A 144,179-nucleotide genomic window follows, 5' to 3' on the forward strand; every position below is an offset into this window, starting at 1 on the left:
TTTACATTTATTTTACTATTCCTGAGACACTACAATCTGACATTGTAATTCATCCCTGTTCTAAGAGCTGTATAAGGGTTTGAAATCTGCTTTGGGCCCCTTCCAAATCCTTTGGCACTAGGACCAAACAGACATGCACCATCACTATTGAGAGAAATACAGTCCACACAGAATTTTGTCAAAAAAATTAACATGTTCATTTTTTTCTCTGGAGTCTGGAGTCTGGAATTTCCTCTGTAGTGTGAACGGTGAAGCAGAATCCCATTGAAAACAACGAAAGGTTCCTGCACCAGATATTCCGAGCGGAATTCTGCTTGGAAATTCTGCAGTGTGAAAGGCAGACCGCTGCCTGATGCGAGTGACAATCAAATAGATCGGCACTCGTTTAAGAAGCCTATTACACTGTTCCACTATAATGCCGGGAAGCATACAGCAACGATCACTGGAATGATGGTGAAGCTCTTTCTTTCATTATTCATCAGTCACACATCTCCTGTTACAAGATTTGAGGCTGTCGATGAAGTCGACCAGACCAGTCGATGAAGGAGCATTTGCTTGTTTGGCAGCTAATCACTGAGCTCTTTACATGGGACAATATCGCCGATATCGCCCTTAGATGCTATAATACAGCTATCTAAACTGTCCTGTCTATTCTAGCTGCTATTGATATCATGGAACATAGCCACTTACTTAAAAGGGTACTCCATCCCTAGACATCTCATCCCCTATCCAAAGGATAGGGGATAAGATGTCTGATCGCTGGGGTCCCGCCACTGGGGACCACCGCGATCTCGGCTGCGGCACCCCAGACATTCGGTGCACGGAGCAAACTTCGTTCCATGCCCGATGACTGGCGATGCGGGGCAGAGGCTCGTGATGTCACAGCCACGCCCCGCTCGTGACATCATGGCCCTGCCCCCTCAATGCAAGTCTATGGGAGGGGGTGTGACGGCTTTCACGCCCCTTCCCATAGACTTGCATTGAGGGGGCATGGCCGTGACGTCCCAAGCGGGGTGTGGCCCTGACATCACAAGCCTCTGTCACTGCATCCAGCGCTCTAAACAAACACAGGGAGATCGCGGGGTTCCCGCCACTGGGGATAAGATGTCTAGGGGTGGAGTACCCCTTTAAAGTGAATTAAAAAGCTCCCAGATAACAAGTACATACTAGTACAAAGTACTAACAAACAAGGTATAATTCTTTGGCTTAGCATTCATGCGTCCCGGGTTCCCTTATCATAAATGTAATTCATATAAGGTCACCTCCACTCCCAATTTGTTAGCCTATAATGATTTTAACATGACAGTGAATTATTTACCACTGCTAGAAAAGAGCCTGATAATTGATATTGATGTCAAAATGAATCATACTGCTGCTCCTGGCTTAACTGAGGATGTCTCAGGCAGTTTCCATTACAATATGCAGCAGAAAATTATAGGAAAACGTTATAGCAACATAAAACAAATTTCCATAGAAAATCTATAATTGAATAATTTTCGCCGTTAATTACAGTGCGCCTCGGCAAAGCGATGCAACGCCTGTCACAATCTCTGGCTGTGCGCTCCGAAAACATAGGATTTGTGTACGCCGCGTTGCTTCATGCGGCCCAATGTAAATGTTGCTGGATAAATGATATTATCACATAGAACAATGACAATCAGATCCACACCACTTACTACTGTACAGATGTTTGGCAGCAGAATCAGTGGAGCATGGTAAAGCGCATTGGAAATGGTTTTCGCTACACCGTAATTTTGGGATGATTATTGGTCTAGTTAAAAACTGCTTTCGTTCCCATACTAAAAAAATTGCCTTCAAGCCAGTATTTTTATATGCCAGAAATAGTTTGAATTGTTCTGAGAATCAAAATACTCACAATACAAGTACACACATGAGTAATTTAATTTCAGATTTCCTGTGGTCTATGGAGACTTCATCGCTGCCTCCAAACACAGGTCAATTGACGTCAAATTTGAAAGGCGTACGAAGCCTGATAATAGTGAATGGAGAGGGGAAGTAAAATTAATCTCTGTAAAGAAACTGTTAAAGGGGCTTACAAGACTAAATAACCTGGTCTGTTGTTGTTCCAGAAATGGAAGCCCTGTTGTCTATGGGCTAATGTCTCGTAATGCAATTCCATCGACAATCTAGTGCCTATGGATTCAGTCCAACAAAACTTTTTCTGACAAAATAGTGGACCTTAGGGTTTTTTAAGCCTTTAAAGTATTACTCTTGTTTTACAAAAACTTTTGACATGTCAAAAGTTTTAAACAGTCAGGGTTTGGATGTGCAGACCTCCACCAACTGCTAGAGAGAGCGGGAAGAAGAGACCGACTGAGCCCTTCTTTCACTGCTCGTTGCAGGAGTAGGGCTCCATAGACTTATCATACAACCCAACTTCTGCAATAAGATGAGGAGAGCTGCAAGATGGGGGACAGAAGTGCTCAGCCGTATACTTCTCCCGGTGCTATTTTGCAATTGGTGGTGGTCTGAATGTCCAGGCTGCACACGATCAAAACTTTTGACATGTCAAAAAGTTAATGCTTTAAAATTGAAAACCTAGACTTATATAGGTGCTAGCTATTGTTGTCCCATTCATTTGATGGGATAACGCTGCAATACCTTACACCAAAGCTAAAAATAACATGACGTAGTATGGTGTTTTGTCTTAAAGAGTCAAAAGTCGACAGCTGGTATACAAATGCAACACAACTGACTGGTTAGGATACTAAGAGCCTGATTTCTGACAATCTCATATTGGTTGACTTTTTATAGGATAGGCCATCAAGGTTGGATAACTGCTCCTCTTAAAGTTAAGGATGTCGTAAAACCGCTATACACACACACACATATATATATATATATATATATATATATATATATATATATATATATATATATATATATAAGCTGTCAGCTGTCCCCACTAATCCTCTTGCTTGGAGCTTAAACCCCAACCTGGTGCGGTGTACCTGGTGCACCACATAAATGCAGATTTTCCAGCACATATGTCTATGGCATTGCAGACTGCTGTATACCATACAGCCGGCAGAAGCACAGTACATGGCTAGTTCACTACACATGTATAAATGCTTCATCGGCCTAGTGTACATAAAAACCCTGCTGCACAAGTCTGTGTGCAGCAGAGCTTTCAAAAAGTCACACAAAAATATATGCCAACATTTAACCATCAAACAAGGAAGCTTTATTAATGTTTTGTATAAACACATACAACGTTATAACAAAATATAACAATAGGTCCTCGGACCCAAAAACAATCATAAACAGTCAGGTACATGAAGCAGGAGCACAATGCAAGAGTAGAAATATACAGCAAGTCCATTCAGTAACAGGGTACCATGTTTCCCAACAGGTGGGCAAATATGTTATTACTCAACAGGGTGCATAAGTAAAGCAGGCCCACCCCATCCTTATAATAGAACCGCCCCCCTCCCCAATGACACATCAGTACAACGAGAGTATATGCCAACATTTATTAGGAGGAGCCTAATTTGATGCGGGCCATGCGCTCCTGCTGTGCTTCAGTTGTGCAAAGTCACAAGGGTTAGTACATAACTTCCTAAATAGAGAAGAAGAGGTGAGTTGCTGTTCAGCACCAATGGTGAAAAACATTAAGCGATCAACCAAAAAATTCTACATGGATTATTACAACTGGTGCTGAGAATAGACAACATTCCTATTAGACCAGCCCATATATAAAATACAAAACTGGTATTATAAGATGTATATAATGGCCTATGTGAAATGAAATTTTAGATTGTTGAATTTACAATCAATAAAATAAAACAACAATAAACAATGTAGAAATAAGTGGTTGATAACAGATTTACATATACGGTGGATATGTGTTAGGTCATTAACCTACACGTAACTACAAATGGGAGTCATTGATGTCATGCACAGAGTGCTATTCGCAGAACCTGTATTAGGTCCCAGGTAGTCCTACCATATGATGCTTCTGTATTGTACTATATTACTGAGATGTTCTGACCTAGAAGCAAAGCCTGTTGGCCGGAATACCTCTATAATACAAAATGGAGCAGGACATAATGTTTTTCTGTGAAATGCATGAAACACAAAACTGCTGGGCCCCATAGACAAGTTGTGCAGCATTCAACTCAGAGATTGGAGAGAGTCTTACAAATGTTTGACATTTCTTATTGACAAGTCAGACTTTTTAATCAGTGGGGGGTTTAGGTTAGATCCTGAGACCCCAGCCAATTGCTAAGATTAGAGGAAAGATGAAGAGGCCCTATGTCTGCTCACTTCTGAACAATCTTTCTGGGAGAGCCAAATGAGGTGCACAGATTCATAGAAAGTCTTTCCAAAAGAGCAGAAATGAAGGTGCACAACGCTCAACGGAGGACTTCTGCCCCTGTGTTTTAGTTTTAATTTTGGTGTGTAGTTCAACAGCCTACTGATCGAAACTTCTGACGTGTCCCTGTAACATGTCAGATGTTTTGTCTGTTTCCCTAAATACAGTCATGTGCATAAGTTCTGTTTCTGTATCTCTATCTATCTGTGTCTAACTTCATAATAACTTTCAACTTACTCCAAACTAGGTGATGCAGAAGCCAACAACAAAAAAAGGAAAAAAAATAAAAATTCTAAAAATGCATACAATCCCGAGACACAAAAGGATTCCTGTTGGCTCTGACATCCTCTTTATAATACAGCTGAGTGTTTGAAGGTAAATAAAACTTTTATAATGTTTAATTATAAATTCCCTTTAATTTGGTTATGATCTATGAACTGCCACAAAAAGTAAACATATAAATAAACTAAAAAGCTTTTAAATCCTAACATGCCTTTCATCACGTCGGGAGGATCTGATTAGCCCAATTGTACGCTTTGTATGCACTTTATGGCGGTTGGTTATTTAGTTCACTTGAGCTTATTGAGTTGAAATTTGATCTGAATTGTGCATGATTTCGGTGTTGGTGGGGTTGGCATGCGTTCAACACAGCTTGTCATGTTTAACAATGTCAGATTTGTGTTTGCCTCTCTACGTCTTGTATTAATGTGTCCTTGCTTCTGATCTTGTTTATTTTCACATAGAGAACTGGTTGAGATATCATTACCTGGTAAACATTGAGTATAGAAGAAAAATGACTAAAGGAGAAACAATCCAGCAAAATGAATTCATCCATAAGTCATCCACCAAAAAAACAAGCATAACACATTGAGCACAAAAGCTACACATGGGGCACTTAGAGCCGTATAGTGAGTTCATATGCATTAGCAACAGTATGAGTTTTTGACAGTGAAGTGAAAATAGGAAGTTGACAGGACGACTTGTGGGAAATGGGCATTTTTCTAAAAATAATTCCAAGCCTTGTGCATTTTCATGTTGGTCTTGGATTATTTCCTATGCACTGAGCAATGACGAACAAAACAGATTCTGTAGCCATGAATAGAAAATGTTATGGACTCTGCAAAGTAACTATGCAAATCTAGCAATGATGGGTTTAGTTAACCCCTTAATGACTCAGACCATTTGGGCCTTAAAGGAGTACTCCGCCCCTAGCTTCTTATCCCTTATCCAAAGGATAGGGGATAAGATGTCAGATCGCTAGGGTCCCGCTGCTGGGGACCCCCGGGATCTTGGTTGCAGCACCCCGCTTTCATTACTGCACAGAGCAAACTCGCTCTATGCGTAATGACGGGCAATACAGGGGCCGGAGCATCTTTTCGTCACGACTCTGTCCCCTTGTGACCTCACGGCCCGCCCCCTCAATACAAGTATATGGAAGGGGGCGTGGCGGACATCACGTCCCCTCCCATAGACTTGCATTAAGGGGGCAGGCCGTGATTTCACAAGGGGTCGGAGCCATGATGTAACGATGCTCCAGCCCCTCCCGGTCATTACGCACAGAGCGAGTTTGCTCTGTACAGTAATCCCTGGCGATCTGACATCCTATCCCCTATCCAAAGGATATCTAGGGGCAGAGTACCCCTTTAAGGACCCTTTTAATTTAACATTTTAGTTTTTTCTCCTCACCTTCTAAAAATCCTAACTCTTTTATATTTTCATCCACAGACTAGTATGAGGGCTTTATTTTTGTGTGACCAGTTGTCCTTTGTAATGACATCACTAATTTTACCATAAAATGTATGGCGCAACCCAAAAAAATACCATTTGTGTGGAGAAATTGATAAACAAACCGCAAATTTTGGAAGATTTCGTTTTCATGCTGTACGCTTTTGCGGTAAAATAGACAAGTTTTCTTTATTCTGTGGGTCAATACAATTAAAATGATACCCATGATTACATACTTTTCTATTATTGAACCGCTTAAAAAAATCGTAAACTTTTTAACCAAGTTAGTGCGTCTAAAATTTTGCTGACCTTCGTGGCAGTATGAGGGCTAATTTTTTTTGCACCGTGATCTTGACTTTTTTTTTATACCACATTTGCATATATAATACTTTTAATAATTTTTTTTTTCAATTTTTTTAAATGATAGCGGGGTGCCATTCACTGCACGAGATAATTAACATTATATTTTAATAGTTCGGATATTTACGCACGCGGCGATACCAAATATGTTTATCAAAAAAAATTTTTACACTTTTTGGGGGTAAAATGGGGAAAAAGGGACAATTAAAATTTTTATTGGGGGAGGGATTTTTCTAATTATTTTTACTAGGTGAAGTACAACCGCACCAGGAAGTACATTTACGTCCTGTGTTGTTAAGCAATTACACCCAACAGCAATATCTATGTATAAAGACAGAACTAGATGGGAGACTTTTCTTCCTCTTAGGGTGCTTTCACACTATAAAAATGCACCCGTTATGAATGCCCATTATAAAAAAGATGGGAAATCGGCAGTTATACAGCTGGTACAAAATCACTAACGGCTATTAGAAAATCCCATTATAGTCTATGGGATATTTCTTAATAACGGCTGTTATTTTGTGACGGGCGAATGAACGGGAGAAATAGTGCATGCGATAACGGGTTAAAACGGCTATTAGAAAAATCCCTCAGACTATAATGGGATTTTCAAATAGCCGTTAGTGATTTTGTACCAGCCGTATAACTGCCGATTTCCCCTCTTTTTATAACGGGCATTCATAACGGGTGCATTTTTATAGTGTGAAAGCACCCTTATATGGAACGTCGACTTTTGAAGAATTGTACATTGTACATCATGTTTGTGATGTCCATCATGTACATCAGGGATGTTGTCCTAATACAAAGCTAAGCAAGTCTACAGGCTTAGATTGCCAGATGGAACCCAAAGGAGTGCCCTTTAGCATCACCCAGCGGGTACATCTCAGTGCAGTGTCCAAGTACACTAGTTTTGTGTTTGACTTAGTGAAAGAATGGTTTATCAGAACTAAATGGAAATAGTTGTTTAATCTGATGCACATCTAACCTTTTCTATGCTGATCATATTTTACCCTATAAGGCTGTGTTATGGGTTTTTAAATCATTCCTACCATGTCCGTATTATATCACACCATTCCTGAAATTCATAGAAAATAAACTTTGATTGAGTCCCGCACCATATGCTAATGAGTACCAACTAGTCATTGGGGCTGTAAATAGTCACTCTGGTTTGCCTACAGTGGGGCAAAAAAGTATTGTCAGCCACCAATTGTGCAAGTTCTCCCACTTAAAAAGATGAGAGAGGCCTGTAATTATCATGATAGGTATACCTCAACTAAAAAAAATTCATAAAATCACATTGTCTAATTTTTAAATAATTTATTTGCAAATTATGGTGGAAAATAAATATTTGGTCACCTACAAACAAGCAAGATTTCTGGCTCTCACAGACCTGTAACTTCTTCTTTAAGAGTCTCCTCTGTTCTCCACTAGTTACCTGTATTAATGGCTCCTGTTTGAACTTGTTATCAGTATAAAAGACATCTGTCCACAACCTCAAACAGTCACACTCCAAACTCCACTATGGCCAAGACCAAAAAGCTGTTGAAGGACACCAGAAACAAAATTGTAGACCTGCACCAGGCTGGAAAGACTGAACCTGCAATAGGCAAGCAGCTTGGTGTGAAGAAATCAACTGTGGGAGCTATTATTAGAAAATGGAAGACATACAAGACCACTGATAATCTGCCTCGATCACAAGAACGGTGAGCAAAAATCCCAGAACCACATGGGGGGACCTAGTGAATGACCTGCAGAGAGCTGGGACCAAAGTGAGAAAGGCTACCATCAGTAACACACTACATCGCCAGGGACTCAAATCAGGCAGTGCCAGGTGTGTGTCCCTGCTTAAAGGGGTACTTCGGTGGTCAATGTGTTTTTTTTCATCTTAACTTACCCTTGTTGTTGTTTGTCCTTTGTTTCCTTTGTGTCTTGGTTGCTATTTTACAGTTCTCTGGTGTTTTTTTTGTCTGCAAGTTGATGTTTCTTAGCTTTTGCTGTTTCCTTTTTGTTGCTGGGCTCCAAACTACAAATCCTAGCAGGCCACATACCCTGTTTTTTTTCGTTTGGGGCATGTACTTTGTCTTTGTTTGGGTTCCGCCAGGCTAACTGTTTGTCTGCCCCAGTACTTCCCCTTTATTTTTTGGTGTAGCCTAGTTCCCGTCCTTCTATTTAGCATTCTGTCTCTCACGTGGCTAGGTGTTTGGTAGCTATGTTGCCCTGTCAGTGTTTGCTTATGTTTGTGGGGTAACGGCCAAACAGGAGTGTCTGTTGCACGTGACACACACACAAACGCACACACGACCGCACACATCAGTTTTTCATCCATTAGTATCGGTCGTCTGCAGACTCCCACAGCCGGGGCTACTACTACTCCCATCATTTAACAGACTCCTTTCCATGATGGGAGTAGCAGTTCCCTGGCTGTGGGAGTCTGCAGGCAGCTGGGAAGCTTAATTAGTGTTTGTACTACTACCTCCATCATGGAGCAGAATCTGTTCCATGGTGGGGGTAGTAGTACAGGGGATAAGGGATTGATTGCACCAGGTCTCACTTCTGAGACCTGATGCAATCAGCAGTTATAAAGCAGGGGAGTGGGCGGCATGCTGCACTCCCATGCGATGTCTGTTCTGTGTATACTTTCATTTTCAAATCCCCTGCTGATGCGGCCCGACATGTCCCTGCTTTTGCCCTGCTCCAAGAAGATGAGGAGCATCAGGCAGCGGGGCATAAGGATAATTATATGGACACGGTGATCTCTCACTCTCACAGGTAAGGGCAGGGGGGGGGGGGAGATAAGGAAATGGGGGGTATAAGGACACTGGGGGGGGGGGGGATAAACTTATTTTGCACACTGGGACCAGTAATTTATTATAAATATGCATGGGAGCAAGAATTTGGGGATAACCGGTCGAGCAAAAAAGAACACAAATCAAGGCTGCCTCGGCGAATAAATAACATACGCCTCTCTGAGGCGGGCAAAGCATGAATCGAAAATGGCTGCCAGTGTGGACGACAGTCACTGATACATTGAAAAACAACAGCACACTCGGCCCAAGATACAAATACAAACATCCAGCAGAAAACAATAACACATATAAATGAATAAAACCTTCACAATAACAAAAGGGAGTTACTTCTCTAACAAAATTAGCCACCGGAGTACCCCTTTAAGCCAGCACATGTCCGGGCCTGTCTGAAGTTTGCTAGAGCATTTGGATGATCCAGAAGAGGGTTGGAAGAATGTCATATGGTCAGGTAAAAACTCAACTCGTCATGTTTGGAGAAGAAAGAATGCTGAGTTGCATTCAAAAAACACCATACCTACTGTGAAGCATGGGGGTTGAAAAATCATGCTTTGGGGCTGTTTTTCTGCAAAGGAACAAGGACGACTGATCCGTGTAAAGGAAAGAATGAATGGGGCCATGTATCCTGAGATTTTGAGTGAAAACCACCTTCCATCAGCAAGGGCATTGAAGATGAAACGTGGCAGGGTCTTTCAGCATGATAATGATCCCAAACACACCACCCGGGCAACGAAGTAGTGGCTTTGTAAGAAGCATTTCAAGGTACTGGGGTGGCCTAGCCAGTCTCCAGATCTTAACCCCATAGAAAACCTTTGGAGGGAGTTGAAAGTCCTTGTTGCCCAGCAGCAGCCCCAAAACATCACTGCTCTAAAGGAGATCTGCATGGAGGAATGGGCCAAAATACCAGCAACAGTTTGTGAAAACCTTGTAAAGATTTACAGAAAACATTTGTCATTGCCAACAAAGGGTATATAACAAAGTATTGAGATGAACTTTTGTTATTGACCAAATACTTACTTTCCACCATAATTTGAATATAAATTCTTTAAAAATCAGACAATGTGATTATATGGATTTTTTTCTCATTATGTCTCTCATAGTTGAGGTATACCTGTGATGAAAATTACAGGCCTCTCACATCTTTTTAAGTGGGAGAACTTGCACAATTGGTGGCTGACTAAATACTTTTTTGCCCCACTGTATGATCACACTTCCACATGGGACTTCCTACATACTATACTCTTGCTGTAGCCACTGAAGCTTTAGGGCATCACTGCACCAGTGTGTAATACCTTCGAAGGGTGGCACAGTGATCACACTGGCACAACATTGTTTAACCCTGTTGGCCAGAATAGGTATTATGTATGCCTGGCCAGCAGCATAAAAGTCCTGGGGGATGTCCTGCGGAGATACTTTTCTCTTCAACTGCACTTGAGGCTATCACACACAGTAATGTCCTGAAGATGACTGGATGCTGCTAGTGATGTAGACAGCTCCTTACATGTCAATCACTTTGCCAAGGCAAATTTGGGTGAGTAGGCATGGCTCTAATCACTACTTGGTAGGGGAAAGGCTATAAAACCCCTGTACCCTGTGAGTTAGTTAGCATGGACTCAGAACAAGAGTAGTTAAGAGAAATATTTAGTAGTTAAAGGGGTACTTCGGTGAAAACCTTTTTTCTTTTAAATCAACTGGTGGCAGAAAGTTAAACATATTTGTAAATTACTTCTATTAAAAAATCTTAATCCTTCCAGTACTTATTAGCTGCTGAATGCTACAGAGGAAATTCCTTTCTTTTTGGAACACTGATGACATCACGAGCACAGTGCTCTCTGCTGATATCTCTGTCCATTTTAGCAACCATGCATAGCAGATACTGGGGACTTGGGTTCAAATCCCAATAGGGACAACAATAAATAAAGCGTTATTATTATAATAACGTCAGCAGAGAGAACTGTGCTCGTGATGTCATTAGAGAACATTCCAAAAAGAAAACAATTTCCTCTGTAGTATTCAGCAGCTAATAAGTACAGGAAGGATTAAGCCTTTTTAATAGAAGTAATTTACAAATATGTTTAACTTTCTCCCACCAGAAAGAAAAAAGGTTTTCGCCGGAATACCCCTTTAACCCCTTAAGGACGCAGGACGTAAATGTACGTCCTGGTGCGGTGGTACTTAACGCACCAGGACGTACATTTACGTCCTAAGCATAACCGCGGGCATCGGAGCGATGCCCGTGTCATGCGCGGCTGATCCCAGCTGCTGATCGCAGCCAGGGACCTGCCGGCAATGGCCGACGCCCGCGATCTTGCGGGCGTCCGCCATTAACCCCTCAGGTGCCGGGATCAATACAGATCCCGGCATATGCGGCAGTGCGCGATTTGAATGAATGATCGGATCGCCCGCAGCGATCGCCCGATCATTCATAACGCCGCACGGAGGTCCCCTCTCCTTCCTCCGTGCGGCTCCCGGCGTCTTCTGCTCTGGTCTGTGATCGAGCAGACCAGAGCAGAAGATGACCGATAATACTGATCTGTTCTATGTCCTATACATAGAACAGATCAGTATTAGCAATCATGGTATTGCTATGAATAGTCCCCTATGGGGACTATTCAAGTGTAAAAAAAAATGTAAAAAAATGTAAAAGTAAAAGTAAAAAAAAAGTGAAAAATCCCCTCCCCCAATAAAAAAGTAAAACGTCCGTTTTTTCCTATTTTACCCCCAAAAAGCGTAAGATTTTTTTTTATAGACATATTTAGTATCGCCGCGTGCGTAAATGTCGGAACTATTAAAATAAATTGTTAATGATCCCGTACGGTTAACGGCGTGAACGAAAAAAAAAAAAGTCAAAAATTCCTACTTTTTTAATACATTTTATTTAAAAAAAATTATAAAAAATGTATTAAAAGTTTTTTATATGCAAATGTAGTATCAAAAAAAAGTACAGATCATGGCGCAAAAAATGAGCCCCCATACCGCCGCTTATACGGAAAAATAAAAAAGTTATAGGTCATCAAAATAAAGGGATTATAAACGTACTAATTTGGTTAAAAAGTTTGTGATTTTTTTTAACAATAATATAAAAGTATGTAATAATGGGTATCATTTTAATCGTATTGACCCTCAGAATAAAGAACACACGTCATTTTTACCATAAATTGTACAGGGTGAAAACGAAACCTTCCAAAATTAGCAAAATTGCGTTTTTCGTTTTAATTTCCCCACAAAAATAGTGTTTTTTGGTTGCACCATACATTTTATGATATAATGAGTTATGTCATTACAAAGGACAACTGGTCGCGCAAAAAACAAGCCCTCATACTAGTCTCTGGATGAAAATATAAAAGAGTTATGATTTTTAGAAGTCGAGGAGGAAAAAATGAAAACGTAAAAATTTAATTGTCTGAGTCCTTAAGGCCAAAATGGGCTGAGTCCTTAAGGGGTTAAGTAGTTAAAAGCTGCTTTTCATTTCAATACTAAAAATTGCCTTTATCACTAGTCAAGTGTTCAGAGAGAGCCTGCCTGCTTTAATGGGTGGAGCAACCGCTGAGTGGGAGGGAAATCATTCAGCAAAAATGGTAGTTTTGCAACAGCTGGAGGCATCCTGATTGGAAAACACTGGTCTATTGCATGGGAGGGAGCACAGATGTATTTCAATGGGTGGGATGGCTGATGTGCGGGAGAAGGAAAAGTGACCTCACACTTACAAACAAGGAACTTGTAGTTGGAGGGAAGGAACTAGCCACAGTATTATTGTAGCCACAGCATTGTAGTTATCTTACAGCACAGCCATTTAGCCCCAAGACAAGCACGGATCCTTTTTACACATGTTCATTACTGTCTGGCAGATACGTACTAAAAATATAATCCCTTTAACTCTGCACCAACCACACTACCTGTTACTGTTGCATTTATGTTGATTTGGAAGCTGTTCAAAAACTGTTTCTCCATGTATGTGAACGATCCATTACTGTTTAGTCAAGTTACCCTTTGAACTGCACTGCTCTCCGGCCAAGTTCTTTCTTCTCCCGTTGTCTTGGCTATATTTACATCATTACAACACCAAGGCCACTACAAGGTACTGTAGACAGTTGTGTCCAAAAGGAAAAATCTACAAAGAGACTATCATTCCCCACTAAACTTGTGCACTTCCTTATTTTCCGCAAGGTTATTGTGCCATGGGAGAATCTTTGGGTTGGATCCCACTCTGGCAACCATTGACATTCTTATTGGTGCCTATGGATCTACAGGCTTCGGTTGGCTGGACAATCACTATTGCTGTCTAAAGGTCTAAATTATTTAAGTTTACTATGAGATTGTATCCAATATGTTATTACTCCCTACAGCATAGTAGTCTTTGGGTGATGGATGTCCCTATACTGAAGTATGAAATTGTGTATTAGGTGGCTGTCAGTTGTAGCACTGTTTTGCAGGGAAATTGGTGGGAAGCTTGTTATCAGTCTGCAAGACTGGGTTTGTGGGAGGGGCGGAGGACTATAAAAGGTCCACAATTCCCCTCTTCTGGGCGTGTGTTGCGTTTGCAGTGTTTTCTTTACAGAAGCACTGCTGTGAGCTCATTCGCTAGGAGGAGAGGAGTTGTGGTTCGTTGCGGTTCTTGTACAAAGCCAGAAGTTTGCCAGAGTAACAGCCTGGTTTTACGTTCAATTGTATACCCGCCGTGGAATTTTCACTAAAGCACGTTTGTCACACGGCCTGCGGCCTTCCGCCACCGGCCGTTTTATGTATAAACACATCCCCAGTCACTACGGTGTCACCTGGTGGCGCAGTACCTCGTTCAGACACCCCCGATTACCTCTGGTCGCAAGCCGCGGCATGTCACTGAATCGGTGGCGCTGCAGTTGCACTGGCGTGCAGGATCCGTGCACGCCACAGCGAACTCTGCCCACGTCATCCCGGAGCCGGCGGTCACGTGTGCGCTGACGCGCCGGGTCACGTGGTGCTGGTGGGCGGTCGCTACGCCCACAGCCCCGCCTCGACGCTCTTTAGCCCTGCTGCAGTGATACCACTGCAGCTGCAGCGGGGCTGGTTACCGAGTTCTAGTGTCACGGACGGGGTTGGAGGGGGGCCCCGCTCCGCTCACTCAGCGCGCACAGTCCGGGACACAGCTGTGCGGTCCTCGTGCCCCGGGGGCTCTGATTGCGTGCCAGCCCTCCAGTATGAAAGGTCCCATCAGCCGGTCTGCCAGGGCGGCGCCTGGCCGGCGCATGGATTGGCTGGCTTGCGATCAGTGCTCCGGGGGTCGAGGGCAGATCACAGGCCACGGTTAGGGGTCATTTCCAAGGGTTGTTCCACAGGGCCTGCCAGAGAACCTCCACTCAGGTGGTGGTGGCCACAGAGGGCAGTATGCAGGGGGTGGGGGGGGAGGGGGTTTGGGAGGAAGGTGGTGGTATTGAGCTCAGTGGGTACAACTGGGGGCAGGTCAGGTCACCCATTAAGGGCCACTTTATCATTACTGTCCCTTTAGTTGGAGTCGCGTGATTCATTGTTCTGGGACTAAATACTTCGTCAGCGTCTTGCCAGTTACAGGTGTGTGTGGGAAAAAAAATATATATTAAATAAAAAATATATTTATATTTACACATACGGCAGTTCTCAGCTACTGGCACACACAAAACTCCACCTCAGGTCGGCTCACAGCAGTCCCGATTCCACAGTGGTTGTTTCATTTAGGCATAAAGGAGCAGCATCCTGCTTACACACACACAAAAACCCTACCTTAGGTCGGCTCACAGCAGTCCCGACTCCACAGTGGTTGGTTCATTCAGGCATACAGGAGCGGCATCCTGCTTACACACACAGGAACCCCACCTTAGGTCGGCTCACAACAGTCCCGACTCCACAGTGGTTGGTTCATTCAGGCATACAGGAGCGGCATCCTGCTGTGCCTCTTCACCTAGAATACTATTTCATTTCAGTGCGAACTCAAATAGCAGTAGCACAAGTGTGGAGCCCGTCATACCTGACACGTCTTCGGGTGGCAACTCGCTTTTTCATATTGTTACTGACACGTCTTCCAGAGCAATATCAATTGGGGGTAGCGGTAGTATAAGTGATCAGTCCATCATACCCGACACGTCTTTGGGGGGCAGATCATTTTTTGTATTGTTACTGACACGTCTTCAGAGCAATACTGACATACGTAGTGATAGCATAAACGACTAGCCCATCATACCCGACACGTCTTTGGGGGGCAAATCGTTTACCCATATTGTTACTGACACGTCTTCCGAGCAATATCGACTATAGGTTAAAAATAGTGCTAAACAGAAAAAATAAATAAATAATATATATATATATATATATATATATATATATAGTATATACATATACATATATATATATATATATATATATATATATATATACATATATACATATATATATATATATATATATATATATATATATAGTCTGGCATATAATATATCATATAAATTACCTTCCCCATCGCACAGGCTGGATACAGCACACATATTCAGTCACACAGAGACCTTTCACTCCATATGGGAGACGTTGCATCACACATGTCTTGTCATCCGTGAGTGATTTTACACGGAAAAAGGGGAGGCAGTTGCAGGTGTGTAAAAAAAATAAAATAAAAAAAAAAGAGGGGACAGTTTATACATGCCCTTCATGGCTAGGGTGCTAGGCCAGTAAGTCGGGTTACTCATGCTCTTTTTGTTTGTCCACCGGCACCCTTTACCGGACCGGTTAGGTTTCCAGTCAGCTTGTCCAATGCATCCGATATTGAGGAGGTTATGTCGATTCCGGAGACTCCAGCCAGGGCTTCGGATGGAGGCAGCGTCTCTTCTTATCGAGTGTGCACGATCCCTAGGATCATGGATGAGTTGCACCTTTTGCAGCAACCGCCAGGAAAACTGAGCTATACAGACTTTTGCTAGAGAATCCTCTGGCAGGCCCCAGTGTAGCCACGGTACCTGGGACTGGAGATAGAGCACAGTCCGGGCAGCTACTCCAGATGATGAGCTCCGTGCTGTCATCGATGACGGGGTTTCAGGACAGACTTGAGTCATTGGAAAGGGACAGGGCTGCCGCCCAGGCAGCGCCCGTGGCCGATACCGCGGTCCCCGTACCACCGGTTCAGGTGGAGGTCATCCCACCCCCGGCGCCCATGGCGTCCACGTCAAGGGCTCTTGTCCCAGGTACGGCTTGCGAGGACTTAAGCGTGGCCCCTGAATCCTACGTCCCAGCAAACATACGCAAAGAAATCATAGAGGGCAAGGACATAAACCTGGCCGCTCTGCTGATAGCATCCCACGATGTCAATGACATTAAAACGGTGTCTAGTGGGGAAGTGGCAGTGACGTTCAAAAGCAGGGATGCCAGACTTCGTAGGAAACTCAACTTCTCTGAGTTTGTCATCGCTTTTAGAATGTACCGCGAGGTGTTATGTTCAGTCAGGCCAGACAGACGCCAGGAGTTGGACAGGTACAATATTGACGATTTAAGCATGAACTATGGTGGTTCGTTGTTTTACGACTACCACAAAGCATTTTCTTTCAAGGCTGCGGTTGCTCTAACACAGTACAACAGAGAGGCTGATTGGGCAAGGATGGACACGGGACTCTTTTGCAGGTATTTCGCTGGGCTAAGGGCACCAGCATGCTCTCATTGCCAGTCAATCTCGCACGCCACAAATTGGTGCTCACAGGCAAAAGAAGCGGGGAACAGCACACCCCTACCGGTACCCGGTCCTTTTGGCCAGAAAGCGGTTAGCATGGTGGATAGGCAGGGCAGGCCGATCAGGTTCCTAGGGAGGAATCCGATCTGCAATAATTTCAACCTATCGTCATGCAACTTCAACTTGTGCAGATTGCTTCACATCTGCTCCAATTGCTACAGGGCACATCCTAGGTCGGCCTGCACCTTAAAGAATGCACAGGCATGACAAGGCGTGGTGGATGTAGAGGTCCTTGCACGCCTGTTGAGCAGCCATCCTGAGCCTCGATGGGTCACTTGGTTACTGGAGGGTTATGTTTCCGGCTTTCATACAGGCCTAGTAGCCCTCCCACAGTCCACCCACGAGTGCAAAAATCTCGTCTCCGTGGCAGGGGACCAAGACACAGTAGCGATGCTGATCAGAAACAAACTGGACAAAGGTTTCATGATCGGGCCCTTCATCTCATCACCCTTCAGTTGCTATAGGGTTAGTCCTATAGGCATTGTGTCCAGTAAATTTAATAAAAAGAAGCGTTTGATTTATGATTTGTCAGTACCTCATTGCTCAGTTATCCCCAGTCTGAATTCGTTAATCCCATCGGAGCAGTTTAGCATTAAGTATGCTTCGATCGACGAGGCAATCCAGATGATCTCACGTCTGGGGCAAGGGGCTTGGTTGTCAAAAGCTGACATCGCTGACGCGTTCAAACGGCTGCCGGTAAAAAAGGAGCTATGGCCATGGTACGGGATTAAGTGGGAAGACAGATATTACTTTGCAGTCAAGTTAACCTTCGGGTCAAAAAGCAGCCCCTGGTTGTTCGATCAGTTCGCCATAGCCCTCCAGTGGGTATTAGAGAACATAGTGGGGTGCGGCGATGTCATCCACTACTTGGACAACTTCCTGTTATTAGAGGCTCCACAGTCAGTGCCCCATCAACTCGCAGACCTGCTTGCAGTGTTCCAACAGTTAGCGGTCCCGGTCTCCCCCACCAAGATAGAAGGCCCTTTCCACGCATTGACCTTCTTGGGTATCATTTTAGATTCAGGAAAAAGGGAGGCCAGATTACCGGCAGACAAATTAGATAGGATCAGAGAAATGATGGCAAATTTCAACAGATCAAAGGTAAGGACCAAAGCTGAGCTGCAGAGCCTACTGGGGATGTTGGCCTTTGCAATGAGGATCATACCACAGGGACGATCATTTATCTCCAGGCTGCTGGAAGTCATGTCCTCTGCTCCCAATCAGGACTGTGCTGTCACCCTAGGTCCCACTGCCAGGTCAGATCTAGCAATGTGGCAAGTTTTCCTCGACAGCTGGAATGGCATCTCATTCTTCCTCCCCGAAGTGTCGGATCAATCACCCAAAGTATTCACCGACGCATATTCCAGTATAGGCTTTGCGGCTCTCCATAACAACCACTGGCTAGCAGACGCATGGCCAGACCAAGTCAAAAACATGTCTGGCTTCAACCAATCTTCAGCAGCCTTTGAGATCTTTCCGGTAGTAGCAGCAGCCGTGGGATGGGGGCGTAGTTGGGCTAACAATACGGTGGTTTTCATATGTGACAACCAGGCCACCGTGGAAATTTTAAATAAGGGCCGTTCAAAATCTGAATTGGTAATGACTTTCTTAAAGAGGTTAGTATGGGTTGCCCTTAGCCTGAGCACAAGTAATCAGTCTGCAAGACTGGGTTTGTGGGAGGGGCGGAGGACTATAAAAGGTCCACAATTCCCCTCTTCTGGGCGTGTGTTGCGTTTGCATGACCCACCCAACCCGCCCTTTCTTCAGGCACTCTCCACTACAGGGTATGCCCTATACAGGTGTACCCCCGTTCGTGGTCATGGCACACACCAACCGCTGGTTATGTATATGTAAATGTATGATTCTGTGTTTATCTCAATAGGTATGTTGGCTTATAGGTTCAGGCAAGTACTCACGTCCGGAGCCTGAGCACAAACTACAAAACTGAATATCCTTCCATATATGTGATAGCTTGATGTGTTCTAAATAGAGAGAGGAGGGGTAAGCCACTGCAGACTCCTCTGGTGGCAACTTATCTCTCCAAGAATAAAAGAATATTCCTTCTCTCCCCTGATCAGTCTGTAGAGTTGGGACCCCCTCACCCATACACATTGGACAGTTTTTATTGATTTGGGTGGGAATGGCAAAATTTATGCTAATGTTTATGGGTGCCTTTAGGACAGGTTATTAGTGTTTAGGGAAATTGTTTCCATTTTTTGAACCCTTAAATTGGTGCTCCTCTCCTAGACATTTTATCCCTTGAACATCCTAGGCACCCCAGACATTCAGTGCATGGAGCAAAACTTGCTCCATGCCGGATGACTAGCGATGCGGGGCGGAGGCTCGTGATATCACGGCCACGCCCCCTCAATGAAAGTCTATGGGAGGGGGCGTGACGGCTGTCACGCCCCCTCCCATAGACTTGCATTGAGGGGGCATGGCCGTGACTTCACGAGCCTCCGGCGCTGCATCCGGCATTCGTTCAGCAGGCAATCAGACATTTTATCCCCTATCCTTTGGATAGGGGATAAGATGCCTAGGGGTGGAGTATTCCTTTAAATGCAATTTATTGTTCCTTGTTATCAGCCATTTCAAGCTAGGTAGAGGCTGTTATGTATTTCAATATGATGAGTGACAGTAAGCCGGGAAATACATCTGCCCCTTGATTTCCCCTTTATCTCACATGTCCTGAGAATGTATAGGACCATGTGTATACATATGAATCATTAGAATTTGCTCTTTTAAAGGCTGCAGGCTTTATTGCTTTTTACATGAAATAGATGAAATATCCATAATGTTCAGATACTGCAGGTGCTGTCTATGGCTCATTGTGACAGGGTTTGTGTGATATAGGACTCAAGGGCAAGTTGACTGAAGAAATCATCGAAAGTCCTTCACCTGCAAACTTTATGAAAATGTCATGAACTATTCACATTACTGATGTGTATTCTCAGGCATGCATGTAAATGTCATTGTGAACTTCATGATGTAATGGACAGAGATCATACCAGTGGTGTTTTCCTAGTGGTCAGCCGTTTCTGGGGTATTGTTTAACCCAACATCTGGAGATATCATCTTTTCTTTATCGTTTAATACATAACCTTTGCAGGAATCCAGGTAATGCACATTTATTGCGCTCATAAATAATGCATTTAAATGCTTTACCATAGAGGTAGATGTAAAATATGTGGAATGTATGTAAACAGTAAATCCTTAAGAAATCAGAATGTGAAAGATCAGGCAAATGATAATAACATAAGGTTGGGATGAATATAAATAAAGAACGATAAACATTGAGATTCCTCATAATCTGTCTATTCATAGGCGTTTATAGACAAACTAGTGGCCTTTATCAGATGGTGCCCCCCTATGGTGCTGAGGAATGCCAATGTCATCCATTTTTCATTACCAAATAAGGGCCAATTATGACTGGGCCCTTTCTCTTTAGGGTCCCATAATACCTGTACAATTTATATGGTTTATGTATTAACCTCTTAAATGCTAGAAATGTCTTCATTTTTATGTCATTGGCTGGTTAAGCAGTTGTTAAAAGCCATTTTTCTCAATCACTAGTATAGTCCTTGTCACAATAAGCTGGTGACAAGACCTCCCTCAGCTGAGATGCCAGCATGAAATGTATTGGAAGACCTGCAGTAAATGTTAACGTTCCCTGCAGCCCCACCACAATGACAACCATTGTGTAAAATATGGACATATTGGATCTTTCAAAGTAACAGATCTTTGACAGGGGAGATCCTTAAAGGGGTACTCCGGTGAAAACCTTTTTTTCTTTTAAATCAACTGGTGGCAGAAAGTTAAACATATTTGTAAATTACTTCTATTAAAAAATCTTAATCCTTCCTGTACTTATTAGCTGCTGAATACTACAGAGGAAATTCTTTTCTTTTTGGAATGCTCTCTGATGACATTACGAGCACAGTTCTCTCTGCTGACATTATTATAATAATAATAATGCTTTATTTATTGTTGTCCTTAGTGGGATTTGAACCCAAGTCCCCAGCACTGCAAGGCAGCAGTGCTAACCACTGAGCCACCATGCTGCCCTTAGCATACATCTGCTATGCACGGTTGCTAAAATGGACAGAGATGTCAGCAGAGAGCACTGTGCTCATGATGTCATCAGTGTTCCAAAAAGTAAGGAATTTCCTCTGTAGCATTCAGCAGCTAATAAGTACAGGAAGGATTAAGATTTTTTTAATTGAAGTAATTTATAAATATCAGTGCATGAGGAAACAAAGAAAAGTCGGCACTCACCGGATTTCCAATTCAGCAGATTTTATTGCACATTTCTCACAGCCGTAGTACAGTTCTTGGGGAGACGACGGATGGTACCCCCCTTGTACCCCCCTTGTACCATCCGTCGTCTCCCCGAGAACTGTACTACGGCTGTGAGAAATGTGCAATAAAATCTGCTGAATTGGAAATCCGGTGAGTGCCGACTTTTCTTTGTTTCCTCATGCACTGATGTTATATTCTACGTGAGTCTGAGCACCACCGTATCCTCACTCCGCTACAGCGACTTAGTGTCCACCCGCCTTCAGGTACAGAAGCCAGCAGTGCTGAACTACTCTTCTATACGCTATATAATTTACAAATATGTTTAACTTTCTGCCACCAGTTGATTTAAAAGAAAAAAGGTTTTCCCCGGAGTACCCCTTTAATGCTTCTAACCTGTGCCCATGATTGCGGTTTGTCCCATCATCAGTGTTCCATATCCTTATGATTTTCCCTACGTTCCTTATCTGTCCTGACCTTCTGTGATATGATCTTTTTCTTGTGCTTTGACCTTTCTCCTGTCCGCTGATTCTGTACTGTGACACTGTCTTGGTGTAACCTATTGCTTGCCCTGACTTGTCTCTGATTTTGTACTTTGTTGCCCTCTTGGATCTTGACTTCTGTCTTGTTCCTGTTATCTCTTTGTCTGCTGATTCTGTAACTTTTTGCCTGTGTGTTATTGATCTGGACTGTTTGACACATCTTGATGCCCCAGCACATATAACAGCATAGAGATCATACTCCAGTTGGAGGTCTCCATGTAAGGCGGATCATCCAAGTAAGTAGGGACAGTGCTCCCTACCCAAACTAATCACATTTTTGGCACATAGAAGTTTGCCATTTGTTATCGCAATTGATTGTTGAAAAGGTGTGCAAATCTCATGAGTCCTTCATCCTGTGCAAAGTGCCTCTCTCAGCAAATGTAGTGAGTAGTAGCTGTGCTGCATACAGCATTACTGCCTAACTTCATGCTGCTCATTGGCTTAGTGTACAGGAGCATAATTAAAACAAATCTGGAACAAATCAAAAAGATTCTAATTAGTCAAATTTTTTGTGATATTCAGGTCAGATATGATTCATACCTAGTCAATTCACTCATCTATAGGTGGTCAACCAAATCTGCCATTTTAGCTGACTTCCTTCTTATATTTATGGGCAGCTTAAGGGTCTATTCACATGACAGAATTTCCACTTGTGGAATTATGCCTCAAATTAAAGCCCATAGAATTCTATGGGTTTACGCACTTCCATTCAAACTTCTGAATTTCCGCTTGCGGAATTCCCTAGCAGAATTCCACAAGCAGAAATTCAGAAGTGTGAATGGGAGTGAGGAATCCCATAGAAGTCTATGCGCTTAAATTTGAGGCAGAATTCCACAAGTGGAAATTCTGCCGTGTGAATAGTCCCTAAGTCACACCAGTTCAGGGCATGGTCCATCCATGCCATACAAGATGCATATAGTCGAGGGTCACCAGTAGGTTCACCAGCTATAAGAAACATTTGCAGCACGATTATTGATCTGATGTTCATTCTACATGGCCATTTCTAAAATATGATAACCCTAACATCTTTTATGGTCTCCACAGAAAAGTTTTCCGATGGCCATTTCAGTGTTAGACATGCCATTGTTTTTAACAATCCAAGTGCATTGACAATTGTGTAAACTGAACACAAGTGTTGCAGAAAGTTTTGTAGGCTGAACATTTTATCTATTCATGTGAATAGGGTTGTTTTGGCAACAAGCCCTTTTTTTTAAACATTTTTATTTTATTTTTGCAAACCCCATCAATATGAATAGTACAGCTGAAATTAATTGATCTGAATTTTAATTATCTCCTGTAACCACGTAGCTCCATAAAATCACCAAACCTGTAAATCTTAGTCAGTGTCCCAGATGTGTTCATATTATGCTCTCTTGAGTATTTCAGATTCCTTATAGCAGGGGTGTCCAAACTGTGGGCATCTAACTGTTGCAAAACTAGAACTGCAACTCCCAGCATGCCTGGACAGCCATTGGCTATCTGGGCATACTGGGAGTTGTAGTTTTGCAACAGTTGGAGGGCCACAGTTTGGAGACCACCTCTCTATAGCAGTAACACCTAATAAGACATTAAATTCCGGGTCTATTCAGGCACATAAATGTGCCTGAAACATAAATTAAACCAGTATTTTGGGATTTTTGGTTATTTGAATGTTACATAGTTAGTATGGTTGAAAAAAGACATATGCCCATCAAGTTCAACCAGGGAATTGAAGGGAAGGGTGTAAGGGGATAAGGGGAAGGGATGTAGTTTTATAATTCTGCATAAGCATTAATGTTATTTTGTTCTGGAATGTATCTAACCCTGTTTTAAAGCTATTAATTGTTCCTGCTGTGACCAGTTCCTGAGGTAAACCGTTCCATAAATTCACAGTCCTCACGGTAAAGAAGGCGTGTCGCCCCTTTAGACTAAACCTTTTCTTCTCCAGACGGAGGGAGTGCCCCCTCGTCCTTTGGGGGGGTTTAACCTGGAACAGTTTTTCTCCATATTTTTTGTATAGGCCATTTATATACTTATATACGTTTATCATATCCCCCCTTAAACGTCTCTCCTCAAGACTAAACAATTGTAACTCCTTTAATCGCTCCTCGTAGCTAAAATGTTCCATGCCCCATATTAGTTTAGTCTCACATCTTTGCACCCTTTCCAGCTCCACAGTGTCCCATTTATGTACAGGCGACCAAAACTAAACAGCATATTCCAGGTGAGGCCGTACCAATGCTTTATAAAGGGGGGAGTATTATGTCCCTGTCCCTCGAGTCCATGCCTCTTTTTATGCATGACAATATCCTGCCGGCTTTGGAAGCAGCAGCCTGACATTGCATGCTATTCTGTAGTCTGTGATCTACAAGTACACCCAGATCCTTCTCTACCAGTGACTCTGCCAGTTTAATCCCCCCTAAGACATAGGACGCACGCAGGTTATTAGTACCCAGATGCATAACTTTACATTTATAGCTTGTAAATCAGGTGATATCAGGCAAGTCATGTGATCAAAGGGAGCGTGGCTGTACTGCAATGGGTGGGACCAATGTTTGGGAAGAAAATATGTCCCCTCCCACCTTGAAACAACGGATCCTTGGTATTTTAGTCTGAGGGAGGCAAAAGAAAAAGAAAATAGCCAGTTCCCAAAAACAAACCTGCAGCAGGAAGGGGAACACAGGACACGGCCATTTACCACCAACACAAGCACAGATCCTTGATAAACATGTCCATTACTGTATTACACTTAATTACTAAAGTCCCCTTTTATTGGATAACCCTTTTAAGATTAAGATCATACTTATATGAGTTATGAAACAGTTGGCAAACAAAAGAAAAGAACACAAAGTTAATCATTTCTAGTCCATGTGGAAAAAACAACCATGATCCAATGATTTCAGAAAGACAAATATATATTAAGCAGTTGAGCATATTCCTCAGTGAACATTAAGATGAAGTAAGCAAAAAGAACGAGACCAAACCTCCTAATCCACATTTCCTTAAATACCGGTACAGCTCGGCAGACATTACTGTAATCTACCTCGTTCCTTTTAGAAACCAGTTTACATCCGAAATCATTATGGTCTACTAGGAAACCACAAAAATGCTGAATACTCCAATAGCTTCTTTAATTGTGAAATTCTGCTTATTTCTCAGTCAAGTGCATTTCATGGCGCACATCCACTGTTAGATTTTAAATGCATCATGTGTGGTCTGTGGAATAGTGTATGTTTATTATATTCTTCAACTTTCACTTTTTTATTTTTTTTACTTTCAGTCTTCTTTTGTCTAGAAGATTTAATCTTTCACTATTATGAATCGTAAGAATCTTTCTTCTGTATGGGGAAATATCTATGCATCTATTGCTCTGGATCAGTCAATCATGACTGTCAGTCCTAGATATTGTAGTCTGAAGTTTCTGATTGGTAAGCCTATCTTTAAATGGGCGCTCTCAAATAAAAAAAAAAAACTTTTTATATGTTGAACATCTTGGCAAAACATTAACCTTTCTAATATACTTTATTAAATCTGTTATCTCCTTTTTATAGAAATCATGGCTTATATATATATAAAAAAAAAGACCACTAGGGGTCTCTATACCATCCAGAACATAATCCAGCCTGGCTGTAGCATCATCTTTGTCTAAGGTGAAGCACAGGCTGACAAAGTCCAGTAAGTAAGGATGGGACTAGCACTCGTCTGTGCTCACTCTTGTCCTATCAGACTACAGCATGGAATCTGTGTCTGCAGTGATTGGATTAAGACACCCAGCACTGCACAGCAGGCTCAGGGAGGAAGTGAATGCATAGTGTATGAGGGCGGGCTCAGTGCTTGCAGCAGAACAGAGGGATTACTGAGCCAAATACAGAAGCTAGACACAAAAAAAGACATGTAAAGAATCTTCACGACCTAGTGAGTGACATATATGCATCATTTTTTTCTGTGGTGTGCTTTATGGGTACATTCACCTTACCTAATAAGCTGCGGCTTTTACACAGAAGATTGCGCACAGTGGATTTTATAAATATAAAAAATACATTTAATCAATATAAATAAATAGCAGATATACACAGCATCACATCTGCAGCATTAAATCTGCAGCAGATTAAATATGTGTAAACGCACCATAAGGGTGCGTTTACACATGCGTATTTTCTGCTGCAGATCTGCTTCTGCAGATTTTGCTGCCTATTGACTTTAATGGGCAGCAAAATCTGCTGCAGCAAATCTGCAGCAAAAAGATGCATGTATGAACGTACCCTAAGGGTCAGTTAACACGTGCTTATTTTCTGCTGAAGATCTCCTGCAGATTTGATTCAGCAGATTTGGCTGCCCTTTGAAGCCAATGGGCAGCAAAGTCTGCAGCAAAAATATGCATGTGTGAACACACCCTAAGGGTAGGGACACACTTGCCTTATTTTCTGCAGCGGATTTTGCTTCCTATTGACTTCAATGGGTAAGAAAACATGCAGCTAATACGCAGCAAGACATGGCACGTGACTCTTCCCTTAAAATACCGGCCAAGTGCAGGTCTATGTGGATTATAGCTCATGCTCTGTGTGATTTTTTTCTGTGTTCCCTCAGTTTTAGTCAGGAGTGGAGTGACAAATCATGGGGCCCCCAGGTAACAGGGGGCCCCCAATGCACCCACACATGTGTAAGCCACAGGCATATTAATTCCCTGCCCACTTACAATTAATAAATATTTTAATACATGAAGAAGATATAGAAAATATATTTGTAAAATAAAAAAAAGAAACAATGCAATTTTGCAATTTGTTAGGGGGTTCGTTTCTACGCAGTATATTTTACAGTTAAAGTTACACATTGAGGGAGATTTGTCAAAACCTGTGCAAAGGAAAATTTTCCTAGTTGCCCATAGCAACCAATCAGATCGCTTCTTTAATTTTTAACAATGCCTCTGCAAAATGAAAGCAGCGATCTGATTGGTTTCTATGGGCAATTGGGCAACTCTTTCTTTGCACAGGTTGTGATAAATCTCCCCCATTATCTTTATTCTGTGGGTCAATGTGATTACAATAATACCCAATTTATGTAGTTTTTTATTTTTATTTTACAACTTAAATTTTTTTTGAACTTTTTATAAGAAAATTAACATGCATAAAATTGTATTTTTCTGACCCCTATAACACTTTAATTTTTCCGTATACAGGGCTCACATTTTTTGCACGAGAGCCTGTAGATTTTTACGATTTTTGGTAAGATGGGACTTTTTGATCTCGCTTTTTATAAAAAAAAAAAAAAAAGTGTTTACTTTGAAAAAATACTGTATCACCACAAAATCAATATAACAAGGAGATCACATGGCGGCACAATGAAAGAGCCTGGAGATGGCAGCAGCATGACGAGACCATAGGACGGCACTATGATAGAGCCTGGATGTGGCAGCAGCATGAGGAGACCATATGGCGGCAGAATGACACAGCCTAGAGGTGGCGGCAACATGAGGAGACAATATGATGGCAGAATGACACAGCCTGGAGGTGGCGGCAGCCTATGTAGGCCGCAGAGCGGCACAATGACAGAGCCTGGAGGTGGCATCAGCATGACAAGACTATAGAGCTGCACAATTATAGAGCCTGGAGGTGGCAGCAGCACGAGGAGACAATATGACAACAGAATGACACAGCCTGGAGGTGGCGGCAGCATGAAGAGACCATATGGTGGCAGAATGACACAGACTGGAGGTGGCGACAGCCTATGTAGTCCACAGAGCGGCACAATGAAAGAGCCTGGAGGTGGCATCAGCATGACGAGACCATAGGGCGGCACAAAGATAGAGCCTGGAGATGGCAGCAGCATGAGGAGACCATATAGCGGCAAAATGACACAGCCTGGAGATGGCAGCAGCATGAGGAGACCATATAGCGGCAAAATGACACAGCCTGGATGTGGCAGCAGCATGAGGAGACCATAGGGCAGCACAATGACAGAGTCTGTAGGTGGCAGCAGGGAGACCATATGGCATTACAATGGAAGAGATTAAAGAGATGTTTGAGATGTCAATTGAAGATTTGAACAGATTAAAGGGGTACTCCAGTGGAAAACTTTTTTTTTTTTTTTTTTTACATGAACTGGTACCAGAAAGTTAAACAGATTTGTAAATGACTTCTATTAAAATCTTAAAGGGGTACTCCACTGGAAAACATTTTCTTTAAAATCAACTGGTGCCAGAAAGTTAAAGAGATTTGTAAATTACTTCTATTAAAAAATCCCAATCCTTCCAGTACTTATAATACACAGGAAGTACTCCAGTACTCCAGTGTATAATACACAGGTAATTCTTTTCTTTTTTAATTTCCTTTCTGCCTGACCACAAGTGCTCTTTGCTGACACCTCTGTCAATTTTAGGAACTGTCCAGAGTAGTAGCAAACCTCTCTTGTTCTGGACAGTTTCTGACATAAACAGAGGTGTCAGCAGAAAGCACTTGTGGTCAGGAAGAAAGGAAATTCAAAAATTAAAGAACTTCCTGTGGAGCATACAGCAGCTGATAAGTACTGGAAGGACTGGGATTTTTTAATAGAGGTAATGTACAAACCTGTTTAACTTTCTGGCACCAGTTGATTTAAAAAAAAAATGTTTTCCAGTGGAGTACCCCTTTAATCCTTCCAGTACTTATCAGCTGCTGTATACTACAGAGGAAATTGTTTTCTTTTTGAATTTCTTTTCTGTCTGTCCACAGTGCTCTCTGCTGACACCTCAGTCTGTGTCAGGAACTGTCCAGAGCAACATAAGTTTGCTATGGGGATTTTCTCCTGCTCTGGACAGTTCCTGACATGGACAGATGTGTCAGCAGAGAGCACTGTGGACAGACAGAAAATAAAACCAAAAGGAAAAGAGTTTCCTCTGTAGTATACAGCAGCTGATAAGTACTGGAAGTTTTAAGATTTTTTTAATAGAAGTAATTTTCAAATGTTTAACTTTCTGGCACCAGTTGACTTAAAAAGACAAGTTTAATGGGTCAGCAGCATGAGGAGATCACATGGCGGCACAATGACACATCCTGGAGGTGGCGGAAGCCTATGTAGGATGCAGAGCAGCACAATGACAAAGCCTGGAGTTGGCTTCAGCATGAGGAGACCATATATTGGCACAATGACAGAGCCTGGTGGTTGCAGCATCAGCATGAGGAGACCATATGGTGGCACAATGAGAGAGCCTGGAGGTGGCATCAGCAGCATGAGGAGACCATATGGCGGCACAATGACAGAGCCTGGAGCTGGCAGCAGCAGCATGAGGGCCATGCCAACTGAGGGTTGAGTCTGAGGAACCAACTGACTGTTGACTAGGGGTGTTGAATTTCACTTGGGATGAAGTGGATGACAGAGTGAACCAATCAATCAAGGCTGCTGGGTCACTGGTCGAGACACGACCACTAGCTGACACCAGGAGCTCAGACCTCTCGCTGCAACTCCTGCTGCCACACGCCCCTACTCTGCTGCTACCTCTGCCTGCTCCTGATGAATTTAGGCCTCTGCCACTCCTCTGTGCATGGCCTGGCACTTCTCTGCCTGACATACTTGTAGAAAAGTTGTGTGCGTATATATTTTACTTTTAATAAAGCAATACGACCCTATACGGCTGCACCAGAAATAAGCATACTAATCTAGTGCTTTTACACTTACTGCCCCCTATTAGCTTTAACCAGAAAAATGTAGAACTGCGGAGTGCATATATTTGTAACTTTTTTTGCAGTAATACACCCCAGTACGGTTGCACCAGAAATAAGCGTAACAATCTAGTGCTTTTACACTTACTGCCCCCTATTAACTTTAACCCGAAAAAATGTAGAACTTCAGAGTTCGTATATTTTTCACTTTTTTACAGTAATACACCCCAGTACGGTTGCAACAGAAAAAAGCTTACTCTCTCTCTCCCTGAACTCTGCCTGCCTGCACTGTCGTTGCTTGCAGTCTTTGAATGGGGAGTCACAGTGCTTCCTGTGATCACTGATGATCTCAATTGGCAGACTATGAAATGACTTCTGAACTCTCCCTGCCTGCCTGCAGTGATGCACGCTTGATGTCAATGGATTTCCCCTGTGCTGATCTGTATTGTCAGTAACGCTGATTAGTGACCACACAGTGCCTGCTCTCTCTCTAGCCGGAACAAATGCAGGCTTTAGGTGAATGGATTCGCCGCTAGACAGATCTCTATTGTCAGTCAGTAACAGTATCTGCTCTTTCAGCAAAATGCACATCTTCTGTAATGGCTGCCCAATATATAGGGCTGTGACATCACAGGGGTGGCTGCCTTCTGATAGGCTACATGCCTCCATGTGATTCAGGGTGATCCCGCCTACCTGCCTTCCCGCCTTCCCAGGGTTCCTTGCCCCATGTCCTCACATGTTTAAGCACATTTTAGCCCCCCTGGCCCGCACAAAATGTAGTAAATTAAGCGATTCGTTACCATGAAGTGCGACGAGATTTGGATTTGTTCTAAATCAAATTTTTCATGTAATTTTTTAACAAATTCATCTTAGTCATACTTCGATTCGCTCATCTCTAATTACCACCATATAGTGACTGGATAATACTACCATACTGATAATGAATTGAAAGAGCCAGTAGGTAGATGGATAGTGCCAGCAAGTAAGTAGGCAGGTAGGTAAAAAAATAAATAAAACCCACTCACCCTCCACTCCACTCCACTTCTGCATTGACACCAGGACCTCCTCTTCCTCCTCCTCCTGAAGTGGCTAGGCCTTCTCCTCTACAGGGCTGCATGTTGCTCTGCTTACTCTGTAAGGTAAGCAGAGCACTGCCCGGGTACAGTATTGGAGCAGGGATTCATGTTCCCTGTTCCTGTACAGTACTGAGTGGCGATGCATACATGGTATGGTACACATTGACAGTCATTTTACCTTCTTGAAGGGGGTCCTTCCACTGGAAGGTGATTCAGATTTTTCTGCCCCTCACCGCTGGTGCCCTAAGGCAGCTGCCTTAGCTGAATAAGTGCATAAATCTGAGGAAAAATATTTTGGGTCATACACCCAAAAATGTTGTAGAAGACCTACAAAAGATAGCAATAATTATTAAATGTAATTGGGTGCAACCGATGTGGTGACTATGACCTAAATAAGCATTTTATCTTTCCAGTCATCCATTTTGCTCCTATTGTAATGGACATTCCCTGCTCTCGTCCTTATAGGGAATAACAGTAATGTATTTTGTTACAGTTGAAAAAAACAGTTTTCATTCTAAAGCTCACAAACTATCTATTCTTAGAAATGTAATGCTTAAACCATTATCCACATAGCTATTATCTATTTATTATCTAGACTTTGGTCTGAATCCCAGTGCACAAAACTGAGGCCAGGTTAGGACGTGTTTAGGTTAGGATGTGTTTATGTCTATTGACAAAACACCATGTTGTATAATAGGCAAAATAAAAAAAAAGCTAAAAAAACATAGCGTAGAGCTAGAGCTGTACAATGCAGTCCCCAAATAACAATTCCATACAAGCTCCCAAGCAATACAACGAATTCTAAAGTCTCCCTGTCAACAGAAAAAACTTTGGGAGAGACATATCAAAAGTTTTGATCAGTGTTCAAACCCCAGTGATCATTAAAATGTCAGGAGAGTGTAGCACACCTTTATGTATCCTCCCTTGCATGGGACTGATTTCTTAATCCCACTCCCGCCCGCTCCTGCAAACATTTTCTCAGTTTTTAGAGATAGTTCCCCCAATGATATTTTATTGCTCCCAGTGCCCTTTATTTACCCTCTTCTGCCATTTACCAGCCCCCTGTGGCATTTCAGAGGTTTGTGGGACTGTGCTGGATTTTGCAGGACCCGCTGTATGTTCTGTGACCACCCGCTCCCACCCGCAAAAACCTCATTACCAGCTGCTCTTGCATGTTTTTTATTGGGTCCTGTAGGACCCGCTGTATCCCAATTCCGATGCAGGGCTCTACCTCCAGGCTTACTGCCTTTTTTCAACTCACTGTAAGAGATGAGCCTAAGTCTAAGTTGCATGGAAGAATCAGGAGGCACTCACCACGGTATACTGTGTAAACAGGATCTTCTTTATTGCATGATGCGGTAACAACGATAAAACCAGGCAGACAAGGACGTCAAACACCAAAGGTGTTTGACGTCCTTGTCTGCCCGGTTTTATTGTAGTTACCACACCATGCAATAAAGAAGATCCTGTTTACACAGTATACAGTGGTGAGTGCCTTCTGATTCTTCTTTGCAACATTGATGCAAACTGTTTCCACTGGGATTGAGCACCCAATACGGTCCTGTGGTGGGATACTGTTTGTTTACCCATAGGTGATTATGGTGTCGCTGTGGGTGGTGGAGCTGTGTCCCAGCTATTCACACCTCTCTCATGGTGTAGATTAAGCCCAAGTCTAAGATTGGTTGGGGTTTAAACACCCAGACCCTGACCCATCAAAACTTTTTACATGTCTCTCGAAAGTTTTTTCTAATGACATGGATACTTTAGTAATTTTCCAATGTTTCAATGTATAGACGTAATATGACGGTGGAGGACCTGGGGGCTCCACTTGATTTGACTCCTATAATCCAGCCCTGATAGTAGGCATACCTATACCTTTCTCCCAGTTTGATTCATTATGGGAAAATAAGAGTTCATGTTTTCATCATTTTGATCAAATTTTATGTATGGAAGTGCTCTTCTATAAAATCTTCCATCTAAGACTTATTAAAGCTGATTCTGGCATAGCTGTATGAATGGACACCTGTCATAGCTAAAAACATGTGTGCAAACAACAAACTACAGCAGAGTCAGCTTGTGGGAGGATAGCCACATTCTACAGAAGAAATGGGGTGTACAAAGTAACCTTACTGTCTTTCTTTCTGCTAACGTTTTCTCTTCTCAAACATATTTTGCACTGTGGATGTTGGCAGAGAAAAAAAATAAATATTAGATCTATAATTCCCAAGGCTAGATTCTGCCATAAAAAACCCTGAAAGGTTCATGATTTTATCCTTTTAAAGCCTCTGACCTGAAATATGCATCTATAAGATTTATATATCATCATTTTAATGCTCAATATAAATTCCTACAGTTCACTTACTGACAAAAAATGGCCCAGCCATCAGTCATCCTGTCTTTACGTTGCCCACACATCACCTACCGGTTTGTTGAATTAAAAAAAATGTAATGGCTTTAATGTTCTATATTTTCATTTCAGGAGAAAATTACCTTGGAGTTAATTACAATTGGAATCGTTAATTTGTCATATGCTAATTAAAGATATTGTTGAACGTTTGACTTAGTGATGGCCCTCGCCAGCCTGTGTATTATAAATGCCAGGAGTATTACACGGGCCTTTCAAGATCACAAGGGAATTGAAAATAGATTTATAATTCTCTTTATCATGTAATGGAATGATAAGCTCCCAGTTCTGAGTTATGACCTATGCTAATTTTAAATAGAATTCAATTTTTAGGAAGAACTCAAGCAGAAACTTTGTTTAACTAGGGGAGAAGTAATCGGAACAGTTACAACAGTTTAACCTTGCAAAATAAGAGTTCCCTCATAAGAAGCATTACTAGCATTATGCACCCTAAAATAAGTAAAATCCCATTTTGTCTCCTATGTGGAGTGCACGGTCCTGAGTACTAAATTAATATAACCAACAATAACTTGATGAGTTTTTTTTAAGAGCCAAGGAACGTGCTCTCAAATCACCCAAAGTGCAAGAAAAAGTACAAACATGTTACACTAAAAAAACATGCACAAAGGATGCAGTCTATCGCAAGTCCTTCTCCGATAGGAGAGAGGCCCCCAACAAACCTTACCCTTCGGACTAAAAGGTATCTACGAGGTTCCAGGTTCGATGTCCCTTTTCGCCAAAGCTACTAAGGGACCACGAATGCTCCCGGCATCCCCCTTGGCATTAGCCAAGGTATCTGCCTGCAGAGCCGATAATGGTCAGTACCCTGCCCATGCAGGAGTACCCGGGGTTTTTGCCGGGAGGTGCGGAACCTAATGGCCACACACACACACCTCCCCTAGACCGCCAGGAGGGACACCCAGAAGGGCTACCGCATCCTAATAATCCTGTGAACAAACACAACACATAAAAAGTGACACAGTAACAAAAAAATAAATAAGTAAGTGAATGTGTGCAGATATACTGCCCAGAATCTATAAAAATTTCTCTGATCCTAGCCAGAAGGCCGGGAATCAAGAGGTGAGTGCCACAAGGTGAAGAATTCATAGTGCCCGTGCTTCCACTCAGTGAGCTAATACTCCCAGTGAGTTTCGGCACCTGGGGGTCAACACTCCCCGAGACACTAAAGTACCTCAGCTCTAGACCCTCTCAGGCTCATGGCGAGACCCACAGGGAAACAGATCACGTCGGGGCAGCCGTTGAGCTGATTCCTCTGAACCAGCCCCGGAATACCCTGGTACACCTGCATCCCTACCATGCAGCACCCATTCCCATCAGCTCCACACTGGCATATCCGGCATGAAACTGATAAGAACAGATACTACACTTGATCTTAGCCAAAAGGCTGAGAAGCGATAACTTGATGAGTTAGAAGTTATAATTACAATTCAGTTGCCAACTTTTATTAAAGGGGTTGTCAATATCTCTTAGTGATCCTCATTTTAGATCATACATGTCTTATGGAGCTAAAGGTCACAAAAAACAGTCTAAAAAAACAGGAATGCTGTATTACCCCTTTTGAATGAAGCGAAAATCTATCATGTGCACAACACTCCACTCAAAGTCAATGGGTCTGACCAAAATAACTGAGTGCTGTACTTGACTATCTCCGTTTGAATCTGAATTGAAATGGAGCAATTGCATATATACTTAACCACTGCTTCATGCAAACAGGGGACATAGAATGATGGAGGCCCATGGGTAATACCTCCAGCAATAAGATGGTGACTCTTGACAACTTTACTTAATCTGCATAACTTATGCTAATCAAATTGATAGCAACTAATGCCAGACATCACTTCTCGCTTTACATTCGCCAGGCTGCGTGCTCTCACAATCGTCCCAAAGAATGTAAAGTGACCGGTGATCATTCCAGTACTGTATGCATCTCTGCTAACTTGTAACTTGGTTTCAGAAGCAGCTGTACTGTACATTCACTGGACTGGGTGCCCTCACACCTGGGCCAGATGATGTTATATGAGAAGTGATGCATACAGCCCTGTATCCATTGCCATTCACTACTGTGCTCTCACACCTGGGCTGGCAAATGTAAAGTGAGTGGCGATGCATACGGTACTATATGCATTGTTGTTTACTACTGCGCTTTCGGACCCCAGCTAATGAATGTAAGATGAGTGGCGATACATATAGTAATCTATGCTTAGCACTTCACTCATTTCAATACTGTCAATTCACCAGGCTGGGTGCTCTTGCACCTTGCCCGGCAAATGTGACATGAGCGGCAATGCATACTGTACTGTATGCATCACTGCTCAGTACATACAGTGGTGCAGAAAGTTCAGGGATCGCCATTGGCTGCTTCATCTGTGTATATCTGTAAACATTACTTATATTTAATTTCATTCAACAGTTGACAATAGACAATCATTATACAGTGGTCCCTCAAGTTACAATATTAATTGGTTCCAGGACGACCATTGTATGTTGAAACCATTGTATGTTGAGACCAGAACTCTATGGAAACCTGGTAATTGGTTCTGAAGCCACCAAAATGTCATCCAAAAATAAGAAAAAGTGAGAATTAAAGAAAAATAAGTAGATAACTAATATAGATAAAGCAAATCCTTACACATAAAAGTAAGAAAGATCTGCTGGGAGCTGTAAATCACTGTCTATGTCAGTGTTTCCCAAGCAGGGAGCCTTCAGCTGTTGCAAAACTACAACTCCCAGCATGCCCGGACAGCCAAAGGCTGTACGGGCATGCTGGGAGTTGTAGTTTTGCAACAGCTGGGGGCACCCTGCTTGGGAAACACTGGTCTATTTAGAGGACAGGAGCTTCTTCAAGCTCCTGTACAGTACAGGCAATGTCCTAAAAAAGTAACATGGAGTCACCCTCACCTGGTGTCCAAAGGAGCAGGTAAAGTGTACAGAACATGTAATACCTCCTGTACTGTAGGGGGCGCTACCAGACATCAGTTAGTGCATACGCTTCAGTAATACAGTAAATTGCCCATTCCGATTGGTCAGTTCTTCCAGCCATTGACACGTTTCACAGATCTGGACTGTCCGTAACATTGTATGTTGCGTCTGGTTTCAACTTACAATGATCCAGAAAAGACCATTGTATGTTGAAACTATTGTATGTTGAGGCCATTGTAAGTTGAGGGATCATTGTATTTTAAGTTATCTTTAAAACTTAATTAAATTAAAGGACTAATATGTAACTTTAATAATATTTTCGATTTTTGTCTACATCTCAAATAAACTTTTAGAATGTTTCTTCAAGGTTAGCAGCTTGAGAAAGTCAACACAAGTCCTACTTAACATGGCAAGGAAAGGTGAGCCTTCTATCCAATGTGACATCTAAGTACAGACATGCACAGTGTTCTTGATTTAATAACAGTACTTTACTATAATTTTCGGAGCAGTCAGCAGTCTCCCTTAGTACATGAGAGTACGGTTTATCTGCCTTCCTGAGTTCAGTCGCTTGTTAATAATCGAACTGTCATTATATCTAGAACTGGCATTAGGCTCCGCAATTCAACATAGTCACTGACCTCAGCTGTCGCACTGCAAAGTCACAACCTTGACTCTATTGAAGGTTCATTTTACACTCCACAAATCCATTTATAGAGCCAATTAGATGATTATAGTACTGTACTTTGTCAAATTTTAGCATAGAATATTACAGGGAAGTAGTTTCAATACTGAAATGTAAGAAAATAAAATTCTTATAACCGTAAGTAAAAACATAAGTTTCTTTTTTTTTTTAAATAAAATGTTTTTTCTTACAGATATGCATTTGCAGAAAAATGAATAATTTATTGTCATAGTATAAATTTATATAATTGGTCACCAAGATTTTAACAAACTTTACAGAAATCTATAGTACAAGTATACATAGAAAACATGCCTGAAATGTGGAGATACATAGATAGATGTTTCCCCTAGATGGGCGACATATAAATTGGCATAAGTGGGCAAATACGGTTAGAACCTATTTATCTTAATAAAAACCTATTTAAACCCTTATTTTTCTCCTTGCCTAGTTAAATCCCTTTAAGAGAACCTGTGGCCAACCCAAAAATTTTTTTATTTTCATTAAATAGCTAGGGGAGCCCTGATCACACACCGTTTTACAGTTTCTTGATTCACCCTTCTGGTCCTAAGATATGAGGGTTAATAGTTTGCCTGACAATTCAGGGAATCAGTCAGATGGGCATGAACTTAATTTTAATAAAGGTAGTGATCAGGTGATGGGCGGGATTATACAGTCAGGGGGGTGTAAAGGTTTTACATGGAGGGACTTGTACGGCTAATACACACACCCTGGCTGTATATCACTGCCCATCACTTCCATTATTAAAATTAAGCTCCCGCCCATCTGACTGATTCTCTGAATTGTCAGACAGACTATATACACTCATATCTACGGAACGGAAGGGTTAATGAAGAAACTGTAAAAAGGTGTGTGATCAGAGTACCATATGCTACTAAATGATACAGTAATCTCATTTTGGGGTATGGCCACAGGTCCTCTTTAAGGGACCCCTGATGGCAACCCTAGTCAAGAAGTCTGGAATGTTTTCAGTCATTACAAACTGTGAATGGTTTCAGACATTGAAATCGAGGAATTAAAATAAATTCATACCTCCACCTTCTGACATGGACACCTCTTTAACATATGGGTAGCTGATAAGGTGCTCTTGCTCCTGTTTGATGGAAATGTGTAATTTCTTTCAGTCCTTCATTAAATCTATTTGTCTTTTTTTTTTTTTAGCTTCTGATCAAATATTTTCCAGCCGCCTTAGTACGTACTGCATAAGAACTTGTCTACCAACCCTGCCTATGTTTGATGTACAGAAGTAATTGATTTTTGCAAAGCCTTAAATCCAGCTTTACTGAAATTGATCAGCTTGGAATGAAGTTGTAAGAAACAACGTTACCTTATATCCCACACACTTTGTTATCTGGCCTCTAGTTTGTGAAGGAGTCGCAGCTGATCTGTGGTCTCTGCTGATCTTAATGAGAATCAGGATGGTGATTGATGGCAGAGAACAGGGTGAACTTTGAAGTTCAAAACTCCATAACAAGAAATGACTTCTTCTAATAGTCCGCACACCAGAATAACTTTATTAAAAAAGCACTTTAGATGTGTAAAGCTGTCACTAACATTTATGCATTCATGGAGAAAGGACATGGATTCATATATACCATAGGAAAGTAGAAAATGTTTAAATTATGACTATATGAAGAAATGGAATAAGATGACCAAAAATGCTGCAAAAAGATGTATGAACTGCATCGGTAATAACTGGCACCATGATTCTTTTATACCTATAATAAAAAATGTAAAACCAGCTAAAAATTGTCATGAAATAGGTAATTCATAAAAATAAAAAAAAAGGAATTCTGTACTATAAACAGCATAGAAGATTTGTAAGGCGACAGTTACATCTCACTTTTGCCATATGTTTAGCATGTATGTCGGGAATGTTCCCAGAATACACATTAAATGTATCCGTAGGGGCTTGGAATGAGCGAATCGAATCTGTTGAATCCGAATTCGCTACGAATTTCAGGAAAAATTCAATTCACAACGAATGCGAATATCGGCGCGATTCGATTGCGCAAATTGCTTCATTAAACTCCATTTAGTGCAGTCCAGGTCCCAGGGCATCTAAAATGACAGATCCGCATGTGAGGACATGGGGCAAGGAATCCTGGGAAGGCGGGAACAAGGGTCAGCGGGATGACCCTGAATCACTTGCAGCAGGCAGCCTATCAGCAGCCAGCCACCCCTGTGATGTCACAGCCCTATATAATCAGCAGCCATCTTGCGACCAGTCACTTCAACCTTTTATTGCAGAGAGAGAGAGAGAGAGGGACAGACAGCAGTGTGTGTTGCACAGAATTTTTTTTTACAGCAGCGATTCACCTCCCAGTCACATCAGCATTCCTTAGCACAGAGGGAGGGACAGAGAGCAGTGTGTGTTGCACAGAAAAGCATTTTTACAGCAGCGATTCACCTCCTAGTCACATCAGCGTTCTATTGCAGAGGTACAGAGAGCAGTGTGTGTTACACAGAAAAGCTTTTTTACAGCAGTGATTCACCTCAAGCCCAAATCGAGCCTAGAAGCACTGATAGGGATAGGAGTGAGATTGAGAGAGAGAGTTTGGGTGTAGTACACAGCTACTGTGTGCTGCAACACTAGAGTGTACAACACTCCTCTGTTAAGTGTAACCTGTGCGTACATCTAAGGGGTGTACCATTTTGTTCCTGTTAAAGTCTCAAGGGCCTAGATACTGTGAAAGGCCAGGCAAAAGTACACACCTGCTGGTGTTGTAGACAAATACTGTTTTAAGTGTACTGGAGAGCATTGTCCTTACCTCATAAGTGCATACTGCATACACACATTTAAGTGGTGTACCATTTTGTTCCTGTTAAAGTCTGAAGGGCCTATATACTGTGAAAGGCCAGCCAAAAGTACACACCTGCTGGTGTTGTAGACAAATACTGTTTTAAGCGTACTGGAGCGCATTGTCCTCCCCTCATACAGTAAGTGCATACCACATATGTACATCTAAGTGGTGTACCATTTTGTTCCTGTCAAAGTCTTAAGGGCCTAGATATTGTTAAAGGCCAGGCAAAAGTACACACCTGTTGATGTTGTAGACAAATACTGTTTTCAGCGTACTGGAGCACATTGTCCTCCCCTCATACAGTAAGTGCATACCACTTATGTACATCTATACCAAAAAGAAGGATTGCAGCAGGGCACATTTGTCAAAAAAATTGAGGCTCTTAGCGCACCTTTTGATCAAAATGTGTCCCCCATCCACCACCAGGGGAGGTGGCCTCATTTAGGATGGGACCCTAGCACAAATTCTGAGCCTAACGCTCAGATTCCAACTCACCTCTGCTGGGCATATAGCCTCTGACTGGGTGACATGCTGGATCCATATACAATTTAAAACACCACCTGTGAGAAAGGGGGAGGGGTGCACAGCTAAAGTGGGTGCCATTCCCCTTGAGTTGTAAATACAAGCAAAAAGAAAAATAACCAGCACAACAACCTAATACATGGGTGGACACTGCTGTGGCAGATACAGAGTATACAAAAAAGAGGATTGCAGCAGCACACATTGGTCAAAAAATTGAGGCTTTAAGCGCACCTTTTGATCAAAACGTGTCCCCCATCCACCACGGGGAGGTGGCCTCATTTAGGATGGAACCCTAGCACAAATTCTGAGCCTAACGCTCAGATACCAACTTGGATACCTACTGTGAAAGGCCAGGCAAAAGTACACACCTGCTGGTGTTGTAGACAAATACTGTTTTAAGCGTACTGGAGCGCATTGTCCTCCCCTCATAAGTTCCTACCACATATGTACATCTAAATGTCCCCCTTCCCTTCCACTGAGTGGAACAGGAGTCAGGCCCCTGTTAAAATAAAATGGGCTGCATGGTATAAATTCACTTCAGTTCAAGTCACTCTTTCCAGCTGTTGCAAAGCTACAACACCCATTATGTCTGGAGAGCTTCAGGCGTTATAGGAGCTGTCATTTTTTAACAGCTGGAGCCTAAAATTGGGGTACAGGGTAAAAATCCATTATTACTGTAAAACTTAGAAGTGACGAGAGACCTAATGGGACAGTCAGGAGAATACACAAACATAAAATGAATCACAGGAGACGTCTTCTCTGTTGTCTTTCCTTTTCTTCTTCATCTGGTCCAGACGCCATGTCTTCTTCCAGCTCCATCTTCCGCTGTAAAGTTTGACGCCTGGACATCATTGGTTCCTCAATTTGCCAGCCGATCCTCATTCTCTGTATAAAGACAACAATCATTATAACCCTACAAGAGACTGTGCTTCCTAAATATAATACTGCCAAACCCTGTGTACTCTGTATATTATACTGCCAAACATCATGCCCTCTAAAAATAATACTACCAGGGGGCGTGGTTTGGATGGCTGCCTGAGCGGTCATGTGCTGCGTGAGCTCCTGCCATCCTGAAACTTATCCTGCAGATATCCTACCCATCCTGTTCTTCTTTTTGGGTGCTGACCAGTCCTGCGAGGTCCCTGCTGCCTGGGGGATCCCTGTTAAGGAGCTCTTTGGAGTTCGGAGAGGATTTGGAGCTGGTCCGGCCGCTGGCTGTGGTCTGGGCCTTGAAGCCTGCGGCCTCTGGTAACCCCTACCTGCACCTGATTGCCGCTGTGGATTTATCTGGAGGGCTGTGGGACCCCCTACCTACCTGACTGTCCAGCGCCGGTGGGTCCGGTGTCCGGGAGCTGCGGGAGACCTGTGGTGGGAGCCTGTGGCGGTCCTCATCTGGGCGGCCGCGTGGGCCTGGGCGCCATCTTGGGAAACTCCTCCGGGCCTTCTCTATCAGCGCCGCTTGCTGGCGGGAGCACTCACCCTGCGCGGAGACACGCGCTGACGGTGGGGTCCTCCGGCGCCCTCAGGGACCCGGTGGAGCGGAGGAGGCTGCATCGTTGAGGAGGAGCGCTTCAGTGGTACAGGTGGAGGAGCGGTCCTGCGACGAGGAGGCCGCCATCTTGTGGGGCGTGCGGGGGCTCTTGCCTGAGTCCCAGCGCTGGAAGAAGTAAGTGGCTGGATCTGCTGGGGAGGCTTCCTGGACGGTGCTTTGAGTGTGGGGGGCGCCCCAGTGTCCCTGTACTTGCAACAGCTGGAGGCTCTCTGTGCTGTGGGGTGGGGAGCTGCAGGTGACCAGTGGAGAGGGGGCTGCTATATTACACCTTCCTAAGGACTGTGTGCTGCCTGTGTGTATTTGGGGGTACTGCCATACCCTCTTCTCCCCCTAATTGTGCCATCGTTACATCTGCTCCTCGCTCCCCCCCCCTTCCCTCCACCACTACCGGCCCCAACATCTGGACTTTATTGTCTTCACTACTACTGGACCTCCATCAGTATTTGCTCTCAGGACACTGTGAATTTGCTATTTTACATTATATGGCCCTTGGTATGGGCAGGAGGAATAAAGACAATTTGGGTGCCTCACAGCAGAGAGCCGGCGGGCCTAGTACATCGAGGAAAATAGTGGCAATGCAGCAAGAGGTGGCTGCTAAACTGGAGCGGTTTGCACTGAGGCCGCCGTCCCCTGACTCCCCTGTCCGTAAGGAAGGCCCCTTACCTATTGCAACTATGGGGACCCCCCCAGACCCTTTGGAGGACTATGCGAAGGACTTGCAAGACATTGTGGCGGATTCCTTGGTGTCGTTGCCGGACACCCTCTCTGCTCTCATTAATGCGACGGCTGTTGCCCCCAGGGGACCCTCTACTGAACCCATCTTAGCTGCTGTATTTGCGGAAATTCAAAGATGCAATACTACCCTCTCTCTGCTCACTGCTCAGGTGGGTACTGTGCAGACTGACATATCCCTAATGAGACATGACCTACAAAAAGTGACTGACCGTACCTCTGCAGAGGGGAGAATTAGTGATGAGGAGGATGCTGTGGTTCCCTTAGTCCAGGACTCTAATAGACACAGTCAGGATATTGCCCTGCTCAAAGCTAAAGCGGATGACTTGGAGAATCGTTTGCGCCGTAACAATGTGTGCATAGTGGGACTGCCTGAAAAATGTGAGGGACGCTCACCGACTGAATATATGGAAACATGGCTTAAAGAGATATTTGGGGCTGATAACTTGACTCCCCTGTTTGCGGTAGAGCGAGCTCATCGGGTTCCCACGAGGCCGTTCCCCCCTGGGGGCCCACCCCGCTCTATGCTGGTGAAACTTCTCCATTACCAAGATAGAGATCTGATTCTTAGACTGGCTAGAGAGAAACAACGCGTGATGGTGGACAACCACATGATATCTTTCTTTCCTGATTTTTCAGCGGAGGTGCAAAGGAAGCGTGCCTCTTTCTGGATGTTAAGAAGAGGTTGCGGTCCCTGGATGTATAATACTCCATGCTGTATCCTGCCAGATTGCGGGTGGTTGCCTTGGGTACCACCCACTTCTTTGAGGGGGTTGATGCTGCTGTGAGATGGCTGGACACCCACGAAACTCAACTGCGCCGGAGAGCCAGAGGTGGCTCCCCAGGACCCGACCCGGACTGAACTGTTCCTCTATGGACCCATGTTGATATAATGTTGCTGATAGTTGAAAATGTTTGCTGTTATTGAACATATAAATCTATCTTACCATGGGGAATTATTGTGGTCCGCGAGTGGCGGCCATCTCTGCCTGTTATAGCGGTTACACTACTAGTTACATAATGGGGTCACTATGGTACTTTAATGTTTGACTACAGTTATTTACGGTAAAACTTTTAGGGGGGGGGTGGGGGGGCAGGGACTGATACACTATGGAAGGGAAGCTGAGAACATAGTCACCGTAAAGGATGTCTTTAACAAGATTTCATAACAGGAGTGGTACGCATGCATATTTGATTGTGTTTGGTTGGCTCTTTGTATGTATGCTGTATGCTCTCGCCTTGCTGAGAATCTCCTGTTCTACTACTTGAGTACATATAGCTATGAGTGGTGTGAGTATACTAGCGCCCCTGGGTGCCGTGTGGCGCGGCGACTTGTGTGGCAGTTTCTGTACGTTGTTCTGGGGTGTTTGTTTGTTGTGTTTTCTGTCTCTCCCTGTGTTACTGTATACTTTGCCTGTGTGGACACTGTTGGTCTCTCTCAGTGTGAGTGGTGTTACTATCGCCCTTTTACGCTCAAATGTCCCTGTTGGTGGTCTTTAATTTTATAGGTTGGAACGTTAGGGGGCTGGGGGATGCGGCAAAGCGTTATGCAGTATTTAATTCGGTGAGGCATTTTCAGCCTGCCATACTCTGCCTCACAGAGACTCATCTGACAGTGGACACCACCTCGTTCCTTCATAGGGCCTGGGTCAGACATTCTTATCATTCTACTTTCTCTTCTCATGCCAGAGGGGTTAGTATACTGGTTCATAAATCTATTCCGTTTAAGGCTATCTCCTCTAGCGTTGACCATGATGGCAGATTTGTATGTGTGCTCTGTGAGGTGTTAACACCGAATGCTTATTATAGTTGGGGTATATGTCCCTCCCCCTTACAGTGGAGATGTAGTGCAGCGTATTCTAAACATAGTATCGGGACTTCCAGCGGCCCCTGTGCTTATGTTTGGGGACTTTAACCAGGTATTGGATGCTTCTCTAGATAAATTTTGGGGATCTCAAGCCCCCCCCTCCTCTAGGCCTACTGGTCTTGCCAAGTTGTTGAAGGAAGTAGGCCTATTGGATCTGTGGCGTCTTCGTAATCCTAGTACTAAACAGTTCTCCTGTTACTCGGCTACACATGGTACACTGTCCAGGATAGACATGGCTGTTGGGGATGGGGATATGGCTAGCCTAGTTAGGGGCATTGAGTACTTAGCCAGAGGGTTGTCTGATCATTCCCCGATTTGTTTAAGACTTGACTTAATGGGAGGCGCTGGTGGGGTACGCCCTCTATGGAGACTGAACCCGTTCTGGTTGCAATTGCTGACTACTGCCGAAATTGTTGGTGCAGAACTTAGGGACTATATCGCCCTTAACAATGGTTCGGCTTCGGTCTCCGTGGTATGGGATTCGCTGAAGGCATTCATGCGGGGCCTATTTATTCGGGACATAAGTCTTCACAAGTCCTTTACTAGAGAGAGGGGTGAGAAGTTGAGAATGTCTGTTACTGACGCTGAAGCTGGCTATGTTTGGAATCCTACCTCTGAAATGCAGGCAGTGTGGCTACGGTCGCAGAGTGCTTATGCTAAGTATTTAGAGGAGACAGCTGAGCATAAGAGGTTTTTCACTAAGCAGCGCTACTTTGAGTGTGGTGAGAGTATGGGCAAATGATTGGCTTCCATTGCTCGGGCCCAACAGGAAGTTACATATATTGGTTGTTTGAGAGATAGCAGGGGAGAGAGGATGAGGATATTATGGGTGTGATGGTGGACTTTTATAAGGATGCGTATTCTACCAAGATATGTTGTACTGGGGGAGCCTTGGTGGACTACGTGAGCAGGGCATCACTCCCTTCCCTTTCTCCGAAGCAGAGGGACGAGCTGGACTCGCCCATCTCTCGGGAGGAACTGGAATTATCTTTAAAAGATGCAGCCAATGAAAAAGCCCCGGGTCCGGATGGACTTCCGAGTGAGGTATATAAAAAATTCTCTGGGATACTCCTGCCCCAGCTGTTGCGAGTGGTCGGGTCGGCGGCTTTGGATGGTTCTTTGCCTCAGTCTATGATGGAGGCTATTGTAGTACTTATACCAAAACCTGGAAAGGACCCACTATGTGCCGGTTCTTACAGACCGATCTCATTATTGTGTGCCGATGTGAAGCTGCTGGCCCGGGTACTTGCTAACAGATTAGCTGGGGTTGTGTTGTCTCTGGTACATGGTGATCAGACAGGCTTTATGCATATAAGTCCACGGTTGACAATATTAGGAGAGTATACCTCAATTTGCAAATGACTCAGGAGGGTGCAGGAGCAAGATCGCTGTTTTCGTTAGACGCTGCCAAAGCATTTGATAGCGTCGAATGGAATTATCTGTGGAAGGTAATGGGGGCTATGGGGTTCGGACCTAGATTCCTTACTTATGTTAAACTTCTTTATCAGAGCCCGACTGCCCGCCTCCGAGTTAATGGCCGATTGTCCCCATCATTTGCACTACAGAGGGGCACGCGACAGGGTTGTCCCTTGTCGCCTCTGCTCTTTGCGTTAGCCATAGAGCCACTGGCTTGTCTCCTGCGAGCTTCAACCGACTTGATTGGATTCCGCTACGGATCCATTGACGAGAGAGTGGCACTCTATGCAGATGACATGTTACTGTTTCTGGGTGATACTGCTAGGTCCCTGGCCCCTGTTATATCTATTATTTCGGAGTTCGGTACCTACTCTGGCCTGCTTATTAATTAGAACAAATCTGTTCTGATGCCCTTAGATGCTCTGCCTGGTGTCCCTCAGATAGCCCTCACTGATATACAGGTGGTTAAGGAATTTAAATACTTGGGTATTACCATCACACCATTTTTGCATGATTTTATACCCCGGAACCTGACACCCCTGCTGGACAAGAGTTCTCAAAAGTGGCTGTCTGGTGTAAATTGCCGATTTCGGTGGTTGGCCGGACTAATCTAACAAAAATGGTCCTTATGCCGCAGTTGCTATATGTGCTACAGAATTCTCTGGTGTGGATAGCGATGACTTACTTTCATAGGATACAGCGGCTTTTCAGGCAGTTGGTGTGGGGGGGATGGACTGCTAGGATCAAACTTGAAACATTACAAAGGGGAAAATCTTCGGGTGGGCTGGCATTACCTAATCCCTGGCTGTACTATATTGCCTCGCAACTACATCAGTTAAGAGGGTGGGCGAAGACTTCTTTATTAGGTCCTACGGGTCGTTTATTTATGGCTAAACATGGAGGCAGAGTACCACTACATATTCTTGAAATTGGAGCCCTGACCAGACCTCCGAATTCTTCTCCCACTACCCAGCTCCTCTGTAAGCTCTGGGGCCATACGCGTAAGTTACTAGGTCTTACGAATTTTGTATCATATACACCGCTGTGGCGTAACCCGGGCTTGCAGGTTTTTTACTCCTTTGCGGATGCTGGTTATTGGGAGAAGAGGGGATTGTGTGAAATGGGGCAGCTACTTGTACAGGGGTAGTTAGATCTTTTGAGGACTTGCAGGAGGAGTTTGCTTACAGATACCTGCAGCTCCGTCATGTATATGAAACTCAAAATCAGATACGGCTGATGGAGGTACAGTCTAACAGGGTCCTAGAATCCGTGGTTACGAAAAGGGAGTCTGCGGGTATTATTTCTTGCCTTCACGGTGAGTTATTAAGCTTCTATCATGGGCGTTTCCCCTTGACTGTCCGCGCTAAGTGGGAAAGAGACCTTGGTGGGTTGAGTGATGAGGAGTGGTCTATAGTGCTCTCCCTTACTCCGTCTTTGTCTTTGTCAGAGTCTAATCGACTATCACAGTTGTTCTTTTTGCATAGGGTGTATAAAACCCCACAGTTTTTACATAACATTGGTGTGAGGTCTGATTCTACTTGCCCCAGGTGTGGCGAGTTGGAGGCTCATTTGTTACATATGATGTGGTCATGCCCTGTCTTACATGCATATTGGAAGGATGTGATACGGCTTATTAGGAATGTTTATGGGGTGACATTGAGTAGAGCTCCCAAGGTGTGTTTACTCGGTCTTATTGGATGCGATCAGGAACCCTCTTTGAGTGAAGTGGGTATACTACGGATGTTATATCAGGCCAGGAAGCTTATAGCGCAGTTCTGGATCAGACCGTCTCCTCCGGGAGTAGCTGATCTTATAAAACGAATAACGCAGATAGTGCGCTTGGAGAAGGCGATATATCTTAAGCGTAAGGTTTTAAGGAAGTTTGATGGTATCTGGGGACCATGGGTGAACCACTTTGACCCACCGTCGACTGACCCCTAGATGACTGTACATCCTTGATCTGTCTTGGAAGTAGTATGAATGGCATACATGCTGGAGATCTGTGAATGCGGCGTTAGTCCCTTTTTTGTTTTTGTTTTTGTTTTGTGCTCCCGTCACTTTCTGTGCCCTATTTGGATGGTTTTGTCAAAGAGTCTGTGGGTAACGCTTGTTATAGTTCTGAGTGTGTGGTGTGAGGGAGACTGCTCATAGGGACGGAAGTGTCCTTAAACCGTTAGTAAACTGCTAATGATCGTCTGTGCTGCACAGGGGAAGAGACGGATTGTTTATTTGTGGGGTGGGTGGGTTTATTGTTTGTATGTTGTTTTGAACTGTTTGAAAAAACCCTTAATAAAAAATATCTGATTTAAAAAAAAAATAATAATACTACCACACACTGTGTCTTCTGTAGTGTGCACAGAGCAGCAGCATCCCATTGAAAACAAGAAAAATTCTGCTGCCGGAAGTTCGTAGTGTCGACGAGCCCTAATTCCCCTAGACCCCTCTGCCCCCCAGACCCCTAAGTCCTCCTCCAGACTCCTGCTCCCAGAGACCCCTAAGGCTAGGTTTCCCCCTTTTTTTACCTGCAAAAACACAGAAAAACTGCTACCTATGTTATGGTAATTTTTTGGCATTTTTTTCTTGCGCTTTTGCCTTCTCTGGAAACTTAGCCTTAGTCCTCCCCTGGGATATAGGGGATAAGATGTCTGATATAGCATGCAGCACCCACCTGTATCTGCTTCCGGCAGTGCTGGAGGTTCTGGCTCCCGACCATGAGAATGGAAGATCGTGACGTTACGATTCCGCCCCGTGTGACGTTCCGCCCCGCCCCCTCAATGCAAGTCTATTGGAGGGGGCGTGACAGTTCCCCCACAGTAGGTTGCATTTCCCCCGCATTAGGCTGTAGTCCCCCACATTACGTTGGCAGTGTCCCCCACAGACATACAGCCTCCAGCCACATACAGTGTATGGCTGGAGACTGTATGTCTGTGTACTGCCCCACTTCAGTGCTCCGACCACCGCTCCTCTGGTCCGGGGTCATGATCTACTGCTATGGCCTAGGTACCATAGCAGTAGGTCCCGGGTCCAGAGGAGCGGTGGTCGGAGCACCGAAGATGATGTGTAGGTAACTTACCATGCGTGCATCCTCGCTGCTCCGCTCCTACGGGAGCACGCACGGGACATCAGTGATGTCCCTGCGTGCGCTACCTCCTGGTAGCCCCTGCGTTTTTAAAGTTAACGCGGGGTCGCAGAAAGGTAACCGGGACATTCTTGTGTCCCGAAAAGATCTTTCAGGACACAGGGATGTCCTGCTGAATGTGAGGGGTGGGGGGGGGGGGAGAATTACAGTATTTATCTGCGTATAACACGCACTGGCATATAACACGCACCCTCATTTTCACAGGAAAATTGGAGGGAAAAAAAATAAATGTAAAATAAATGACTTGGAAGCTTTGAACTATATGCCTCATCATCCCCCCAACTTCGATTCCCTTGATCCTCAGTTTGCCCCCCCTCCTTCCTCCCCCTTTTATCAGCCCCTGTGCCATATTTACCCCCACCCCCACCTCCTTTCCCGTGTTTTCCCCTGCTCATCATTCCCCCCCTTCTCATCATCCCCCCCCTGCTCATCATTCCCCCCTGCTCACCATCCCCCCTGCTCATCATTCTCCCCCCCCCACTGCTCATCATTCCACCCCCTGCTTATCATTCCCCCCCCCACTGCTCATCATTCCACCCCCCTGCTCATAATTCTCCCCCCTGCTCATCATTCCCCCCTGCTCATCATTCCCCCCCTGCTCATCATCCCCCCTGCTCATCATTCCCCCCCTGCTCATCACTCCACCCCTGCTCATCATTACCCCCCCATTGCTCATCATTCCCCCCTGCTGTCATTACCCCCCTGCTCATCATCCCCCCCTGCTCATCATTCCCCCCCCCACTGCTCATCATTCCACGACCCTGCTCATCATTCCACCCCCCTGCTCATCATTCCACCCCCTGTCCATCATTCTTCACCCTGTTCATCATTCTCCCCCCCTGCTTATCATTCCCCCCTGCTCATCTTTCCCCCCCTGCTCATCATTCTCCCCCTGCTCATCATTCCCCCCCCTGCTCATCATTACCCCCCCTCCCATAGACTTGTATTGACGGGGTCGGACCGTGCCACGCCCCCTCCCATAGACTTGTATTGACGGGGGCGGACCGTGATGTCATGAGGGGCGGAGCCGCGACGTAACGATGCTCCGGCTCCTGTATTGCCCGTCATTACGTGCAGAGCGATCTCGCTCTGCGCAGTAATGATAGCGGGGTGCTGCAGCGGTGATCCCCGGGGTCCCCAGCAGCGGGACCGTGGCGATCTGACATCTTATCCCCTATCCTTTGGATAGGGGATAAGATGTCTAGGGGCGGAGTACCCCTTTAAAGTGTTTCTTACACAAATAAATTTTAGTTTATTGTGTGTGGGATTTGGGTTCATTAGGGGTGTGGCAGATGATTGATGAGCTGCGGAGCCTCGCAGGAGGCCCATGCCTTTTTTTTGGTCTGGGAGCCCCGAGTGTTGTCAGTATGCCCCTGTGCATGGCAGCGCAGATGTGTGGAGCTGTAACTACGGTCAGGGACAATACATGTCCTATACAGCCCACTGGGTGAATGTGGTTCCTGCACAGCCACAACAGCAACTTGAACAGGTCATGCCACTTTTGCCTTCACACTCTCGGGCCATTGGTCTTGTGACATCCTCCACTGTGTCCTAAGCCTCCACTGCAAGGACAAGTCTCAGTGCCCCTCCAGCATACCATGTGTGCAGGGCACGGCGGTGTCACGATGTTCTTCTCATGGTTTGCCTTGGCGAACTGAGTCACACAGGGGAGAAACTGCTAAAAGTCATTCATCAAGAAATCGAATCATGGCTTACCCCACAAAAACTGGAAATGGGAACCCGGTCACTGACAATGGGAAGAACTTGTTGTCTGCGCTGCGACAAGGAAGCCTGAGACATGCGCCCTGCATGGCACACATGTTTAATCTCCATATGTTGGACCGACTATATGAACAGAGGAAAGCCATCACCGATTTCTTGATGATCCAAGCAGATAGGGGGACTCCCCTTTGTAACTTCAATGTCAACCAATGGAAGCTCATACGTGACACCTGCCTTTTGCTCAGGCCCTTTGAGGAAGCCATATCCCAGGATTACGGGATGAACAACGTCATTCCACTGCTTCATGTACTACAACACGTGTTGGAAACAATGGCTGGTCAGGGCACTGGAGGCATGGCGCCTACATCTCATGGCCACATGAGCCCTGTGGAGGCTGAACTGGAGGGGGCTGAACTGGGGGAGGGGCACAGTGGAGCACAATTTAGGTTTTACAAGATGGGCGTTTTTCTAGTCATCTGACAGGAGAGGAGGAGGAGCCGGAGCAGCTAGAGGGTTATGAGGAAGGTGAGACAGAGGACCCAAACACATTGTGGCAGTATGCAGCGAAGATGGAGGCAGGGAGTCCCTCCAAGTCACTTGCACAAATGGCACGATGCATGCTCACTTGCTTGTGTAGTGACTGCCAAATTGTCACCATTCGGCAGCAGGATGACTTCTGGATCTCCACCTTATTGGACCCTTGCTACCGGCACAAAATGGGTGCATTTTTTACACCCACTAAGAGGGAAGACAAACTGACCTACTACAGAGACATCCTACGTAATCAGTTGGCTGATGTCTATCGGCACCATTGTCCATCCACTCACAGGTCTGACTCGACGGGCACTCTGTGCTCACCTTTCACTGCCATGGCTGCTGGGGAGGGGTGGGGTGGCAGGAACAGTACTAGCTCCATCAGCAGCAGCCTGAGTCTGCAGTCACTGATGAGTAGCTTTCTTCACCCGCATAGTGAAGCAACTCATCAGCAGCAGGTAGACCTGAACCAGCAGGTGGTGGCATAATTTTCCATAATGAATCAGGCATGGATCAGCTAGGATTTCCACCCACCTATGTCTGATGCATCAGAGTAGATTGACCATGGTGCCACACCAACACTTCACAAATATGGACAGTGCTAGACATATTTAAGGCGCTGCTTCCAGTTTCAGACATTCCTCCGCATCAGACCACAAGTAAGAATTTAGGATATGCATTATGTAAAAGTTAACATTTAATAATATTCTTAGGATAAAATATAAGTACACAACATTTTTTTTTAAGTCAAACAAAAGGAAAGCTGTGCAAAAAACACCATGTGCCACCTACACCACCGAGTATTGATGTGATGCAAAGACCTCTAAAAGGTGGAAGGGAACAACGTATGGTCCATTGTAACCGGTGGGGGTAAAAACTTCCCCTGTAAGGTCCTACTCTCGCATTATTAATTCCCTTCTTGGCAAGTGTTACTCGCCCTAAAATGGGGGTGATCCCACACAGGAACCTCTCCCTATTTCCCCCTATAAACACTGCAATTTCCCAGTTTTTTTTTTATTGGAAATAGAGAGAGTTTCCTGTGTGGGGCAGCCCTTTTTAGGGGGAGTAGCACTTGCAAAGAAGGGAATTAATAATTTTACCCCCCAATTACTACAATAGACAATATGTTGTTCCCTTCCACCTTTTTGAGGAAAGTGTTACTCGTCTTAAACAGTGCGGCCCCACATAGGAACCAATCCCTATTTCCACCTAAAAACCCTGGGAAATGGCAGTGCTTGTAGGTGGAAATAGGGAGAGGTTCCTGTGTGGAGCCGCCCTTTTAAACGAGTGACACTTGCCAAGAAGGGAATTAATAATGCCATAGTAGGGCCTAACAGGGGAAGTTTTTACCCCTACCGGTTACAATGGTCCTTACGTTGTTCCCTTCCACCTTTTAGAGGTCTTTGCATCACATCAATACTTGGTGGTGTAGGTGGCTCATGGTGTTTTTGCACACCTTTCCTTTTGATCGATTTAAAAAAAAAAATAATTGGGTCCATATATTTTATCCTAAGCATATCATTAAAAGTTAAGTTCCACGTAATGCATATCCTCAATACTTACTTGTGCACACTAACACTTTTACAAAAGAGACCTGCCAACCGCCTGATGCCACACATCTGATGCCAAGTTCTCCTTTTTTAACCCACCTTCGTTACCGGGTACTGGTATTGCCACCCACTGCAATACTCTGTCACCGGGTCACTTTCAGAACTCCTGATGCTGCTGCTGCCACCTCCAGGCTGTCTCATTCTGCCACCATATGTTCTCCTTGTGCTGATGCCAGCTCCAAGCTGTCTCATACTACCCCCAAATGTTCTCCTCATGCTGCCGCCAACTCCAGGCTGTGTCATTAGGCCACTATATGGTTTCCTCATGCTTCCACCACCTCCAGGCTGTGTCATTCAGCCACTGTACATTCTCTTCATGCTCCCGCAAACTCCATGCTGTGTCATTCAGCCACTGTACATTCTCCTCATGCTCCCGCAAACTCCATGCTGTGTCATTCAGCCACTATTTGCTGCCGCCAACTCCAGGCTGTGTCATTCAGCCACTATATGTTCTCCTCATGTTGCCGCCACCTCCATGCTGTGTCATTAAGCCACTATATTGTCTCCTCATGCTGCCGCCACCTTCACACTGTGTCATTCAGCCACTATATGGTCTCCTCATGCTGCCGCCACCTCCATGCTGGTTCATTCAGCCACTATATGGTCTCCTCATGCTGCTGCCAACTCCAGGCTGTGTCATTCAGCCACTATATGGTCTCCTCATGCTTCTGCCACCTCCAGGCTGTGTCATTCCGCCACTAGAGATGTCACGAATTGTTCTCCGGCGAACAGTTCCCGGTGAATTTAGCATGTTCGCGTTCGCATCGCCGGGCGAACATATGTGAAGTTCGATCCGCCCCCTATACTTTAACATTGCAGTAAACTTTGACCCTGTGAGTCAGAGTCAGCAGACACATTACAGCCAATCAGCAGCAGTCCCTCCCTTCCAGACCCTCCTACCTCTTGCACGGACGCCATTTTACCCTCATTCAGCATGCTGCAGGCTTAGGAAGTGGAGGGTCATAGAAGCTGCTCCTGCTGTATAGGGGAAGCGATAGCTAGGTTGCTGCAAGGTGGTGTATTCAGGGTCCAGTTTACTTCTAAAGCACTAGTGTAACATCTGCTTTAAGGACAGCACCCAAAAAAGCCCTTTTTAGGGCTGAAAGATATCAGTCCGTGTGTCTTGCAATAGCTGGGGGCACCCTGGTTGGGAGGGAACCGCTGGTTAAAAGGGGTACTCCAGAATCAAACTTAAGTTCCTTCAAGCAACTAACTACTACAGTATTCAAAGGGCTGAAAGATATCAGTCCGTGTGTCCTGCAACAGCTGGAGGCACCCTGGTTGGGAGGGAACCGCTGGTTAAAAGGGGTACTCCAGAATCAAACTTAAGTTCCTTCAAGCAACTAACTACTACAGTATTCAAAGGGCTGAAAGATATCAGTCCGTGTGTCTTGCAACAGTTGGAGGCACCCTGGTTGGGAGGGAACCGCTGGTTAAAAGGGGTACTCCAGTATAAAACTTAAGTTCCTTCAAACAACTAACTACTACAGTATTCAAAGGGCTGAAATATATCAGTCCGTGTGTTTTGCAACAGCTGGAGGCACCCTGATTGGGGACCACTGCTTAAAAGGGGAACTCCGCTGGCAAGCTTTTTTGCTCATTGTCACACTAGTGCAAATCACATTTGGTGTGACAGTTATGGAAATAAAAAAATAAAAAAACTTTTTTGGCTGTTAAATAAAATCAGTCGTCACTATCAGTTCACATCACAGTTGCCAGTTTTTTTGCCTGCAGGGCAAATTAAATCACCCTAGTGCAAATCACATTAGGTGTGACAGTTGTGCAAATTTAAAAAAAATACTTTTTTTGGCTGTTAAATAAAATCAGTCGTCACTGTCAGTTCACGTCACAGTTGCCAGGTTTTTTTTTGCCTGCAGGGCAAATTGTGTCACCCTAGTTCAAATCACATTTGGTGTGACACTTGTGCAAATTTAACCAAAAAAATGACAGGTAGAGGAAGGTCACCCCGCAGGGGCAGTCGTGATGCTGGGATTCCCTTTGGCCCTTGAATGGCCAGTGTTCAGAGGCCACGTACCCTGAACCCCCAAAGTTCTGAGGACTTAGTTGACTGGCTATCACAAGACACCCAATCTACTACTAAAGCTTCCACTCGGAACCTTGACGCACCGTCCTTCTCCTCCTCTAGCTTAGCTTCGGGCACCTCTCATGCTACCACTTGCCCGCCTGCCGCCACCACCAACACTAGCACCACAGCAGCTTTACTTGATCCGTCAGAGGAGTAATTTACACTAGAGTTTGAAGACATGAGTGATGCGCAACCATTATTGCCAGAGGATGTAGTTAACAGGGATATGTCTCAGTCAGGCAGCATTACACACATGGACGTACGGTGTAATGATGATGTTGTACCCGCTGCTGCTTCCTTTCTTGAGGTGTCAGATAGCGGTGATGGTGTTGAGGAGGCGAGTTGGAAGCAGGGGGAGGTCGTCGCAAGGAGCTAGTGGCACAGTCAGACAGCATGCATAGGCACCCGGGGTCAGCCAGACGGGACGCCAATCAACAAATGCTGTTGCCACCACCAGAATGCCATCATCGCAGAGCTCAGCAGTGTGGCATTTTTTTTGTGTGTCTGCCTCTGACAACAGCGAGGCCATTTGCAACCTGTGCCAGAAGAAACTGAGTTGTGGTAAGTCCAACACCCACCTAGGCACAACTGCTTTGCGAAGGCACATGATGTCACATCACAAACGCCTCTGGGATCAACATGTCAGTACAAGCAGCACACAAAGTCAAAGCCGCCATCCTCCTTCTGGTCCAGCATCTTCACCCAGGTCAACCACTGCTGCCCTCCTTGCCCCCTCTCAACCATCCGCCTCTCCGTCTCTCGCCTTGAGCAGTTCCTGCTCATCTGCCCACAGTCAGGTGTCTGTCAAGGAGATGTTTGAGCGCAAAAGAAGACAATGTCTCAAAGTCACCCCCTAGCCCGGCGTCTGACAGCTGGCTTGTCGGAACTGCTAGCCCACTAGCTTTTACCATACAAGCTGGTGGAGTCTGAGGCCATTAAAAAAATTTGTAGCCATTGGGACACCGCAGTGGAAGGTACCCGGCCGAAATTTTTTTGCACAAAAGGCAATCCCCAACCTTTACTCCATTGTGCAAAAGGAAATTATGGCATGTCTGGCACACAGTGTAGGGGCAAGGGTCCATCTGACCACTGATACCTGGTCTGCAAAGCATGGTCAGGGCAGGTATATGGAGTTGGTGACACTGCCACGACTTGCAGGCAGGCCTGCTGCCACGTCCTCTACTCCTCCTACTCCATCCTCTTCCATAACCTCCTCGGCCGAGTCCTCTTCCACTGCTGCGTCTTGATCCACATCACCGGCACCTCCCCAGTTCCCCAGGTGCTATTCCACATCCCGGATACGGCAGTGTCACGCCATCTTGGGGTTGACTTGCCTCAAAGCGGAGAGTCACACCACACCAACGCCCTGCATTATACAGTCTTCTGGACTTTATGATAATTTAAACTTGAATTTTCAAGAGTGCTAACCATTACACAAAGGAACGCTTGTTGCGTGTGATTTTTTAACTTAAATTTTCAAAAGTAAAATACAGAGAGGGAAGAACTCTGTTTCTTTATTTGATGAAAATTTTTATTTATAAAAGAATTTCTTTGTCTGTTTCTCCATCCTGCAATATAGAGTCTTCTGTACTCTTGGATATGCGCTTGTTCTTATATTTCAGCCATGTGTACATGCCTAATTTTTCTGGCCTCTGGTGCTGCACTTTTTCTGCTGCTGCAATTTTTCTGGCCGCTGCTTTCATCTTGATTTGATGAAAAATGTTATTTTGAAAAGGATTTCTTTGTGATTTTCACAATCCTACAACATAGAGTCTTCTGGACTTTCTGATAATTTAAACTTGAATTTTCCAGAGTACTAACCATTACACTAAGGAATGCTTGTTGCTTGTGATTTTTAAACTAAAATTTTCAAAAATAAAATACAGAGAGGGATGAACTCTGTTTCTTTATTTGATGAAAATTTTTATTTAGAAAATAATTTCTTTGTCCTGCATTATAGAGTCTTCTGGACTCTTGGATATGCGCTTGTTCTAATTTTTCAGCCATGTGTACATGCCTAAATTTTCTGGCCTCTGGTGCTGCACTTTTTATGCTGCCGCAATTTTTCTGTGCGCTGCTACAGCTGCGGCTGCAACAATACCACATTTTTGAGCCATGTGTACATGCCTAATTTTTCTGGTACTCTCTGCTGACATCTCTGTCCATTTTAGCAACCGTGCATATTAGATGTATGGGAAGGGTAGCATGGTGGCTCAGAGGTTAGCACTGCTGACTTGCAGCGCAGAGGCCTTGGGTTCAAATCCCACTATGTGCTGCCTAAAGGGGGGAATCTAACTATGTGCTGCCTAAAGGGGGGCTCTATGTGCTGCCTAAAGGGGGCTAAAGCAAATTATTCCAAACCATTTAGGAATAATAGGTGATTTATGCCCTTTGTGAATTAAAACCAGACTCTGCATCAACTATGTAATTTTCCATGGGAGTTTTGCCATGGATCCCACTCCGGCATGCCACAGTCCAGGTGTTAGTCCCCTTGAAACTTTTAAATCACTATTGTGGCCAGAAAGAGTCCCTGTGGGTTTTAAAATTCGCCTGCCCACTGAAGTCAATGGCAGTTCGCCCGGTTCGCAAACTTTTGCAGAAGTTCGCGTTCGCGGTTCGCGAACCGAAAATTTTATGTTCGCGACAATCACTATCAGCCACTGTGTTTTCTCCTCATGCTGCCACAAACTCCAGGCAGTGTCATTCAGCCACTTTATGCTGCCGCCAACTCCAGGCTGTGTCATTCAGCCAATATATGGTTTCCTCATGCTGCCACCACCTCCACGCTGTATCATTCAGCCACTATATGGTCTCCTCATGCTGGCGCTAACTACACGCTATGTCATTCAGGCACCATATAGTCGCCTCATGCTGCCACCACCTCCATGCTGTGTCATTCAGCCCCTATATGGTCTCCTCATGCTGCCGCCACCTCCATGCTGGGTCATTCAGGCACTATATGGTCTCCTCATGCTTCTGCCACCTCCAGGCTGTGTCATTCAACCACTATGTTTTCTTCTCAAGCTGCCACAAACTCCAGGCTGTGTCATTCAGCCACTATATGCTGCCGCCAACTCCAGGCTGTGTCATTCAGCCACTATATGTTCTCCTCATGCTGCCGTTACCTCAACGATCTCTGTAGGCCAGAAATATCCATTTTAAATAGCAATTTGCCACGAATAAATTTGGACCAAAAAAATTTTGGGGGAAGATTCGGCGGATTGCCCAAATCGAATTCTTCAAAAATTCGCTCATCTTTTCGGCTAGGTTCATACTACGGAATCTCCGGGCAGAAAATTTTCACATGGAGATTCCGAGTGCGGCCAGCGCTGACTGAATCAGTTGGCGCTAGGACTGTGCAGACACTGCAGTCTCCAATAGACTGCAATATGTTCCGCGCGGATTTCCGCCTGAAGAAAGAGCACCGCCATTCTTCAGATGGAAATTTCCAAGCGTTTTTTCCATTCACATATTCCGCTTCACAAATTCTATTATACATTATACATTTTAGCAAACGGAATTTCCACCTGCAATTTCAATGCGGAATTGCAGGCGGAAATTCCGTAGTCTGAACCTTGCCTTATAGGGACTCATTCTCAAATGGAATTCAGAAGAGTCTCATTTTGGTTTCTGTCTGTATGTCAGTATAAGGTATAGATTAGTGTAGTAGACAAAAAAATCAATTAATCAAATACTATATTGATGTATGGAAGATGGATGTCAAGTATGGCATCACAGGCATCTTTTTGGTGGACACCTTAGGAGGCTCCAGTGATGTCATTGTCCATTTATGGACACTATCAATGGAGGTTTCCAAGGCAGTAATGCAAGGACCTCCTTTCTCTCCTCCTGAGCTCTTTGTGGAGCCTTGGTATTGCTGACAGCCACTTGACATTTTTCCCACCTTGCAAGAAGGTCAGGTGAAGGAAGAAGAATGGCTTCCCCCTGTTAACTACAATGATGTAAGTGTCCATCCATGAACAGTTACAGTATGTCATCAGAGCTTTCCTGGGGTTCACTTCTCTGAATGGACAATATATCCCACTATATGCCTATAGAGTGGAATATATTGTAGCCTTCCATGGAGTCCTCCCAATGTAAACCTCCAAATGGAGTAGAGAAGAACTAAGTTAATACACAGAAGAATATTTCTTAGGTGGGACAAAAAGGTAAAATTTTGTAAGTCCTGTTTAGGGTCCCACTCTTATACCCTATTATGAATGTCAATGTTTTATATCACTTTAAACATGTAACTTCAGGAAGAGTATGAAAAATCCATTTTTTTGTGGGTTAGGCCCCATGCCCATGACCATATTGCACCATGTTTTGTAAAAAGCCATAATAGGGTTTTCAAAGACAATAAGCCCTCTACTATACTTCCTGTGCATTTTATTTCATATGGAAACATATGAAGTTAGTTTTTTCTACATCATATTGCTCATTTCTTGAGATTGCGGAATTGCACATGCAGCTCTGGATTAGTACAAGATTAGAACAAGGTAAGTAAAGCATTGTATTTACAAAGAGTGAACATTTTATTTAGATTCACTTTATTTTAATGCAGAAACATTTTGATTGATTTCAAAATCTTTCAAACCAATCTGATTGGTTGCCATGGAGAACTGCACCACACACCTCTACACATGTTTTGATAAGTCTCCCCCCATGTCTTATTTAGTTGTGACTAGAGGAAGATACTGAAAACTGATTTATGGAGTTTTACAAGTCATGCAACGCTTCATAGGGAATAGTGATGAGTGGCATTGCCCATATTCGAATTTGCGATATTTCGCAAATATGTAGACGAATATGCGTCTTATATTCGCGAATTTCGCATATTCACGTATTCGAGGAAGAAAACAGTGAGGGTTGGTGGGCAACTTTACTATTGGTTGCTAGGGATGTTGTTGATAACCTCTGACAAGTGTATTTGCATCATTCTAATTGGCCCACAAGTGAAAAGAAGGACTATGCAAATATGCGCATATGCGGAAAAAGTGAATATTCGTAATTTCAAATCTATAGCGAATATATTCTCAAATTTGCGATATTCACGATAAAAATTCTAAATGCAAATATTCACGCCCAACACTAATAGAGAAAAAAGTATGCAGCTCATTCTGTACTGATGAGAGACAAGAACCCCAAAACCTCTCGCTACAGAGGGGTAAGTACCTTTCTACTGGAGATTCTGGCATGGCATAGCTTCATCTGTTTAAATCAACAACTTCGTAGCCTGAAACTTGCCCATGACTACAGCGATCAGCATTCAGATTTGACCATTTGGCATGAAAGTCTATGGGACTTCCAGCATATCTGTATCCTGATCACTGTAGTCTCGGGCAAGTCTCAGGCTACAAAGCTGCTGGGAGATTTGAACAGATCGGAATGTGATCAGAGTTACGGTTTAGGGCTCTTATAAGTGGTACTCTAGTACTTTAAAACTTAAGCCCTATCCACTTATGCCCTATCTGATCGCTAAGACTCCTTGATGCTTTCCAGAATGGGGCCCGGCTCTCCCTGTGCATGGAGCAGTGGGGTCATGGAACGTCGTAGATACCCACGTGCTTGTGTATCTCTGGTGCTTCCATAGACATGGAGCATGGAGCGCATTCTGACCCCACTGCTCCATGAACTGGGAAAGTCAGGCTCCATTCTGGAGATCTGGGTCTCAGCAGTCGGACCCCTTGAGATAAGACACATCTCCTATCGGGGATAAGTTTTAAAGTACTGGAGTACCCCATTAGGGGTCAAACATTGATTTGAAGGGATGGTCCCATAGGTGGCAATGTGGAGGAAATTTTTTCCTGCTAGGATCGAGCCACTTTGCATATAATGTTTTTAATTAATATACTCTAAAATAAAATGAAAACTATATCTAATCTACACAACTTATAAAATCTCTGGTTATTAAATAGACATGTGGAAATCTTTCATTTCTACAGAAACAATTGAAGGCAGCTTCATCTGGCTACAATGAAAGTGGAGCCTGATGGATGGGAAGTTGTGACCTCATCTTTTGTATATACACAATGTGATTAGTATTTCGCTTTAAATAAACACCCCTGTTTTCTACAACATGCGTTCCGGATTCATAGCCATTTAATACAGACAGTCGCTGCCAAATACACCCTCCATGTACACATTGCAGATTAAGGTTTATTTTCTGTAATTCTGTAATTTATTTTTGTACCTTTTTTGTTTTATTGGCTACATGTGGAGTAGATTGTTAGTAAAGCATGTACATCCACCTTGGACCTATACTGGAATCTTACTGCAAATATATGTAAAAGGTAAAAAAAAAAACATGATACTTACAAACAGGAAACTCTGGACTTCCTCATAGACGGAGCAGATGGGAATCATATTGTGGTTATAGGTTGTAAATTACAGCAAAATTAAGGCATATCTGGATGTTGTATGATAAAGTTTGGCTCCAAGATTTATTTCTATATGTTCCTTCAGTACTTATGGCACATGTGCCTTTCAGTATCTCTAGGTATTGCCCTGTCCCATACATATGGGCAGCACGGTGGCTCAGTGGTTAGCATAGTTTTTTGCCTGGGTTTTAAGTCCTAGGCTTAAATCTGACTAAGGATAACATCTGCATGGAGTTTGTATGTTCTCCCTGTGTTTGGAGAGTTTTCTATAGGTACTCCGATTCCACCTACACTGCAAAAACATCCTAATAGGTTAGCTGATTTCAATGAATGTATACTAAGTAAATGTAGATGTAAACCCCTATCACTTCAGGTAATGTCATGTACAAATAGACAGTGTTATCATTATGAAGGTCCATTCAATACTAGTCATTCAAATGGTCAACTGTTCCTCATCCACACCAATATAGTCAATTTCACCGTTTCTAATTTTTTTTTATCCCGCAATTTTTCTTCCTTCTGTTGATTACCAGATTTTAGCCATTTCTTCTACCTTTACAGCCCTTAAAGGGGTACTCCGGTGAAAACCTTTTTTCTTTTAAATCAACTGGTGCCAGAAAGTTAAACAGATTTGTAGATTACTTCTATTAAAAAATCTTAATCCTTCCTGTACTTATTAGCTGCTGAATACTACAGAGGACATTCTTTTCGAAATGCTCTCTGATGACATCACGAGCACAGTTCTCTCTGCTGACGTTATTATAATAATAATAAGTCTTTATTTATTTATTGTTGTCCTTAGTGGGATTTGAACACAAGGCCCCAGCACTGCAAGGCAGCAGTGCTAACCACTAAGCCACCATGCTGCCCTTAGCAGACATCTGCTATGCACAGTTGCTAAAATGAACAGAGATGTCAGCAGAACGCACTGTGCTCGTGATGTCATCAGTGTTCCAAAAAGAAAGGAATTTCCTCTGTAGCATTCAGCAGCTAATAAGTACTGGAAGGATTAAGATTTTTTAATAGAAGTAATTTACAAATATGTTTAACTTTCTAGCACCAGTTGATTTAAAAGAAAAAAGGTTTTCACCGGAGTACTCCTTTAACTACTTTGTTTGCCGGAAATTTACCAATGTCAGTAGATTTTTCTAACATGTTGCAAAATAAAATAAAAAAATATATTGCAATTAAAAAAAGATTAAACATGTAAAAAAAAAATTGTATACATGTTATTCCTGTAAAAAAACAATCTGTTCTTCAACATGCACTATACAAATAAAGACATTATTCTATGGCAAAATGCATGACCCATGTAACTTAGTAATAATTTCCACCACATTTCCTAGTGCAGTATATAGCTTTGCCCGGACATGGTCACTGATCCTAGGAGCTGAACCTTGAGCAAGTAGTTATTTTACCATACTGCGAAATGTGAAATGATGTGATAGAGGTGAAAACCCAACAATATTACTACATAAGAGGCTGTGACCATATTAGTCAACCATATTATAGTAGAACCAATCTGATATGATTTGCTCATAAGAAGGTTATCACAGATCAATTACTTGCTATGTTCATTTTTTCAGATTTTTGCTGAATATCAAAGTTGGATATCTACAATAATTTTGATGCATAGAATGCCTTGTCAAGATAGATGTAGGGAGATAGGAAGGAAGGAAGTGAGGGATCAAGGAAGGGATGAGGGAGGAAGAAAGAAAAAAGGATGAAAGGAAGTGTAACGCTGCTGGATGTGGATCCTCTAACCTGTGTGGCAGATGACACGGGCCGTATCGGGGAGCGAAGTCTAAGGTGCTTAATCTCAGGCTAGGAGCACTGAAGATCCGGCAGGAAAGTGTGGGAGGTGGAGGAACTTATAACTGAGCCACAGGTGTTTACTTAAAGGAGCATTAAAGCGCAAAATAACTTATCCCCTATCCAAAGGATAGGGGATAAGTTATAGATCGTGGGGGGTCCGAGCGCTGAGGCCCCCCAGATCTCCTGGATGGGGCCGCGGCAGTCTGCAGAAAGTGAAGTTTCATCCCCAGCAGAAAGCCGAGGCAGACACGCCCCCTCGATGTATCTCTATGGGGTACATGGAGGGGGCGTGTCAGCTGCCGCATCATGCGGGGACAGAACGCCCCTTTTCCAGAATACTGCTGCGGCCCCGTCCAGGAGATCCCGGGGGGCCCCAGTGCTCAGACCCCCCCCGTGATCTATGACTTATCCCCTATCCTTCGGATAGGGGATAAGTTGTATTGCACTACAGATGTCCTTTAATTATTGGTCGTACTGCCCCTTTAAATCTCCGAGCTCCAATGTGAGCGCGCCCTAGGTGATGGGGACACGCGCGCCAGAGCAGAGAGGCAGAGGAGGAGGCAGGAGGAGCATGAGGTGAGTGACGGGCTGGGATTCGCATGCAGGCGTCACCCGCGATGCGAATCCCAACCTCGCCGGCAGCAGCAGCAGCAGGAGACGGGGGCATAGAGGGGGCAGGTGAGAAGCGGAGAGGTGAGCGCTTGCGGTTGAGACGCCGGACCGGAGCATTCACCGTAACAGGAAGGAGGAAAGAAAGGAAGGAAGGGAAGAAGAAAGGTAGGAAAGAAGGGAGGAGAGAGGAAGGAAGAAAAAATGACAAAAGGAAGGAAGTAAGGAGGGAGGGAGGGAAGAAAAGAAGGAGGAAAGAAAAGAAGGTGGGAAGGAAGAAAGAAAGAAAGAAAGAAGTAGAGAGGGAAGAAAGGAAGGAAGAAAGAAGGAAAGGAAGGAATGCAGAAGGAAGGATGAAAGGATTGAAGGAAGGAAGGGAGGGAGGGAGGGAGGGAGTGAGCGAGGGAGGAAAGTATAGGAAGAAAGATAGAGGAAGGTGGTAAGGAAGGAGGGAAAAAAGGAGGGAGGGAGGGAAGGAAGGAGAGAATGAAGGAATTAATGAAGTGAGGGAGGGACAGTCATCATGTTTGGACCTGATGCAATTGCTGTGAAGACATAAAAACCTTGCCAACGTAAATAGATCCATCTGTCCTGAGCTAATATGCAAAGCAGTTTCAGAAGTTTGTTTTACAGCAGAAATTGAGGCAAAATTTACTGTGTAATGTTCAGAGGTAACTGTTCCGGGGTAGTGATGAGCGTCAGGGGCCATTTTTGAATTTGCGATATTTTGCGAATATATGGATGAATATTCGTCCTATGTTTGCGAAATTCATTTCATTTCCTTTTTTTTCTATGCAAAAATTCGTAATGAAATTTGTATAGTGCGCATGCCCGATTATATCTTTCACGTAAAAGAAGGGTGGGATCAGTATCCCCTGGAAGTGCTGATATTCATGAATATTTGCATATATGAAATATTTGCATATTCACATATTCAAAATATTTTTGCTCCACCCCGACTCACAGTAAATAATATTGGAGCCTTCTTTGGACCACAATCTGGAAGCAGGAAGGGATGATTTTTTTTTTTTTTTTTTTCATACAGTACACATCGTTGTTGTGATGTGTACTGTGAAGAAAAAAACGAATATTTGTCATTATGAATATCTATTGCTATATTCTCAATATTCGCAAAATCTCGAAGTGCCGACATTCGCAGTAGAAAATAGCATTTCGAATATTCGCGCTCAACACTATTCAGGGGAAGCTGTCTATATCACCTATTGTTAATCTCAGCACTTAAAGGGGTTGTGCGCTGCCCTGACTTTCGGAGCTCCACTCACAGCGTCCGGAAGTTCATTACTCCGAACACTGTGTGCGGGCTTCCGTGTTCGCGGCCGCCGGGCGTGACGCCTCGCCCGGTCCCTCGTGACGTCTCGCCCGCCCCCTCGTGACGTCTCGCCCGCCCTCTAAATGAAAGTCTATGGGAAGGGGGCGCAACCACTGTCACACCCCCTTCCCATAGACTTTGGTAGAGGGGGCGGGCGAGACGTCACGAGGGGCCGGGCGTGACGTCACGCCCGGCGGCCGCGAACACAGAAGACCGCACACAGCGTTCCGAGTAATGAACTTCCGGACGATGTGAGCAGAGCTCCGAAAGTCAGGGCAGCGCACAACCCCTTTAATGGTAGAATTTAAACTGCTAAATTGAATGATTTAGAAAAAAAATCCAGATGATGTGATGTGTAAGTTGTTTTCTTTTACTTAAAAATTTGGCAATAGGTCACTTTTAACAATAGATAACCTTTTTAAGAAATGTAGATGACCCTCTTCACAACCCTCCCGTGTGTTATCTGCAGTCACCGCTGCAAAGTGACATGTTAATTAAACCGTCTACTTAAGTAAACACCCACCTGTTTTCTGTCCTTTACTTTGGCTGGGAAGATTTCTGAAGAAATTACTTTTTTGTTTAATTAAAGTATTGTAGAGATTAATTTGGGACGGTTTATTATAGGAGCTGTAAGGCGCTGCTGGTTTTCAGATTTAAATGAATGTGTTCTGCTACACTTGACCAAAACTTCATCTTTTCAAATTACACAGCCTGTCCAAAGAGTCATTTTTCCTAAAGTGCGCGCCTTGCAAACTGGTTTTGTCATTTGATTTGATTAAAAAAAAATAGCTTTAATTTGCATTTTTCAATGTTATAAAAAAAAATCTATGGTGAAATAAGTACATTTGTAAGTTTAATATGGCCCTCATGAAAACTTGCTGTAAATTAAGATCCCTTTTGGGACAGTACTGAATTTTTTTTTTTTTTTTTATGTAATAATTCAGTTTACATTGAAGTGTCAACCAACTTCCAAAAAGTATACCTTAGTCCTTGGTAGTTGAGGCATTTTGGTGTTCTGGTACATCAAGGTGATGACTAGAGATGGGCGAATTTTTCAAAAATTCGGTTAGGGCAATTCGCTGAATTTTCCGAAAAAAATGTGGTTTGATTCGAATATATTCGTGGCGAATCACTATTAAAAGCTGTTATTTCTGGGCTACAGAGAGCTTCAAAAGGGGTGTAGAACACTTTGCCTTGCCATAACATGCATAGGGTGTGTGCTGGGGTAGTGAAATAATACTGTTATTCAGTATGACATGCAGATTACAGACGTCGCTATTAGAATCACTGTCGCAGAGCTGCACGATGGTTGCTTGCAGTCTTCGAATTGGGAGTGCTTCCTGTGATGATCTCAATTTGCGAGACTATGAAACGACTTTAAACTCTCACTGGCTGCCTGCCTGCAGTGATACAGGCTTGAGGTGAATGGATTTCCCCTGTGCTGATCTGTATTGTCAGTAACGCTGATTAGTGACCACACAGTCTCCTCTCTCTCTATAGCCAGAACAAATGCGGGCTTGAGGTGAATGGATTTCCCCTGTGCTGATCTGTATTGTCAGTAACGCTGATTAGTGATCACACAGTCTCCTGTCTCTATAGCCAGAACAAATGCGGGCTTGAGGTGAATGGATTCGCCACTGTAAAGATCTGTATTGTCAGTAACGGTGATTAGTAGTGTTGAGCGCGAATATTCCAAATGCAAATTTTTACCGTGAATAGCGGCACTTCATGATTTTATGAATATTTAGAATATAGTGATATATATTTGTAATGACGAATATTAATTTATTTTTCTTCACAGTACACATCACAAAAATGATGTGTACTGTGTAAAAAAGAAAAAAGTGATCAACCCTCCCTGCTTCCAGCTTGTGGTCCAAAGAAGGCTCCAATCTTTTTTACTATGTGAGTCAGTGTGGAGCGTGAATATTTTGAATATGCAAATATGCAAATATTCACAAATATCGGCACTTCCAGAGGACACTGATCCCTCCCTTCTTCTAGGTGAAAGATATAATCGCGCATGTGCACTATGCAAATTTCATTACAGATTTTCGCATGAATATTCGTCCATATATTCGTGAAATATTGTGAATTCGAATATGGCCCCTGCCATTAATCACTAGTGATTAGTGCGCACACACAGTCTCTGCTCTCTCAGCAAAACGGAAAATGCCCATCTTCAGCAATGGCTGCCGAATATATAGGGCTGTGACATCACAGGGCTGGCTGGATGCTGATAGGCTGCATGCCGCCATGTGATTCAGGGTGATCCCGCCTACCAGCCTTTCCGCCTTCCCAGATATCCATGCCCCATGTCCTCACAAAAATTTAGTGAATGAAGCGATTCGTTACCACGAAGCGTGAGGAAATTCAGAATCAATTTTTTTTATGAGATTCGGAACGAATTCTACTTTCTCAGCTTCGATTCGCCCATCTCTAGTGATGACACATACCCAACTAGACTCTAACCACAACGGCTGAGATAGGAGAAAACTCAGATCCTGAGTGACTGTACCACAAAAAGGAAAAAATAATTTGATCACTGTATATGAAAAAGGGGGGAGTCTTTTGTCCATGAAAGCCAGATAAGGGTGTGCAGGGCTGTATGGTGAGGTATCCAAAAGTTTAACAATGCATATTCCTGTGCACAGACAGAATATGCTAACGTGTAAGTTATGTAATAAATAACTTAAATGGATATTCCAGTGAAAAACTTTTTTTTTCTTCTTATCAACTGGCTCCAGAAAGTTAAACATATTTGTAAATTACTTCTATAAAAAAAAATCTTAATCCTACCAGTACTTATCAGCTACTGAGTTAGAGTTGTTCTTTTCTGTCTGACAACAGTGCTCTCTGCTGACACATCTGTCTGTCTCATGAACTGTCCAGAGCAGGAGAGGTTTGCTATCGGGATTTGCTCCTACTCTGGACAGTTCCTGAGACAGACAGAGGTGTCAGCAGAGAGCACTGTTGTCAGACAGAAAAGAAAAACTCAACTTCAGCAGCTGATAAGTACTGGTAGGAATAAGATATTTTAATAGAAGTAATTTATAAATCTGTTTAACTTTCTGAAGCCAGTTAATATGAAAACACATTTTTTCACTCGAATACCCCTTTAAATAAATCTCTTTATGTAATCAAAAATAAAAGAAAATGAAGTATTTTCATATAAAGTAAAGAACAAAAAATGCCACAAAACACATTAGACAATTATAAAATATAGCACATTTGTTTATTTATTTATTCTTTAGTTCATTCATTTGCTCACTTACTTCTGTCCATTTTTCTAAGGATTTAAAGCAAATCTGTCATCAGTATCTTCCGCACTAACCTGTCATACAGGCTTTTAGTGTGGGTGATACTGATCAAAATGATACGGCGTCCCGAACCATCCAGCCGTTCCGCATTTTCTGTCTAATTAAATTTGGTCCTTGGGGCATGGGCGGAGCTACAACCCGAGCTCTGACCATTCTGATGTAATCTTCACCGGGCGGGCACTCATGCATGTTCACAATTAGGGATGAGCGAATCGAATCTGATGAATCCGAATTTGTTACGAATTTCATGGAAAATTCGATTCGTACCGAATCTGAATATCACCACGATTCGATAAAACTAATCGCTTCATTAAACTCCATTTAGTGCGGTCCAGGCTACAGGGCATCTAAAATGGCGGCTCCACATGTGAGGACATGGGGCAAGGGTCCCATGCAGCATGCAGCCTATCAGCAGCCAGCCAGCCCTGTGATGTCACAGCCCTATATAATCGGCAGCCATCTTGCAGCCAGCCATTTCAGCATTTTGGTTAAGAAAGAGCGTTTTATTGCAAAGAGAGAGCAGTATGTGCATTGCACAAAAAACTGCTTTACAGCAGAAATTCACCAGAAGCCCAAATCACTGCAGAAAAGCACTGACAGGGAAGGGAGAGAGAGAGAGAAAGTACATTTTTGTGTGTACTACACAGCGACTCTGTACTGCGGTAGAGGGGTGTACAACAACTCTAAAGCTGACAGGGGCCAGTCAAGGTGAGCACTGTTAGCCATAGTCACCTGCTATTAGTGCATAATAATACTGTACTGGGCTGTACTACACAGAGACTCTGTGCTGCAGCACTTGTGTGTACCACAACTATAAAGCTAATAGGGGCCAGTTAGGGTAAGCACAATAAGCCATAGTCACCTGATTTTAGTGCCTAACACAGGTTGTGTAGCAGAGTGTGTTATCCTCTGATAAGTGTAATCTGTGCGTACATAGGTGGTGTACATTGTTTTTTTCCTGTCAAACTAATTTGGGCCTAGTTACTGTGAAAGGCCAGCCAAAGCTACACACTTGTTTTTGTAGCCTATTACAGTTTTAAGTGGAGCGTATTGTCCAGCTCTCATAAGTGTAAACTGTACCTACACCTCTGTGGTGTATATGTTTTTTTTTCTCTAAAAGGGGTACTCCGCCCCTAGACATCTTATCCCCTATCCAAAGGATAGGGGATAAGATGTCAGATCGCCGGGGTCCCGCTGCTGGGGACCCCGGGGATCGCTGCTGCAGCACCCCTCTATCATTACTGCGCAGAGCGAGATCGCTCTGCATGTAATGACGGGCAATACAGGGGCCGGAGCATCGTTACGTCACGGCTCCGCCCCTCGTGACGTCATGGCCCACCCCGTCAATACAAGTCTATGGGAGGGGGCGTGGCGGTCGTCATGCCCCCTGCCATAGACTTGCATTAGGGGGGGGGCGTGATGTCATGAGGGGCAGAGCCATGATGTTACGCTGCCCAGGCCCATGTATCGTCCGGGGTGCCGCAGCTGCAATCCCCGGGGTCCCCAGCAGCGGGACCATGGCGATCTAACATCTTATCCCCTATCCTTTGGATAGGGGATAAGATGCCAGGCGTGAAGTACCCCTCAAAACTAATTTGGGCCTAGTTACTTGAAAGGCCAGCCAAAGCTACACACTTTTTTTTTTGTAGCCTAATACAGTTTGTAGTGGAGCGTATTGTCCTCCTCTCATAAGTGTAAACTGAAAGGAAACCTACGTGGTGTCCTTTATCTTTTTTCTGTTAAACTAATTTGGGCCTAGTTACTGTGAAAGGCCAGCTAAAGCTATACAATTGTTATTGTCCTCCTCTCATAAGTGTAACATTTGCAAACTCAGCTAATGTATAAATATGTCAGGCAGAGAAGTGCCAGGACATGCACGGAGGAGTGGCAGAGGCCTAAATTCATCAGGCGCAGGCAGAGGTCGCAGCAGACTAGGGGCGAGTGCAGCAGTAGTTGCAGCAAGAGCGAGAGGCCTGAGCTCCCGGTATCAGCTAGCAGTAGTTTTTCAACCAGCAACTCATCTGCTGTCATTGATTGGTTAACTCGGTCATCCACTTCATCACAAGTGACATCTGACACCCCCAGTCAACAGTCGGTGGCTTCCTCAGACACAACCCTCAGTTGACATGGCCCGGGAGCAGTCCCTGTCCTCCAATTGCCTCTTTCCTATGTTGTTCCCTCCCCCACAGAAGTATCTTATGCTGTGGGTTCAGCTCCACTATTTATTGAGGGAGATCTACTAGAGGACAGTCAGCAGCTACTGCCCAGCCAAGAAGCAGAGGAGACATCCACTGCTTCCTCCACTAGGCGGCCAAGTAGTGATGAGGAGCATGGCGTGGGAGGTTGTGTTGCGATGGTTCAGGCTCCTGAAGCAGACACTGTTGAGAAACCTGAGGAGGACATCAGTGACGTGCAGACACAACTCGATGATGATGAAGCTGATCACACTTGGCAGTCAGGTGCAAAAGGGGCTTCATCATCATCAGGAGAAGAGGGTTGCAGGTTGCCTGTGAGGCAGAAGCTTAGCCAGCAAGGTGGTAGCATCGTTGGGAGTCAGCATGGTGACAGAAGTGGGAAGTCTGGAGCCAAATGTGCCCGGGGTAGACCACCTGCTTTGCGGCAGCCTACCTTCCTGGGAGGTAGTGGAACAGGGGTTCCTGAAGTCGGCAGCAGTAGCAGTCAATTAGTGCAGACTGTTGGTGGGAAAATCAGCTACTACTGACATTTTTTGATAAAGCATCTGGAGGAGGTTAACACGGCCACATGCAAGATGTCAGCAGAAAGTGAAGCATGGCCAGGGACCCAATGTTGGCACCACGGACCGGCATCAACATATGTAGCGTCACAATAAAGTGGCCTGGGAGAACTGTGGCTCCGTTGTAGTGGACCAGCCTGCTGCATCACCCAGTGGCACGCCACTCCATTTCAGTCAGCCAAGGCTCCACCACCTCAGCCGAAGGGAGCTGCCTGTCATAACCATTTTCTGTCGCTACAGATGCTCCTGCTCCTCCTATTTCGAGTCAGTCATTCTGCCAGCAATCCATCAGTGAAGCCATGTCCAAGAGACAGCAGTATGCGTCCACTCATCCAACAGCGCAGAAGCTGAATGTGCGCAAATTCTTTTAAATGGAACATAGATGAACAAATAACTTGCAACACTAAGAGTGTAACTTGTTTAATTGAATGTGGATGTAAAAAACAGTATATAGGACGTACCAAGAGATTTCTAAAAATACGCATTGCTGAACATCTAGCTAATATTAAAAATGGAAATCTTAAGCACCCCCTTTCTGCTCATTTTGCCACAGTACTTAACCGTGATCTAAAAGCATTCACATTTATTGGTCTTCAACACATCAGACAAGATTGGAGAGGAGGCAGCTATATGGTTAAAATGTCTTGGCGAAAGTAAAAAGATTTATGAATTTGCCACATTAGAACCGGCAGGACTGAATTCCAGTTTTGAGCTGTTTGGATTTTTGTGAGGGATGGATCTAGCTCTGACAGGCGTCCTTTTTGCACAATGGTACACACGCCATAGCCACTTCATCCCTCTCTGAATAACACCTTTGTCCTTATTGTCATATTTTGTGTCTGTTGCAAATTATTTTTTCATTCATTCTATTATTTTGTATATTTATTTGTATTTTTATTTTTACTATTATTATTTTATTTATTTATTTATATTTAGTTTCATTTATATTTTATTATAGTTTTTTATATATTTTTTTATCTTTATTTTAATTTTATCTTCATTTTATTTTTATTTAAATTTCATTGATCTATATTTTAATTTCCCTGTAAACTGCTCTGGTTTTTTAGTATGTATTTGATTTTTATTTGCAATAGTTGCATTGTGTTTATAATTGAGCCTGAACATTAACTTATACCGCTACACATAATACTCAGTGTGAACAGCAACTTATATCATTATATGCAGCATTCACAATCAGTGAAAGCAATCCTAATATATGATCTGCTATATTGTATTTTGCCATATAGATGTTGCAACACTCATTTGTATTGAGCTTTATATCAATGCATGTGACTGTCTCAGCATTTAAAGATCGCTGATTTTTTTGATATACAAATATATTCTGCCTCTGGATAACTGTCTTGGTAATTTTCACCCAGTGTGAATACGAGCCTGCTAGTACAAGTATTTATTCCTGTGATCCACATCCATCTTTTGCTAAGGATCTTTGCTTCTCTACCTGCTATCCTAATCAAAATGGCTATAAATATGTTGAAATTCACATTAGAGACACAGCTACTGAGGAAGTGGTCGAACAAACTGTCTTGAGTACCCTGAAACGCGTCTAGCCCAGTGCCAACAGATGCAGTTTGACCCCACAACAGACTTTGAGCCACTTGAGGCCCAGTATCGCTACACTGGGACCTGCTAACAACTTTTGGGATTACCATCTACAATCGAAATTTAAACAGTGCATTTGAATCCACCTGCCGAGTCTCCCACTTCTCCTGGAGCCCCTGTGTCTGCTCCTACTATAGAATCTGATGTCAGACGCCTCTTCTATGAGGGAATACCACCAGTCTGCCTGCATGGACCCTTGGAGCAACTGCACGGCAAACACCGGGTCCAGCGCTGTCTTGACCAGCCGATCGCAGCGCATGCAAGCGCACACATGTCAGAGAATCCACCCTTACACCAAGCGAGAGGAGACAGCAAAACCCAACTGGTAATATAGATGTATTTTTCCACATCAGTGGCTTATCCCCTTAAGGACGCAACCCTTTTTCACGTTAAGGACTGAGCCCTTTTTCGCAATTATGACCACCGTCATTTTAAGCATTAATAACGCGAGAACGCTTTTACCGAATATTCTGATTCTGAGATTGTTTTTTCGATACATATTCTACTTTATTTTGGTGGTAAATTTTTGGCGTTAATTGCATCCTTTTTTGGTGAAAAATCCCAAAATTTCATGAAAATTTTGAAAATTTTGCATTTTTCTAACTTTGAAGCTCTCTAATTGTAAGGAAAATGGATATTCCAAATAAATGTTATTCTTCTTTACAAACACAATATGTCCACTTTATGTTGGCATCATAAAATGGACATACCTTTGCTTTTTGAAAAAATTTGAGGGCTTCAAAGTAGAGCAGCAATTTTCAAAAATGTCATGAAAATTGCTAAATCTGAAGGGACAGATGTTTAGTGTTGAGCGGCATAGGCCATATTCGAATTCGCGAATATTCGCGAATATATGGACGAATATTCATCATATATTCACGAATATTCGCATATTCTCATTTTATTTTCGCATATATGAAACTTCGCGTATGCGAAAATTAGCATAGGTGAAAATTCGCATATGCGAAATTCGCACACCAGTCTCATACAGTAGTATTAGAGCCTTCTTTACACCACACAAGCTGGAAGCAGAGAGGGATGATCACTGTGATGTGTACTGTGAAAAAAAAAAAAATATTCGTAATAACGAATATATAGTGCTATATTCGCGAATATTCGCGAATTCGCGAATATGCGATATTCGCGAATAAAATTCACATTGCGAATATTGGCGAGCAACACTACAGATGTTACAGAACTACAACTCCCAGCATGCCTGGGCAGTCCAGGCATGCTGAGAGTTGTAGTTTGGCAACATCTGGAGGGCTACTGTTTGGGCACCACTGTAACAGTGGTCTCCAAACTGTGACCCTCCAGATGTTGCAAAACTACAACTCCCAGCATGCCCAGACAGCCTTTGGCTGTCTGGGCATGCTGGGAGTTGCAGTTTGGCCCCCCTAGTGGTTGCCACAGTAAAGATCGATATACTTTCACTTTCAATTTCCCCCCCCCCCACTGTCGATTCCCTACCTGAGCAAAGATCCAGCAGGCTCCAGCGAAGATCCCAGGTCCCAAGGCATCTTCTCCTGCAGGTACGGCCTCCATCTTCTTCCCAGAGCCCCTCGACATCCAGGGGCGGGCAGAATGGGGGGTTGCCATGGCAACCCCCTTTCCTGCGCTGCCATTGGTCAGAACTCTGTTCTGACTAATGCCAGGGGATAGGAGGAGATCGCAGCTTTGCGACCTCACTCCTATCCTTTAGGCTGATCGGGGCTGTTGCTGACAGCTCCGATCAGCCCTATTTTCCGGGTGATCGGGTCACCAGAGACCCGATCAGCCCGCAATTGGAGAAAATCACGTCTGAATTGACATGCGATTTTCTCCGATCGCCAACATGGGGGGGTCTCAGGACCCCCCTGGGCGATGTGCCAGGGTGCCTGCTGAATGATTTCAGCAGGCATCCGGCTCCGGTCCCCAACCGGCTAGCGGTGGGGACCGGATTTCCCACGGGAGTATGGATGCGCCCTCGGTCCTTAAGGACTCGGAATGCAGGGCGTATCCATACGCCCTGTGTCCTGAATAGTGTTGCTCGCGAATATTCGCAATGCGAATTTTATTCTCGAATATCGCATATTCACGAATTCGCGAATATTCGCGAATATAGCACTAAATATTCGGAATTACGAATATTGTTTTTTTTTTTTTTTTTTTTTTATACTTTATAATTTTTTTTTTTTTTACAGTTCACATCACAGTGATCATCCCTTCCTGCTTCCAGCTTGTGTGGTGTAAAGAAGGCTCTAATACTACTGTGTGAGACTGGTGTGCGAATTTTCGCATATACAAAAATTTGCATATGCTAATTTTCGCATATGCGAAGTTTCGCTTTATGTTAACCCCTTAAGGACTCAGCCCATTTTGGCCTTAAGGACTCAGACAATTTAATTTTTACGTTTTCATTTTTTCCTCCTCGCCTTCTAAAAATCATAACTCTATTATATTTTCATCCACAGACTAGTATGAGGGCTTGTTTTTTGCGCGACCAGTTGTCCTTTGTAATGACATAACTCATTATATCATAAAATGTATGGCGCAACCAAAAAACACTATTTTTGTGGGGAAATTAAAACGAAAAACGCAATTTTGCTAATTTTGGAAGGTTTTGTTTTCACGCCGTACAATTTATGGTAAAAGTGACGTGTGTTCTTTATTCTGAGGGTCAATACGATTAAAATGATACCCATTATTATATACTTTTATATTATTGTTGCGCTTAAAAAAAATCACAAACTTTTTAACCAAATTAGTACGTTTATAATCCCTTTATTTTGATGACCTCTAACTTTTTTATTTTTCCGTATAAGTGGCGGTATGGGGGCGCATTTTTTGCGCCATGATCTGTACTTTTTTTTGATACCACATTTGCATATAAAAAACTTTTAATACATTTTTTATAATTTTTTTTTAATAAAATGTATTAAAAAAGTAGGAATTTTGGACTTTTTAAATTTATTATCGTTCACGCCGTTCACCGTACGGGATCATTAACATTTTATTTTAATAGTTCGGACATTTACGCACGCGGCGATACTAAATATGTCTATAAAAAATGTTTTTTACGCTTTTTGGGGGTAAAATAGGTAAAAACGGACGTTTTACTTTTTTATTGGGGGAGGGGATTTTTCACTTTTTTTTTACTTTTACTTTTACATTTTTTTACATTTTTTTTTACACTTGAATAGTCCCCATAGGGGACTATTCATAGCAATACCATGATTGCTAATACTGATCTGTTCTATGTATAGGACATAGAACAGATCAGTGTTATCGGCGATCTTCTGCTCTGGTCTGCTCGATCACAGACCAGAGCAGGAGACGCCGGGAGCCGCACGGAGGAAGGAGAGGGGACCTCCGTGCGGCGTTATGAATGATCGGATCCCCGCAGCAGCGCTGCGGGCGATCTGATCGTTCATTTAAATCGCGAACCGCCGCAGATGCCGGGATCTGTATTGATCCCGGCACCTGAGGGGTTAATGGCGGACGCCCGCGAGATCGATTAGCAGCCGGGATCAGCCACGCATGACACGGGCATCGCTCCGATGCCCGCGGTTATGCTTAGGACGTAAATGTACGTCCTGGTGCGTTAAGTACCACCTCACCAGGACGTACATTTACGTCCTGCGTCCTTAAGGGGTTAATGTATATGCTAATTTTCGCATATGCGAAGTTTCGCTTTATGTTAATGTATATGCTAATTTTCGCATATGCGAATTTACGCATATGCGAAAAATAAATCGCGAATATTACGAATATGACGAATGTTCGCGAATATATGACGAATATTCGTCCATATATTCGCGAATTCGAATATGGCCTATGCCACTCAACACTAGTCCTGAAGAGGTTAAACATCTGAATCTGGACATTTCCATTCAATATCTGCAATATAATTTATTGTGGGACTCAAAACCATCACTTTTTCAGATTATGAGTATTGGTCACACTGCCGAAGTATTTGGCAGCTATTAATGAATAATTTTATGAATTGCAATTTGAATTCATGTTATTAATGTAGTTATTCCTTCCACAAGGGCCCAGTGGGAGAATTTACGTGTATTTGACATTTTAATAAATTTTATTATTCTTTATAATTGAAGCACGTTCTCAGCCAAATCTATTTCAACTATATAAAATACCAATGTCCTTGAGGTTGGGGCTCCTCCTTTTTTCTGAATGTGCTTATGTCCAAGTTGCTGGTGTTGCAGTCCTTCCCTTTTCAAGTGGTGGACTCTGCACCTTTCAGAGAACTGATGGCTTGTGCCGATGGCTTGTGGAGAGTCACAAGCCATCATTTCTTCGCAAAAAAGGCTGTACCAGCCCTGCACAATTATGTGAAACAGAAGATGGGCCAGTCCTTGAGCCTGTCGCTGTGTACCAAAGGGCACAACAATACATGTCCTTTATGACCAACTGGGTGAATGTGGTTCCTGCACAGCCACAACAGCAACTTGGACAGGTCACGCCGCTTCCGCCTCCATGGTCTCAGGCCATTGGTCATGCAACAGTTTGGACTCCTCCTCCTCATCCTTCACCGTGTCCTCAGCCTCCACTGCACAGACAAGTGTCAGTGCCCCTCCAGCATACCATATGTACAGAGCACGGTGGTGTCACGCTGTTCTTCACGTGGTTTGCCTTGGCGAACAAAGTCACACAGGGGAGGAACTGCTAAAAGTGATTCATCAAGAAATCGAATCATGGCTTACTCCACTAAAACAGGAAATGGGAACCATGGTGACAGGCAATGGGAAAAACATCTTGTTAAGGAAGCCTGGAGACATGCGCCCTGCAGTGTACACATGTTCAATCTAGTTGTCAAGCCGTTCCTGAAGTGTTCCCCCCCATCTGCAAGACATCCTAACAATGGGAAGGAAACTGCACGCACTTCAACCACTCGTACACTGCAAAGCACACCCTCCTTGAGCTGCAGCGTCAGAACGGCATCCCACAACATAGTGTGATATGCGTCGTTTCCACCCGTTGGAATTCCACCCATCATATGTTGGACTGACTATACAAACAGAGAAAAGCCATTAACGATATCTTGATGATCCAAGCGGATAGGGGGACTTCAATGTGAACCAGTGGCAGCTCATACGTGACACCTGCCGCTTGCTCAGGCCCTTTGAGGAAGCCATATTATTAGTCAGTTGCCAGGATTATGGGATGAACGATGTCATTCCACTGCTTCATTGCCTACAACAGATGGTGGAAACAGATGGCTGGTCAGGGCACTGGAGACGTGGCACCTACATCTCGCGGCCACATGAGCCCTGTGGGGGCTGAACTGGAAGAGGAGGAAGAGGGGGGAGGGGGACAGTGGAACACAGGCAAGGTTTCATGAAATGGGTGGTTTTTATAGTCATCTGACAGGAGAGGAGGATCAGGAGCAGCCTGTGGAGCTACAGGGTGATGAGGAAGATGAGACAGACGACCAAGATACACCCTGGCCATGTGGTCTCCTCATGCTGCTGGCACATTAAACAAAACTTTTATGTTAATCTATTTAAAATCTTCAATTTAAATAAAAAAAATATCTTTAATCTTTTCAATTGTTAGGCTGCCGCCACCTCCAGGCTGTGTCATTGTGTCACCATGTTGTCTCCTCATGCTGTTGGCACATGAAATAAAACTTTTTATGTTAATCTATTTGAAATCTTTCATTTAAATTTAAAAAAAAAACTTTAATCTTTTCAATTGTGGGGCCCTATGGTCTCATCAAGCTGCTGCCACCTGCAGGCTGGGTCATTCTGCCACATTATGGCTTCCTCATGCTGCTGCCACCTCCAGGCTGGGTCATTCTGCCACCATATGGTCTCCTCGTGCTGTTGACACATTAAATTAAACTTTTGAAATGTTAATCTATTTAAAATCTTCAATTTAATTAAAAAAATATATCTTTAATCTTTTCAATTGTGAGGCCCTATGGACTCGTCAGGCTACTGCCACCTCTAGGCTCTGTCATTGTGCAGCCATGTGAACTCCTTGTTATATTGGGTTTTGTGGTCATACAGTATTGGTTCAAAGTAAACGCTTCGGGCACCCGGGACAATAAACTTGTAAATCTAATCAAAATCTTCAATTTAAATGTTAAAAAATCTCTTCAATCTTTTCAATTGTGAGGCCCTATGGTCGTCGTCATATATTACCTGTGGAATTAACACAAGAATCCAATAAAACAGGTTGGAGCGATAGCAATGAACCATAACTGATCTAGGCTGCGTTCACACATGCAGGATGTTGCGCAAATTTAATGCGCAGGATTTGCAACTGCCTATTAGAAGCTGTGCTCAGTCATTTAGTTTACATTGAAATCTGGAGCAGAAAATCCTGTGCATCAATTCCTGCGCATCAAATCTGCATTCGTGGGAATGTACCCTAAATGAAACATTCACAGTTTCACAGGCGGGGGGTGCTGAGAGGCTGGAAGAGGTGGTAGTGCCATTGTGGCACTGAGAGGCAGGGGCTGGAACAGGTGGCACCGCCAGCTCGATGCTCACCAGAATGGGTCCTCAGAATTTTTTTTTCCCATTTTCAAATTAAATTAAATAAAAAAAATCTTGTTAATCACTTCAATTGTGAAGACACATGGTCTCCCGACCGTGCTGCCACATCCAGACGCTCTGCTTCAGTGATTCTAATAGCAACGCCGGTTATCTGCAAGTCATAGTGAATAACAGTATTATTTCACTGACCCAGCACACTCCCTATGCGTGTTACGGCAAGGCAAAGTGTTCTACACCCCTATTGAGGGTCTCTGTAGCCCGGAAATAGCCGTTTTTAATAGCGATTCAGCACAAATAAAATTAAATCGAACCGATTTTTTTCAGAAAATTTGGCAAATCAGGCGAATAGAATTTTTCAAAACTTTCAAAATTTTCATCACTATTCACAATCCCCCTCCCTGCTAGCATGGCTGTGTTACTGTATGGCGCATGCGTCTCTTCCGGGTGTACTTGGGCCAGCAGGGAGGGGGTTATGAATATGCATGAGCTGGGCGGAGTGCCAGCCCGGCGAAGATTATGTCTGGTCGTAGCTCCGCCCATGCCTCAAGGACCTAATTTGAATGTACAGAAAATGAGAGGAATTATGGTGGAATGGTTGGACGGTTTGGGAGACCGTTAGTATCATTTTGATCAGTATCACCCGCACTATAAGCAGGTATGACAGCTTAGTGTGGGTGATACTGATGACAGATTTCCTTTAAGATAATCCACTTCTACGAGCCTACACTCAGAGCTACCCAGCTGCAGCCAGGAGCTCGCTGTGCAGTCTCTCTTGTGACTGCCACCAGACACCTCTGCAGTGTCAAATACACTGCGGAAACGCCCCCTTAACCTGATAAGGACCAAGGGCGTACCTGTACGCCCTGAGTCCGCTCCCATTTTATAGCACGGTGGCACGGCATTTTTAACCCTTTAGACGTTGCGTTCAAAGTTGAATGCCGCGTCTAAAGTGAAAGTAAATAATTACCGGTTAGCTCAGGGGGCTGTTCGGTATGTCCGAGGCAAACAGCTGTGACACAGCAGGAGGGTCCCTTAGCTTTCCTCCTGGTGTCCGATCGCCGAATGACTGCTCAGTGCCTGAGATCAAGGCATGAGCAGTCAAGCAGCAGAATCATTGATCAATGGTTTCCTATGAGAAACCAGTGATCAATGTAAAACATCAGTGTGTGCAGTGTTATAGCCCCCTATGGGAGCTATAACATTGCAAAAAAAAAGTGGGAAAAAAAAGTGAATAAAGATCATTTAACTCCTTCCCTAATAAAAGTTTGAATCATCCCCCTTTTCCCATAAAAAATAATAAAAATAAAAAACTGTGTAAATAAAAATAAACATATGTGGTTTTGCTGCGTGTGGAAATGTCAAAATTATAAAAATACATTGTTAATTAAACCGCACGTTTTTTTCCTGCATGTAGTTATGATTTTATTCAGAAGTACGACAAAATCAAACCTATATAAGTAGGGTATCATTTTAATCGTATGGACCTAGAATAAAGAGATGGTGTCATTTTTAAACGAAAAATGTACGGTGTAGAAACAGAAGCCCCCAAAAGTTACAAAATGATGTTTTTTTTTTCAATTTTTATCTCACAATGATTTTTTTTTTTCTGTTTCACCGTAGATTTTGGGGTAAAATGACTGATATAATTACAAAATAAAATTGGTGGCGCAAAAAATAAGCATAATATGAATTTTTAGGTGCAAAATTGAAAGAGTTATCATTTTCTAAAGGTAAGGAGGAAAAAATGAAAGTGCAAAAACTGAAAAACCCCAGGTCCTTAAGGGGTTAAAGGGGTACTCTGGTGAAAAACTATTTTTTTTTTATCAACTGGTGCCAGAATGTTAAACAGATTTGTAAATTACTTCTATTTAAAAATCTCAATCCTTCCAGTATTTAGCAGCTGCTGTATACTACAGAGGAAACTCTTTTCTTTTTGGTTTTATTTTCTGTCTGACCACAGTGCTCTCTGCTGACACCTCTCTCCATTTTAGGAACTGTCCAGAGTAGAAGCAAATCCCCATAGCAAACCTCTCCTGCTCTGGATAGTTCCTGATATGGACAGAGGTGTCAGCAGAGAGCACTGTGGTCAGACAGAAAGAACATTCTAAAAGAAAATAACTTCCTTTGGATCATACAACAGCTGATAAGTACTGGAAGGATTAAGATTTTTTAATATAAGTCATATACAAATCTGTTTATCTTTCTGGCACCAGTTGATTTAAAAAGAAATTGTTTTCCACTGGAGTACCACTTTAAGTAAGATTACTGTAGTGTTACTGAGATCATTGTTTTCATAACCAAGCAATCCAATTGTAAATTTCCTTGTTTTTATATATGTTAGTTTCCATATTAGATTAAAGGCTCTCGAAACATATTAGTACTATTAAAGCAGAGACTAGAGACTGACACCCCCTATTACAACATATAACATACATACACATCAGAGACTCTATTGTTTTCAAATTCTGAGGTGCCAACAAGGTTTTAAGATAAGCTCCAGACTTGGCAATTAAAATGAATTATAAGTTTATATATCACCAGCCTTAAAGAGGCAATGTCCTTGTTGAAAACTTTTTATATGTCACAGAACTAATCATATAATGGCTTTTTGCAATATAAATGCATTTAAAAAAAAAAATTTCCCCAGAAATTAAATCTAAAAATAGCCACCACTAGGGGTTGTCTGTCTTTAGCCAGACAGACTAGTGCTAATTTTGCAGCATACCAGATACCGGCTGTAAAGCACCCCAGTATCCAGTATAGAAGATTTCAGCTGTATGCATACAGCTTATGCGCAGGCACGCACTGCCTGTGAACGAGTGCAGGGAGCGCACACACACAGGCAGTGCGGGATAAAGGCAGGTACCCCCCCCCCCAGCTGCGCCCGATCCTGTGTCCCATAACATCGTCTCATAGATGGCAATGTATTTCCGAGCAGAATCCAGAGAAAGATTAGACATGTCTATTCTTTTTGCGGATGCTGGAATTGGGATTTCCACTGCATTTGGGATTTGCACAGTGCAGCAGAATCCCATTGAAATCAATAGGACTCTGCTACAATGGAATTTATGAGCAGAATTTTCCCGACGGATTCTGCTCAAAATTTCCACCATGTAAACATAGTCCGAGGGGCATTAGCAGGCTGAGGCTAAACAGCAGCCCTTCTCCCTGTCTCACCATTCGGCTCCTCCTACTTTTCACCCAGTTCTGGTCCCGGCATGCTTCATTGTGATTAGCAATGGTTTGTGTGCGGGGCAAAAGTCACTTTTTTCTATGTAAGTCTATGAGCGACTTCCTCCCCCTACAGTCCTGCTTTGACTGATTGACACACAGCGCTAGAAGCCAAACCCTGTCCATTAATCATCCGGGGCAGGGTGGGGGAGGGAGGATGCACTGCTGCAGCTCAGCACCACCAGTTTGACTCTTTAGCTGCTAGCAAAAAAGGTATTTTTAGAACTTTACAAACAGTGATCGGCAAAACTAAAGGTATAGTTAATTTTACTTGCACAGATCTTCTAAGATTTGCAGCTTCATACCTGGTATAATGTACGCTGTAAAATACCAATACTCTTCTCTAAATCCTATTACGTCCTTTTAAGATAATATTTCGTATGCTATTATTTTTATTCCGTAATTTATTCAGGACTAACCAATTCAATACAATGATAATGAAATCTGCTGGTTAATCACTCAGATCATTAATACAGAGACAAAGTGGTAATTGAAATGCCAGATAATGACACACAACATAAATGTCAATTACTGTCTCGAGCCGGTTCACATTAATGATACTAATAGGAATTTTATTACAAGGAACCAACAAAATCCTTTAATTAGGAATTCTGTAATTAGCCAAAATATATAAGGACAGGTTAAACAATCCATATATAAAACCAAACAGGCAATAAAAATTAAGGAGGCTGTAGGAGTTTTTAAAGGTAATCTGAGAAGTGTTCAAAAGTTTATTGTGGGTTATCGATGCAGTAGATAAGTATCACATGTGCCCATAGTACGTGACTCTATGACAGTGGTCTTCAAATGATGAACCTTGAGCTGTTGCAAAACTAGCATGCTAGGGAGTTGTAGTTTTGCAACACCAGGAGGTTCACAGTTTAGAAGCCATTGCTCTATGAGAGCAAAATGATAAATTCTGACCAATGAAAGGTGCTACTGCTTCCTATGACCTGAGAAAATACTGTTTACTAAAGTATACAGGTAAAAAAAAAAAAAAAAAGAAGGCAATCCAATGTGCAGGTATCCTGTTCTAGACCAGTAGGAGCTGAGCAGATGATATATACAACACAGTACAATCTGCAGCCATCATGTTATAGAGCAGGAGGAGCTGAGCAGATGATATATATATATATATATATATATATATATATATATATATATATATTACAGTACAATCTGCAGGTATCATGTTATAGAACAGGAGGAGCTGAGCAGATGATATATACAATACAGTACAATCTGCAGGTATCATGTTATAGAGCAGGAAGAGCTGAGCAGATGATATATACAATACAGTACAATCTGCAGGCATCATGTTATAGAGCAGGAGGAGCTGAGCAGATGATATATACAATACAGTACAATCTGCAGGCATCATGTTATAGAGCAGGAGGAGCTGATCAGATGATATAGACAATACAGTACAATCTGCAGGTATCATGTTATAGAGCAGGAGGATACAGTACAATCTGCAGGTATCATGTTATAGAGCAGGAGGAGCTGAGCAGATGATATATAAAATACAGTACAATCTGCAGATAACGTTATAGAGCAGGAGGAGCCAAACAGATGATATATACAATACAGTACAATCTGCAGGTACAATGCTATAGAGCAGGAGGAGCTGAGCAGATGATATATATATATATATACAATACAGTACAATCTGCAGGTATCATGTTATAGAGCAGGAGGAGCTGAGCAGATGATGTATACAATACAGTACAATCTGCAGGTATCATGTTATAGAGCAGGAGGAGCTGAGCAGATGATATATATACAATACAGTACAATCTGCAGGTATCATGTTAAAGAGCCGGAGGAGCTGAGCAGATGATATATACAATACAGTACAATCTGCAGGTATCATGTTATAGAGCAGGAGGAGCTGAGCAGATGATATATACAATACAGTACAATCTGCAGATAACATGTTATAGAGCAGGAGGAGCTGAACAGATAATATATACAATACAGTACAATCTGCAGGTATCGTGTTATAGAGCAGGAGGAGCTGAGCAGATAATATATACAATACAGTTTAATCTGAACACCGAGATAGAGGAACAAAGAGTGGGCTGGGCACTGCCTAGTAATCCTATGTGGCCAATGTTCATGGATGATAGACTACGGGGTATGTACGGGGGTGCAGCGTGGGAACCGAGGGCGCCTGAAGAAACGCCCACTGGCGTGAAACGGCATCGTCGTGCTCCGGTGAACGTCCCTGCCTGCGGAACATCCTGCTCTGCACCTTCCACATGGGGAGACTGTTCGGGACTGTCATGTTGTACGAGAATGTACTCTGAATAAACAGAAGTCCATTTGATCGGGTGAGTGCACTGGCGTCTTTCTTCTCTCCACGTATTTTGTACAGTTTAATCTGCAGGTGTCATGTAATAGAGCAGGAGGAGCTGAGCAGATGATATATACAATACAGTACAATCGGCAGGTATCATGTTATAGATCAGGAGGAGCTGAGCAGATGATATATACAATACAGTACAATCTGCAGGTATCATGTTATAGAGCAGGAGGAGCTGAGCAGATGATATATACAATACAGGACAATCTGCAGGTATCATGTTATAGAGCAGGAGGAGCTGATCAGATGATATATACAACACAGTACAATCTGCAGGCATCATGTTATAGAGCAGGAGGAGCTAAGCAGATGATATATACAATACAGTACAATATGCAGGCATCATGTTATAGAGCAGGATGATCTGAGCAGATGATATTTACTACCTTATGTGCTACAATTTTTGAATGAGCAATTGGTGGTTTGAAAAATTCTGAATGCACCTCCAATGGACATTTGTACTACTACGATCCGTACAGCCAGCCGGGAGAAAATTCCTCCTCCCTAGTAGTGTTGAGCGGCATAGGCCATATTCGAATTCGCGATATTTCGCGAATATATGGACGAATATTCGGCATATATTCGCTAAATTATCATATTTGTAATATTCGTGTTTTATTTTCGCATATGCGAAAGTTCGCTTATGCGAACATACGCATATGCAAAAAAATAGCATATGCGAAAATTCGCATAAGCGAAAATTTGCAAATGCAACAATTAGCATATGCCAAAATTAGCAAAAGCGAAAATTCGCAAATGCGAAAATTAGCATATGCAAATTTCGCATATGAGAAAATTCAATCACCAGTCTCACACAGTAGTATTAGAGCCTTCTTTACACCACACAAGCTCGAAGCAGAGAGGGGTGATCACTGGTGTTGCTCGCGAATATTCGCAATGCGAATTGAATTCTCGAATATTCGCGAATATAGCACTATATATTCGTAATTACGAATATTCGTTTATTTTTTTTATTTTTTTTTCACAGTACACATCACAGTGATCATCCCTCTCTGCTTCCAGCTTGTGTGGTGTAAAGAAGGCTCTAATACTACTGTGTGAGACTGGCATGCGAATATTCGCATCTGCGAAAATTAGCATATGCGAATTTTCGCATATGCTAATTTTTGTATGTGCTCATTTTCGCATATGCTAATTTTCGTATATGTGAATTTTCGCATATGCGAAAATAAAACGTGAGTATTTCAAATATGCGAATTTTGCGAATATATGATGAATATTTGTCTATATACTCGCGAAATATCGTGAATTCGAATATGCCTATGCAACTCAACACTATTGATCACTGTGATGTGTACTGTGAAGAAGAAAAAAAAATTACGAATATTCGTAATTATGAATATATAGTGCTATACTCGCGAATATTCGCGAACTCGCGAAAATTTTTCGATATTCGCGAATAAAATTCGCATTGCGAATATTCGCGAGCAACACAACTCCCTAGGCAAGAAGCTTTATTGCTGCCTCATAAGAGTTGCATAACAGGCAGCTCTACATTGAAGTATAAGGCCTCATTCACGCAGCAGAATTTCCGAGCTGAAAAAAATGTCAATCGAAAATTCTGTTGCAGCAGAGACCTATTGTGTACAATGGGATTCTGCTGCACCATTCAAACAGCAGGATTTCAGCAGCAGAAAAATCTGCTGCAGAAATTCTGATTCCAGCCTCTGCAGAAAGAATTGATATGTCAATTCTTTCTGCTAAATTTACTTGGAAATGCATTGCTGCCTATGGAGACGGAGCATTTCCAAACTGTTCTAACGTCGGGATGTTATGCCAGTGCCCACTGTCTGCAGAATGTCAACATCAATTTTTCAGGTGGACATTCTACAGAAAATACGCTGTGTGAGCAAATACCGTATTTTTCACCATATAAGACGCTCTGGCATATAAGACGCACCCAATTTTAAAGGCTGAAAATCTAGAGAAAAAAATTCTGAACCTTCAACCTGCGGACCTCCAGATGTTGCAAAACTACAACTCCCAGCATGCCCGGACAGCCGTTGGCTGTCCGGGCATGCCAGGAGTTGTAGTTTTGAAACATCTGGAGGTCCGCAGGTTGAAGACCACTCGTATAGGAAGTAATACTCACGTGTCCCCGCCGCTCCGGACCCGCCACCACTGCCCTGGATGTCGCCCTCCATCGTTGTCGCCACATCCCCGGGGTGTCCCCGTCGCTCCGGAATGTCTCTGCTGCCCGGTATCCTCGCTCTCCGTTGCCGCCATCACATCGCTACGCATGCCGCTCATATTGGATGACGGGACGGCGTGCGCGAGGACGTGATGACGACGAAGGAGAGCATGGGATCCCGGCACGGAGCAGACACCGAGGAGGCAGGTAAGGTCCCTCCCGGTGTCCTGTAAACAGCCCGACTGAGCAGCCGGGTTAGTGTCACTTTGGCTTCAGATGAGGCGGTCAGCTTTGATCGCCGCGTCTGAAGGGTTAATACAGGGCATCACCGCAATCAGTGATGTCCTGTATTAGCCGCGGGTCCCGGCCGTTGATGGCCGCAGGGACCGCGGCGATAGGACAGGTTTTAATGTGTATTTGCCGTATAAGATGCACCAACTCCCCCCCCCCCCCCCGTTTTGGGGAAGAAAAAGTGCGTCTTATACGGGAAAAAATACGGTACATTCACTGGCTGTACTACCGATGACACAGATCTTCTCATTCATATTCATCCCATTCCCATTCAAAATTATTTGGTAAAAAATGATTATAATATATGTGTGTGTATATATATATATTTGCATTTTGCATTCACACTAAACAACAATACAAAAAATTACCTATTTTTAACAATATCTGTAATACATCATCAACTTAAAATATAAGAAAAAGGAAACTCATCCTTTAATCCCTCCTTTTCTCAATTTCTTTCATTAAATATCTGGGTGAAATTGTACGTCTTCGGTCTTTTGATCATCTGGCAGAGATCAATAAAAATAAGATCTGAATTTTCTCACGTTCATCCATCAAAGGCAGGCATTGTCAGCATTTGAAGATTTAGCCCTGAAAGAACGTTTTCAAAGGTTTTCCGTACTACCCGGAAAAAAACTGCCAAAAATTGTGCCACAGTTAAAAAAAAAATGTGATTTCACTATAGACATCCCATGTAGTTGGAAGACTCAGCCACCCAAGTAGTTAGGTCAGAAGAAAGAACACTCAGTATACTTAGATGTCCTCAGGGTAGTGCCCAGCATGTGACCTCCCTACCTTCTCCACAACAGAGAGTCCCAGGGATGCGCCTTTCATTTTGAACAGACAGAACGAGACTTTTGACATTTCTGTGAAATAATGACTGCGCTTCATCTATTTGCCGCACATCGGTTTATGAGACATGGAACATCCTTTATAATTGTTCAGGAGAATGTTCTTTCCTACTAGGATCGGAAAGTTGTCAGGCCGGCAAGTGTTTGCCAGGAAGTTTATGGGTGGATCGGTGATTATGAATGTGTATGGATTTGCTAGAAAAAATGTTCAGAAAATATGAAACCTTTCACGCTTTTAACATTATAGACCAATATTTCCAAAAATCTTATTTAAATGGTGTACGACGAGATTGTCACGACGTTATGGTGTAATGATCCTTTCATTCCACAAGCTAGACTGGTGGCACAACCCTTTAGACTAGTTGACTTTGCAAGACATGAAGTGGCAGAAGAAGGCAAGATGATAAAAGTATTCTAACTTTATTTCATTGCATTTAAAAATAACATCACACAGTGGCAGGAAAGTGGCACTGTATTATGTTTCTTTTTAGCATGGGCCCGAAACACGTCCAGAGGTCCCCCTTTCCTGGCACTGTGTTATGTTACTTTTTATCATGGGCCCAAAACGTGTCCAGAGGTCCCCCTTTCCTGGCACTGTATGATGTTACTTTTAAGCATGGGCCCGAAGCGCATCCAGAGTTCCCTCTTTACTGGCACTGTATGATGTTACTTTTAGGCATGGGCCTGAAACGCAACCAGAGGTCCCCCTTTCTTGGCACAGGATGATGTTACTTTTCAACGTGATGAAATAAAGATAGAATTGTTTTATCAGAGCACTGGATCACCTTGCTTTCTTCTGCCACTACACCTGGCTGGTGTGCATCCGTGTGGTTGGGGTGTATTCGTGTGGTTGGGGTGCATTTGTGTGACTGGGGTGCATTCGTGTGGCTGGGGTGCATCCATGTGGCTGGGGTGCATCCGTGCACCGGAACTTGTAAGTGAGCTAAAAACTACAATATGAATGTGTTTAGATTTGCGAGAAAAATAGTCCAAAAAAATATAAAACGTTACATATTATTAAAGTTATAGACCAGTGATGGCGAACCTTTTTGAGCCCGAGTGCCCAAACCTTAATCCATTCCAACTTTTTTTCCCTCAAAGTGCCAGCACAGCAATTAAATCTGAATACTGAGGTTTACGTTTAGAAAAAAACAACTTAGGTAGGCAGAATGTTCCCCCACATTAGGTTGCAGTTCCCCCACATTAGGTTGTAGTTCCCCCACATTAGGTTGGCAGTATGTTCCCCCACATTAGGTTGTAGTTCCCCCACATTAGGTAGGCAGTATGTTCCCCCACATTAGGTAAGCAGTATGTTCCCCCACATTAGGTTGGCAGTATGTTCCCCCACATTAGGTTGGCAGTATGTTCCCACACATTATGTTGTAGTTCCCCCACATTAGGTTGTAGTTCCCCCACATTAGGTTGTAGTTCCCCCACATTAGGTTGCAGTTCCCCCACATTAGGTTGTAGTTCCCCCACATTAGGTTGCAGTTCCCCCACATTAGGTTGTAGTTCCCGCACATTAGGTAGGCAGTATGTTCCTCCACATTAGGTAGGCAGTATGTTCCCCCACATTAGGTAAGCAGTATGTTCCCCCACATTAGGTTGGCAGTATAATTCCCCCACATTAGGTTGGCAGTATGTTCCCCCACATTAGGTTGTAGTTCCCCCACATTAGGTTGCAGTTCCCCCACATTAGGTTGCCGTTCCCCCACATTAGGTTGGCAGTATGTTCCCCCTCATTAGGTTGGCAGTTTGTTCCCCCACATTAGGTTGTAGTTCCCCCACATAAGGTGCAGTATAGTTCCCCCACAGGAACTATATAAAGTGTATGGCTGGAGGCTGTATGCCTGTGTACTGCCTCACAGTGCTCCATCCACCGCTCCTCCGGTCAGGGGTCACGATCTACTGCTCTAGCCTATAGGCCATAGCAGTAGGTCCCGGGACCGGAGGAGCAGTGGTCAGATGAGGTAGAAGAGTAAGCCTGGACAACGCTTTTAAAACCTTTTTTTTATTTTTTATGATTGTTATAGTTAGTAGTTAAATGGGGTACTCTGGTGGAAAACAATTTTTTTTTATATCAGCTGGCTCCAGAAAGTTAAACAGATTTGTAAATTACCTTAATCCTTCCAGTACTTATCAGCTGCTGCATACTACAGAGGAAGTTGTATAGTTCTTTCCAGTCTTCCAGGCTCTCTACTGACACCTCTGTCTGTTTTAGGAACTGTTCAGAGCAGAAGCAAATCCCAATATCAAACCTCTCCTGCTCCGGACAGTTCCTGACATGGACAGAGGTGTCAGCAGAGAGCACTGTGTTCAGACTGAAAAGAACAAATCTGTTTAACTTTCTGGCAGCCAGTTGATTTGAATATTTTTCGGAGTACCCCTTTAATGGTGTTTTTGCATACAGGTGGATATTTTGGAAAGGAGGTTTTTGTGACTAGTGAAATTTTAAGGGGAAAGTCATATAATAGCAGGCATAATACTAAGAGCTTTTACTATTTCAGACATCTAAATGTTTAGTGATCTGGTGCAGATGGCAGAACAGTCTCATGACGTCTAAGACATTCTTTTGGCTCTCTTTTGATTTGTCTCTTCCTCTTGCGTTTATTTGGTTTATGCTGAAGTGTCGGGAAGATGGCTGAAGTGGGGGAGTCTGAAAATTCCACTCAGACCTGAAGGACTATGAAGTGACTTCTGACAGGACCTGTTACATAGCAAAATGTAGTGTATTTCATGAAGAAGAGCCACTTCTCTTCTGGTCCCATCCACCACCTTTCCGTCCATGGCAGTCAAGTATTCATTATATCCAGCTTGAATTCTCTACACTTACATTTCACATTTTCAGAATTCTTTCCCAGTCCTGCTTTAGCATTGCACATGGCTTCTAAATGTTCTTTCTTTTTTGTTACATCTGGGTGGATGAAAAACAGTTCTCATATAGAAAATGTATAGTGTTTTTATGCATTATTGCATCATTTTCAGAGCTTCAACATATTGCACAGTACTGTGAATGTGTTGGTTCATCATCCAATTCCAAAGGTAAATAACAGGAAAATATTTAGGTTCTTTTTGTCTCTTTCTTTGGAGGGGGGATGGGCATATTTACTATCTATGCCAAAAGGCACATTGGGGGGGAACCGACCATTGAGAATCCAGCAGATCCAAAGAAAGAGTAGTGTTAGTGTAAAGAATGTGCTGCAGATTTAATATATTCTCTGTGTGATTAGATCTTAGTTGCTGTATGCCATTCATGATAATTTTCACCCATATTTCACGGCACTTCAAAAGATCAGATTTGGGGGGATTTAATACACAGGCTCATCCATACACATAAACATGAATGTCCATAAACATGAACACTTAGCTCAACCAAATGTTCATCTTCATTTCAGTAGTAAGAACCTTTTGACAGTCTATATGCTCTTCATTTAAGTATTCTGGTTGTATGCCTGGTTGTGGGGATTCCGCCACTGGGGACCCCCCGCAATCTTAGCTGTGGCACCCCAGACATTCAGTGGACAGAGCGAACTTCACTCCATGCCGGATGACTGGCAATGCGGGGCGGAGGCTCATGACATCACGGCCACACCCCGCTTGTTATGTTGCGGCCACACCCCCTCAATGCAAGTCTATGGGGGGGGGGCGTAATGTCTGTCATGATCCCTCCCATAGACTTGCATTGAGGGGGCATGGCCGTGCCATCACGAGCGGGCGTGGCCGTTATGTCATGAGCCTCCGGGGCTGCACCCAACAGCCAAAACAAATGCCGGATACCGCAGGAAGATTGCGGGGTCCCCAGTGGTGGGACACCAGTGATCAGACATCTTATCCACTATCCTTTGGATGTCTAGGGGCAGAGTTCCCCATTAAGTATCTGAAAATACACTCACTCATGACAACAACAAAAATAAGGCACCGAGAAAGAGTTGTTGCACTCAAATAAAACTAAATGTGGGAGCAATGATGATATATGTAAGTAATTACAATATTAGAATAAAGGGAAACATTTACTGGAGAAAACTGAAAAGAGGGTTTATTACCCTGTTGGCCGCCTCTAGCATGGATATAGAATGTGATATTGTTGGGCAAGCAGTTATACAGGTGGGCAAGCAGTTATACAGGTTCCTTATGGCATCTTGCGACACATTTTCCCCCAGATGTTGTAGCTGGTCATGCACATGCGCAGGTTGTCACAACTGGCTCACCATCAATGTTCAATTGGGGAGTAAATCTGGTGACCGGTAAGGCCAAGGAAGTGTTATAATCTGGCAGAGATGCTTCTGGGAAACCCTTACTGTGTGTAGGCGAGCAGTATCCTGTTTAATAATTCCACTAGGAAACCAAGAGACAACAAATGTGACCCCAGAATGTCCTACACATATCCTTGAGCTGTTAGTGTCCCTCTTTCACTACTGGGGTGACTGACTGTTGTATGTGAGGACTCCCCAGATCATCAAACCAGCATTTGGGCGGTGTGTCGCTCCACAGCTTGGTCAAAATAGCCTAGATGGTGTACAATTAGTTAAAATGTCCATCCTTCTTCACTTAGACCAATGGTACACCCCTTCTCAAAATCTGTCAATTTGGGCAAAATGTTTTCAAGTACATTGTAGGGGCATTTATAACAGTTAACAAACCCTCACCATAAGGTACATTACCCAAAAGTAGCCTCCGAGAGCCTCCTTACAGGGGGCAGCAGGGCTAGACTTCAGTGTCTAATCAGACCAGACCTGTAACTATTTACTTATCTTCCTGTGACATCACTGTATGCTGAGTTCTGCAGCAGTCCGACTATAGATAGATATTTTTAGCATTGCATTATGTATTGTATCCTGTTCACTTACTTACAGTCCCAGTAAATAGACATGTAAAGAACAGACAACAAAGATATGGACACTTACACACTATACAGAATATGGACACTTATGCAGTTTTGTGTATTTTTACGCATGTGCGGTGGTAACATAGAAAAAAGAAAAAAAACATTTCAGGAAAAAACTTTACATCCTGGGGGTTTTCGCCAGGAAGTTAGACCCAGGCATAGTTGGACAATTTACTACTTGTTCTATTTTGTTAGAAAACTGAAGACCTTGGCAAATTCCTTCCACCCTTTACTCCCCCTAGTAACTATTATTTATTTTTCAAGATTGTGCTTCCTATAAATTGTCAAAAACAGAAAACAGGAAATACTTAGGCATTGTCCAGAGACAGAACATATCCTGGCCATTCTACTAACTGTGTAACACTATACTCCAGGACTACTACAGGACATAACTTTCCCCCAAGATCAATTATCTTGAAGAAATATTAGGAAAAACACAACAGGTATTGGAAAGGCAGTATAATACACACTGTTAAGATAGCGATACATGTGAAAAACTCACTGAAACATGGTTATCGTGTCCCGTAACCAGACTTTCTCTTACATCGCTTAAATCTGTTCTTTCCCATAAAATCCTATTTCACAGCTCTGTACAAGGCTTCTTTCTTGCCACAATTTCTGAAGAATGCTTTTTCTGGGAAAAAATGAATGTTTTCCAAAAAATTTAAGTTATGTTAGTCATGCACTTGAAAATGTATGCTATATATTTCCTGCATTGTCTTATTGGCTTTCATTATAAAATATCTTATACTTGGATGGTAGAAGGAATTGGCTGCAATAGTTTAATTTTGCGCAACGGGTTCCACTCGTTGTACAAAATCTTATTATTGCAGTAAATGCAAGTTTACATTACAATCATTACACTACTTCTCCTGTACAGATCCTGAGTTATATCCTGTAGATCTTTTTTTTTTTTTTAAATATATAAAACATTACAATAATAATAAACACCACCATAACAATAATACAAACAACATACACCTTTACAATATGTACACGTCATGAGTCCATATAAGTCTTTAAATGTCCATCAAATTATTTCCTGGTCCAGCCACATTCTCACAGAACAAACCACTATAATAACAACCCCACACACACAAACTACTTAACACTACTTTATTATATTATTAATAATAATAATAATAATAATAATCCCACTCTAATAATAACAATAATCATAGTTATTACCTTAATACTAATAACCAAACTAAAAATCCCTGGTTCCGGTTGCATTTTTCTCACCCAAAATAATTAATTTGTGTCACAAACCACCAAACACTGCAAACGGAAAATACTTTTTTTTTTTTTTTGGCCCTGAGCTGGTCCCGCATCCTATGCTTCCAGTACATGATAGCAGATGTCCATGAACCAGTCCAGGATTTTTTTTTGTATAAATAGAGTGCCATAGAAAACCCCCTCCCTCTTTTTCACAATGCCCAACCTAACACTAAACCCTAACACAAGGTGCAAACACCAACGCCTATAAAAAGAAAAAACAGTAATAATATACAAACACTAAATATATAAACACTAAATATATAAAAATACTCTAACAGAACAAATATATACAAAAATGGTACAAAATATACAAACCAAACAACATGTTACCATATACCTACAGCACAATATAAAAAGACTAACGTGCCAGCATCAGCCCATCCCCAGGGGGGAGACAACAGGCTAAGACCCTTTAAAGGCAGCACCCAGCCTCTCGTACTCCAGAGAACGCACCTTCACCAGGTCACCCAGTATGTTCCTAACCACCTGACCCACAGGGAGGGTTTTACGCTGCATCGACACTAAACACTGTGCGTTCCACATGTAGTACCTGACCACTGAGCTAACTAGGAATAAAGTGCTCTGGTCCCAGCCTCCAAGGTTTCTGAATGCCCCATATTTCCAAATATGCCCCCATTTCGCAAAGAAGAGACTGGCCAGCCTAGGCCAACCAATGGAAGTGCCCACCCTGCTGTAAACCTCTGTGTTAAAGGGACAATGAAGCAGAAAATACTCCATGCTTTCCAGCATGCCTCCACATTTCTCGCGGGGACATCCCCGGTCCTCAGAGCTCCTGCACTTCAGATTGTCCCTCACACACAGTTTCCCATGGAAGCAGCGCCATCAAGTCTCAAAACTTCAAGGGGATCCTGATAGAATTCAAAACTCCTAAACTAACCTCCAGATTCCAACTTGGGCAGTCCTTGAGCGCCAATGGCCTCTAGAAATGAGAAGATAGGGCCCTGTTGTCAAGGAATTTCCTCAACAGAGTCCTAATCTCCCACATCCCCAGACCCCACTGACCAATAACCTTCAGAACCAGGGTAGCATAAGCCGGGAGATGTCCGTGTGGTGTGCGAGGATCCTTTACTTGAACTCCTGTCTCCCATTCCTGGAAGAGAGGCCGAAACCATCCCCTACAGGAGGATAACCAAAGAGGAGCCCTTTCTTTCCAGAGGTTTGCAATATTGGTCTTAAGAAAGGTATTCACTAAGAATACCAGGGGGTTGACCATACATATCCCCCCTAGTCTCCTCGTACAGTAAGTAACCTCCCTCTTCACTAGGTTCATTTTTTTCCTCCATAACATTTGGAAGAACACACTGTAGACCCGGGACCAGAGAGGTTCTGGCAACATGCATTCACTGCCCAGATATATCAGCAAAGGGAGTAGGAATGTTTTGATCAGGTTAACCCTTTCCCAGAGGTTCAAGGACCAACCCTTCCACTGATCCATCTTCTGAGCGGGAATCTTAAGCCTGCTGTCCCAGTTTTGTTTGGGGTAATCCTCTTGGCCAAATTCAATGCCGAGGACTTTTGCAGATTCCTGGGGCTCTGGAAGGATGTCCGGGATATCAAAACCAGGATCTCCCCCTCCCAGCCAGAGACTCTCACACTTATCCTGGATCTTGATCTTGCACCCAGATGCCTCCATTACCACCACCCCCAACAAGAGCAACACCACCACCTCCCCCAAAAACACTTTCCTGGTAACATCAACTTCCATCCACTCCCCAGTCATACAACCCGCACCCCCTTTTACCTTTTCATTCACACTGGCTGCAACAGATTAACCGATATCAGCAGATGATGATGGTGAATTTTCAGTCCGTTTTACTTTGGCATCACGGGGTACTAGGGCTGGGACAACCTCCGCTGGCCCTATAAAGGGGTACTCCTGTGGAAAACTATATTTTTTTAATCAACTGCTGCCAGAAAGTTAAACAGATTTGTAAATCACTTCTATAAAAAAAATCTTAATCCTTCCAGTACTTTTTAGGGGTTGTATACTAAAGATAAATCCAAAAAAGAAATGCATTTCCTCTGATGTCATGACCACAGTGCTCTCTGCTGACACCTCTGTCCATTTTAGGAACTGTCCAGAGCAGGATAGGTTTGCTATGAGGATTTGCTCCTACTCTGGACAGTTCCTGACATGGGCAGAGGTGGCAGCAGAGAGCACTGTGGTCAGACAGAAAGGAAATTCAAAAAGAAAAGAACCTCCTGTGGATCATACAGCAGCTGATAAGTACTGGAAGGATTGAAATTTTTTAATAGTAATTTACAAATCTGTTTGACTTTCTAGCACCAGTTGATTTAAAAAAAAAAATATATATGTTTTCCAATGGAGTACATCTTTGATACTAAAATACTAAACTTTCACACTACCGGTATGTTCCTGTATTCTGACACTCGATATTCAGCAATAACGGATCATGAAAAAATGGATGAAGAAACTGAATACAATGGTTGATAACTGATGACCAATTTTGAAGGACATTCTGTCAAAATAATGGACATGTGCCATCCTTTATCACCCATTATAGTACATTACTTTATGTCCAATATTTTACTTCATGGTTGTGATGTTGTACTGAGCCTGCTCAGTAGCAATAATGGAACATAAAAATAACAGACAATAACGGATGTCATTGACATCCGTCACTTATAGACTTCAATGTTAAAATTTTTACGTTTGTTATTCCACCGTTATTTTTGACAGGACAAAAATTTGTGCATGAACCGTTATTTGCCCATCAAAAAAGACAGACGTTAGTTACAATGAAACTTAACTGATGCTAAAATATGGTCGAAAAATTCCATTGACATAAATGGGATTTTTTGAAAGCCGTTTTATGGACTTTCTGACGGGAGTACATGATGGAGGTTTTTACAGGAGGATAACAGTAGTGTGAAAGGGGCCTAACACAATAGAGGACAGTGCACTGTTACAAATGGATCTGGATAGGTTGGAGGTTTGGGCTGAGAGTTGGCAGATGAGGTTCAACACTGATAAATGTAAGGTAATGCACATGGGGAAGAAAAATCCGGGCTGGGATTATGTATTAAATGGGAGAACACTCGGGACGACTGATGTAGAAAAGGACTTGGGAGTCTTCGTTAACAGTAAACTTAGCTGTAGTGACCAGTGTCGGGCAGCTGCTGCTAAGGCAAATAAAATCATGGGGTGCATCAATAGGGGCATAGATGCCCATGACAAGGAAATAATTCTACCACTGTACAAATCACTAGTCAGACCACACATAGAATACTGTGTACAGTACTCGGCACCAGTGTACAAGAAAGATATAGTGGAGCTGGAGAGGGTTAAATAACGGACAACCAGGGTAATACGGGGAATGGGAGGACTACAGTACCCAGAAAGATTATCAGAATTGGGATTATTTAGTTTAGAAAAAAGAAGGCTTAGGGGAGACCTAATAACTATGTATAAATATATCAGGGGGCAGTACAGAGATCTCTCCCATGATCTATTTATACCCAGGACTGTATCTATAACAAGGGGGCATCCTCTACATCTAGAGGAAAGAAGGTTTCTACACCAGCACAGATGGGGGTTCTTTACTGTAAGAGCAGTGAGACTGTGGAACTCTCTCCCGGAGGAGGTGGTTATGGTAAACTCAAAAGGGGCTTGGATGCATTTCTGGAGAGTAATTTCATAACAGGTTATGGATTCTAGATTTATAGGGACAGAAGGTTGATCCAGGGATTTATTCTGACTGCCATATTTTGGAGTCAGGAAATAATTTTTACCTCTAGTATGAGGGTTTTTTGCTTTCCTCTTGATCAACCCAGCAGGGACTCAATAGGGATATAGGTTGAACTTGATGGACTCTGGTCTTTTTTCAACCTTATGAACTATGTTACAATGTTACCAATCAGTGCATTCAGTAATACAGTTGTATTACCAGTGAAATGCCCATTCTGATTGGTCAGTTCTTCTAGCCAATGACATGTTTCGCAGATCTGAACTGTCCGTAGCATTGTATGTTGTGTGTGTTTCAAGTTACAATGGTCCAGAAAAGACTGAAAATATTGTAACCTATGGCCATTTTTAAGTTGAGGGTTAAAACCTGGAATACCCTTTAACAACATAATAAAACACAAAATTGTTAATTTTTCCTTAAATAAATAAATTTGATAAAAAACGCAAAAATAAAGGCATAACAATACAGTGAATAAAACAAATTAAATTCTGCAGCTGGTGTATGAACTGGGTGGTCTTCTACTGCTTTAAATAAAACTGCGGGCAGTATAATACTTATATGTAATATTTCTGTTTCTATAGGACATACATAACCTGGCTTTTGTTACCTTTATTCCAAGCTCCCTACATTTTTGAATGGAAGCCTCATCATTATAGAGATAAAAACATTTCTTCATGTTCCCCTTGCCCTTCCTTCTGACTATCGCTTTGTTGCCATTTATGTAAGAAGATGCATAATGATGTGGTTAAGATATCTAAGGACGGCTCAGTGTTACAATATGCGCTGTCACAGGCTGACAAATACCTTCCAGGGTCATTAATGTAGCTGAAGTTTAGACAAAAGATAATACATATAATGCTTTTAGTGCCCCTTTAAAGCATGAAATACAAAGGATCCCAGCAGGCCTGAGGCAATAAACAGTGCATTACAATAATATCTGGCTTTTCTTCAAGTTGTGAAGCCATTACCGATGTATTAAAAAGTTACTCATAATACAAACCACATTTTGTGTACTTATGTTAAATCTCCATTATAAGTAGCTGATGTATTAAGCCTACCTCTGGCGCCAAATGTTAATGCGGAGGTCCATTGAAAAGGGCTCGATGAAAGCTTTAGGTGAGAATTTCACTATGTGTAAATTAGAATAGGAAGAGGAAATGTACTAGTAATGCAAAAGGAGAAAAGAAAACCACTCAGCCCTCAACATCAAAGTAAGGTAGAAAGTCAAAAAGAAGAGTAATGAGTAGTAATAAAGGGCATGTCTAGATCACCTGATCTCATACTGTATAACCAATTTGTAAATTCTGAGATAATAGAAAGGGATCTCCTGTTCAAGAACGTTAAATAATAATCAGAAGAAAGGGCAGATTCAAAGAGTGTCTCTCGCCCTGGAGGACCTGTCCGGTTCTGTATTACACAGACAACCTAATGATTTGAATTCGAACCATGTAACACTTAATTTTCCCTGGGGTGGCGCTGCAGGGAAAATGAAAATGTATTGCCAAGCTTCGCTACAGATAGCTGCTAAATGCCTGTGCACCCTAATAGAGATGGAACCCCCCCCCCCCCCCTGTTTTTGTGTATGCTGCTATTGAACTAGTGGTTGTCTATATACCATTCCTAAAGAATGAAAAAAAACTTTATATATAGCTACAGAGCAAGGTGGGATAAAAGTGAGAGTATAAACCGTGTGGTATGTAGAAGTTGAAGCAACTAAGTCTAGGAGCCATTAATGTGAAAGGTCACTGGTATGTGAGGATAAAGAACCTGCTATCGATGTTTCATCAGATAAAGAAATGATATCTAACATTGTATACCATTCAGAAGAAGGAATGACAACATGGCACATGTTGTTGGTGTAGTGCATCCTTGCTTGCTAGTGTATCCTTGCTTGCTAGTGCATCCTTGCTTGTCGGTGTGCATTCTTGCTTGTACGCCCTGCTATTGGTAAATAAAGCAGCAAGTTGAAGCAGAACTTCGGGTGCCGAGTCGTCATGCCTTCTTCTGAATGGTGATCTGTTGAGCACCCAGACCTGCGGTTTAAAACTTTGAACCTGGGATTTGAAAGTGTGGGTGGAGTGGTGCAGACAAGCATCTCTTAGGACTGTGATATCCAACATTGTGACAGCAGTTCTAAGTCCTCCATAGGGGCAGCACGGTTTGTGTGGGAGACAGCTCCGGCCAGTGGCGTCTTGACCAAGCAAAACTGTTAAAAAGTTTTGAATTCAGTTGTGACGTCACTACGGAAACCTGTGAGGGCCATAATTACTCCAACACATTTCAGAAACAAACTGTTTCCTTCTTCAGGGAGTTATCAGTCCGACTCGGGCCTCAAATCTTTCCGTAAAATCTGTTCAGAAATGCATTACTGTCTAGAGAGACTGTGCATTTCTAAACGGTCCTAGCGCCGCTGTCTACGGAATGTCTGAAGGCGGACATTCTGCAAAAAATCCATTGTGTGAACATACCCTTAAAGCCCTAGTACAGATGTGAGCTCAAATATAATGTTCATACTAAATAATCTGATTCAGTAAGTCTAATCTAATACATACAAAATGTAAATAAGTCTTTACATGACTTTGCTTTGACGCCTACAAAAATAAGCAAATTTGCAGTTTTTCCTCTAGTCAAAAAAATGTTTCTCCTTATGAATCTGTTGCTTTTAAATTTGGCCTTCAAAACCTCCCTCTCACTATGGACCAGCATCATGTGTTCCTGTGTAGCTCACACACATTTATTCGATAAAAATAGTTTCACATTGCATTAGCCATGTGGGCCATGTTGATTGTAATACACATGTAAGGAGAACGAAAAGAGATCGTAATCGGAAAGACATGACCCCTTTCCTTTCAACTTACAGCAGCTAATACAATTTAAGTAGAAAGGGCCGCCAATACCCGCACATCATATCGAATTATATTTAGAGTCTCCGTCATTTACATTTTTTTGGGGGGGGAGTAACCCAGTCTTAAACAATTTGTGTAATCAACTGTACATGGTCGGTAAGCAGATAGGATGTTGCGTTTCCATGTGTTGAAATATGAAACACATTTATCTTACGGTGCACTTGGGGGATCAGATTTCGCAAGTCAACTCCAGCCGTGGATGGCACACATCATTAACATCCTTGATAGAACTTTTCTCATCAGTGGCTAAAACCAAAATACACACACAAAAATGTTTTTTCTTAGTAAACGAAACCTTTTCCTCCAGTAGTAAAGTTAATTAAAGCGAGAGGAAACGGGAGCCCCTAATGTTAAGGGAGCAGTTTCACAATCAAGCTAATTACTCTTCGGAGTTTCAACTCATTAAACATAGAAACGCTTTAAATGAAAGAGTCCTCATAGATAAAGAAAGCTGCCATTGAACACGGAGGATACAATTTATTACATTGTTTGTTAGCTATGAACCTCCACAGATACATGGTGTGGTATTGTTTATTATAACAGAATAAACCTGATAGGGAGGCAGGTAGCGGTATAGCAATTTGAAACCCAGCGCCTGAAAACTTCAACCCAAGCCCCTACTGGGAATGACATTACTGCGCTGCCAGCTCTTTCCGCAGGCAGCTATAATGAATTTTGTTGTGGTTTTACATGGTTGCCTTTTACCTCCCTTTAGAATATTACGATTCTCCTAGGAGGGGTTCAGTAAGGCCCGTCTATTCTGATTCCTGGCATAAATTTACATTTCTCCTAAATGGTGCACATCCTTTTTTTTTTTTTTCTCCTCTCCAGCTGTATAGTTCATTGGAGGCTTATTTTGCCAGACACCATGGTACCTAAACACTAAAAAGAGTGCTTAACTTTTTGTGACGGTTCTAAAACTTTATTGCTTCTGATTAGACGTAGGCCACTTTTCCATGGTGGTATTTGGATCAGTAGTTTGTATCATTATTTGTAACCTAGGAGTGGATCCAAAGTACGGAAGCGATGCAAATCTTTCCATTACATTTTTTCTCTTTTTATGTTTCACTCTTGGCTTTTGGCTTATAAATACTGTGCCATCAAAAAGTGTTCGGACCCTTTTACTTTGTCATGTTTTGTAATGTAGCCAAAATAAAATTTAAAAGTTTTTCCTGATCTATCTGCCTATAGTATGAAAATAAAACCAGAATCAGAATGTTAGAAATGAATTTTAAAAAAAATAATGTAAAAGGAAAAACTAACATTTTGCATGGTCACAAGTATTCAGACCATTTGCTATAACACTTGAAATTTAGCTCTGGCTCCTCTCATTTCTTTTGTTTCTACTCCTTGATCGGAGACATCGGTGGTAAATTCAGTTGGCTGGACAGGATTTAGAAAGGCACTCTCTATATAAGGTCTCACAGCTGACAAATTATATAAGCAAAAACCAAGCCATGAGGTAGAAAGAACTGCCTGTAGAGCTCAGAGACCGGATTGTGTGGAGGGAGAGATCTGGGGAAGGGTGCAAGAAATTCAGCTGTCCTGAAAGTACTCAAGGGCACAGTGGCCTCCAAAATTCTTACATGGAAGACATTTGGAATAAGGAGGGCTCTTCCTAGAACTGGTTTCCCCACCAAACTAAGTAATCAGGAAGAAGGGCTTTGGTAAGAGAGATGACTAAGAACTCAATGGTCATTCTGCCTGAGCTCCACATAGGAGAAACTTTTAGAAGATCAACCATTACTACAGCACTCTCCAAAGTAAAATAAACATAAAAGCCATCTAAAGTTTGCAGAAAGGACTCTCACACTGTAACAAACAAGATTTTCTGGTCTGATGAAATAGTCATGTCTGGAGGAAGCCAGGCACTGCTCATTGCCTGATCAATATCGTCCTTACAGTGAAGCACGGAGGAGGCAACATCGTGATGTGGAGGTGTTTTTCAGCAGCTGGAACAGGGAGACTTGTTAGGATGAGAAAATCTGAATGGAGCAAAGTACAGAGATATTTTTATTGGAAATCTGATGCAGAGTTCTCTGGACTTCTGTTTTGACCAAAAGTTTACCTTCCAACAAGACACAGACCCTAGGCCCACAGCCAAGACAGCACAGGTGTGGCTTAGGGACAACTCTGTGAATGTCCTTAAGTGGCCAGCCAGAGCTCTAACTTAAAGGGGTACTCCGCTGCCCCAGCGTTCAGAACATTTAGTTCCGAACACTGGGTGCGAGCTGGGGGGGTCATTACTTCATGGCCACACCCCCTCAATGCATGTCTATGGGAGGGAGCGTGGCGGCCGCCACGCCCCCTCCCATAGACTTGCATTGAGGGGGTGTGGCCGTGATGTCACTAGAGGGCGTGGTGATGTCACGACCCCCGCAGGCCGCACCCAGCGTCGGAACTAAATATTCTGAACGCTAGAGCAGCGGAGTACCCCTTTAAGATAGAGCTCTGGCCGGCCACTTAAGGACATTCACAGAGTTGTCCCCTTTAAATCTAGTGGGTGCTGATCTTTGAGAAGACGGTCCAAGAAATATTGAAAAAGGTCCATTTTCTGTCTGTAGACGGAAAAGATAAAATCTGAAACGGAAGATTCTGGAAGCCAAATTTTCCAGCTCAGGAGCTGACGGCCCTGACAGATATCAAGTCAGAGGAAAATATAATTTCATGTCTTATGACAAAGGAATATAGATGTGATGGATGATTTGGTTTATAAAAATATGTGTAATGAGATTTTGGATGATGGGTCCACATCTGGGGTTTTATAGATGGATTCCACAGATTTCTTTTCCTTATCTGAGCTGCCTAACACAATAGAAAAACCGGGTGTATGCCTTGCTGCTCGGTATGAAGTATCCATGGAGCCATAGTATAGAGCGCCACACACATTACGTAAAGGAGCACAGACTCCTACCACGACAGGAGTCCCTGCTCATGTTCAGGAAGCAGTGATGCCCTAAATTGTTTCTTGCAATACAGTGTGGGTGACCCTGTGAGGTGCAGGACCAAATCTGAATTGGCTGTTGAATTGATGACTGATTCACAGAAAGTCATCCTAAAATGAATTTCGGGAGTTTCACTTATCCCTATTTAGAGAGAAAGGCAACATATCTCATACCTCACTACCCTCTCAGCCATTCAGATGCTCACTGGGGGGTCATTTGGCCTCTGTCACCCAAAACCCAGGAGAGGAGAGGTAGGTGAGCTTACTTTACCACCTTTTCACCTTTCTGGGCTATTAAGTGGGTGTAATTGTGCCCATTGGGGCTGCTTTGATCATACAGATGGTGTCTCTAATTGGAATTTGACCTCATGATGTGTCCCCTTAAAGGTATTAATGGAATTTGGGTTTTTTTCCACTTTTTTTCTTTTTTTTGACAATTAATGTAGACCTTTTAAGTCCTGTTGCTGACAATATATTTATTTTGGCTGCAAAATATATGTATATGCTTTTGGATAATTCCATTTTATAACCTGAAACCTCAGAGCACAGTTAACCACAGCACATGGTTATCAAGGCCATATATTGAAATTTTGGCCTAGGCTGTACATCTGGTTCCCACCTGCCTGTAATTCAGCTCTGTAAAAAGAAAGCGTGCATAATATACTTATACACATATGTACATTTTGTAAAAACAAGTTTATTTACATTTAGACTGTTCTCGCCGCAGTATATAAATTGGTCACGCTTTGTCAGTTTTAATGATAAAATTATTATGTCTGTAAGCTAAATAAGAAATTCATCCAGTTTATAGAAAAACATTCTTTGGCTTAAAACAGACAGAATGCTATTGCAAAAATAAAAAGATGAAAAAATGCCAAACTCGCCACATGTGGTCAGATGTTATCTAAGAGTCAATTGTTAAATATGAAAAAGTCATATCCACATTTTTATTTATTTATTTATGTATTTATTTTTTGGGAGGATGTCACCGTTTAGTGTTGTTTTTAGGATCAAAGGCAGTTTTTTAAAATTGCACCATTTTCTGGATATGGTGATGTGTTTGCAGGGCTCCGATGGTTGCCATGACAGCCGCTTGCCAAATCATGGCCTCCGGTCTGCCAGCTACAGAATGGGTCTCACAGGCTGTTAGTGTAGTACTGACAGTCTATAGTACAGTGTTTGCCTGAATGCTGGCCCTATGACACAAAGCGTACTGCTGACAATTGCTCCATATAATAGGGTCCCCAATTGCCCCTTATAAGAGGTGTAAGGTACTGACTGCAGGGATTTTTCCACTGTCATAAACAGTCGGAGAGGAGTGGATTGAGTTCCACAATGCCACGCCTCTCATGAACAACGTCACAGAACCAGTCCTGTGCGAGTAACATACAGCATCTCCATGCATGTGCCGTCTCCGACTATTAGAGGCAGAGAGCTTGCTTGCTTCCTGCCTCTAGTGACAGGACTTCTCAGCGAGTGCTGTAATGGTCAGAGATGGCCCATGCTCAGAGGAGCTTTATGTCTCTTGCACAGGACCGATGCATGTTCTTAAAGGGGAACTCCACAGCTAGACATGTTATCCCCTATCCACGGGCCAGCGCTGCAGCGTACCGAACATGGAAGCCTGGGGCTTCCGTGTTTGTGACATCACACGCCGCCGCCTCCATTCTTGTCTAAGGGAGGAGGAGTGATGGCTAGTACACAGTCATGATGCCCCCTCCCAAAGATGTGAATGGAGGGGACGTGGTGTGACATTATGAACACGGAAGCCCCAGGCTTCCGTGCTCATGAATGTTGCAGTGCAGGCCTTGAGATCGCCGGAGGTCCTAATGGCTGGACCCCATGGGATCAGAAATGCTACTTTGGATAGAGAATAACATGTCTAGAGGGGAAGTACCCCTTCAAAATAATAAAAGGAGTAGATCATTTGTCACAAGCGGAATAAAGTGGCACAAGAGGATAAAGGGGGGATGAAATGGCATTGTGAATAAAGGAATTGCACAGGGGGGATCAAAAGGAAATGATGTGGCTAAGGGGGGATAATTTGGTACAGGACACGGGGAAGGAACAAAGTGGTATTGGAAGGATCAAGAGGGGAATACAATTGCACGGGGGATGAAATGATACAGGGGGTGATAGGGAGTGCTAAAACGGCACTGGGAGATTCTACTCTCAGATTCTATTCTAGGAACACAAGACAGTATTTGGTCATTTAGAAAGATTTTTGAGCCTTTTTTCCCATCTCTCAATAGCGGACACTTTTTTATTCCCGGTGAGTGTCCGCTATTGGGAAATTCTACTGTATACGTTTGTCATCATCCTTAAAGGGGTTATCCAGGAATAGAAAAACAGAGCTGATTTCTTTCAAAAATTGTTCCCCATCTGTCTCCAGGTTGGGCGTGGTCCTGCAGCTCAGTTCCGTTGAAGTGAATGGAGCTAAGTTTTAATACACACAAAATCTGGGGACAGACATGGAGCTGATTTTGAAATAAATTTTTGCTTTGTTTTTTTATTTCTGGACAACCCCTTTTATTTCCCAATTTTATGTAGAACAAGTATGGTTGAAATTTAAACAATGAGGACTATAGAACAAGGATTGCTATCTCATAGTCTTTTTTTTTTTTAGCAGTTATGTAACAGGAACGGGTTCTCTGGGTTATTTAAGACTATAGATGATGGTCTCCTGACCTGAGTAATTTCTGAAACTGGTCACTGGGATTGTGGCACCTTACAACACTGTGTAACAAGTATATATACCTAAGAATGAGAGATGAGTGAATCTCCCAAAATTAATCTGTGGTCTGATTCACTTGAATCATCCATCACATTTGATTCAGATGCTGATCTTATTTCAGATTTGACAGTAGGTACAGTTGTAAAGTTCCACCACAGGATTTATCCTGGGGGGGGGATGCTTTACTGTATTTTAACCAGTAACGCTGACGATACATAATGCAGCGGTCACTTTAGAGTTAGGTCTCCTTTAAAGGGCTACTCCGGTGCCTGAAAGTTAAACAGATTTATAAATTACTTCTATTAAAAAGCTTAATCCTTCCAGTACTTATTAGCTGCTGAATACTACAGAGGAAATTATTTTCTTTTTTGAACACAGAGCTCTCTGCTGACATCTCTGTCCATTTTAGGAACTGTCCAGAGCAGCATATGTTTGCTATGGGGATTTTCTCCTACTCTGGATAGTTCTTAAAATGGACAGAGATGTTAGCAGAGAGCACTGTACTAGTGATGTCAGCAGAGAGCTCTGTGTTCCAAAAAGAAAACCATTTCCTCTGTAGTATTCTGCAGCTAATAAGTACTGGAAGGATTAAGATTTTTAAATAGAAGTCATTTACAAATCTGTTTAACCCCTTAAGGACCAGGCCATTTTACACCTTAGGACCAGAGCGTTTTTTGCACATCTGACCACTGTCACATTAATAACTCTGGAATGCTTTTAGTTATCATTCTGATTCCAAGATTGTATTTTCGTGACATATTCTACTTTAACACAAATTAAAATTTTGTGGCAACTTGCATCCTTTCATGGGGAAAAATCCCCAAATTTGATGAAAAAAATTAAAATTTCACATTTTTCTAACTTTGAAGCTCTCTGCTTGTAAGGAAAATGGATATTCAAAATAATAAATTTTTTTGGATCACATATACAATATGTCTACTTTTTGCATCATAAAATTGATGAGTTTTTACTTTTGGAAGACACCAGAGGGCTTCAAAGTTCAGCAGCAATTTTCTAATTTTTCACAAAATTTTCAAACTTACTATTTTTCAGTGACCAGTTCAGTTTTGAAGTGGATTTGAAGGGTCTTCATATTAGAAATACCCCATAAATGACCCCATTATAAAAACTACACCCCCCCCCAAAGTATTGAAAATGACATTCAGTAAGTGTTTTAACCCTTTAGGTGTTTCACAGGAATAGCAGAAAAGTGAAGGAGAAAATTCAAAATCTTCATTTTTTACATTCGCATGTTCTTGTAGACCCAATTTTCGAATTTTTGCAAGGGGTAAAAGGAGAAAAATGTTACTGGTATTTGTAGCCTAATTTCTCTTGAGTAAGCACATACCTCATATGTCTATGTAAATTGTTCAGCGGGCGCAGTAGAGGGCTCAGAAGGGAAGGAGCAACAAGGGGATTTTTGGGGGGCATGTCACCTTTAGGAAGCCCCTAGGGTGCCAAAACAGCAAAAAAAAAACACATGGCATACCATTTTGGAAACTAGACCCGCCAGGAAACGTAACAAGGAATTAAGTCAGCCTTAATACCCCACAGTTGTTTCATGACTTTTGCAAATGTAAATTTTTTTTTTACATAAAACGCTTGTTTTCCCAAAAATGTTACATTTTTACAAAGGGTTAAAGCAGAAAATACCCCCCAAAATTTGAAGCCCATTTTCTCCCAATTCAGAAAACACCCCATATGGGGTGAAAAGGGCTCTGCTGGCGCACTACAGGTCTCAGAAGAGGAGTAGTCACATTTGGCTTTTTGGAAGCAAATTTTGCTCTGGGGGCATGCCGCATTTAGGAAGCCCCTATGGTGCCAGGACAGCAAAAAAAAACCACATGGCATTATATTTTGGAAACTAGACCCCTTGGGGAACGTAACAAGGGGTAAAGTGAACCTTAATACCCCACAGGGGTTTCCCAACTTTTGCATATGTAAAACAAAAATACAAAATTTTACCAAAAATGCTTGGTTTCCTAAAAATGTTACATTTTTACAAAGGGTTAAAGCAGTAAATACCCCCCAAAATTTGAAGCCCAATTTCTCCCGATTCAGAAAACACCCCATATGGGGGTGAAAAGGGCTCTGCTGGCGCACTACAGGTCTCAGAAGAGGAGTAGTCACATTTGGCTTTTTGGAAGCAAATTTTGCTCTGGGGGCATGCCGCATTTAGGAAGCCCCTATGGTGCCAGGACAGCAAAAAAAAAACACATGGCATTATATTTTGGAAACTAGACCCCTTGGGGAAGGTAACAAGGGGTAAAGTTAACCTTAATACCCCACAGGGGTTTCACGACTTTTGCATATGTAAAAAAAAAATTAAAAATTTACCGAAAAAGCTTGGTTTCCCAAAAATGTTAAATTTTTACAAAGGGTTAAAGCAGAAAATACCCCCCCAAATTTGAAGCCCAATTTCTCCCGATTCAGAAAACACCCCATATGGGGGGTGAAAAGTGCTCTGCTGGCGCACTACAGGTCTCAGAAGAGGAGTAGTCACATTTGGCTTTTTGGAAGCAAATTTTGCTCTGGGGGCATGCCACATTTAGGAAGCCCCTTTGGTGCCAGGACAGCAAATAAAAAACCCACATGGCATTATATTTTGGAAACTAGACCCCTTGGGGAACATAACAAGGGGTAAAGTGAACCTTAATACCCCACAGGGGTTTCCCAACTTTTGCATATGTAAAACAAAAATACAAAATTTTACCAAAAATGCTTGGTTTCCTAAAAATGTTACATTTTTACAAAGGGTTAAAGCAGTAAATACCCCCCAAAATTTGAAGCCCAATTTCTCCCGATTCAGAAAACACCCCATATGGGGGTGAAAAGGGCTCTGCTGGCGCACTACAGGTCTCAGAAGAGGAGTAGTCACATTTGGCTTTTTGGAAGCAAATTTTGCTCTGGGGGCATGCCACATTTAGGAAGCCCCTTTGGTGCCAGGACAGCAAATAAAAAACCCACATGGCATTATATTTTGGAAACTAGACCCCTTGGGGAACATAACAAGGGGTAAAGTGAACCTTAATACCCCACAGGGGTTTCACGACTTTTGCATATATAAAAAAAAAAAAAATTTCACTAAAATGTGGGTTTCCCACAAATTTCAAATTTTTGCAAGGGTTAATAGTAGAAAAGACCCCCCAAACTTTGTAACCCCATCTCTTCTGAGTATGGAGGTTCCCCATAAGTGGACGTCAAGTGCACTGAAGGAGCACCGCAATGCTCAGAAGAGAAGGAGTCTCATTTGCAAACTTGGCTGAAATGGGGGGGACATGTCGCATTTAGGAAGCCCCTATGGTGCCAGGACAGCAAAATACCCTCCACATGCCATACCATTTTGGAAACTAGACCCCTTGAGAAATGCAACAAGGGGTATAGTAAGGCTTACTACCCCACAGGGGTTTCACCACTTTTGCATATGTAAAAAATATATTTTTTTTTCACTAAAGTGAGTGTTTCCCCCCAAATTTTACATTTTTACAAGGGTTAATAGCAGAAAAGACACCCCACAATTTGTAAATACATTTCTTTGGAGTAAGGACATACCTTATTTTTTGATGATTTAGGCTTGGCGGGTGCACAGCAGGTCTTGCTTGAGTGGGAGCGCAGTCAGGGACCTTGATCTTGATATAGAGCCAGGATATGGGACCCCCCTCAAGGAGCGCTAATGGGGCGAGCACTGAGCCATAAAATAGGGGAACACTATGGGGGACAACGGGCCGTAACTGGGGTAGACAGATGGGGTACAGAGGCCCGTAATATGGGGCACAGTGGGCCAGAAAATTATAAAACATAATAAAACAGGATATGTTCCCAGAATGATGACCCAGAGCATAGCCAAAGCTAAAAAAAATATGCCCGCCCCAAACCCTATGCTCTGAGTCATCATTCAGGGAATGTGATGTGTGTGGCCATCCCTAACCTGTTGCCTCAAATGCGCACCTGCTCAGTAGTGTTGCTTGCGAATATTCGCAATTCGAATATTATTCGCGAATATCGCATATTCGCGAATTCGCGAATTTCGCGAATATAGCGCTATATATTCGTAATTACGAATATTCGTTTTTTTTTTTTTTCTTCACAGTACACATCACAGTGATCATCCCTCTCTGCTTCCAGCTTGTGTGGTGTAAAGAAGGCTCTTATACTACTGTGTGAGACTGGCGCGCGAAAATTCGCATATGCGAAAATTCGCATATGCAAATTTTCGCATATGCGAATTGTCGCGTATGTTAATTTTGTATATGCTAATATTCACGTATGTTAATTTTCGCATACGCGAATTTTCGCATATGCAAAAATAAAATGAAAATATAACGAAAATGCGAATATTCGCGAATATATGACGAATATTCGTCCATATATTCGCGAATATTCGCGAATTGGAATATGGCCTATGCCGCTCAACACTACTGCTCAGGTGGAGAGAGAGTGCTGCGCATTTGAGGCAACATAAAAATTCCCCGATGATAGTGACTCAGTGACCTATGACCCATTTTTGAAAAAACACCCCCAGAGGTCTTATCAGGTTTTGGGTTTTTTTTTCAGGTTTTTTGGGGCAATTTAGTGATTTATGGGGGTTACATTTTGGAATGTACTCTGGACTTGGTACATTGGTCAAATTATGGAAAATTCAAATGAAGGGAAAATTTAGTGCTCCATGGAAGTGTGATACACCCTGAAGCAGCCTATGCAGAGGCCCGGATTATCTGGGCAAGTGTCGCATTGATATGTGGTGTCCTTGCGCATCCCCTTCCTGAAACACACTCTGAATTTTTTCTGGCTTCGTCCTTTCTTTCCAGTGGGGGGGGGGGGGGGAGATCACACCTGGAAAGTGCTGGCCGGGGATGATCCTGGCACCTATAACTCCAGACCTTTGGGAAGTCCGGCCTGATCTTTACCGGTCGCCAAAGATCAGGAACCTTAGGACTTCTTCTTGGTACTGGAGGAATGTCCCTGTGTTGCCAGCGTACTGGGATAGTACAAAAGCGTTGTACATGGCAACCTGTACCAAGTAGGCCGCAACTTTTTTGTACCATGCCCGTGTTTTCCGCATGGCGTTGTATGGCTTGAGGACTTGATCTGAGAGATCAACTCCCCCTATATACCGATTGTAGTCCAGAATACAATCGGGTTTGAGCACCGGTCCCACGGTACCTCGCACAGGGACAGGGGTGCTGCCATTCCCATGAATAGTGGTGAGCATAAGGACATCCCTCTTATCCTTATACTTCACAAACAACAGGTTATCATGGGTCAGGGCACGGGACTCACCCTTGGGAATAGGCGTCTTGACCAAATTTAGAGTGAGGCCTCTCTGGTTTTTCTGCACAGTCCCACAAGCGAACGTGGATCTGGCGGCAAGGAATGTGAAGAGAGGGATGCTGGTATAAAAGTTGTCCACGTACACGTGGAAACCCTTATCCAGCAATGGGTGCATAAGGTCCCAAATGATTTTTCCACTAACACCCAGAGTGGGGGAACACTCTGGGGGTTCAATACGGGAATCTCGTCCCTCATATACTCTAAACCTACAAGTGTACCTGTAGGTACTCTCGCAGAGTTTATAGAGCTTCACGCCATACCGCGCCCGCTTCGAGGGAATATAATGGCAGAAGATGAGTCTTCCCTTAAAACTGATGAGAGACTCATCTACCGAGAGGTCCCTGAGCGGTACGTAGGCCTCCAAAAATTTGGCCCTAAAGTGATCGATGACCGGCCTCACATTGTAAAGCCGGTCATGGGCGGGATCACTTCGGGGCGGACATGCTGCATTATCTGCATAATGCAGGCATTTCCGAATAGCCTCGAACCGCCTCCGTGTCATCGCCATACTGTAAAGCAGGGTCTGGTAGAGGACGTCCCCGCTCCAGTAATGACGAGCACTTGGTTTTTTGTCCAGGCCCATATGCAGCGAGAGGCCCCAAAATGTCCTAATTTCCGCTGCATCAATGGCGCGCCATTCATTGGACCTGGCCAAAAAGGAATCTTGGTGGTGGGCAAAGAACTGCTGGGCATACAAGTTCGTTTGCTCCACCATTAGATTGACCAGGCTGTCACTGAAAAAAAACTTTAAAAAGTCCAGATCAGTGAAGCCAGCCGTGTCAATCCGGATTCCTGAGTTGCCAACAAACTCAGGAATCCGTGGCTGATAATCCTCTGGGGGGCTCCAGACAGGGTCATTGGAAGTGGGCTCCGATTCACTTGTCTGGGGGGCCGGACTCCTATTACGAGCGGCATTGCCACTCGTACTAGTGTTGGCCACTGGGTCACTCTCATGGGGGGGGTGTGGCCTCACCTGGCGGGGACTCATCATCACTGCTAGATGATGAGGAGGGCGATGAAGAACACAAAAATGTAGGATCTTCATTGTCTTCACTCTCAGATTCGGCGTCGGAGGCTAAAAAAGCGTAAGCCTCCGCTGCCGAAAATGCCCAGCGGGCCATTGCCTTTTTTCTACGGTGATGGGGGGGGAGGCGGGGGTGGAGGGTGTGTGTGCGGGGGGGGGAGTGTGTATGTGGTGCTTGGTGTACTACTTTATATAACGATGTGTTATAATTGGGAGTGGGAAAAACGCTGCGGCCAAAAAAAAAAAAGGTGGCGCACACAGCTCCCTGAACCCCTAATAGGACCCGGGGTCAGGGATCAGACCCTAATAGGACCCTTGGGGACCTATTAGGGGGTCGGGGGGGGGGTACTTTATTTTTCTTCTTTTTTTTTTAACTTTTTTAACTTTATTACTCCTACCTGTCCCTATACACTGCTCTCCCTATTGTCACGGCTCCTGAGGGGGCTCCGGCTCCGAGGGGGGATCCACGGCTTCTCCTCACTGCGGCACCCGCTGACTGAACGCAGAGAGTGGGTACAGCAGCGGGAAGGAGCCGTTAACCCCTCCTCTGCCGCTCTGCTATTGGCTGGACGATCGCCGGCCAATAGCAGCGTTGCTGGGGTGGTGACAGTATTGTCACCGCTCCCCAGCAACAGTAGGTGATTGGCGGTGTATTGTACACCGCCGATCACCATTTATTTCCAGGTCATCGGGTCATCACTGAACCGAATGACTAGAATCACCGCAGATCGCCCGCACGATTTCGCGGACGATCTGCGGCGATCGTCGACATGTGGGGGTTCCGGGACCCCCCTCGGCGTTTGCCTGGGACGCCTGCTGAATGATTTCAGCAGGCGTTTGGTTTCGTAACCCGCCCGGCGCGCAGCGGGATGCGAAATTCGCCGCCACGTATGAGTACGTCCCTGGTCCTTAAGACCCAGGGCGCAGGGACGTACTCATACATCCGTGGTCCTTAAGGGGTTAAAGGGGTAATCCAGGCAAAACCTTTTTTTTATATATATCATCTGACTCCGTAAAGTTAAACAGATTTGTAAATTACTTCTATTAAAAAAATCTTAATAGTTAGTTCCAATAGTTATTAGCTTCTGAAGTTTTCTGTCTAACTGCTCAATGATGATGTCACGTCCCGGGAGCTGTCCATGATGGGAGAATATCCCCATAGGAACTGCACAGCTCCCGGGACGTGAGTCATCAGAGAGCAGTTAGACAGAAAACAACAACTCAACTTCAGAAGCTAATAACTATTGGAAGGATTAATATTTTTTAATAGAAGTAATTTACAAATCTGTTTAACTTTCCTGGAGCCAGTTGATATATAAAAAAAAGTTTTGGCCTGGAATACCCCTTTAACATTCTGGCACCAGTTGACTAAAAAAAATAGTTTTCCACCAGAGTACCCCTTTAAGGGGGCGTTTCCGCAGTGTATTTGGCACTGCAGAAGTGTCCGATGGCAGTCACAAGAGAGACTGCACAGCGAGCTCCTGGCTGCGGCTGGGTAGCTCTGAGTGTAGGCCCGTAGAAGCGGATTATCTTAAAGGAAATCTGTCAACCGCACTAAGCTGTCATACCTGTTTGTAATGCGGGTGATACTGATTAATATGATACTAACGGCCTCCCAAACCGTCCAGCCGTTCCACCATAATTCCTCTTGTTTTCCGTACATTCAAATTAGGTCCTTTTGGCATGGGCGGAGCTATGACCAGACATAATATTTGCCGGGCTGGCACTCCGCCCGACTCATGCATATTCATAACCCCCTCCCTGCTAGCCCCCCTCCCTGCTAGCGTGGACGTGTTACTGTGTGGCGCATGCGCCCCCGGCCCGGGTACACCCGGAAGCGATGCAAGGGCCAACATCACATGACAGTTATAGGTCAGAGAACTCCATAAAAGGCCTGGTTCACCAGTTCCTAGCTTAGTTCGAGAATGAGTAGACTACGAGTGGAGACAGAGAGGGAACCAAACACTACACCTAGTCTTTCCGTCAGCTGACAAGGTATCCACTACAAGAGCAAGGGAGTTTTCAGGAGAAATTCCTGAGTACCTAATAGCAAACAGAAAACTGGGCGCTACATGCCTTGGGGCCCTTGTCTGGTTAGCTGAATTGATTTCCAAGTCACGTAAGTCTTAGCCACATACTCCAAAACAAGTCAAGGGACATAACAGGAGTACTACTAGTTCCAGCAGACAACCCCCTGGGGCGCCAAGTCAAGGAGGAATCCCTGCTCCCTGCTGGGGACCCATGCCCAGGAGGGCGCAGGCCTCCAAAGGGTAGATACTGCACAGGGGCCAATCTGACACAGGCGCACACTCACTTGCTACAAGGGATCCAGGACACATGTGCATACAGTTGAAAGCACCCTCTCAGTGTAAGCCGCAATCATCTGCAGCCTACACTGAGAGGAGACCCGTGAACTTTGCCCCCATGCAGTGCAGGCACCGATGACACCACTCATTGGCGCCTGCACTGTGGAGAAAGGAAAACATGACCAGCCTGTGCTATGGAGAAGATTGTTGTGTGGGACATAAGGTAAGCATCTACCTAGATAGCTACCTGGCTACCTACTTACATAGCTACCAACCTACATAGCTACCTACCTGGCTATTAACCTACCTACATAGGATTTGTTACTGATACAGCACCTTGCCAGGGGCAGAAAGGGAAACTAGGTATAGCTCTTGGGAGCTTCAGGAGTTAAGTAAATCTTTATTTTTTTTAAACCTGACATAATGGTCATATTGGTAAATCACTACCCTGAAGTACTCCTTTAAGTATCCCCAGACAATTCTCCTCTTTCCTTTTAGGAAGGTACCATTACGCTTGTTTCAGGTTCACACAAAAAATTGGTAAGCGTTATAGTGCTAGTCCCGCCGCCTCTTCTCATAGGCTTCACTGCGGTTGTCTTTATGATGTGTATTATGTAAGACCATCACATGATATGACAATATTAGGATACCATGCACATCTACAAAAGCATCTTGTATATATCAGTATAAATAGAAACTCTGCAGTGAGCATAATACAATACATATAAAAACAAAGACTTTGATCTATCGATGTAAGTAAGCGTGAACCTAAAATAAATGTATAAGTGTCAATTTTGCCTCATAATTACCCTTGTGTATTGTGCCCTTGGGTCTTTCCATTTATAGATGCACAATAAACACAGAAAATAGGGCAGCCTTAAATAATGTACCAGATACTGCAGGGGAACCTTATCAACAGTCTCCTGTAATATTAATAAGCTGTCTATTTCCAGAGCCGAAACAGATACAAATACAGGGAAGAAAGGTTCTCACAGTCTGTGTACAGACAAAAAACAATCAAAGTGAAAAAGAAGTCATATAAAGTAGTGTACAGACATGGGAGCGCAGGTCAGTGCGGGGGGGAATTGGAAGCTTTTTGTGTACCTTTTAAGTTTTTGTAGATCTTTATGGGTTCATATATGTAAACTTAACCATAGAAACGCAGATAAATTAGCCAACATGAAACCAATAATGACAATAATTTATCTTTCTATGATACTAAAAGGGTTTTGTAATCTATCATATGCACTAGTATTAATATGGTCTTCAGCTATAAATTTCCTTCACAGGGTTCAGGACGTTGTATCGATGAGATTTTTTACACACATATACACATTTCTACACATGTGTAGTGTCGGAAACTAGCTCCATAGAACCAGTCAAATAGCAGAAAAATAGCATGGATGTGATGTTTAACTCCTTAAGGACCAGGCCCATTTTGGCCTTAAAGGGGTTCTCCACCACCCTGCCTTCCGGAGCTCCGCTCGTAGCACCCAGATGTTTATTAATCCGAACGCTGTGTGCGGGCTTCCGTGTTCGAGGCCGCCCCCTCGTGACGTCACACCTGCCCCCTCAACGAAAGTCTATGGGAAGGGGGCGTGACCGCTGTCACGCCACCTTCCCATAGACTTTCGTTGAGGGGGTGGGCGTGACGTCACGAGGGGGTGGGCTCGAACACGGAAACCCGCACACAGCGTTCGGAGTAATAAACTTCCGGACGCTGCGAGCGGAGCTCCCGAAGGCAGGGCAGTGGAGAACCCCTTTAAGGACCAGATCAATCTTATTTTTGCATTTTTGTTTTTTCCTCCTCACCTTCTAAAAATCATAACTCTTTTATATTTCCAACCACAGACCCATATGAGGGCTTGATTTTTGCGTCACCAATTTTACTTTGTAATGACATCACTTCTTTTACCATAAAATGTACGGCGCAACCCAAAAAATATTATTTATGTGGGAAAATTGAAAAGAAAACCACCATTTAGCAAATATGGGAAGGTTTTGTTTTCACGGTGTACACTTTATGGTAAAAATGACATGTTTTCTTTATTCTGTGGGTTAATAGGATTAAAATGATCCCCATGTTATATGCCTTTTTATAATTGTACCGCTTAAAAAAAATCTCAAACTATTTTAACAAAATTAGTATGTTTGAAATTGTCCTATTTTGACCACCTATAACTCTCTCATTTTTCCATATACGGGGCGGTATGAGGGCTCATTTTTTGTGCCGTGATATGTAGTTTTTATTGGTGCTTAGGTTTTAAGTTTTTTAAGTTTACGCAGTTCACCGTACGGGATAATTAACAATATATTTTGATAGTTCAGACTTTTACGCACACGGTGATACCAAAAATGTTTATTAATAATTTTTATTACGCTTTTTTACTTTTTTTATTTACTTTTTATGTCCCCATAGGGGACTATTTATAGCAATCATTTGATTGCTAATGCTGTTCAGTGCTATGCATAGGCCATGGCACTGATTAGTGTTATCAGTGATCTTCTGCTCTGGTCTGCTTGATCTCACTTTTAATAGGGAATGGGTCAATTCACTATTATTAATTTTTTTCTTTGACAATTTTTTTTTAGCCTCCACAGGGGGCTACAACATGGAATCTTTCGATTGCTTACATAACATAGCATCGATCAGTGTTCTCGACACTCGGCTGCTCTAGCCTGCTGAGCAGGCTTGGAACAGTAGATTGCCAAATGGACAATGAAAAGGCAGGTGGAGACCCTCCCGTCGTCCAGTAAGCTGATCGGAACATTGCGATTTTGTCGCGATAGTCCCGATCAGCTCCGCTCCACGATCAACTTTGATTGCGGCATCTTAAGGGTTAATGCAGGGCATCAGCACGATCGGCAGTGCCTGGCATTAGCCGTGGGTCCTGGCCACCTGTAGCAACTGGGAACCACCTGGTTTTACCCGTTCTCCACTGGTTAGAATGGTTTAAACCCTGTAAACGGGACCAGGGCATACATGTACACCCTTGGTCCTTAAGTACTAGGGCTCGAGGGCATACCTGTATGCCCTTGGTCCTGGACAGGTTAATTTTCATCAATAACAGCATATAAAAAGTTTTTGGGTCTGACAGTGCCCCTTTTAAACAAGGCTTCTCCTGCTTTTATTTTATAGAAACAAAACAAATGCAGTCTTCAGGCACGAACAGACACAAACAAATATAAAATAAATCCTGCTTGTCCAGTGCTAACTACACCAAAATCTTACTACCATCCACACAACAAAACAGTCACCAGAAATGTTACTCACAAAAGGTAAATGTGACTTTTGAGGTTGCTGACCTCAGGACTCAAACTCTCATCAGAGGAGCCTCACAGCCTCTCCATGCAGACTTGGTTGCACCTTTATCAATTGGTCTCAGCACCTACACTGACTTGAGGGCAACCTAAAAATCAGGACTGACCCAAGAAGAATAAGGAATCAAGTATTTAGATAACCGTTGATTTTTCACTGCTTTCAGAAAGGATCTGTTCATTAGAAAAATAAAAGATTTCTTAACGAAAGTTCTTAGAATTGAGGTGAAATGTTTGGTTTTAGTACAATCTGTATTCAAATTAGCTCTCCTCCAGAAATCTGGCCTTACATAGTGTCCTTCCAGAGGAAAGCTCATTTGATTTTGACTTTATTTCCCAGGAAGCACTGCCTGGCCTATAAGATCTGAAACACCAGCTGGGCAGTCTTCCTCTTAGGCTAAGTTTCTACTTGTTTTTTTTTGTTTGTTTCTTTTAAATGCCAAGAAAAACGCAAATTCTTATTCCACTTGGCGTTTTTCACTTTGGTGTTTTTTTTTATCCTTTTGCTGTTTTTTCACTCTTTTTTGGTGTTTCTCAGCTCCTTGGCGGTTTTCCAAAATCGCAGCATGTTGAGCCACTGGCGATTTTTTTGTCAAAATTGTGGCGTTTTTTTCCCATAGAAGTCTATGGGAGTGAAAAAACGCCAAGAAAAACGATATGTGGGTTTTAACTTTGGTGTTTTAGAAGGTGGTTTTTCATCCAAAGAAGTGATGGAGATACCTTTTTTTAATAAAATTTTGCAGGGTACCATTAAAAAAATTAAAAAATAAAAAGATACAGTAGTGAAGGAAAAAATTTATCTAATGAAATGTTTCTTTTTATAACAAAATTTTTATAAATTTTTTTAAACATGGATCAATTTATGTGGGCGGGTGTGGACCTAAAAATGTAGCCGACAACAATAAAAATGTAGTGTGTGTGTGTTTTTCACTTTTCTTCTTTATTTTTTAATTTTTTTTAGGTAGTACTACTACTCCCAGCATGGAACACACTGTTCCATGATGGGAGTAGTACTACCTGTACTAATAGACAGATTGCCCGTTGCGATCCTCCTGTATAATTTATAGATGCGGCCGGCTGCTCTTCTATGGTCCCCCTCACTGCCGTATATATACACCTATTCATATTTCCTGCAGCGAGCTGTGATTGGCCAGATGGTTCCAGCCAATCACAACTCTCTGTGGGAAATAGGAATATGTGTAAATATACGGCGTGCAGGGGACCATAGAAGAGCGGCCACCCACATCTATACATTATACAGGAGGATCACAGTGGGTGTCAGGAGTGACATGCGCCTTGATCTTTCCTTAACTGCAAGTACTACTACTCCCAACATGGAGCACACTCTGCTCAATACGGGGAGCTGAAGTACCTGCATTAATAGACAGATCGCAACAGGTGTCAGAAGTTACAACCGCTGCGATCTGTTTATTAATGCAGGTACTCCAGCTCCCAGCATGGAGCAGAGTGTGGTCCATGTTGGGAGTAGTAGCACCTGCAGGTAAGAATAGATCACAATGGGTATCACTACTAACACCCAATGCGATCATCCTTCCTATTACAGAGATGCATCTCTGCACTATACTCCGGTCAGCCACTCACTCATTCATATTTCCCTCTGAGAGCTGTGATTGGCTGCAACCATGTGGCCAATCCCCACTCTGGGCGGAAAATATGAATGAGTGATGTTCTATTCACAGCACTGGCCGGCCGGAGTATAGTGCAGAGATGCAAGCACTGTATAGAGCTGCTCCGCATCTCTGCCATATTATGGACAATCGCATCGGGTGTCACGACTGACACCCGGGGCGATATGTCTATTAGTACAGGTACTACTACTCCCATCATGGAACAGTCTGTTCCACGCTGGGAGTAGTAGTACTACCTAAAAAAATTAAAAATAGAGAAAAAAGTGAAACACACACACATTATTAAAAATGTATTAACATTTTGTTATAAAAAATATAAATTTCATTAAATACATATTTTTTCCATCACTACTGCATCCTTTTTTTTTTTTTGTACCCAACAAATATTGGGTACCAAAAAAAAATGCCAATGTGCAATTTCCACACAAATGAAAACACGCCAGAAAAAATGGCAGATGCAGGAGATTGCACTGGCATTTTTTCAGGCATTTTTTTCAAACCAAAAAGCGCAGGACAAAAAAAAGGGGTTATCAAGGAATAGAAAAACAGACATAATTTCATCCGAGAACAGCACCACACCTGTCTTTGGGTCAAGTGTGGTATAACAACTTTGCTCTATTCACTTCAATGGAACTGAGCTGCAATACCACACAGAACTTGAGGACAGGGTGGTGCTGTTTTTACAAACAAATTGCTCTGTTTTTCTTATCCTGGATAACCCTTTTAATGCAAACAATTTTTTTTGTTGTTTTAAAGGTATATATAACTTTCAAAACATTTTCTATATGTTTTCATTGGTTAGGGACTTGGTCTAGGTCAGGCCCGTCACTACCAGACCGGCAAAACCAAGCAATTGCTTAGGGACCCAAGCTGGCTGGGGGCCCCGAGCAGAGCCGGTGCTTGTCCATTCTGTAGCGACGGGGCATTTCGGGGGGGCCCGCACATTTCAATTAAATTACTTTTTTGTAGGGCGCGGGCCCCTTAAAGGACTTGATACTTGATACTATAAAGGACTTGATACAAAGCAGGGTCGAACAGGCCAGGGGCTGATGGGAGTAGAGAAGTCACATGCCCCGCACAGGCACGCACGCCTACTCCAATCACCTGACCTGTGCCTGCTTACGTCCCCACGCGAACCTCCAGCATCCTCCCCGTGCAGTGACAGGAGCAGCAGCAGACTCACGCCGCTGCAACAATCCACGGCAGGATTAGTAAACTGGCGCGGGGGGCCCGGGAGGGGTGGGATCGTATGGTGGTTAGGGGACTACAATGGTGATGAGAGGTGTAGTGTGTGGGGGGGGGGGGGGGTGTTATGGGGGTCATGAGAGATGCAGGGGTGTTATGGGGGTGATAAGAGGTGCAAGGGTGTTATGGGGAATGTTATGGGGGTTGTTATGGGGGTGATGAGAGGTGCAGGGGTGTTATGGGGGTGATAAGAGGTGCAGGGGTGTTATGTGGAATGTTATGGGGGTGTTATGGGGGTGATGAGAGGTGCAGGGGTGTTATGGGGGGATAAGAGGTGCAGGGGTGTTATGGGGAATGTCATGGGGGTGTTATGGGGGTGATGAGAGATGCAGGGGTGTTATGGGGGTGATGATAGGTGCAGTGGTATTATGGGGGTGATAAGAGGTGCAGGGGTGTTATGGGGAATGTTATGGGGGGTGTTATGGGGGTGATGAGAGGTGCAGGGGTGTTATGGGGGTGATAAGAGGTGCAGGGGTGTTATGGGGAATGTTATGGGGGGTGTTATGGGGGATGATGAGAGGTGCAGGGGTGTTATGGGGGTGATGAGAGGTGCAGGGGTGTTATGGGGGTGATGAGAGGTGCAGGGGTGTTATGGGGAATCTTATGGGGGGTGTTATGGGGGTCATGAGAGATGCAGGGGTGTTATGGGGGTGAGGAGAGGTGCAGGGGTGTTATGGGGGTGATAAGAGGTGCAGGGGTGTTATGGGGAATGTTATGGGGGTGTTGTGGGGGTGATGAGAGGTGCAGGGGGGTGTTATGGGGGAGATAAGAGGTACAGGGGGGTGTTATGGGGGTGATGAGAGGTGCCCCCCCTGCACCTCTCATCATCACCCCTCCATAACCCCCCTGTTTATAGTAGTGATGAGGAGAGGTGGGGGGGGGAGTTATAGTAACGATGAGGAGAGGTTTGACGGGGTTATGGGGGTGATGAGGACACAGAGGATAAGAGGGGGTGTATATGTATATATGATGTGTATGCATGTGTGGCAGTATTGTATTCAGTGGATACAGTGTGGGGCAGGATTATATTCAGGGTACAGTGTGTGGCAGCATTATATTCAGGGTACAGTGTGTGGCAGAATTATATTTAGTGGGTACAGTTTGTGGCAGAATTATATTTAGTGGGTACAGCATGTGGCAGTATTCAGGTTACAGTGTGTGGCGGTATTATATTCAGTGGATACAGTGTATGGCATTATTATATTTAGTGGGTACAGTGTGTGGCAGTATTATATTCAGGGTACATTGTGTGGCAGTATTATATTTAGTGGGTACAGTGTATGGCAGTATTATATTTAGTGGGTACAGTGTGTGGCAGTATTATATTCAGGTTACAGTGTGTGGCAGTATTATATTTAGTGGGTACAGTGTATGGCAGTATTATATTTAGTGGGTACAGTGTGTGGCAGTATTATATTCAGGTTACAGTGTGTGGCAGTATTATATTCAGTGGATACAGTGTGGGGCAGTATTCAGGGGTACAGTGAGTGGCAGTATTATATTTAGTGGGTACAGTGTATGGCAGTATTATATTTAGTGGGTAGAGTGTATGGCAGTATTATATTCAGGGTACAGTGTGGGGCAGTATTATATTTAGTGGGTACAGTGTATAGCAGTATTTTATTCAGGGTACAGTGTGTGACAGTATTATTTTCAGGGTACAGCGTGGGGCAGTATTTTATTTAGGGTACAGTGTGGGGCAGTATTTTTTTTAGGGTACAGTGGGGGGCAGTATTATATTTAGGGTACAGTGTATAGCAGTATTATATTTAGTGGGTAGAGTGAATAGCAGTATTATATTTAGTGGGTACAGTGTATAGCAGTATTATATTCAGGGTACAGTGTGTCAGGATTATATTCAGTGGATACAGTGCGGGGCAGCATTATATTCAGTGGGTACAGTGTATAGCAGTATTATATTCAGGGTACAGTGTGGGGCAGTATTATATTCAGGGTACAGTGTGGGGCAGTATTGTATTTGGGGTACAATGTATGGCAGGATTATATTCAGGGTACAGTGTGGGGCAGTATTTTATTTAGGGTACACTTTCTGGCAGGGTTATATTGATTACTGTCTTCAAACAGAGGATGAGGATCTGCTGTCAGTGAGGAGCCAATGATGTCTGGATGTCAGACTCTGCATAGAAGATGGAGCAGATGGACTACCTGGACCAGATGAAGAGGAAAAGATAACAGAGAAGATATCACTCAAGTCAGAAGACGTCACTCAGGTCACTGATATCATTGTGTACTCTCCTGACTGTCCCATCAGAGCTGTAGTCACTTGTTAGTTCTGCAGTGATGATGGGTAAAACTGTGTCCAATCTGTGTCTCTTCAGCTGTTACAAAACTACAACTCCCATTGCCAGAGGCTCTTCAGACATGATGGGAGTTTTAGATTTCCAACAGCTGGAGAACCACTTTAACCGAGGTGATCAGTGGGGGTCTCAGCAGTCAGACCCCCACCAAAAAAAATGGCCCTGGGGGGGGTTGTCTAGACAGGGGGTATGGTAGGGAACACTGCTGCACCTAATGTGGGGAGAGAACTATGCTGTACCTAATGTGGGGGGGGGGACACTGCCAACCTAATGTGGGGAGAACTAGGCTGCACCTAATGTGGGGGGAACACTGCCTACCTAATTTGGGGGAACTCTGCTGCACCTAATGTGCGTCCTATCGACGTTCGCTCATGTTGCGCTCCCAGAATTGGGGAGGATTGTCCAAAGCACCTTCTTTAAGGGAAACCTGTCGCTACTTTCATGCTGCCTGAACCATAAGTCCATAGGGTAGTTCCCAGTGACTTCCACCTCTCCCATTAGCCATGATTGATAGAACTCTCTCTGTACCAGTCAAGCTTATAGGGCAGGAAGAGGCTACCAACAGCTGCCAATGGCCACCCCGATGACTTGTGGTTCAGTCAGCATAAAAGTGTTGACAACTTCTCTTTAAAATTGTAATATTGTTAAAACCTACAACACCAGAGGCCTGAAAAACATGAGCTTAAGCAAAAAAAAGGCTATAGGAAAATAAAAATAAACAGATATAACTGTGAACACTGTTTGTAAATCTGCCCATATTACAAATTATTTCATATTCAGCCTAGCGGTACTATACATAATTACATATCTATTTTATCATTTTATACAGAGGAAAAGTTCAATTCGAAAGTATCTTTAAACTCTTCATTATGACTTTACTACATTAAATAAAACAGCATCACTATAATTTAGAAACTGGATATTCTATCTAATCTCTTTGCAATTATAGACAATTTAATTATGTAGTAAACACCATACTGTGCCAGGGCAATTTCATGGCTCCTCCGCACATACATACCATCACTTTACAATCAAATTTAAAAGTTGTCGTTATAGTGCTAATTAATTAAAAGCTCGACGCAGCCATAGTAATTGTTTGTACTACATAATTACTGGTGCGTGTAGTGCTCGTGTACTCTTGGAGTGTAAGAAAAATATATATGCAAATGAGGATTGAATTACAAGCACAGTGGTAATTCGAGCTGTCTCCTAGTAGTAGGTAAAGCTCAGAGACCAACTTACACTAATATGACCAATAAAAACTGAGGGGATAGAAGGAAATAAAATAGGATAAACAGCAAAATATCAATATCTCCGGCAAGCCCCAGCTGCCATTGAAGTTTGAAGCCATCTACGCTCCTCTAGTGCCCCATGTTTGTGGGTGACAGGCGCTTTATCCACCTCCTAAAGTTGAGAGTCCAATCCCCAGGGGGGGAAATACACTAACCAGCCTTAGGTGATATCATATTGCTTATCTGACTTTTTGATAGGATCAAGAGTAGTATCTTGTCATATCAGTGGTTGAGACCAGCGACCACTGAGACAGAATGGATAAATACACAGAGTGTGTTCCCAGGTGTCCTTGCTGACATATGATCTGAAACAACAATGCCCTCTGGATCTGGCTATTAGGTCTGAGTAGGGTAAGAGCAGAGGTAAAGAGGTGCCCTGAGAATGGTGATTTCATGGTGCTTAGAGATGTAGCAAATTGTTTGCCGGCGAACAGTTCCCGGCGAATTTAGCATGTTCGCGTTCGCCTCGCCGGGCGAACATATGTGAAGTTCGATCTGCCCCTTATACTTTAACATTGCGGTAAACTTTGACCCTGTGAGTCAGAGTCAGCAGACACATTACAGCCAATCAGCAGCAGTCTCTCCCTTCCAGACCCTCCTACCTCTTGCACGGACGCCATTTTACCCTCATTCAGCATGCTGCAGGCTTAGGAAGTGGAGGGTAAGAGAAGCTGCTCTTGCTGTATAGGGAAAGCGATAGCTAGGTTGCTGCTAGGTGGTGTATTCAGGGTCCAGTTTACTCCTAAAGCACTAGTGTAACATCTGCTTTAAGGACAGCACCCAAAAACAAACCTTTTTAGGGCTCAAATATCAGTCCGTGTGTCTTGCAACAGCTGAAGGCACCCTGGTTGGGAGGGAACCGCTGGTTAAAAGGGGTACTCCAGAATAAAACTTAAGTTCCTTCAAGCAACTAACTACTACAGTATTCAAAGGGCTGAAAGATATCAGTCTGTGTGTCTTGCAACAGCTGGAGGCACCCTGGTTGGGAGGGAACTGCTGGATAAAAGGGGTACTCCAGAATAAAACTTAAGTTCCTTCAAGCAACTAACTACTACAGTATTCAAAGGGCTGAAAGATATCAGTCCGTGTGTTTTGCAACAGCTGGAGGCACCCTGGTTGGGGACCACTGCTTAAAAGGGGAACGCCGCTTGCAAGCTTTTTTTCTTTAAAGCAACTAACTACTACAGTATTCAAAGGGCTGAAATATATCAGTCCGTGTGTTTTGCAACAGCTGGAGGCTGGAGATAAAACCAGTCACTGTTAGTTCACGTCACAGTTGCCAGTTTTTTTGCCTGCAGGGAAAATTGTGTCACCCTAGTGCAAATCACATTTGGTGTGATAGTTGTGCAAATTAAAAAAAAAAAAAACCTTTTTTGGCTGTTAAATAAAACCAGTCACTGTCAGTTCACGTCACAGTTGCCAGTTTTTTTTTGCCTGCAGGGCAAATTGTGTCACCCTAGTGCAAATCACATTTGGTGTGACAGTTGTGCAAATGTAAAAAAAAAAATACCTTTTTTGGCTGTTAAATAAAACCAGTCACTGTCAGTTCACGTATATCACCTACACTGCGCATTGGGTAAACCTGGTGACGGCTGCCAAGCATGGAATGCGTGGCTCTGCAGAGGAGTTGGTAACACCGCCACGACTTGCAGGCAGGCCTGCTGCCACCTCCTCTACTCCTCCTACTCCATCCTCTTACATAACATCCTCGGTCGAGTCCTCTTCCACTGCTGCGTCTTGCTCCACATCAATGGCACCCCCCCCCCCCAGCTCCCCAGGTGCTAATCCACATCCCGGATACGGCAGTGTCACGCCATCTTGGGGTTGACTTGCCTCAAAGCGGAGAGTCACACCGCACCAGCGCTCCTGTCGGCCCTGAACGCACAGGTGGACCAGTGGCTGCCTCCATACCAACTGGAGATCAGCAAGGTGGTTTGTGACAATGAAACAAATTTGTTGGCGGCATTGAGGTTGGGCAGGTTGACACATGTGCTGTGCACGGCACATGTGTATAATCTGATTGTACAACGCTTTGTGCTCAAGTAACCAGGCTTAAACGATGTCCTGAAGCAGTCCAGGAAGGTGTGTGGCCATTTCAGGCGTTCCTACACGGCCATGGCGCACTTGTCAGATATCCAGCGGCGAAACAACATGCCAGTGAGGCGCTTGATTTGCGACTGCCCAACACGTTGGAATTCAACACTCCTAATGTTCGACCACCTGCTCAAACCAGAAAAAGCCGTCAACGAATATTTGTATGACCGGGGTGCTAGGACATCATCTGCGGAGCTGGGAATTTTTTGGCCACATTACTGGAGGCTCATGCGCAATGCCTGTAGGCTCATGCGTCCTTTTGAGAAGGTGACAAACCTGGTCAGTCCCACCGAAGGCACCATCAGCGACATCATACCATTTGTTTTCTTCCTGGAGGGTGCCCTGCGAAGAGTGCTGGATCAGGCAGTAGATGAGCGTGAAGAGGAAGAGTTGTGGACACCATCACCACCAGAAACAGCCTTATCAGCATCGCTTGCTGGACCTGCGGCAATGCTGGAAGAGGATTGTGAGGAAGAGGAGTCAGAGGAGGAATGTGGCTTTGAAGAGGAGGAGGAAGACCAACCACAGCAGGCATCCCAGGGTGCTCCTTGTCACCTATCTGGTTCCCGTGGTGTTGTACGTGGCTGGGGGGAAGAAGATTATTCCTTCCCTGACATTAGTGAGGACGAGGAAGGGAACATGAGTAGCTCGGCATCCGTCCTTGTGCAAATGGGGTCTTTCATGCTGTGGTGCCTGTTGAGGGACCCTCGTATAAAAAGGATGAAGGAGAACGACCTGTACTGGGTGTCCACGCTACTAGACCCCCGGTATAAACATAAAGTGCCTGACATGTTACCGCATTACAGCAAGGCGGAAAGGATTCAGCAGGTCCAAAATAAATTAAGAAGTATGCTGTACACAACGTATAAGGGTCATGTCACAGCACAACAGGGGAAGAGGTGAAAGTAATCCTCCTCCTCCTCCCACGAACACGCCGGCAAGGACAGGAAGCTGTACAGACATGCTGTTGATGGAGGACATGCAGAGCTTTTTAAGTCCTACGCATCGCCACAGCCCTTCGGGATCCACCATCAGAGAACGACTTGACCGAGAGGTAGAAGACTACCTGGACTTAACCACAGATATCGACACTCTGAGGAGCGATGAACCCCTTGACTACTGGGTGTGCCGGCTTGACCTGTGGCCTGAGCTATCCCAATTTGAGCTCGAACTTCTGGCCTGTCCCGCTTCAAGTGTCCTGTCAGAAAGGACCTTCAGTGCAGCAGGAGGTATTGTCACTGAGAAGAGGAGTTGCCTTGGTCAAAAAAGTCTGGATTACCTCACCTTTCTTAAGATGAATGAGGGATGGATCCCGAAGGGACTGGGCGATACAATTGACTGAACAAGGCCTGATCAGATAACCTGCCTTGGGCTAAAAATGGTCCACACGCTGCTGTATTTGAACTCTGAATGCCGGATGACTTGCGTGACTTATCCGCCACCAAGTAGGGTTCAAGCCGCAATGTTTTAGGGCACTTTCTGCATGGCGAAACAAACAGAATTTTTTCTGCCCACTACTACAGCAGCGGCTGCGACAATACCAAATTTTCATCCATGTGTACATGCCTAATTTTTCTGGCCTCTGCTGCTACACTTGTTATGGTGCTGCAATTTTTCTGGCCGCTGCTACAGCTGCGACAATACCAAATTTTCCATCCAGGTGTACATGCCTAATTTTTCTGGCCTCTGCTGCTGCACTTTTTCTGGTGCTGCAATTTTTCTTTCCGCTGCTACAGATGCGGCTGCAACAATACCAAATTTTTCATCCATGTGTTCTTGCCTAATTTTTCTGGCCTCTGCTGGTGCACTTGTTATGGTGCTGCAATTTTTCTGCCCGCTGCTACAGCTGCGACAATACCAAATTTTCCAGCCAGGTGTACATGCCTATTTTTTCTGGCCTCTGCTGCTGCACTTTTTCTGGTGCTGCAATTTTTCTGGCCGCTGCTACAGATGCGGCTGCGACAATACCCAATTTTTCATCCATATGTACATGCCTAATTTTTCTGGCCTCTGCTGCTGCATTTGTTATGGTGCTACAATTTTTCTGGCCGCTGCTACAACTGCAGCTGCGACAATACCCAATTTTTCATCCATGTGTACATGCCTAATTTTTCTGGCCTCTGCTGCTGCACTTGTTATGGTGCTACAATTTTTATGGCCGCTGCTACAGCTGCGACTGCGACAATACCAGATTTTTCATCCATGTGTACATACCTAATTTTTCTGGTACTCTCTGCTGGCATCTCTGTCCATTTTAGCAACCGTGGATATTAGATGTATGGGTTCAAATGCTACTATGTGCTGCCTCAAGGGGGGCTCTAACTATGTGCTGCCTAAAGGGGAGCTCTAACTATGTGCTGCCTAACATGGGGGAATCTATGTGCTGCCTAATTTGGGGGAATCTTATGTGCTGCCTAAAGGGGAGCTCTAATTATGTGCTGCCTAACATGGGGGAATCTATGTGCTGCCTTAAGGGAGGCTCTAACTATGTGCTGCCTAAAGGGGGACTCTAACTATGTGCTGCCTAATATGAAGGAATCTATGTGCTGCCTAAAGGGGGGTTCTAACTATGTGGGGACTAAAGCACGTTATTCCAAACCATTTAGGAATTTTAGGTGATTTATGCCCTTTATGGATTAAAACCAGACTCTGCATCAACTATGTAATTTTCCATGGGAGTTTTGCCGTGGATCCCCCTCCGGCATGCCACAGTCCAGGTGTTAGTCCCCTTGAAACAACTTTTAAATCACTATTGTGCCCAGAAAGAGTCCCTGTGGGCTTTAAAATTCGCCTGCCCATTGAAGTCAATTTTTTCGCCTGCCCATTGAAGTCAAAATTTTATGTTCGCGACATCACTAATGGTGCTATAACTCACTAGGGATGGTAAACCCACAAGGCACTCAGCACACACTTTACTCTCACTCTATTTGACCTCTCACCTTTTGTGTTTCACGGCCTTCTGAATGCTGGTAAGAGAATTTTTTTTATATATCCTGCTGGATGACCGGACTGTATTACACAGCACATATTACACCGCACGGCAATGATTCTGTGAATTTGGCTTAAAGGGGTACTCTGCTGCTCAGCGTTTGGAACAAGCTGTTCCAAATGCTGGAGTCAGCACCGGGAGCTCGTGACGTTATAGCCCTGCCCCCTTATGATGTCACACCCCGCCCCCTCAATGCAAGTCTATGGGAGGGGGCATGACAGCCGTCACGCCCCCTCCCATAGACTTGTATTAAGGGAGCGGGCGTGATATCATGAGGGGGCAGGGCTATGATGTCACGAGCTCCCGACTCTAGCGTTCAGAACAGTTTGTTCCAAATGCTGAGCAGCAGAGTACCCCTTTAACTTGGCTTGGCACCCAGGAGGTAGCTGAGAGCATTGTTGGTCCTTCACGAGCTTCGAGACTTACATCCTGGATCCTTGCAGATGCCTTTTGGCTGGAGGGAAAGAGAAGGTTTTTGGGGGCTTTTCTTCTTTCGGAAATAGATCACATCCTTGTGCACTTTTTATGCACTGGGGTAAAAGAGAACACTCTTAAAAAAAGGCCCATTGTTATGTTTTTTTTCTTCTCCCTCTTGAAATAAGTTCAAGCATGTTTGTGAGCATATTCAAGAGAGGAAATTAGAGAGAAACCTAGTGGCCTGAAGTTGACTCCCATCGAATTGACTTCTATTCTGGTGTGACTCAATCAGATGTATTATGTGACCTGAGTTGGCCATTCCTCCTAAATACTATGGGAAATCATCTAAAGTTGCCTTAGACAATGAGATGGAATCAACAATGTAGCAAATAAATGTAAAAAAATAGTCAATAGATATTATATTCATGAAGAGCATTATTGTGAATCTACTATATTGGGATTCCTGATAACTCACCACTATACTTTAAAAAACAACTGGTGATGAAAAGTTTTTACTATTTATATCTTACAGTAAATGCTACCAAACTTTTTTCCATTGGCTTTTTCTTCGGCCTCCTGCACAGGGCATATGTCTCTGATAATGTTTAGCCAATGCACAAATTGCAATGTGTTTTTTCTTAAGTGATTCCTTTGATGTCTCCATTTTCCATGGCGCATGTGGGCCAGTGACATCAAGCGCTGTTTCCAAGAAGAACCAGAGATTTTATGTTAATAATCATTGTGGTTTTTCGCATAGTGTATCAATCCACAGCCAGACCAATTAGCTTTTTTTGTGGTTTTCCACTTGAGGATTTTAATCACTTGGAGGTCATGCTATTATTTACATTTCCATCTGTGATAGCTGCCTGCATTCTGTCATAGACCAGCAATCTAAAAATTTTGGAGCAAAATCTTCATTCTCCTTTTTTTCATAAAATTGATATTGTCTATAATATAATATTGTCTATAATAGACACAAACAAATAGGAGCAGTCAATTTCTAAGACTTCTAGCTAAAACACTGACTTTAACCCCTTCAGGACCAAAAAAAACCAAAAATATAAGTATGAACTTAAATAGGAGGAGAGTGCCTAATACTTAACTTTTAATAAGATCACATGAAATGACACCAATTAGTGCTCAAAATATAATCTCACCAAAAAAAAAAGAATTACTTAAAACTGACCAGGTTTGTCAGTAATCAAATAGGTTGTTGCCTATAGCAACCTATACATAAGCATTATGTAGATCTCATTCATCGACCAATTCAGACGACTTAGAACACCAACATATATTGCTTCACTTGCCCTGACAGTCGGTCTCAATAGCAATAATTCTTGAGATCACTGTTACTTCAGGTAACAACACAAAGCTTTAGAGATTATCCAAAAGGTCTATATTAGCCTCTTAGACACATCCGTCCCAGAGGTAAGGTAATACAACCATTCAATCCTATAAATCAGTCATCCATTTAAAGCTGTATGCTCACAGGTGTGAGCAATATTTAGATGAATGTGGATTTAATAATTATCTCATATAAACTCTCAACGCGTTTCTATCACGATTATGTGACGTCCTCAGGAGAGATAGATATATAACACCATAAAAATTTATAGTATGCAAAATATATATATGTACATATAGGGACCTGTCAGAATTTGTACTCCGGTACCTGAAAAAGGATAACAGACCGCTATGCGGTACTTACGATTCCTTTCGCCTGGTCAGGATCCTTGGACGGAGCAACACCCACAGTGGCGGGGAGCCGGCTTGTTTCTGCGGCTTCCTGTGCCTCCGTACCAAGGATCCCGGCGTCTGTCATCATATCCAGTCGCACGGCCATGATGTAACTGTAAAACGCCCACCCGTGATGATGCAGTTGGGCGTGTTAGTTGTCAGGACGCGGCACTGCTGCTAACCAGAGACTAACTATCACGTGATTTCTGGCCAGATGGAAGTATACTGGTTACTATTTACATTTTTAATAGATTAACATGGTTTAATGCATGAGAGACTTTGTACTAGCTTTGCCGTCGTACACTAGGGATACTACAGATCTTCTAAAAAAAATTAGAGGGCCTGTCAATAGAGAAGGACACATTATTAACTAGCATTGATGTAGAATCACTTTATTCTTCTATCCCACATGCAGTGGGGCTTCAGGCAGTATCATATTTTCTGTCCTTTCGAGGGACACATTTGTATGGACACAATCAATTCATCCTAGACCTGTTAAGATATGTTCTAACACACAATTATTTTCTCTTTAACGGGAAAATCTTCCACCAGCTTAAGAGTACTGCGATGGGGAGCCCGTGTGCCCCCACATATGCAAATTTAACCCTAGGCTGGTGGGAGGCAACTACCGTTTTTGCTGGCCCCAGAGAGATATATAGCGAATGTGCCCTTGTTTGGGCTAGGTTTATAGACGATATTTTGATTCTGTGGCAAGGTTCTTCCACGCAATTTAAGGACTTTATTTGTTCGCTAAATTAAAACAAACTAGGACTATACTTTACCTTTGAGATTCAAGATCATTGCTTACCCTTTCTGGATATCAATATATATAAAAACAGTGATGGCTCCTTGCGAACTTCGATTCATCGCAAGACCACAGCTACGAACAGTCTCCTGAGGTGGGAGAGTTGCCACCCGGGCCCCCTAAAAAGGGGTATCCCGCGGGGGCAATATCTCCGCCTTAGGAGGAACTGTTCTGATAAACAAGATTTTGTCACGGAAGCCAGAGATATGAAGAACAGATTTCAAGAAAGGGGTTATCCCACATATATACTGACAACAGCATACAAAGATGCCCTATCCAGACCAAGGAAATCCTTATTGAGGCCTAAACCAAGAGTAGAAGACAATACAACACGCATAATAGCTACATATGATCAAGGCTCGTTTTCAATGCGCAGTATCCTGAATAAATATTGGGATATATTACGCATGGACCCAGACATTCGAGACAAGCTACCAGAAAGTCTATTGATAACTTATCGAAGTGTACGAAACCCTGCAGATTTACTCACACTGAGTCACCTACACCCAATTAAATCGAAGGGAGGCACATGGCTAGACAATATCCAACGTGCTGTTGGGAATTATTATTGTGGGCATTGCAAGGCCTATTGCAATATCTTACAATCTAAGGTCTTTAAGAATGAGTATACAGGGGAAGTTTTCAATGTACGGAACTTTATAAATTGCAGCACCTGTGGTGTAATCTACTTTGCAATTTGCCCATGTGCTTTAAAATATGTGGGCAAAACAAAAAGGGCATTGAAAACTCGTATACTGGAACACCTGGGAGATGTCAGGCATAATAGGGATAAACCCCTTGCACGACACATAAATTTGATACATCATGGTGATGTGAGGAACCTCAGATTTATGGGCATGGAGAAAGTATGGCCCTCACCTAGAGGGGGAGATATGGACCAACTCCTACTACAAAAGGAATGTCGTTGGATTCACAAGCTGTACACAGTAACTCCAAAGGGCTTAAATGACCATCTCAACTTTGCTTGTTTCTTATAATTATACATCTATTGACACCTTCCCCCTTTACAGTGGTATGATTAGGAAGTTTAGTGGAGACTGTAGCTAGTCTTGAGGTAGAAATACCCCTTACGATAGGTTCCAGCTTGAGGCAAGTAGGAGGCATCCGGAGCGGGGCCGCCCTTTTTAGGGCGTCATACTCCGCCTAGGTAGTTAGGGGCGTCATAGTTAGAAATAGGTACAGAGGTAAGGTTCACTAGGTCCATGTCTGATGCCTCCTCCTTTCCTTAAATTAGGGATAACCTCTTAAACATATTGGAGGACTGAATTTGCCATGCATTCGCACTTATAACCTAGCGGCACTCTATAGGCACGCGAGGGATTGGATTATGAACAGCTCTTATTTTTCTGACCTGACTATAGATAGGCAAATGGCGGAACCGTGGGACCTCGTGGCTCTGCTACACTCCAAATACTCTGAACTCCCTCCGTCGGTCAAACATAGTGTATTGTTGAGGGACACAATTGCAGCATGGAAAGCTATTAGACTACTCTATAAAGTGCCCTTTAGTATCTCCCCGGTAATGTCCTTATGGAATTCACCATCCTTTGCCCCCGGACATACTAACAAACTTTTTAACGCATGGAAAGAAAGGGGGATTATGAAATTGGGAGACCTCTTGTTGCCTCCTAGGGGTACCTTTATGACATGGCCGGAAGTCAGGGACAAATATCATTTCCCCTCTTCTCATATATTGCAATATTATCAAATTAGGACTTTTTGTAGATCGAGAGCCCGCCTTTTTGATGAAGTCCATGGGGAGGTGCAGTTTGCAGATTTACTGGCTCAACCCACTGGTTCGCTCTCTTTATCTACTATATACAAGATTTTGAGAGAACACAGCTCAAGGGGGCTGGCTGACAAAATTTTCGATCACTGGGTTCCTATCCTGCACACGGACGATTTGACTCCTAAACTATTGCAGGGCCTAAGACACGTCAGGAGCGCTGTAGTGGGGGAGGACTGGAGAGAAATGCATTTCAAACTTCTACATAAGGCCATCTATGCTTTTAACTTCTCCCACTGGGAAGTACCTCCCCATTACTTAAAAGCTTGCCCAAAATGTCACCTAGATGGAGCGGACCTCTGGCATTGCCTATGGACCTGTGATGGGATACAGGGGTATTGGAAGGATATCAAGTTCTTTCTTTCACACATATGGAATGTGCATATTCCTCTAGAACCGCTACACTTCATATTTCATTATATTCCTACTCCAAACACTAACAGTGTTTCATCCACCATAGCCTCCAAAGACATCCATCTCCTCCTGCTGGTGGGGGTGAAGTGCTTATTACGCCATTGGTTGGTTGCCACAATACCCACACTGACGGAGGTGAGGGATACTATGATACATTTATTAGGTCTAGAGGCTAGAGAGACGCTAAAAGACCCTGACAAACTTACTAAACCTTTTTTTGCTAAGTGGAGGACAGTGATCGAAAAAGTAATGCCTGATGGGGACAGGAGGCGCCTGATGTCCAAATTCCGAATGACTGAATGGTATGAGCTAGAGTCCTTGAAGGGGACTCTTGGAGTCCTAGAAGTAGTAGAGGAGTGAATGTAGCGGTTGTGAATGAGTTGATGTTGCTTTGATGTTTTTTATCTTTTATTTTTTCTGATTATGTCCTTGTCAGACTGTAAGACAGATGCTTCCACATGAGTCCTCTTATCAACCTAAACGCAGTTTTGTTTTTTATCATCTGTCCTGAATTATGGAGCAATGTTACACCTGAATGCTGATGTACCGGATATATGTAGGCCCTATTGTATATGTTATAGCTCTTGACATGTAATATAATGGGTTGTATTGTTTTTCAAGGAAGCATTCTTTTGCTCTATTTCTGTCAAATGTTTGGAAAATTTCTAATAAAATTGTTATTTAAAAAAAAAAAATTAGGGATAACCTCCTTGGGGGGACGGTGTCTTTGTTTAATTATCTAAATACCTACCTCGGATCTATAAGTGTATATACATATATAATAATGTTTACTATCCAATGCTTCTAACAAACAACTCTCTCTCCCATACTGAGCTTCACCACATAATATAGCCTTGTGTCGCTGCTACCAATTTAAATCATTGAACAATTATTTCTATTTATGGTGGATAGGGGACATATGTAGGAAGGGGGTTTAATATTTTTATGGGCTATGTGATCTTATTTTACTTCCAGGGACCCAGTATTCGTCTGAGAATAATGAATACCTTGAGTTCACATCGCCTTAGTTAATCCCTCCCCTCCCCTCCTCCCCTTTCCCCAGACTTTTTCCCCGTCCCCTCCGTGTTTATTTACATCCTTGGTTTGTCCAACTTTTTCTAATATGCCTTGCATCTTCCAGATGTATCTATGCATTCATCTGCCACACTTCCGTGTTCTCAGACATTGTGTTAAACCATGTTAATCTATTAAAAATGTAAATAGTAACCAGTATACTTCCATCTGGCCAGAAATCACATGATAGTTAGTGTCTGGTTAGCAACAGTGCCGCGTCCTGACAACTAACACGCCCAACTGCATCATCACGGGTGGGCGTTTTACAGTGACGTCATGGCCGTGCGACCGGATATGATGACAGACGCCGGGATCCTTGGTACGGAGGCACAGGAAGCCGCAGAAACAAGCCGGCTCCCCGCCACTGCGGGTGTTGCTCCGTCCAAGGATCCTGACCAGGCGAAAGGAATCGTAAGTACCGCATAGCGGTCTGTTATCCTTTTTCAGGTACCAGAGTACAAATTCTGACAGGTCCCTATATGTACATATTTTTTCCCTAGGAAACTAAACTGTTGGAAACGGACCTGTGAGTAATATATACAAAATAGACATCCTCTACGAATGTGTAAGACCTATAATCATGCTGAAACGAGGTATGGTTTGTGCTTTATTTTCAGGTATGAAGGAAACGTGGCCCCTGCTGGACTGTTTGACCTATATGCCTGTGTCTAAATAAGAATATTTACCTATATATTTTGCATACTATAAATTTTTATGGTGTTATATATCTATCTCTCCTGAGGACGTCAGATAATTGTGATAGAAACGCGTTGAGAGTTTATATGAGATAATTATTAAATCCACATTCATCTAAATATTGCTCACACCTGTGAGCATACAGCTTTAAATGGATGACTGATTTATAGGACTGAATGGTTGTATTACCTTACCTCTGGGACGGATGTGTCAAAGAGGTTAATATAGACCTTTTGGATAATCTCTAAAGCTTTGTGATCTCAAGAATTATTGATATTGAGACTGACTGTCAGGGCAAGTGAAGCAATATATGTTGGTGTTCTAAGTCGTCTGAATTGGTCGATGAATGAGATCTACATAATGCTTCTGTATAGGTTGCTATAGGCAACGACCTATTTGATTACTGACAAACCTGGTCAGTTTTAAATAATTCTTTTTTTTTGGTGAGAGGATATTTTGAGCACTAATTGGTGTCATTTCATGTGATCTTATTAAAAGTTAAGTATTAGGCACTCTCCTCCTATTTAAGTTCATACTTATATTTTTGTTTATTTCATGCTGGGAGATTACTGACCCCTTGCAGGTTCTAATTGGATAATATGCAAGTATTTTGTAACCCTTCAGGACCAAGTCCATTTTCATTTTAAGGACCAGAACATTTTTTGCAAATCTGACCACTGTCACTTTAAGCATTAATAACTCTGGGATGCTTTTACTTTTCATTCTGATTCCGAGAAAGTTTTTTCGTGACATATTCTACTTTAACATAGTGGTACATTTTTGGCGTTACTTGCATCCTTTCTTGATGAAAAATCCCCAAATTTGATGAAAAATTTGAAAATGTAGCATCACTTTGTAAAGCCGGTCATAGGCGGAGTAATCAGAGTATCAGAGTAATGCAGGCATTTCCGAATGGCCTCGAAGCATCCTTGTGTCATGGCCATACCATAGAGTGGGATCTTGTAGAGTGAGGTCTGGCAGAGGATGTCCCCGCTCCAGTACTGCCTGACGCTGGGTTTTTTGACTAGGTCCATATGCAGCACGAGGCTCCAAAATGCCCTGCATCAATGGCGTACCATCCATTGGGCCTAGCCAAAAAAGAATCAGGGTGGTGGGCAATGAACTGTTGGGTGTACAAGTTTGTTAGCTCCACCATATGATTGAAAAAGTCGTTACTGAAATAATAACTAAAATAGTCTATTTCAGTGTTTCCGGCTGTGTCAATACAGATTCCTGAGTCGCCAACAAACTCAGGAATCCGTAGCTGATATCTCTCTGGGGGTCCCCAGAAGGGGGCTCAGGTCTGGGGGGTCGGACTCCTATTATGAGCAGCATGGCCACTCGTACTAGTGTGGGCCACTGGGTCACTATGATGGGGGGGGGTGTGGCCTTGCCTGGCGGCGTCTCCGCCGCCATAAATGGGGCTCATCATAATTTTTTTTACTTTATTTTACTTTTTTTTAGGGGGGTCCCTGGCTTATTCTCTCAGCTCTGCCCGCTGACTGAGCTCGGTGGGCGAGCATAGCTGAGAGAAGGGGACATTTACCCCTCCTCTACCGGCTGCTATTGGTCATACAATCGTCCGACCAATAGCAGCGCTCCAGGGGAGGTGATGGGATTGCCACTTCCCCCTAGCTACAGAATGTGGGATGCCTGCTGAAATCATTCAGCAGGCATCCCATGACAATGCACAGGGGAGTCCTGAGAACCCCCCATGTCAGCAAACTGCGGTGATGCCTGGCGGGAACCGAAATTCCCACGGGCGTACAGGTACACCCTGTGTCCTCAACTACCAGGACATCAGGGCGTACCTGTACGCCCTGTGTCCTGAAGGGGTTAAAGGGGTACTCCGTTCCTAGACATCCTATCCCCTATCCAGAGGATAGGAGATAACATGTCTGATCGCAGGGGTCTTGCCGCTGGGGACCCCCACGATCACCCTGCTGCACCCGGCATTCGTTTAGTGTGTCAGGTACAGTGCAGGAGGCTCGTAACATCAGAGCCACACCCCGCTCGTGATGTCGCAGCCACGCCCCCTCAATGCAAGTCTATGGAATGGGGCATCACGCCCTCTCCTATAGACTTGCCTTGAGGAGGCGCGGCCGTGACTTCACGAGTGGGCTTTACCGTGATGTCACAAGCCTCCGCCCCGCATGGCCAGTCATCCGTCCACTGGATATCTGGGGTGCCGCAGCGAGATCACAGGGATCCCCTATCCCTTTGGATAGGTGATAAGATGTCTAGGGGCCGAGTACCCCTTCAAGGGAAAGCTACCTGTGAGGTGATGTGAAAGCTGCTTTACATATCCTTTACTCCCAGAACTCACAATGGATTATAAGTGGTCTATAAGTCTCCACACTCCACATGCTTTCCTCTAGAATAAATATTACCTCTTTGGTCCCATGACGTCAAGCCTCTTATTAGCCAGCAAACTGCACCGTACTGAGAAGGGCTAATAACCTCAAACAAGCTGTCTGCACATGGGTATTCTTTCTTTCAGGAGCAATATCTGGCTTGGTATATATTCCCAGATAATTTCTAAGATTCTATTTGCCAAATACTACGGGTTTCATCTTTGGCAGCAGGGGCCCGAGAAACGGCAGTACATCATGTGGCAAATGTATAGCGGGCCCAAATATGGAGAAAGTGACATCATTTCAAGATTCCAAAAAAAGTCGTCACTCTATAAATTGTGGGACCAAAGGAGTAGTTTATATTGCTACCTGTCCGTGCAACCTCATGTATGTGGGCATGACAAAACGGGAGTTCAAAAGACGGGTTCGCGAACATGTGAGAGATATTGATTTGGCCAGAGAAGAGACCGATGTGACACTTCTAAATAGTATTCCACGACATTTCAAACTGATGCATAATTGCAACAGTTCACTACTTCGGTTTAGAGGGATTGATCATGTGGGTGAAGGTCCACGACGAGGTAATTGGCCCAAGATCTTGGCCCAAAAGGAGACAAGATGGATCTTCCAACTTGAAATGATGGTTCCCCAGGGTCTGAACGACACCAATAGTTACATGCCCTTTCTGTAGTGTTCTCTATTCGCTTTAATTCAGCATGTGGTTTTTATTTTAATGTTTTTATATATGGTTTTAATGCTTACCTTTTCTTCATGTTTTATATAGTTCGGTCCAAGAGGATACTGTGTACTCTGAAGATTTCCCTCACCTAAACAGCCAGAATTGGAGTTCCATGGGACATTTTTTCCACCAAATTAAAATTGGGATGTATACTTTACTATATTGTAGTGGTCACTTTCATCATGACCAATGTGACTCCTCTGTAATTTTAGTATTGTTGTAATTTGCCTCTTTTTTTAGGCATCCCTTCTGGAGGGAGTTTGTTACGAGGCGTGAGGTTACATAAACATCATAAACACCTTTTATGTCAAGATTGGTATTTTTACCTCTGGGATTTCCCTGGTTTCTGGGAATATAACTAATTAATTGCTTACATTTAGATTTGGTGGCACTATGTATGCATTAGGCACTCTATTGGTTTAATGATGATATGTATTGTTCTGTTTGATTAATTGTTTTAATTTATATGTCTATGAATTGATTTTATATTTATAGTTAGGTCAGCATTAATTCACCTTATTTATTCATCCAACATCACGGATCACGTTGGTATGTATCAATAGGCCCCACTGTTCATCCTTGTCTCACTTTGTGGCACCTGTTCACATTCATGCTCACTTCACTGCACCTTCACTTCACAGCATAATTTGTTTTTAAATTTATGTTCTGGTGGAATTGGCCATTCCACCAGCTTATGTTTTGGTCTTTACTCACTAATCTCTTTTTTTTTTTATTTATGTCACTTTCCAATTTATTTATTACATTTTTCCAAGTATTATTATTTATTCACTGGCCTATATGAAATTTTGTACAGGGCATATTGCCGGCATTATATGTTGTTGTTGACATATGCTTTTATGACAGGTTATTATTTAACAATATTATGAATTGTATTATTTTGTTCGTATTCTTTATCACCAAGGTCACCATCTTAGTTTCCTCGTAGCCTTTCCAATTGTGGTGCGCTGTCTGTCACGCACCACAAGTATACATTACTTACCAGGCTGCTCTCTCCAGTTATTTCAGTGAAGCGCTATGTCTGCTGCACTCCTCGGGAGCTTGCGCTGGATTTTTCCAGCGCGTCGCTTGGTTGGGCGTGGTTGCCAACGGCGCTCCACGTGTATATTGTTTACATTGTCCCCTATTGGTCCACACAGGCATGTGGGGCGTGCCCCTCCCTCGCGTCACAGGCAGGTGTGTCCCTTCTGGTCGCGCGGCTTGGGATCGCGATAGGACGGGCACGGCTCTACATGCTGGTTTGTTTACATTGCTATGAGGTCTTCATTGGCTGCTGTGTTCATGTGGGCGCGTCGTTACCTCGCGGCCCGGATGTACGCTCAGGTTTGAGCGCCCTGGTCCGGTCTCACGTTGTTGGTGACGCGGGCACGTGATTACAGCACCCACTCTGATTGGCTGGGGGGGGGGGGGTATGTTTAAGAAGGACCGGCCCGCAATTAGATCACGCCCCGGAAGAAGCCTACTGGTGGAGAAATGTTGGGCAGTGGCTCTTCTCATTATTATTTTTATACCACTGAGTAATGTATCTAACTGTACTTTGAGCTTACATTGATGGCTGTTTTTTACTCACCTGAGTGATTCTCATACTATTTACCTGTTCCCTGTTTTGGGTCTCTTTTCTGAGGTAGTGTCAATTCTGTGCAGTCTTTTATTGTGTGTCCAGTATGTAATTTTATATGTTTGTCGCTGTATTGGCCTTTGGCCTCTACTGTTAAAGTTTTATACTCAGTGTGTATTAATAAAGTAATCATTGATCTGTATTCACGCTTTCTGCCTCTGTTTTGACTTAACTATAAAATCTTAACCGCTTAACGATAATGGAAGTAAATGTACATCCTGGTGTGCTGGGACTTAGTGCACCAAGACATACATTTACGTACAGTACATGAAATGAGCACCAGAGTGGTGCTCTCTTCATGGACGATAGGTCCTGGCTGCTATCAGCAACCAGGGACCCGCTGGTAATGGCGGACTTCAGCGAATGCGCTGATGTCTGTCATTAACCCCTCAGATGCCATGATCAATACAGATCACGGCATCTGCTGCAGTGCAGCGCTTCTAAGGGTGAATCTGATTGCCCATGGCACGGCCATGTGGATGAGATCTGCCAAGAGGGGTCTTGCTCTCTGATATCTACACGTGCGTAAATGTCCAAACTATCAAAATATAATGTTAATGATCCCGTATGGTGAACGGCGTAAATGTGAAAAAATAGTCAGAAATTGAGTCACAATATGGCAATTTAAAGCACACTAATTTTGTTTGATTTTTTTTATTTTTTTTTAAAGTAGTACAATAATAGTAAAGCATGCAATCGTATTGCCGCACAGAATAAATAGAACATATCATTTTTACCGTTAAGTGCATCACCCTCCAAAAGTTGCAACATTGCAGTTTTCTTTTTAATTTTCCCACAAAATAATACTTGTTTGGTAGCGCCATACATTTTATGGTAACATAAAAGGTGTAATTGCAAAGTACAATTGGTCATGCACAAAACAAGCCCTCATATGGGTCTATGGATGGAAAAAGAAAAAAGTTATGGATTTTAGCAGGCGAAGAGGGAAAAAAATTTAAACACAAAAATGAAACTGGCTGTGTCCTTAATCTACTGGCTCCAGAAAGATTTGTAAATCACTTCTAAAAAAAAAATCTTAATCCATCCAGTACTTATCAGCTGCTGTATACTACAGAGGAAGTAATGTAGTTCTTTCCTGTCTGACCACAGGGCTCTCTGCTGCCACCTCTGTCTATATCAGCAAATGTCCATATCAAACCTCTCCTGCTCTGGACAGTTCCTGACATGGCCAGAGGTGTCAGCAGAGAGCCCTGTGGTCAGACTTAAAATAACTACACAACTTCCTGTGGAGTATACGGCAGCTGATAAGTACTGAAAGGATTAAGATTTTTTTAAATTGAAGTAATTTACAAACCTCTATAACTTTCCACCGGAGTACCCCTTTAAGGCCAACATGGGCTGTGTCCTCAAGGATTAAAATTAAAACTTTTACTTAAAACTTAAAAGGGTCCTACAGAGAAAACTTATTGAAGTGACTACCAAAATTGTATACAAAAAATTATCTTCTGTGGGGGTGGTCTTCTCAAAGAAAATGGGCCCTATACATGGTGGACTTAAAAATCCATCACACAAAATCTAATCTGGGTAAAGGGGGCAGTCTTCTTAAAGAGGTTTCACTGTAAAAAATTGGACAAATCCAGCTGCTTCCTTTGAGAACAGGGCAGCTCAGAATCTTTCAAGTGAATGCAGCTGAACTGCAATACCAGGCATAGCTAATGAACAAGGGTGGCACTTTTTTTCTGAATAAAGCAGCCATGTTAATAGCAAAGATCGGACACGTCCGGTGAGCAAAAGATTTTTTAATCAAATGCAACGCGTTTTACCGCACTTAGGTGGCTTCATCAGGCATCAGGATGCCTGATGAAGCCGCCTAAGTGCGGTGAAACGCGTTTGAATGAAAAATCTTTTACTCACCGGACGTGTCCGATCTTGGCCAGCGCAGATACCCCCCACCACCTCTTGGAAGTCCTCACCTGTTGAATATTGCCCAGGTCGGGGAGGCTGCAGACCAGATGTACTCTCTCATCCACGCAGACCATTGTTGTGTGTGAATTCACACAACCGCCTTCAGTAAGGGTTTTTTACCACTTTAAATTGGACCCTGGAGTGGCGGTTTTACGCTATGGAGCGCTCTTCTTTCTTGTTTTAGTTTTATTAATGTTAATAGCAAAGGAAGAGTGGGATCAGCTCACCCGGCATAGACACGCTGCAGCACGGACAGGTGCAGATTCACCTCGTAGCAATCAAGGTGCGGATTCACCTCGTAGCCTTAGGCCGGGTGCCCCCGGCCGAAACGCGTCATCTCCGTGTATGTCCTGTGTGTTATTTGCATGACAAAATAAAACTGCATATCTGTGAGAAGCTGCGCTGGACCTCCTTCTTGTTCTTGAAAGCAGCCATGTTGTTTTTTTTTTTTATTCTACTATAACCACCTTAAAAGTTCTACCTCTTCGCACCATGCCCTGCACACAATTTTATTGCGAAACTGCCATCAAACTTCTAAACACACCTCTGAGCCATTGTCAATCTTGTGGCAGATGGTGAATACCGGAGAGTTATTGGGGTTGTAACTGGACAGTAGCTGAAGAGCCGCGGGCCTCCTACCTTTACACAAATCTCTTGCAACATTTTTATTTGCCGTTCTGTCATGTTGAGAAAGAGTTCATCTACCGAGCTACAAATCCATCTCCGTGCAGCATTTTGGGCAATGTGCTATTATGGTGGGAGAAGATTTCCGATCAGTCACAAGTTTCATAGAGCAATCTTCCTGACG

General features: G+C 43.3%; 1 pseudogene; it reads right to left on the reverse strand.

The window, feature by feature from the left end:
- Window positions 1-34,195: 34,195 nt before the first annotated feature.
- LOC130275226 (U2 spliceosomal RNA) lies at window positions 34,196-34,296 on the reverse strand (annotated as a pseudogene).
- Window positions 34,297-144,179: the final 109,883 nt, after the last annotated feature.

The sequence above is a fragment of the Hyla sarda genome, chromosome 5, assembly GCF_029499605.1.
Source record: "Hyla sarda isolate aHylSar1 chromosome 5, aHylSar1.hap1, whole genome shotgun sequence".
Lineage (NCBI taxonomy): Eukaryota > Metazoa > Chordata > Amphibia > Anura > Hylidae > Hyla > Hyla sarda.